This window comes from Cololabis saira, chromosome 5, assembly GCF_033807715.1.
Source record: "Cololabis saira isolate AMF1-May2022 chromosome 5, fColSai1.1, whole genome shotgun sequence".
Classification (NCBI taxonomy): Eukaryota; Metazoa; Chordata; class Actinopteri; order Beloniformes; family Belonidae; genus Cololabis; species Cololabis saira.
The window spans coordinates 30,016,957-30,161,135 of NC_084591.1; the positions used below are offsets into that span (position 1 = coordinate 30,016,957).

The window sequence follows — 144,179 nt, forward strand, 5'->3', positions numbered from 1 at the left end:
CCTTGTAACTGTAACTTAAATTTAACTTTTCTTTATTATGCCACTACACTGTAAATCTTTTTTTTTGCTTTAAAATACGCTCCCCCCTCTCTCTCTCTCTCTCTCTCTCTCTTAAGGGCCCGAGCATTGACAGTGCGAAGGCCCTATTGTATCTGTAGGAATTTTTTTCCTCGTTTTTTTCCTCCTTTTTTTTCTTCCGACGAAATGAGGGCCTTTTTGCCCCCCTAAACGTGCCCCAAAAGTCACCAAATTTTGTACGCAAGCCAGGCCTGGCAAAAATTTGATATTTAATGGTTTGCATTAATGGGCGTGGCCTAATGGCTCAACAGCGCCCCCTAGAAAACTTTGTGCCACAATACGGTTTGACGTACATGCACGCACACCTGTATCATGTTGCAACTTAAAGAAGAGTCTCTTGGCGCCATGGCCGAAACAAACAGGAAGTCGGCCATTTTGAATTATTTGTGTAATTTTGGCGCAATCTATGCCATTTTCATGTGTCGTACTTTAATGAACAGACACAAAAGACGTTAACGATGAAAAGTTATCAAAATCGTGAGTTTTCGTGAAATGGCGTGGCCGTGGCGCTGCATCAAACTTCAACGTTAAACAGGAAGTGATACTAGTAGCTGATTGATCGATATTTGATAGATCCTATTTTCTGCCATAACTTTTGAATGGTTTGACATAGAGAGTCGTGGGTGGTTTCATCGGACTCGGTTTTAAGTCCTTGACATTTATTGGTGAAAATTGCATGCGCGAGGGCCCGTTCATCGCTGCTTGCAGCATTAATTAAATTTCAAATTAGCTATAACATGTACATCTCGGTTGTTATGAATAGTGACTCCTGAATGACCCTGAATGAGTAATTGCTTCAAGCCTGGTTCTGCCCCCTTAAACTGCTTCACTATACAGTGTTTCCTCTAGGAATTTTTTCAGCAGTGGGGGCATGCTTCCTGGGGGGGTGGCGGCGGCAGCAGCGGCGTAAATGTACGGCGTACACAAATGACCACTTGACAGCAAATGTAACTTTCAAAGCCTATTTATTGGCTTTTATCCCTGAACAATAAATAAATGTTACTTCAACTTCAACTCTAACCAGTTGAAAATGTAAAAAATAAATAAAAACAATAACATTAAATAAATAACATGTAAACATCAGCTAGATGAGGCTGTGTAGACTCAATGACAAGGTTTGCACCCAGGCTCAGAGCACTTTATTTTCCTTGGCTTTTTAAAGAAGAGCTCTAAGGCTCTGTTGTAGGGAAATTCTCCCAGAGGTGGCCCATTGATGCTTAGCAGCATACATGCTGCAAGATGATCCCCCTGCAGCCTGTTTCTCAAGTCAGTCTTCAACTACAAATAGAAACAATAATGAGATTGTTTCTCTCAATTTCCTACACCCTAATCATTTAAAATTAAATTAAAATAAATAAAAAAAATTTAAATCCCAAAATATATGTACCGTTTCTGATTGGGTGGGCACTGCGCATCATTTTTAGACACAACAAAGAACGCATACAGCAAAAGTTGTGTCTCGGCGGAGGGACCCGACGTCCCAGCAAAATGAGAAGAGAAAAAAGAGAAGTGTTCCGAACAGCAGACAGCGCACACGCTAAAGGCTGATTTATGGTTCCGCGTTACACCAACGCAGAGCCTACGGCATACAGTAGGGTACGCCGTAAGGCTGATTTATGCTCCGCGTTACACCAACGCAGAGCCTACGGTGCAGGGTACGCCGTAAGGCTGATTTATGGTTCCGCGTTACAACAACGCAGAGCCTACGGCGTAGGGTACGCGGCGACCCGCACCGTACCTGGAAATGCGGTCTTTTTTTGCTATTAAAACATGATTTGTAAAGTGAATTTGCAACACTTAAACTACAAATAATAGTTTTTTGACGTGACATCAGAGATTGCGCATGCTTTCTGCGAAAGGATGAGGCAAATCGGGTCGTAGCTGCTTCAACTGTGCGATTCCTTCACGAGGAGAGACCAGGATTTCAAACACGCTTGATTTTCTTGCGACCTCACGATTCGTGATCGGGAGCTCGTCGTGAGCTGTTAATCTCTCGTCGTTACCCCACGCAAACGAGCAACGATTGGGTCAAAATCGGGCCCGATCAAAAAAAAGTTGCACGACTGGAAAATCGGCTCAAAACGAGCCGATAATCGCACAGTGTATGCCCGGCTTTAATGTTATCAATTCGTTTACCCACATTAGCGTCACTGAGTTGGCTAATAAGTCTACCTTTTCTCCGGTAATTCGCTGCCTTATTTCTTATGGCGACTTCTCCTTTTTTTTTTCTTATGACGACTCTGACCCAATAGGATGCCCCAAACACCCCACTCCCTCCCTCCCTCCCCTCCCCTCTCCCCGCCGTTGCGCTCATCATCACCCAGGCTGTGCTGTGAAGGTGGAGAGATGCGGCGATGGTGCATTTGCGACAAAAAAAAAATCAGGCGTGGCGGCTATGATTTAGCAGTGGCGGGCCGCCACTGCTGAATGAATGTAGAGGAAACACTGCTATATGTACTGGTGGAGTTGGTTGTGAATTGGCGAGATACCAGACCAATTTCGTGATAGAGAGGCGATTTGGCTGACCAGACCCACATGTTTTCAAAGACATCCGCTGCAAGTCTGAAATGAGAGAAACACAGGAAAACACACAACGGGCACACAAGCCTTTGGAATCTGAAAGACAGAAAAAAAAACAGAAACGGGAAGAGGCAGAGACACAAATAGCAACCATTTCAGGTTTCTAAAACTGTATCAAGACTAGGCTACTGCGATTATCTGTCCCCCAAAACTGTGGGGTGAGTATGTAGGTGAGTGAGCAGGTGTGTATGTCTGTGTAACTGTGTGTGTGCAAAGTGAAAACAAGGTTTTACCTGAACTGCAACTACAGTGGAGGAGGGAGGGCACAACCACTCCACCCGAGAGACCAGAAGCCGACACGGAAGAAACCCGAACTCAGGCCAAAGCAGCCACATGGAGGTCCAGAAGAGGGCGGGAGGAAATGCCCCGCGAGCAAGCCCCGCCCCCTCCCAGCAGGTAACAGAGGGAAGCTCTAGGTGGAGCCCCCATGTCCACGGGAGGAGGCAGCAAGGAAACCTACGGTGATGGACCAGGACCCAGCCGAGCACCAGCCACCCGGCATAGGCCGATCTAGTGGCCAAGAGGTCCACACCCTCCAGGCCCATAACCCTCCACCCGGTGAGAAGCCAGCCTGTCCGGAGAGGCGGGGCCATGCCGGCGGGCCGGCACCTGCCCCAATGAAAGCGGGAACCCCACAGTCAAATGCCCCTTTTGCACTAGTATCACTTCAGCTCGGTTCTACCCGTTTTGTGCTTTCGCACTAGGGCTGAGACGGGTAGAGCCGCTCCAAGCCGATACTTTTTTCTGTAACCATTTCAGTGAGGTTCTATAGCGGGCTGAGCCGGGACTATTTCCGACGTCACCACCCTCCACGCCTCTGATTGGTCGGGGGCGGGGCCGTCATCACCCTCCGCGCCTCTGATTGGTCGGGGGGCGGGGCCGTCGGACGTTTGAATCAGGAAGCGGGAGTCAGAGCGAGAGCGACCCGCGGCTTGCAGCGATTTTATTATAAAGCGCAAAACGTCTGTTTGGTGATCCAACTCTGAGGTGCAGATGTTCATAAACCTGGTGGCTGACGAGAGAATTAAAAAAGGGATGTAGACGGGCTGTTTTTTTCTCAGCCGCTCGCAGCTCCAGCTGATTTCTGATCAGCGCCGACATGAACAAAGGGGTTGCGCAATCGAGTACGTCACAGCAGCTTCACCCCAACCTGCCCACTTCTCCCCTGGCAGTGCGAAAACACACGAGTGGAGCCGCGCCGAGGCGAGCCGAGCCGAGCCGGGCTAAGGTGGTACTAATGCAAAAGCACCAAAAGGCATGCCCATCTGCAAGGGAAGTGGGAGGAAGAGGAGACGGGCACAGAGCGCGAGAACCCCCCAACAAGGAGCCACCCAGACAAGCCCAACAGCAAAGAGCCCCAAACCCAGGTTAGATAACGGACACCCATTTATCCATCTATCCATCCATCCATTTTCTATCTTATCCTTTGCAGGGTCACGGGGGTCTGCTGGAGCTTATCCCAGTCCCCTCCCCTGGTCCCCCCGTCCCAGTCCGAATGCAGGAAACATGAGTGGAGGAACACCTCTCTCCTGCCCCCTGGTGATGAGTGTGTGTGTGGGTGTGACTAATGCGGTTAAACAGGAAGGGGAGGTCAGGGCACCATGTGGCTATGCCAGTAACCACATTTAGCAGTGTCCCTCCCTCCAAAAACCCTATGTGCAAGTGTCCTTATCAGGTGTATATCTGTTGAGTGTAGAGATGTTTAAGATGTTATTAAAAACTGAGGAGCAGGCAGTCCCGTGGTATGTAAGACAGCGTCCCCCACGCCCCGGACCCCCCAACCCCTCGGACCTAAGTGAATGTGTAAAACCATGTTGATGTGTAATCAGCAGACCTTAGGAGGAGGTCACCCTGCTGGGTTTTTGATTTTGCAACAACCTGATGGTTTTAGTGTTTAGTATTGCCTAAGTGCAGAAATTCATTTTTTTGAAGACAACAGAGCTGTATGACGTGAATGAAAATATTAGATATTAAGGGCCAAATCCACAAAGAATAGATTGCGCAAATAGCGCTGTGAATTGCGCCGCATTTGCGCCCGCAATTTGCCCGGCTTTAAGGTCCTATTCACAAAAGATTTTGCTCTAATGATATGCCGGCGCAAACACGCCCATAAAGTTTTGCAGCTGAGTGCAATTTTCCCTTGTCTGAGTAAGTGAGCGGAGCTGTTTCCAGTGTTCTCCATATTTCAGCACACAGATTGGTCCATAATGAAAACTGCAGAGAGCACAACAGCCTCAACTTTCACGTATTTGTACTTCTCTAGTATTTCGCATGTATGACATAAGCTAATGAAATGTCAAATGTTAAGAGGCTGTGTGCATTTACGCACAAGGCACAGCACCGGTAACTTCATTAACACCGGATCGGGATCAGATCAGGATCTGACGGTAATTCATGTTCTGTGTTTTGCTACACACACCTACAGGTCAGCTGTTAAACACACACATTCTAGATTTATATGTTTATATGGTGGAATTGTTTGTAATAAAGCAGCCCCTTACTGTATGGATGAATCCTGAGCTCCGTCCTGTTATTTTTATTTTTAAATCCGAGATAAGCCCACAACCCCACTTGATCCAACTATTTACAGTCATGTCTGACTGTAGATTTCACCCTTAATATCATTCAGTATCACACAGGCTTGAATGATATCGAAGAGAGAGAGAAACAGAGACAGAGGGGGAGTGAGGAGTGAGTTTGCGCGCAGTTAATACACGCTTCGAAAAGACGGTATTTGCTCCACTATTTTTGCGTGTGGCAAATAGCGCTGGCCTTTGTGAATTAGACGGTTTTTGCAATGAGGCTTATTTGCATAGACAGGCGATTTTGCGCCGAATGTATGAATATTACCTAATTTACATGCATGCAAATGGCACAGGCGCACCATGACACTATTTGCTTGGCAGCGCAGTTTGGGGTGCAATTCGCCCTTTGCGGGTGCTTTGTGAATTAGACGCTCTCTTTTTGTCTCATTTGCACCGGTTTAGCGGTCGCAAAGGCCGCTAAAGTGTTTTAATATTCACTTATGAGTCTTCAGAAGCAGCCATAATCAGGCTTAAGAGGATATGAAATGTTTTTCACGCCAACAAGGCAACGTTTGTCATCAGTCAAGTGCTGTCATCTAGCTTAACAACCAATTACTCATACCGATTTGTCTAGTTGGCCACTTCCCTGTCATCTGCCTTACTGTAAAGATGTGACCCGCCACTTGCTATGGAACTGAATCAGATTCAGTGCCTGCTAAAATCAAGTCTCTCCTTTTTCAGTCTTTCCAGGTTTAGTGTAAAGGACTTTTCCACAACATATACCTCCAAATCTGATTCGAGGGAAGCCACTCTCTTGTTGGTGGTGCAGAAATAATCCAGGTCCTGCGGACCACAGGTTTATAAGATGTTACTGTGCACTTGGTCCAGAATGTTTTTGTCTCTGGTTGGGATGCTTACATTTTTGTGAAACTTGGGAAACATTGATCTATAGTTAAAGTCACTTAACATTATCACTTTTCTTTCTGGATAAGTATTCAGCCTTTTCTCTATTAGGCGATATAATTCTTACAATGTAATCTTGGTGTTAGCAGCTTATGGCATGTAAACAGTTACCAGTTAATAGTTGTATTGTGTTCATCATGTCTTCAGATTGATATCTTATGGTTTTCTTTTTTTCAGATAAGGTTCCGATTTCTTACCTTCAGACTAACAGTTTCGGCGGGACCCCCGCCTTCCTCAGAGAGTGTAACATGGTGTTAAGTGACACGTCCGTCCGACCGACCTGTTAAACCTGACAGGTTGGTCACGCCCTCGTAGTAACAACAGCTGATAAGGACGTGTCACTTCCCACCACGTGACACTCTCTGAGGAAGGCGGGAGTCCTGTCAGTCTGAAGGTAAGAAGTCAGAACCTTGTCTGAAAAAGAAAACCACAAGATAGTTACCAGTTGTCCACTACACGCATTTCCACTAGCAGGAGTTCAAATCTGCTGGACATGAACCTCTACAGGGCCGACCGCCTCCTCAGCCCCTTCAGCCGGCATGCCTCCACTACACTGTAGTGCCACAAAATAACATTTGACTGAAAGAATAGCGCTATTTTTTACAGTTCACAATTGGCTAGCAGAAAATTGAAAACAAGAAGAAACCTGTAAACAATGGATGCTACTTGTTTTTTTTTTTATTAGACATACACTGCAGTCGTAGCGATTGAGATTAAAGAAAAAACCCTGCCGGACCTCTATATTGGTGTAACATGACGGCAAGACCAGAAACCAACTCGTCAGTCCTCTATATCTAACCGCATTAAATGTACTTGTAGCAAAATGTCTCTGGTAAGAAATGCTTAAAGGATTTGTGGTCACATGATTTCAGTTTATGTGAGAGGGCTGAACATATTTTCCTGCTTTTAGAATAAACAAGCAGCAGAGACCACCCACCAGGTAGCCCCTCTTGGCCGAAAAACGGCCCTGTAGCAGCCTTTTTTTTCCCGGGTTTGTGAATGTTTATGTTTAGTGATAGTGTATCATTACAGTATTTTTTCACGTTTATATTTTAGGAATCGACAATGGCACTCCTCATTCCAGTTTACTGCCTAATGCCTAATATGATGTTATAAAGCTGGCTAAATAAACACATGTTCTAATTCTAACAAGACGCAGAGTGTATTTCCATAGTTATCACTCAATTATGACACAATGTAAATGGCGTGAGCTTACATTTAAGTCTTGAGGCAACACAATCTTCTCCCCTCCACTGTACAGATAAAGACAAGTTGTGCCATAGTGAATGATAATAATGATTTTAAAAAAACTAGAGTTGCTGCAAATTGGAGTGTTGCAGCCGCAGGAGGAGAGACCAGCCTCCATCATCTGGAGTCCTGCAGCACCTGCGGCCAACTCAATATAAGACAATATAAGTCAATATAAGACTCTGAAAGTAGCCTAAACATTCAGTTCGTACCAACAAAGCTTTTAGTGAGATGTTAGTTTTATTTTAAGAAGACAACATTTAAGAACCGATTTTTTGCGGCAACTTGTATTTTAATGTTTGTCTGTTCAGACACAGTTATGGGATATTTTAAGTATCTGGTCTTCTTCTCGATTATGGCCATATGGTCGCCATGGCGACTGAGAGATATCCGAATTGTCAGCAGCACTGAGTTGATTGGAACCGTAGCGTGGCTGGGAACAGTTCAGCTGATCTAGTTAACCTAAGTCAGCTGATGATCTAGTCTTCATCCTGGACCAGCAGACCAGCATGGTCCCTGAAGACTCGTTCCCAAAACTCTTTAATGCCTTCCAGATGTGCTAAAGCTTCCACAGTTATGCAATTACGTGTGACTTTATGCAATCATGTATAGGAAATGCATATAATTGTCTAACCTTGTAATTCTATAACCAGTCTCATGTGACTTTTTCTTAAAGGGGACCTATTATGAAAAACATGTTTTTTCTTGCTTTAACATAATATAAAGTGGTCTCCCCTCAGCCTGCCAACTCAGAAAAGGAGGAAAGCAACCAATTCTGCAGTGTCTGTACAGCCGCCCGGATGAGCCATCCAGTGTGATGTGGCTTCTACGAGCCGTTCAGATTCTGCACCCGTCGTTACGTAACAACGGGCGCGATTTACATGCATACTCCGGTGCATGAAACCACGCCCACAACTAACTCTTTTTTCGTAACGGTGTATCACGTCATTCGCGTCATCGTGTCAGGCAGCCAATCAGCACAGTGCCTCAGTATCATAGCCTCCTCGCCCACTCAGAATCCCGCATAGAGAATGCGGTTAGAGAATGGGAAGATAAAGAAATGACTCAGAGGCTGAATTTCTAATTTATTTAGCAAAAACAATCAAAAGCTTGTTTTTAAGACATTCAAGGCCTGTTTAAAATAGGTATTAGATGCCATAATAGGTCCCCTTTAATTAATCTGATCATCAACACTGTTTTCATCTCAGTGAGGATGACACAAACAGAGAAAACTTACCTGTTTACTTTGGATTTAGGTTCTAACAATCATGTCAAGACATTTCTGTAGGAAAATTAGATTAGACCGTCAACTGACAAAATTTGCATGGCGGTACACACATTTTTATGGCAAGTCTTAAATGTGCATGGTGGTACGCACAAATCCAGACAAAGCTTTTTGAACATCCCAACATTTGCTTGAAAAATGACGTACGCACCTTTTTTTTGTGCACCACACTTTTTGTACACGAGGCCCTTGGCCTTTAAACGCTTTATGGACAACTCTTTCCGATACACACATTTTTTTATTTTTATTTATTTTTTTTTTTTCATATTTTCATCCCGGTTTTTTCCCCCGTTTTATCACCCAGTGCTCCTAACTAAGTAACAGTCCTGGGGCCTCATTTAAAATGGAGTGCGTAGGATTCATACTAAAAGTGCACGTACACCCAAAAGCCGGAAATGGCGGCGCAAAAAAAAATCCGGATCTATAAAACCATGTGCACGCACACCTGCACGCAATGTTCGCTTTATAAATCACAGTCCAGCTGGAAGGTTGCGCAGCTGAATCCGCCTCATATCCCGCCCTCTACACGCCCACTTTTTACTTAAAAGGGTAATGCAAAGTAGTATTTGCATATGAATGAGCCTACTGAGCATGCGCAGTGGCTTCCTGCAGCCTGTTTGGCGTCAGAATGAATGAGACGCATGATGAGACGTGTCGAGCCACCGTGCCACTACATTTCACGGAGACTGAGATCGAAATTTTGAGGATGAGGTGGAGGACAGGAAAACGACATTATTTGGTGGTCACAGTAAAAGTATAAATAGTATATTTAGTATAAAATAAAGCAAGTGAAAATAAAACGCAGTGAGGCGCAAGGGCGCAATTTCCACTGGGAACAGGGGGAACATGCCCCCCCACCTTTCAAACTCATGTTTTTGTCCCCCCCCCCCCTTTTTTTTTTTTACAGTTTAAGAACTAACGGTAGGCTCAGCCTGTAATTGCAAATCATCAAGACACTGTGCGAAGACGGGACGGTCCCGCTCCCCCTCCTCTCCTCAGTGCTGCTCAAGGCTGATTTATGGTTCTGCGTTAAAGCGCACCGTACAGGGCGCGTCGCCGCGTAACCTACGCCGTAACCCTACGGCGTAGGCTCTGTGTCGATTTAACGCGGAACCATTATTTAGGCATAATTAGGCTTAACTAGTGTGTGTGTGTGTGTGACAGACGTGCATGGGACGATTGTGAAATCTGTATTGTGTAAACTGTTTTTATATAAATTTTAATTCCCAATTACGTAACAATTCCGTATTTCAAGGGACGGGTGGCAAGCCCACTCACCGCGGCTGCAGCTCCAGCAGCACCAGAGTCCTGACTTGCGCTGAGCTTCAAACACAGAGGGACACGATCAGCGCTATTATATTATAAGTCTGATATATGTTGTGATATGTGATGACATTATTAAGAATACGACATGAATCTGGTAAAGTAAGTTCCTACGGCGTAGGGATACGCAGATTTTTCGGTTAGTTTTTTCTTTTTAGATCCCAGCCTTTGCGTAGAAGAAGGCAGGGTGGGGTTTCTCCGGCCGGACGTAGCGTGTGGAAGGATCACGTTATTCCGGCCGGATCCTCCCCACCCCATCTGGCGCCACGGTTGGCCAGAGGAGGCATGTATAGCCCAGGACTGTGTGCATGTTTTTGTGAGGGTAGCTAACATTGCTACCCAAGGGAACACGGGGAGAACATGCAAACTCCACACAGAAAGGCCCTTTCGCCAACCCCACCCAGGGTGTCGGCACTGAAGTCATGGGGGAACTAACACGCACTTCAGCGCCCACAGTGTCCCCGGCGGGAATCGAACCCAGGACCTTCTTGCTGTGAGACAGCTGCACTACCAGCTGCGCCACCGTGCCCCGTGCTGATACACACAATTGAATTAAAAAAAAACTCAACTCAACTGGTAATTTGGATTATTTCTTTTAACGTCAACCTAATTTGTAAAAACAATATATTTTTTTTATGTGTTGTTGATACCATTCAACTGCAGGTTGGTATAACTACCGAATCTGCTTGAACCTCCATGCTTGCTGCTTGTGATTATACATCTCCCTCAGAGTGAGTGCCTTGTGACTGCACTGAGAACGGTTAAAAATAAGTAATCTGAAGCCATGTGCCAACTCAGCATGCCCCAGGGTTATTTACATATATTCTATATGCATTTGAGCATGTATCCGGTTTACTTCAACTGATCAATGACAGCCACCTCCAGAAGGACTTGCGCTTCTTTACACTAATCAACTGTCACACCAGGTTTTAATTAGGGGAGAGGGAGATTGCTGTCAAGATAACTTATTTCCAGATGTTATGGTAAATGCACACAATTATGGCCTTGGATGCATTAGATAAAGTCAGGTATCATAAAGAGTGAAGTCAAAATACAGAAAAATAATATGCTCAATTTTAGAACTGACAAGTAAGTGTGTGGAAAATTAATGCTTCTCCAAGAATTATGAAACCTGGCCAGAAAATCATCCTTCATGACAACCCTTTGGCAAACATTATGGCTTTGATTAGGGAATAAAAAATTACTACTTTTTTGGTCATTTTACCACAGACAGTACCCCAAAGATTATCCTTACAGATGATGTGGAGATGGGTTTCCCCTGTGTCCACAAAAACAGTCCATGACCCTTATTTCTCAACTGTCTGGCACTGAGCCCTTCATTCTTATTTTGAGCAGGGAAAGCATTTGAGCATTCAAATATCTGAATCATGATGGAGTTTACAAACTCTTCATTTTTAAATTGATGGAAGCTGGCGCAATTTTTGTCACTTTAAATGCTGCACAATTATTTGGATTTTAACTCTAACTCACGGCATCAGCTGTGTGGTACAGGTAGGTGTCATCTCATCCAATGAATCTAATTATTGTAAGTGAATTCCAGTCAAACATCTTAAGGATCTTAGATAGAGATGAGACGCACCAGAGTTCAGGTATAAATGTCTCAACAAAAGGGTCGGAAATCAGACTAGAAAAGCGCTCCATAAATGCAGTTCGTTTACCTCATACCACATCTGCGGCCGCTTGCTAAAATCTTGTGCAGTAGAGCTGAGCTCTATTTTTCAGTATATTTTTAATCAGTCTCTAAAGATGCAGCACGTGCCAGTAGTCTGGAAGAATGCTGTGGTTATCCCTGCCCCAAAAATCAGTTCTCCCAAAAGCCTCAATGACTTCAGACCAATCGCACTGACATCGATTGTAATGAAATCTTTTGAAAAACTTGTAAAATCAGAAATTCTGAAGACAACTGAGCATGACCTTGATCCCATGCAATTTGCTTATAGGCCCAACAGAGGGGTAGAAGATGCCACAGTCACGTTGTTAAATTTGCTTTTTAAACATCTGGAGGGGAAAGGAACACTTGCGAGACTTTTATTTATTGATTTTTCATCTGCTTTTAATACAATTCAACCCCATGTTTTAGCTTTGAGGCTTTTAGAACATTTTAACATAAGCAAAAATCTTGTGGGCTGGATTCTGAACTTTTTAACTGACAGGACACAGAAAGTGAGAGTGAATGGAACTGTTTCAGAGCAGGTTACATCCTCCACTGGCTCCCCACAAGGATGTGTGCTCTCTCCTCTCTTGTTCATCCTCTATACGGATATGTGCCGTAGCAGCAGAGAGGATAGAACCATTTTAAAGTATGCTGACGATACGGTCATTGTCAGCCTGCTGAAAAACAATGAGACGAGCCACGGCCCAGTTGTTAATGATTTCCTTGACTGGTGCAGTAAGTCTTTTCTTCAAATGAACATTTCTAAAACAAAAGACATGATCATTGACTTTCGAAAAAACAGTGCTCCCAACCAAGAGGTTACAGTTTTAAAGGGTCAGACAGTGGAGTGTGTCAGCACATACAAATATCTGGGAACTGTCATCGACAACAAACTGAACTTTGAGGAAAACTGTCAAGCTGTGTACAAAAAGGGACGCCAGCGCCTGTTTTGTTTGAGAAAACTGTCTTCTTTTAACATTTCCAGGACCATGCTCATCTTGTTTTATCGTGCTTTTATAGAATCGGTTTTATCTTTCTGTCTTGCTTCATGGTTTGGAAATGCGTCCCTTAAAAACAAAAACTGTTTAAACCAAATTGTGAAATGGTCGAGCAAGCTGATTGGAGAGTCTCAGCTTCAGCCAGAAACCCTGTTTTCTAAACAGTTACAGAGGATAGCTGGCTCTATTTTAAAAGACAACTCCCACCCTCTTAAATGTGAGTTTCAGCTGCTCCCATCAGGTCGGAGGTTCAGGGTACCTGCTTGTAAAACGAAACGTTATAAAAATAGCTTTGTACCAGCAGCCATCAGTGCCATTAATAAGTGAGGGAACTGCAACATAACTTTGTATTTATGTTTTGTATTGTTTCCTTTATCTTGTTTTTATGAAAAGGCACATTTTGCTTGGTTTTAATATTTTAGTGTTTTTTTTCTACTGATGTTTTAACTTATTTTGATTCCTATCTTGGGGCCGTCCTTCTTGTTCTTTGTTCTTTTAGCCAAAGCACTGTTGTCACTTTATATTATCCTGTGTTGTTGAGTGTATGGTTTTAGATTGTATGAGGAGGCACTCACTGTGAACCAAATTTACCCAAGGGTACTATAATAAATCTATAATAAATAAATCTATCTATCTACCTTGCACAGAATTGGGACCTCTGGACATTTCCTCCGGCATCTCATACTGGGATGTTAACATCTGGATTTTTCCCAGTATTGCGTTGGACACTTTATCAGGTTTCTTGAGCTTAACTTGAGCAGTGTTGTGTTAATACCATCCTGTTCAGGGAATCAGCTAATCCCATGGATGCTTTTTAACGTAGGAAAATGTATAAATACTATGACTACATGTAGAGTTCATAGTGCATGTCAATATTGCACACGAATGAAATGATTAATGTTGTTTATTTTACTCATCAGAAGTGATTAGAATGATTCTTAACCCTTATTAATCTTTTTTGTACTCATGGAACTCTCAACCTTGCATATCTCCAATTTGAACACTTTAAGTGTAAAGGCATGCAAATACATTTTTTTCTGTGTGTTCTTGAATTTTAAAGCAGAGTAAGAAATCAAGCAAAGAATAAATTAGAATTAATAAAGAAATAGATTAATAAGAAATAAGACATAAAGACACAAAGATAAACAAAACATACAAGAAAATGCAGGATTCGATGTACATTCGATTTTCTTTACTTAACTGCAAAAATGAGCAACCTTGCCTCTTATAGGAGAATAGTTTAATAAGTTTCTCATTCCTCAATTTTTACGTACATCTGTGTTTATTAAAAATGTGCATTATTTAACTTATATTTTGAGCTAGATGTTTAAATAAAAAAGCAAAGAGATGGAAAGGTTGTATCTGACATATACATTGCCATTCAAAGGATTTTAAACTGAGTCAGAAAATCAAAGAACGTCATGGAAATAATAATAATAAAAAAAAAGACCTGAAGCCTATTTTGAAAAAAATGGGAGACTGTCTGTGATGACACCAACATTATTGTTGATACATAAATACTCATTAGAATATACTTACTGTAGTTTAGAAGACTAAGTTAGCAACTTGGGTTACACAACATTCTCTTTAAGGCCCAGTTTTGTAACTTGAGTTGGGATCGACAGACTTCTGCATCTCAGGGAGTCTGGGGTGGGGGATTATGGCTAAACGGCAAAGCTAAAATGCTGGCAGAGAGATTGCCAAGCTTATAACTGGTGTGAGTGGATTTTTTCACAATACTATCCACAAAGATGTAGTATCATGATAGTCGTATAATATAGTGCAAAAATTAGCATACGAAAAAAATGATCTAGTCCTGACTCAGTCTGCATATGTTGCTGTCTTTTTGTTTTTCATGCATGAGCTCACCAAAACTGATTTGTCATGTGATTTGCATAAAGCACCATGCAATGCACCAGTACCATACTAGATTCCCTTCTAGGCACACAAGACGAAGATGTTGTTCATATTGCTGAGCATTTACATGTCTGCTGTAATATCACTTTTGCTTTAAGCACTTTTTTTAAGGGGACAAATGTGATGTGCTTTTACACTGCAAGAAAGTGAGAGGTCAGTTTTTTGGTTTAAACCTCCAACGTTGTAAAGCCTGACTTCTCTTTCCACCTTTGAATGGCATGAAGAGCCGTCACCAAAGCTGTATGTGTGCATGCGCACAAATGACATTGTTAGTTCCCATGTTAACCTTGTTTGTTGGTTTTCCATTGTTTATTGGATTGCCTTATGATTCCTTTATCAAATAAATAAACTATATTTCTACTGGTTATGGACCACCTGTTGGCTCTGCATTTGGGTTCTTCTCCACCCACCACACCAATTAATATTCCGAAGTCAAAGTAATATAAATTCTGTACACTTTCCCCAATCCTTTTAATATTTAATGACTGTCTTATTGTGTTACAAAGCTAAATTACTACAATTATTTTAACATATCTCAACTAACCTGCACTAGAAAAAGTGGACACATATACACACTGTCTTGTGTTAATTTAACACTGGTGATTCTGTGTGGCCTAGACACATTGCAAAGCAAGGTGCACTACCTCCTGATGACTGACACAACCAAGGGTAAGGGATTAAGCTAAAATATGCCAGTCTTCCTGGCTGAATTTAACCTCATGTTGGTTGAACAAAAGTACAAGAAGAGTTACTGTGGAGATTTAAATTATGTGCAGCTAGTCTCAGCTAGTCTCATCACCTGCACAATCCAGTCTAACAACCAGGATTTATTAATCTTTTTTTTTAACATGTTTCTTTATTGGGTAATCCATGTAAATTATATTACACAGTAAACATTTCTTTTAAAGGGTTCGACAGAATACCCCGTTTTTTATATTTTACCATACACACTCAAAAAAATAAATAAATAACTAAATAACTAAATAGAAAAAAAAATAAATAAATAAATAAATAAGGACACAAGACTTAACATAACAAACACCCCAAAACACACACACTGCAAAATACGTAATTATAAACAGGTCCCAAAGTAAGTACCGATTACCAATCAGACTCTGACTGAAGACAATAATAATAGGAAAAATAAAGTAATAAACTAAAATACAGGACACGCAAAACAGCAGCAACAAAAAAAATTAAAAAATAAAAATAAATTAAAAAAACAAAATAAGATAAATAAATAAAAATTAAAATAAACTGACGTAAGAGGAACCCTAAAAAAAAAAAAGAGACATGGTTAGCAATATCATACTTCTCTGTAATTAAGTTAAATCAGATTAAATTAATCTTCCAAGGATGCCAAAGAATTAACAAAAGAAAGAATAGGTTCCCAAATATAAGAGAACTTATCAGAGCAACCCCTAATACCGTATTTAATTTTCTCTAAATATAAAAATGACATCAGGTCTTTCAACCAAGAATTGGGAGATGGAGGTTTTTGGTCCTTCCATTGAAGTAGAATACGTCTTCGAGCTACAAGAGAGGAAAAAGCAATTATATTGATCTCCTTCTTAGTAAAACTATTAAAATCTTCAGGTACACCAAAAATAGAAATTAAAGGGCTAGAATCCACCGGTTTATTAAGGGCTTTTGAGAGAGTATTATAGAAAGATGACCAAAATGAACATAGCTTTGGGCAGGAAAAGAACATATGTGTATGGTTAGCAGGTGATAAAGAGCATCTGTCACATTTATCACCTGTATCAAACAGTCTATGAAGCTTGACTTTGGACATGTGAATTCTGTGTACAACCTTAAACTGAATCAATGTTAGCTTGGCACAAGATGAGGTATAATTAATTCTGTCTTTTTTTTATTTTTTTAAGATTTATTAATCTTGTGGCTCCGTCTGATTAGTATGTTGTCTCTCTTATCAGACAAGGTTTACCTATAAGTTTACAATTACTCATGGTCTTCTGTGGCTGTTACCTCATTTCCATTTGCCTGTATCAAAGTTTTCCAGACAAATTGTAATTTGGCATAGGATCAGTGCATTTGATATGATAGTCCATTTAGTCTATAATTATAAAGGTGACTGACTTCATGAAGGGTGATATTTCTACTGATCTCAGACATTTCCCCATGTAGTTATGCTTCAAAATTATTGTAGTTATTAAGATAGTTAGAAACTGGTGAAGTTACAGAGATGATTACAGTAAAGTCAGTCATGACGGTTATAGTCTGCTCCATCCAATGTTCCATTCATGCCATACCTATGTCTTTTACAATGTCACTCCCGGTTTTTGAATGTTGTCTCGGATGATGGGAAAAAACTGCATAAAGTTTCAACAGGAAAACAACAAAATGCAGTTGTTAAAATAATTCATTAAATTGATGTTTGAGTTTTTAAGGTCTGTTTATAGCAAATGTTCTGTGTTGGTCTACAGTTGTATTTACTTATGTGATTTCACAGGAGTTTATTCTATATTTTGTTGGAAATGCTAAAAAATTGACTGAAAGGCAGCATTTGCCATATTATTCCAGCTATGCGTCTTGCTCTTACCTTAACCAGCATAATAAAATGGGTCTTTCCATATTTACTGTTTTATAAGTCATAACCCGGCTCCTAGGCCACCATGACAATCACGGGAAGGGACAAAACGGATGGCGAAAAGTTTAAGTTATTTATTGCAACAAAGTAGGGGAAATATCAAAAGGAAATAACTACAGAGATGGACTGTGTTTGTCTGAAACATCAGTAATTTAAGTGTGGATGCATGAGTGATATGATGTAAGGTGTTGTAAAGTGAAAAAGGGAAACAAAAGTCCAACAACGGCTGGCGTCTGCAGATGCTGGCTGCAATGAGACCATGTGGGAGAGAGAGCCTAATAGGCTCCTGGCGTTGGCCTTTTATCCTGGGGCAACTTGGCCCAGGTGTTCCCAATCTGATTACCTGCCAATTCCACGTTCCTCTGGTAGCTACCTTTATGGGCAGAAAAACACAACATCTCATAACCACACCAGCATCAATGCATGTTAGGCAGGGGCCGTCACAATTTACTATACTTGTATATGTGGTCAAAATACTTGACTTGTGTTTGATTGATAACACCTTGCGTAAGAAAATATTTTTCAAATGATTGCCAGGCGGACTTGACTAAGTGAAATAGTGGAAGTTTTGCCTTTTATTTTATTTTTTAAACATATTAGATGTTTAACCTTGTAATAGTTTTCATTTTAAGGTCATGTTGCATGGCAAAGCATAAGCAACATGCATCATCTCCATATCTGAATCAGTTTTCTCACACACGCCGAATCCCTTAATTCTACTTTTGTGAACTATGCCTCTGGACACGTTTCCAATATCCACAACTGGCTGATCAAATAAACAACTATTCACACTGACACTTACAGTTTAGAATCAGCAGATGATCAGCATGTAAGCCCCTGTACTGTTGCTATACATGCCCCCAAAAATGAACTCAAGAAAAACAGAATGTTTGTTATATTTGGTAAACATATAAGAATGTTTTTCTTATAAAAAAACTAACTTCCTGATATCTCTTGTAATTTTTTAGACACTTTAAGACTAGATACTTGTTAAAGAGTGGTGTTTTTTTTGTTTTTTTTTGCATGTCGATAGTCATGGATCTAGGTTTAGCTAAATTTAGGAGGCCACTTTTTTTAAGATAATGACTGCACTTTTGCATGCATTGTTTTATTTTAGCTTTCAATGGGTTCTTTTGGGATTCTTCATACAAATTATCCTCGTAAACAAGGTGGAGAAACAAGAAGATTAATTCATCAGGAGAGGGTGACTTTCTTTGACTGGTCCTCTTTCTACTTCTGGTCGTCTTTGCGGAATGTTTTTAAATGACTGATTGGAAAAGGAATAAGGCTTAAGCATTGTCAGTCCTTCCATGGTACTGACATCCACTGAACTCTCAACAAGGTATTTTGCTTGATACTGGGCAGACAAGGTTTTTATTTAGCCCTGCAGTCAGTTTGATGGCTATAGCCCTATGATTTATAAACACATTTATTTTTCTAAATCCTGTGTGATCCCTAAATTACACTTTCAGACCTGCTTTTTCCATCTTTTTAGGATTCCAGTATGACTTTAAAGACTATCCCTCTAGAAATATTTAACAACTGAGAACCTATGGAGTTCCCCTTTTTTCCAATTGTTTTGGGTCATTATAAATCTACCAATGTGTCTGTAGCAGTATTTCTTAATCCTAGTCCTCATGTATCGCTTCCTTGAGTGTATTGGATGTTTTACTGCTTCAGCACTGAATTGATCACCACAGCAGCTTGTCATCAGGAGTTGCACAAGTTTGTTAATGACCCATTAATTTGAGACAGGTGGGCATTAGTGGAACTTGAGAACCAGGACTGAGAAACAGTCTATGGTGTCTATAAATTCACACCTCAGTCAAACTGCTGTGTAGTATCAAGGGACACGTGTATCAGTGATTGCCTATAAACGTCAGTGAGGTGAAGCAACATTGCAAAGACGACAAGTTTCAAAAGTTATGTTGCTAGTACAGATGCTTTTACAACATACTGAATCATCCTTTTTTTAACCATTGGCCTTTGCATTTTGTCTTAATTTTTAATAAATAATGACATTTTATATTAGTATACTATTGATAAGCTGAGGTTATATTTAAAGCACCAAATGTGTCATACAGGCAAATTGTAATTAATTTTTTTTGTTCTTGATGCTTTTTCTGACATATCAAACCAGTAAAAGGGACTGTATGTTTCACTTCCTATGACTGTCTGCCTGAAAATTGGTCCAATCTCTACAAGACATATTCTTTCAAAGATTCCTATTGTATTTATTCCCTATTAAGAAAATGTATATTATTTAACAATGACACAACCAAGGGTAAGGGAGTAGGCTTTATTCAATGACTTGAATTGGAATGTCAATGAGCCACAATTTGAAACAACAGACAGTTATGAAACCTTATCTACAGGTTTTTACTACAAAACCAATAACAGTCCTTTACCAGCAGTCCTACTCCACTGGATATCCTTTGTTGATACCAGTCTGGTAGTTGCTTCATTCTATGTCACGAGTAGTTGTTTGTCTACCAAATACCACCCGGAGGAAGTTTCCTCTGCTTCAATTGGTACTGCCCTCTAAAGAAATCACAATCGAATTCCAAGGAACCACACTAATTAATTATCTGCAAAAACCTCAATTGTAACATTAAATATATTTGTATTCTATCTGTAAAACCAACGGACTATTCACTCTGCATGGCCTTGCTACTGGCAGGAATATTCCTTGCATTCATGTCAGTATATCGGTTGCATGCATGGACCCCATAAGAAGGTAAACTTAAAACAGTGCAGACCGAAGCTGAGCAGTATATTTTATAATTAAAGCTGCAATTCCTTATAGTATCTCTTATTGGCCCTTTTTTTCTTCTTTTTTCTGTCTCTGCTTATCTGCCCTATGGCAGGCAGGACGTGAATGGATGGCCCACTTGATCCCCGGTGTGCCTGAGCAGAAACACAGCAACCCAGAGGATTAGAACACGAGGATCGGCAGTCATATCCAGATGCTGCAAAGCTGCACCCTGCCTCACATGTGAATAGGTATGCCATTGTCTGGAGTACTTGCTTGCTTTCTAACTACAAATACAGCCAAAGAGAAAAACATGCTGAAACTGAGTTTACACTAAGTCTGCTATGATACAGGATTACAGGGTTTATGTCTTGCTTAAATCTTTATCCTCTGATTGTCAGTCAAGATTTCTTGGTAGCAAACTAAGTAAGCCTTTAATGGGTGTGCATTAATAGGCAATTCTTGCAGGAATATGAGAGTTGTTAAAAGAGGTGCAGAATTCTGATGATCAGATGCAGACTCGTGTGTGTGGTTGTATGCCTGCAGCTCAGAATCCTTCATATTTTGAAGGAAGTATATTAAATATACTTATTGGGGGACATAAAAAATATAATTAATGGCAGAGTAAAAGTTCACGATTAGTATTAATCAAGCATAATTCCTGTATAGTTCAAGCCTCAACAGACTAATCTCACATGCTAAAACTCGCTTCATTTACAATAAATATTATTGGAGGATATTTTATAAAATATGTTTTTGTTAATAGCGAGGGATTTAAGGATTGTCAGTTTATGCTCCCATCTCTTTATCTTCTGGTTTGTTGCCAAAAGACTCCGTTGTCTTTTTCTGAGGAATGTGTTTCCCCTTTACTTAAGTGACTTGTCCTTCATAGATCAAGAGTCCTACAGCAATCAAGCTTGCTTGAATTCCTTATTCTCTGTATAATGTCCTCTGAAACTTTTTTGTACATGTTTTTCATTAAACATACATAAGATTTGTTCTTGAGATTTGAAAAGCAGGCTCTTTGGAACAAAGTGCATTAAGTGGAAAAAAGACAAAACTCCAAAACTTGCTGGAGCAATCGGATTTCAGATACACAGTTTAAAATGATTGTTAAATAGCGCTAAACCACATTTCATCATGCTTCATAGCACAAATATCATCTTTCCCGCCTGTTGGCTTTCTTTTCCATCAAAATTTACACAGCTTGTTTCAACTGCCTACATCATCTTTGCATCAGTGAATTTTGATACTTAGCCATGACCCACAAAAAGCAGTTGCACACAAGGCTAAAAGGAATACATAATTTCTTAATGCCCACGCATTCTGGCAACTAAACCCTGCATAACTGCATGCAAAGTTTGTCAGACCAGTTGGGCTGTGCTTTATCATACAACCAGACAGTCGCTCAAATTCTGTTGGTAATATGCGTGGCAACATTTCATCTAAAATTCCCTGTTTGAGGCGTTGACTCTCCAATATTCACAAATCAAATTTTGTTCAATAATTTGAGCTATAGCACTGAATCTCCCTTGAGGCAATACTCAAGCTTACAGAGATGGATAATGTGTTTTATGTTTTATTGTTTGTATTCATAAAAAAAAAAACAATGAGGAGTCACTAGAAGTGAAAGAAAAAAGACAGGACAGTTGGTCCTCATACTGATGAAGCCGTCAAAGTGTCTATTAAGGGAAGGAAATTATTATCTAATTAGGTTGTTGGACAGCAACATGGAGAGTTAAATAATGCCTGAGGAATGGATGGAAAGGGTACTAGTGTCGCTTTTCAACTACAAGGACGATGTCCACAACTGTAGCATCTACAGAGCCATCAACTAGATGTAATATTGACTGAGGTCTGAAGTCTGGAGTAGCAGAAACATATGTTAGAGTTGGTAAGTATGTACAAAGGCAGTATGACAGCAGTGAAGTGTGCAGTAAGAGTAACAGATGGTTTTCAGGTGGAAGTAGGACTGGATCAAGTATTGGCCCTGAGCCCCTTCTTATTTGCTATGGTGATGGATACGTTCACAGATGTTTGTAAGATGCAGGTGGAAGAAAAATGTGGTGAAATTGACATGTGCTAAACAGAATCCATGTATAAAGGAAACACTCAATTGTCCTTCCCAAGCTTAAGAATGATTTCACGTTTACTTGTCAACAACTCTGACCCTGTGCAGACCTGCATCCCTGGATATCCAATCCCAGTTGACCAACGCTAATGCAAGGTCTCAACACATTCCCACATGATTTCAGAGGCTGTCACTCATGCCACATTTGAAGGTGGTGTGGGACACTTGTGTCCACATCTCCTGTCCTGGGATGGATTCAAGGAACACCAGATAGACATACTTGCGTTATGCGTTGGCTCATTTTGCCCGCAAATGACAGCAACAAAGCTTTTTGTCATTACATTTTTAGTGCCAGATCTTTAATTTTATTTTACACAACATCATTTGTAATGTGCATATCCTTTACGGAATAAAGTTTGGGGGGAAATATATGAAGTAATTCCAGCAACCATGCAGAGAGGTTGGAGCTAACATAAAAAGATATCTGCCTGAACTGTCTCCCGAGGGTTGTCTTATTTATTCCCAGCTGTAGCCTGTGGCTGTTAAAAATAACAACGTATTTGTTGTTTGCAATTGGAAATTATCTGTTTAATATTTGTGAATAGAGTGGGAAGGCCAGATCCAATCACTCAAGATGCATTTGGGTGCATATTTTAATGTTAGGAGTGAAAACAAGTGCTAATCACTGCCCTCTTGTGACCCAATTTTTCAAAATGCATGTAGGTGTTAACTGGGACTGTGAAACAGACTGACAAAGTTAAGCAGATGTGTTCCTTCCACATCGGCTGCATTTGAATTGACAAGCTCCGTGCTTCTGAGATCAAACAATACAAGATGCCTTTTTGATCATCCAAAATAGAACTGGTTTGGTCGAAGAGAAAAGGGAGAGGCATCCATTTGGAAATTATTAAAGAAATTAACGCTGACAGATGATGATGGTGCATGATCTTAAGGGTATATATTGTATGTTTTTTTATATCCTGGTTCATCCGTTGCTGTTTGTCTGTGCTCTCATCTCTCGATACTCCTTTGGGCTGCAGTCAATATCCAATAACTAAGCCAGTCATTCAGTCTCCTTCACCAATGTAGTGAGCAATTGAAGAACCTTAGAGATTGTTATTAGGGTCCCAAGCCAAAAATTGGTCAAGAAGGGAAAGTGAAAATTCTTTCTTCAATCACAAGCCATTTGGGCCAATAGAAACTGAGGATAAGCAGTACAGTTTGAGATTAGAGTGGATCAAAGTGGTGATTAATAGGATGGCAAGCACGCTGATACATTTAATTATCGAATCTGAAAAATTTGATGCATTTCTTTGGATTTTGTAGACGTCATTACTGAGGTGTTCGTGAAAATTCTCCTATTTGTTCTACATGCTGTGCTAACTCTGGGGTTTGAATTATAGGATTTAAAAAAAGGGGGGAATTAGAGAGTTGTAATGAGGTTTATAAAAAATTAAATTTAAGTTCAGGTGAGTAAGGAAAGATACTTTCGCCTGCATGTATTTTCCTTTCTGACTTATGTCAAGCACACCTCAGTGCATTGTTTTAATACCACTGAGCTCTGCAGGATATCAGCAGTGATGTCTCATACCCTCCAAAAAACGTCATGAATAATGAATGAAGGATCTTAAAATAAAGAGCACACATTATTAAGTATTCAGAGTCTCCTTTTGAAGGGGGACAGCTGTAGGTGTCACAGCAAAACATTCTCACTCAGTATCTGAGCAGGTAGAGCTTTGAAGACCGTTTAAACAAAGGGAAAGCTACCAGAGTTTGAACTGGAGCAACGACACCCTACAGGTTACAAAAAAAAAAATCTTAATTCTTCTGCAATGACTAACTTATGTATATTCTGTAATGCCACATTAACAACATGCTTTTAATTATGCTTTGTGCTAATGCTCTTTATGGCTCATGCTTTGTTAAACCCCATGTGTATCCTACTGTTTATTTATCGCCCACTAAACTTACTAGCCTGAGCTGTAACATGGTGTGTATATATATATATATTGATTGAATGAAGCACCTATACAGGATTTGAAAATAATATTAATAGAAATTCTAAAGCTTACACTTCCACTACTCGCCCATATTGGAGCGTTCCTTGACCAAGTAGGGAGCTTTTACACTTGCCCTCGTCACTCCAGGAATAACTGGCCCCACGAGTCTTGTGTGTCTTGGCCTTTTAAGGAACAAGGTCACAGTCTCCACAATGGCAGGCCAACATGTTTTAATCTCTCTCCAAGGACAGAGGGATCTTTTCTAACTGACTCCTATACAATGGTGCTTAGATCAGTTATGCAAGCATGTGAACAACTAAGATATTTTTCACTATTCCACTATTTTGTGTTTTGGGGTCTGTGCCTCACCACATTCAGTTCAAAATAAAACAGAACCTAAATCAAAGTGCAGGTTTCAGGTTTAAATTGACTATGTTTACCTTAATGAGAAAGGACCTGTTTGGGATGGTGATGCTTTCTCAAGCTCAGTGACTTTTTTGTTTGACATATCAGTTTATATGCTTTTCAACTACTCCTCTTCTTTTTTTCCGTCCACACCTTGCTTTTCTGAAAGACAATTGATTTTGCAGACGTAACTTTTTTTCACAACTCTACCAGTTTCTTTATGCATGTTTTCGTGAACTGTACGCTGGCCTTTCTGTTATTACGGTTTTTCTGGCATCTGTATCCTTTTATTGAGTCTACAAAAGTTATTGCTTTTCCTGGATTAACAAAAATGAAATATGTATGCCTACATCCTGGACAATAAAGCATTCTCTCTCTCTCTCTCTCTCTCTCTCTCTCTCTCTCTCTCTCTCTCTCTCTCTCTCTCTATCTCTCACACACACACACACATACTGTATCATATGTGCATCTGCATGCTGTGGAGTTGGGTAACGCATTGCTTGTTGTATATATATATATATATATATACATATATATATATATATATATATATATATATATAATCAAAAGCAATGAGCAATTTCACAATGACCCAAAACACTTCCCATGTCAATGGATTTTTAGATTTTGCCATTAAACACATTACAAAGCTTTTAAAATAAAACGATCAAGATGTGACCAAATGTACTTTCAGCTTTAATTTAAGCTGTTTCACAGTAACTGAAAAGTGTGCTCTAGATGGTTAAGATAAGATGGTCAAACAGACACTTCAAGAATATTCAATGTATTTGCCTTCAAGAAACCTTTAGTTGTTTATACCATATGTATCGTGTCATAATCCACCAGCACTATCAATGAAGTGCCGTTCTGTCAGTTTTGTAGCATTTGGCTTTTTTTTTTCCGCTTTTTTTTTCTTGCAGACTCTAATCTTGTTCTCATGTTTTTGAATGTTGCCGATATTTTGTACCCTGTTGCAAACCTTCAGCATTGTCTCAAATGATGGCAGCTCTTTGACAATGATAATCCTTCCTGCTCCTGAGTATTCTTGACTTCTGGTTATCTTGTGAAGGGGTTTTTCTTCATCAAGGAGTGGCTCATCCACTTAACTTACCTTCTGTCCTATTTCAGGCCTTTTGATGTTGTTGAAATTGTGAGTGCTCTGTTTCTTTTTAAGAATATACCAAGCTTTTGATTTGGCCAAACCTAATAAAGACATAATATATTTATTTTAGATTTGTTGTATCTTCCGTCTAATCATGGTCTCCTTTCCTCGCATTGAGATCTCCTTGGATGTCATACCGTTAGCTCTAGTTGAACCACTGCCAAATTCCGACTCAACACCTGACATTGACTCCAGACTTTTTATCTGTGTTATTTGTAATAAGTATTTTGATTTTATTTTAAAACAACCAAATATAACGTGTTTTCTGTGCTACTTACTGTCCACACTGTATACAAATAACAGGATAAAAGTGGATGAATTCCTGATTTTAAAAATCATCCCTTAAGCTTGATTTTGAAAAAGAGTATTTTTCTGCCAAGAATTAAGTGATCTCATAAGCAAGATGAATAAAGAAAAAGGTTATGGCCTCCAGTGAAGGCTCCCAGAAGTACCAGTGATGGTGGAAAAGCAAATGCTTCAAAACAAAACCATTAAGTAAGGTGGTTAAATGGCAGCATGACACTAATTATATTACAGAGCACTCAAAAATGATCTTAACAGTGACATGTGAATGCTACAGATTAAAAAAAGCATCATGCATAGAATACTGCTGCACAATCATGAAAAAAGCGAGGTGAGTTTCCATTTTGTTAAATTTAATTCAGTCCCTCAAATAGACTTGAGGAGAATATGAACAGAAATTGAAAAATAGGGAAATTATTTAATGATGTCTTGCAACTGAGAGAAGGCAACACTCTTAACTACCATATGCCAGACACACAGACAGGCAGGTGGACAGTTATGAAGACAGATGAATGATGCAACGCCTTCAGCACTGAGGGAAATGAGATCAGATGTTGACAGCTAGATGGACAGATCCCTGGTCTGGCATTCAAATGTTTTCTTACATCTGCCATCCCATGCTTTGTGAATGCACTCTTTCTATCACGCCATCTCTGCAGTTGCTCTGCAAATTCATCCTCGTTCTTACCTCCACTAGGGAGTAATATTACTGAGTGAAGCATAATATGTGCAGTGCAGCAGGTTGCCTGTGATAAACGCTTCACAAGCAATAATCTTTCTAAAGACACGAGGTCTCCAATGTCAGCCACCATGCTCAAATTCTGCAATGTGTAGGTCTGCTTCATAATTCATAACCCCCCTGCCAGAATGTATAAAAAAGAGTCCAAAATGCAGATGTCTGAAAGAGATTATAACAAGTATTAATCTGTTTTCTAGGTTGACACATTTCTCTCTGTACTCCAGACATGTGCTCGATTACATTTCATACTCTTTTCTTCGCCGAAGCGATTACTACAAGAATGACTCTTCTGTTGTGCTATATGTAGTTTAAAAAAAACAAAACAGAGGAGCCTATATAAACAAACCAAGCCCAGTGTGTCATGGGAGAGCCATCCTATGCGACAATCAGCCTGAGGATGCTATCACATCACCATGCAAGAGAAAGAAACCGGTAGGTGGCAGTCGTGTGCTATTTGGAAGCTACACATGGGAGGAAACGCTTTCTGTCTCCTCTCTGGAGGCAAATCTCCTCTCTGTCCTTTCTCTCTGTCTTCTACTCGTGCTCGAACACTGTGCCTGTGCACAAATATCAATAAGTGTTTGCTTTATTTAAAAAAACTGACCAATTAAGGGTCAAATATGAAATGAATGTGAGGGCAGGACTGAGATTCAGGGATTTTGGAAGCTGTGGAAGTTCAGAGGAAGCATGGAGATTGTAAATGAGGGGGAACAATATTTCCTGCCTTCACTGCATCAATCCAGCCTGACGGCAGAGTGAATCCAGGAACACTCACTGGCGGAACAGTCTCAGTTGGAGAGAGAACTGCTCGTCAGTGGGAGGTAACCTACATGATGCCCTCTCTTCAACTTATAAATTCATCGTCTGTCCGTGCGAGGGTAAGCGTTTTCTTGAGGCGGAACTTGCTGAGCGCACCGACGGACGCACCAGTGGAACTGGCTGATTTGTAAACCACAACGGACTAAAAACACTTCGCAATCCCAAAAAGCGTGAAGATGAATAGACATTGAGGAAGCACCGTATGGAAAATGTTATTTCACATCATGGTGAGGCTCGTAAAGACGGACCCGGAGCTGGTGCGCAGGTCCTGAGCGCCTAGACTGAACTGTGACTCCGAGATATTTCTGGTGAAATCGAGCTTCGGTGCAATTGAGTTTTCCAATCTCATAAAAAAAGGCTCTAAAGGTTTTGCGGAGGTTTCCCGCGGCAACAACATCGTTTTTCTTCTGAAATATGGACAGCAAGGCAACCTTCAGAGAGTGCTTATCTTTAATTCCACCAACTTAAATCGCTCATATGTACAGGATTGCGCACAATACTGTGGAACTGCTTTCTTAAGACATAACCAAGAAGGGAAAAAACAGAAATAAGGATGTTAAAATCCGCCCTGCATTGTGTCATGAAATGTAAAAAAAAAGGGTGGGTGACTGAGATTTGGGGATAACTTGATGATAAGTTCCTTTTGAAAAAGCGAATGGGACATTAAAGCAAGTCAGTGCCTGGATAATGTTCTTCAATGGAGTCTAAATGAAGAGCCTCTCAGGATGTAGTGCTACCTGGACACTCAATGCGGATTGGAGAGGTCACTTTTTTTTAAACTCTTAATTTTAATCGGAGAAAGGAGAGAGACAAAAAAAAAAAAAAACGGCATTACTTTGCAATGATCTGACTCATCGTTTGGAGAAAATCTGCGAGCACACGTCGGCCTGGAGAATAGTTTCCACAATGGCACTTGTAGGTGCCTCCGTGATATGTGCGTCCTGAAAGAAGAGGAAATATCCATCCTGTTACAAGCTGTTTTTTTTTTTTGCATGTCAACTGGACTAATGTGTGGATTACGTACCAATGTCGTTCTGAAAGACGGAGCACAATAAGTCTGAAAAGAAAGAAAGTGACATGCGGATTCTGTAAAACCACCCGAGAATGGCGGATTTTTTTTCCATGCAGTTTTTTTTTTTTAAATTGATATGAGAGCAGAAGAGGGACACTTCTTCCCAAAGAAGATATCCACCAGATATCTCCTCTACGTGAATAAGTAAGTTATTGTTTTGTGATGCACAGAACTAATAATGTACGTTTTAGTCACTGCCTCATTTGTGCAACATTTTCTTCCTACATGACTGCAATGCTATAGGAACAGTATTCACTCGGTTTAAACCTCACTACTACTGCTTCTCGATGGGGAAAATGCCTTATCCTAGGCTGATTTTGAAGATGAGGGGAAGCGCAAGCTCGCACAGCTCTGCTTGCTTTCTATACACGTCCTTGAGTTGAATGCATGAGCACAAATTTTAGATGCCATGAATTGTAAAAAAAATGTATAAATCGATCAATAAAAAAATACAGTCGCTTTGGGGTTGTAAAGAATAAGATAGGTGATTGTTAGACGACTGTGGGGGAAAGCAACTACTGTCTCTGGATCTGTAGTAATAAATCAGTTGGGTCTATACCTGCATGCGCTCAACCCATATTCACTCAAATCTGCCATATATAGGGCTGGTGTCTCTATACACTTGCTGGTGTAAATTAAGTATTACGCACGGGAAAAGAACATTCCAGTGTTGCTTTGTTGGCTGGGATGTGTGACTGTTCCCTCGCCTTGAGCTGAAACCAGTCCGTCCTCTCCCGTTCCCCTCTTTTTCTACGTGTCACTACAAAAGGCGCTTGTTCCATCTCTTTGGTAGGCTGGGAGGGAGCTGTTCGTCTTGGTGGTGCTGAAAGGAAAATGTGCTGCCCTCGCTCTTGCTTCTCCATCAAGCGGGAGAAAATCTGATCCGAGGCACTGAACTGCTCAATCCGAACCTTCTGCAGAATTTCACAAAGCAACAGATGACACTTGGCACGTTTCTAGGTTTGAAGGGGGGGGGGGGGGGGGGGGTGCTTTATTATAAAGCAATTTACCATATTTCACCTGTCTTTATTTATTTATATATTTTTAATTGCATTTGATAGCCAAGTGCCTGGATGAAGGCTAGTTCAACCATGTGTCACATTTCACATCTATTTTCTTTCGAACTCTGAAGCTAGGGATCCTAAAAACTTCAATAGAGGTAGTTGTGACTCTTTAGACAAATAATAAATCATGTCTCTCACCTGGGAAAATGAGAAACACGGTGATCATTAACCCACTGAAAGAAAAGCCGTCTACGTGATGGAGTGACATCACCTTAGGGAGACAGATTAGACTTCTGATTTTATGTTTTTGCTCTGTCGGGGGCTTTTGTAATATGACCCCTCCTCACAAATTCCCAAGATTGTAGTTGTTTATTGACAAATGATATAGGGTGATTCATGTCAATAAGCAGAGAGACTGTTCTTCCTCCCCATTTACCACTCCTCAAACCTTTTTGTCCCAATGGACATTTTCTTGCAGATGAATCTAAGCTGTGGGTGTGGGATGTTACAAGCAAAATAACGATTTTGAAAACATAAAAGAAAAAAGTGAATAAAAAGCGACTCAATTTGGCAACTTTAGATTAGTGTTTATTTCTGTGTGCTGAACTCACAGCAGATGTATCCCTCATGTGTCCCTGTTAGTTGTTCCACACTGTGGGAAAAAAGCCTTACAACAGGTGCAGCAGAGGGACCAAGTGGAAACTCATGCTGCTCACACAAATCCAGTGTTCATCTGATGATATTGCAATTTCTCCAGCCATTGTCGTCTTACTTATCTTTTGAAAATCACTTCAACCAGCCGTGTCAGAAAAACTAATGAACTTGTCAACTGGAAAAGGGCACCACTGCAATGAGGTGCCAGGGTCTTGCAAAGCGACAGCTTGCATAGCCATGCTCCCGTCCCACAATTTCTGTCATTTTCTTCGTCCCCTGTCTTTGATTCAGTTGAGATCAAATCCAGCCCTGTGTGTCATATAATAACATGTTAATTTCTCAAATCAGATTAATTTCTGTAAAGCCCAGCTTAAGACACCATTAACATTCATTTCTTTCACTGGCAGAGACTTGTATCAATAATGGAGCTCCCCTTACATTTTACATCTTTGGATTTAAAATCCAATGGGAGAGTATACACAATGATAAAGAAACTAGTTACTACAATCTAGTATTTGTTAATTCAGTGAGCAGTGAGTTGGGGGTCTAAAGTGGTAGGTGGCCAGATATAAACCGAGTGTTAAAGATGGATCTCAAAGAGGCATTTTTCAAATTCTATAATACAGAACTAAACAGGATATTAGAATCACTGTTGTGTATTTGTCCAAAAACCCAAGTTTTAACTTGTGGTTGCAGCCTGGAAAACATCATTCTTTTTCAATAAGCACTATATGTGAAAGCACCTGGAATATTTGCAATGACATGAGATTTAACAAGCTGTCAAGTGTAAATTTTACGAATAAGCTATTCACAGATCTGAAATGATAGCATTTGAAATTGATGAAAAAGAAATACCTGGACACACACAGCAATTGTGCAGTTTGAAGTTTTTGTAATGTGTCCCATGTCTAATAAGTGCTGATTTTAAACACAAAAGAGTCATGTTGATTGATGCTTCTGAAAGCCAGCAGTGAGTTATCTGTAACACATTAGCTAATTTATGTTACAAGTCTACATCACAAGTTTTGAATCTGTGGAGAAAAAAAAGTTTCTTTAAAACTGTGCTGTTGAGCGAAGCATGTAATCTTTTGAGGAGAGAAAAATGGACCAATTCGTCACCGTTTTGTCACTTTAAGTAACAACAGCATCCTCAAAGTCTCAACAGAGAGACAGAAAAAAAGGAAAACAGTTGTTTTCAATCCGCTGCGCCACTGTGGCTGATCATCTGAGCGTGAGCCTGATAGGATATGGTTTTTTAATATCATCTATTCTACCAGCCATACGCAAACAGGCATCATTGAACACATACAGACATGGAGGGTATTCACAGTAGCCCTCCTCATTAGTCATCCTTTCCAGCATGTCTGTCTGAATGCTCTGTCCAGGGAGAGAACAGCTGAGGGACGGCTGCAGCACGTTCAAGCAGTCGATGGATTAATCAATTGGTGTTGCAGCTCAGCCCATCCATCATAGGGAATAATTTGGGAGACATCATAAACGTACCATTCTATCTTTCCAGAGGCCAGGGAGAATTGCTTCTGTTTACGGCCTCTTCTGTGACTGTTATCGTGGGAAAAGGGGTGCGTCAAATAAAATATGGATGGGAGTGTTTAGTGTAACAACCCTGTGAGGTATTTGCTTGTGTTTTTGCTGTTTTCAGAGAACTTCAGCTCAACATATTTTACTGTGACTCATGTCCTAAAAGGAATTCTTTCCATTTCCTCTCTTCCTTCATACGAATCAGTTAAGAGCACTGACCCGAATTCAGGATGCATCATTACTCACCGCTTGCCTTACATCACCCACCTTGCCTCAGCGATGGTGTCTTTTTGATTCAGTTGTCTTCATGTCTTCTCCTGTGCCAGTCTCCTTTTCTTGACCTCACTGGTATTCAACAATCTTCTAAAACGAGAGTGACAGCAGCTGAAGTAGGACGGATGAAATGCCTCTGCTATTAACAACTTGCTTAAGTACAGGACAAAATACACACTCATCCCCCTCCCTCTGCCTCTCTGATACACACATATTAACAATAGTGCATGTGCACGAAGGAGTCATTCTTCTTGCCTTTTGGGCAACTGGGAAATGTCTGTTTAAAGTGATATGGGCCCCGGCCACCACACTAATTCATGCTACTAAATTAAAAGGTTAAATGAGGTGTGACAGGGTGGAGGGCTATCTCTCACTGCCTCATTTTATTTTTTTTCCCCCAGAAAATGTCTCATGGATATACAGATATTTAAGTTATCCAAGGGAAAGAAGAAAAATAGAAAAAAAGAAAAGAACATTTGAAATTAGAGGGAGATACCAGGCCTCCTTGCTTTCTCTAAAGTGCTGTCATCTCAATCTTACACTGTTTTATTTAATAATTTGGAGGGATCTGTGCATGTCCGTTGCTTGAAACAGGACAAGTTAAAAAGATCGTTTGAACTGGAGAGATGTCTTTCAAGCGACATTTTAGTGGTCACCTAGCAACAGAGCCATGATTAGTGCATCCATTGGCAGCTGTTCCCTAACCTAGATGTTGTGGATGGACACAAGGCTTCAGTGACAAAGCCAACGCTGTGAAATGTTCAAACTGAACACCACATTTCTGTGAGAATTATTCTTTCTCCTCAACAACTTGGATCCTGTCCCCTAAATTTTTTTATCAAGGTGTTTAGTGAATAAAAAAAGTCCTAGACACAAGCATAGGGGTAGAAGATGTAGTGCTTATCTTTTTAGGTTGTAGCATTGTCTTGTGATGAAAAGGAAAATGCCTTGTAGCTGTGATGGATACTTTACTTCGAAAATCTGATTGGTTTCTCCCTGTGGAGAAAAAGCAGTTCTTTTTTACGGCGTTTTGTCCATAACAAATTGCAAGCTTTATCTGCAGGGATAGTTCCAATGATATTGTAGTTCTGTCTCCAGAAAAGCAGGGAAAATCATTTGATTAAGAGCCATTTAATTTTACAAGACAGTTTCCTCAGGTGAAAGTGACAAAATGCAAAAAGCTTTGCGAGCAGGTTTCCATTAATCACAGTAGGAAAATCCAAGATGCCATTTTAAAGCATTGAAATGCTGTTATATCAAAACTCAGTGCATTTCAATAGGTAGCATTAGTGTTTAACCTGAAACTCCAGTAAGCTGCAATCACAACATGAGTGAATAGTTTTATCAGGGGGGGGATTCTTATTCACTCTCAAAAGACTAAGGGCCCGATTTACTAAAGGTTTGCGTGTGTTAAAACGTGTGCAAACTTGACAGCACCCGCAAACCAAAGTGCCAGCTGATCTACTAACAGCGTGCAAAGACGACTGAAATGCGCAAAATTGCACACGCAATTCAGTTAGTACTTTTGCCCTGATGAATAATCAATATGGGGCGTACCCGGCAGAAATCCTAAATACTGGGAGGGGAAGATGCAAATATCTCCTTTTACCACGCGCAATGAGATTTACCAAGCCTGAAAGTAATTGCGCGTATTGTGATTGCGTCTGTATTTAATACGTTCGAAAGGAAGGTGCTAATCTGCTGCTGCTGTTATTGTGGCAAGGAGGCGACATCTAAAATCAAAGAATACGCAGAGAGAGAGTCTTTATTCTGCTGCATGCTATTTTAAAAATGGTTGCACAAGTTTTATTAAAGGCCACTTTTTCTTTAGTTCTCCGCCACATCTCTTAATGTGCCCCCCTCCACTCGCCCACAAGCAGGCCAAGCCTTTGTGCCAAAACTTTGTATTTTATTGATTACTTATCTTATTGAACGTGAAATCATCCTTCGTAAATTACATTTAATTAAAACCCGTGCTTATTAATCACAAAACACAGGTTAAACATCATGACCAAATCCGCTCCGACCCGGTGTGTCAGGATCAGCGCAGAGACTGCAGCTTCGCCTGAATTATGGTTCTGCGTTAAATCGACGGCGTAGCCGACGCGTAGGGTCGCGGTGGGGTGTGCGTCGCCGCGTACCCTACGCCGTCGTTTCTGAGTTGGTGTGACGCGGAACCATAAATCAGCCTTTAGTGTGCGCCCTGTGCGCTGTTCTGAACACTTCTCTTCTCTTCTTTCGGCCATGATGGTCCCGTCTGTCACACATTTACTGTAGTGTTTGCTATATAATATATAATATTTGCAATATACTGTGGACATCTGAATAAAAACTTAACTCATAAATAGATGAATCAAAGCGCTCTCCAGCTCTGCGTCTGATTGTCTCTTTCTCCTCAGATCATGCCGAGCACCACCGGGTCACGCAAACCCGACCAATTAAATATTAAAATCAAATTCAGTCCTGTGGCCCGTTTTTCTATTTCGTATTTTTGATCTGTGCCTAAAATTGAAATATGAAAAACCAGACGTTTTTCCGTTTTTTTGTGTTACCAACTGCATTTATTCTATCGCAGGTTTTCTCCGATATTGCGTTTCTTTTGGTAATGTTTAAATTTCTTTGCTGTAGTTCATGAATGTGTTTATTTGCCTCTTCCACTAATATGTCTAACTCCAACTCGTCAAATTTCATTTTGCGCTTGTGACTTGTGACTGTGCATTCCATCCAGACTCTCCATGGCGCAGATCTGCGCTCGCAAACCTTAAGACACGCAACACCTCATTTAAATACTGCTGTTTGCACCTGTTATCAATTGCGCACGCAATCTTAGTTGATCACCTGCAAACCACACGCAAACAGCACGCGCAAACTTTTTCAGTGCACACGCAATTTAGTACTCTTTATTTAGGATCTTAGTAAATCGGGCCCTATGTACAGCATGGTAATGGTAAAATTGGTCACTACTACTTATGTGATTTTGACTTACCACATGTGCTGTTGTAAAACAAACCTGCAACGTCTTATTATTAGTTGCCGGAAGAGTCACGGATACAAATGTGCAATTTTCATAGAGTGCTACAATTCAGTATATGTAAGGACTTGCAATTGCATGCATGTGCCATCCTAAACTGGCACCTTATGCACTGTGCATCCAGGGGTGCACAGTGAGTGTCTGTGACCTGGACATCTGGGTTGGATTTTACCTTCTGTCTGACAGATCGGCTTTTCAACGCATAAGGCCAGGGTCAGATGGCTGCTAAACTCAGTTTCGCAGCAGGGGTCTGGTCATCTGTCAAAGCCCCGCAATCTAACATAGCATGGTCACACCCCAGATGGAATTCACACAGTTACAGCAGAACTAGTAGCTGTGCAGTCGAAGCGTCTTTGGTAATACTTAAAGGAGCTGTATGTAAGAGCAATAATAAAACGAATCATAAAATGACCCCGATATGTCAACAGACATTTAAAAATCATGTTCATTTCAAATACTTATGTCACTGACAACAGCACTCAAGCCAGGATATTCTAGTTTAAAAAGAGGAGTTGCAGCCCTCAACTGATGTTTATGTTGTCATTTTTTGTTTTGGCCTGAAGCTCCACCCTCCACCTATCTCCCAATCACCAAGTCAGTATTGTTTCGGCATCCGGGTTGCCAGCTCGGCTCTAATTATCGCAGCCATGGCAGCCTACGTTCCTGCTGCATTCTGCAGCCTACCTGGAAACCTCTGGTCGGGGGGAGGAGGGGGAGGGTACACCCCGCTCAACAATATTTTGAAAGTGACTGCAGTACCAGTTTTGGCCATTTCTTACAGACGGCTCCTTTAAGAAAAAATACTGTGTTATGTGTGATAAATATTGAGCTCACACAAACAGTAACAAAAGAAGGCTTGAACTTAATCAGACGTCTGTGCTTACATTATTTAAATGCTTTTCTCACCAGTGCATACACATGCTTGTGGTTGTGGACTGTGTTTATCTTTAGTTGTATCTCTGTGAGCGTAGATTCATTTCTCTTGTGACTTACTCACTGTATTTGTCTCTGACCTTAATGTGTCACTCATCCAGGCACCTGTACGTAGGAAAGGTGCCCTACAATGATAGTTTTTGATCTGACAAGGATTGACTTGCACTTGATTTAATCCAAGTTGTCTCTACAGTGTAAAGTCTGCTGAGGTATCAGTCTGTTTTGCTGCCCAGGTCAGGGCCTTGTGACAGCAACTGTCAGTCTGCTCCTGCACCGCATTTGAGAGAAAGAAAATGCTGCAGAAAACACTGGAGGAGCTGAGAAACCCCACACATATCTGGCTAATTGGTAATCTCCTGCACAGACAACAATAATTAATCCTAAACAGATGCCACCTCTTCAAATGAAACTATTTGCAAAGCGGCAGTTTGTCAGAAATGAAGATTAGCACAAAAACTTGGTGTTCATACCAGTAGGAACTTCCCTCTAAAGGCTCTTCAGTTCTTACAGATTACTGATTTGCCAGTGAGGCTGCGATACACATTGCAGGTTACAACATAACTGCAACTGTGGCAAGTTCTTGCTCAATGATGAGCTTTAATCCTTTGACTGGAGTAATATTTCTCATGATGAACAGACTAAATTGAATTGATGAATTTAAAGTAATCAGGAAAAGCTTTAGTGAGTTAGCTAATCATGGTCGATGGGAAGTGTGTGAGTCTGCATTTACTCCAATGAGTAGCCTCCTGCAGCCTGTGCCAGACTCCTCAGCATTTGGCTACAGTCTGTTGCAGAAGGAAAAAAAGAAGCGAAACATTCAAGGCCTTGTCATATTTCATTTTACTTTAGTGAATAAATTAGTATCATTTTAAGCAGTGACAGGGAGAGTATGTCTTAAATGAAACAGGGTTGGCTTATAATGACAGATGCATGGAAAAACTATCAAATTTATTTGTGCCATGCCTCAGTACGATAGCATTTAAATTTGAACTGAACTTCTGTTGCATTTAAAATAATTATGTAATGTTCATGTTAAATGAATGCATCACTCTTGTCTTGAATACAATACTTTATTCAATTCATTCAATGTTTTTTGTAAAAAAAAAAAAGTTCTTTAAAAACAAGTGGACAGGTACAATCATTTGAAATGATTTCTTATGAAAACCAACATTCTGAAAAATTATAAAGTTGTATACATTTATTTTCATAATATCATTATTAAATGGCGTGTTTGACCAGAGAAAGGTGAATGTATAAGTTAAACAGGAGCAAAATACTTGTCCATGTGACAGAAGTTGAGGTTTAACTCCCAACCCTGGCTGTTCTGGTTTATTGGTAACAGTTTTAGCCAGTTTATGCTGACAATCGATTAGGAATCCTAGTTTTCTTCCTTAAGTAATTTCTCAGTTATTTTATATATAAACATTTTTATATATGGCACATTTATGTGTTAAAGCAAAAGGTAACTTGATAACTAGCACTGAGTTTATTACTTCTTCTAGCTCATTCTGTAACACCCCATAATATCCTGCTTATTTATAGGAAATTATATGCAATGTTGAACTCCGGTATGATATTTCCAAATGTTGTTGTTTGAACATCATAAAGCAGCTGTGACCTCCTCATCTAGACTGTCCTTGATATGCGGTGTGTGACTGTGGGGTTTGATCCCTCCCCGCTCTAAACTCTGTCGCACTGATATAGTTATTATGTATAGCAACAGGGGAACGTTCCAGGCTCTATGTTGACTGCTAATTGGGCTCCAGTGTAACGACTGTGTCATATTAATGACCCAGATCCAACTCATTGTAATATTCATGAGGTGTGAGGACTTCTTTTTCTTTTCCTCTCTGGAGTTGCACAGAATAGAGGTGAGGTGTGTGTGTGTGTGTGTGTGTGTGTGTGTGTGTGTGTGTGTGTGTGTGTGTGTGTGTGTGTGTGTGTGTGTGTGTGTGTGTGTGTGTGTGTGTGTGTGTGTGTGTGTGTGTGTGTGTGTGTGTGTGTGTGTGTGTGTGTGTGTGTGAACAACAGTTTGCTGATATGGATGATAGTATCGGTACTGGGTACTGGGAACAAAAGCCGATTGCAGTGTACAAGCCCTTCATCTGTTTATTCTTTTGTGTTGCTGAAAAGCAGTTTGAGTGTTTGCTGCATTCTTTCTGTGTGTGTTTCCACCCAGACCTGCTTCCACTGATCTGAAAAGTTGAATGCACATTTAAATCTGCATTTGATTCGCAGATGAATGTTGCAGGTTAATTACTCTATTTGTGTCCCATTATGTTTTTTGATTTATTATTATGTGGTGGCTGACAAAGCCTGTTGGAAGATGTATTATTTTTATTTATGGAATTATGGACCTGTCAAAAGATTTGTTGGGGCAATGAAACAGGTAGGACTCAAAGGGTCAAAAGCATGCTGTCACCCCCCCCAAAACACACACACACACCCATCCCGCGTAATCATATTATATCCCATCCCAGAAAAGACTTTTAAACACCTTTTATGTCTTCTGTGTTGTTTTATTGTGCTGTTCTTTCTATGTGTTCATTGTTGAAAAAAACTTAGATGCATTGGACATATTCTATGGCGTAACTCTGAGGTTGATCACAAACTTATGGTCCCAATACACTATTGCATTTTTATGTGTCCCATAATCATGTTTTTTTATGTTTGCTTTGTGTGTTTCTGTTGACTTGAGTTACTCCTTATTTTTGCCCCCCCCCAAAAAAAAAGATTTGAATCTCAAAAGGCATCCTGATTGAATCAGTGTTAAAAGAAAAAGGAAAAGAAAATGATAACATATGATTCCATAATTGTTGGGAAATGAGATACAAAGGGGAGAGATAGTACTCACAGTGGTGGAATATGAGAGTAAATCGCCATAAATCTATTCTACCATTTTTGTACTCATTTGTTGCAACATCAAAGGCCCGACTGCATTGTGATTGCAGCCACTATGAAGTGGACCTTAATCCAAATTAATGCTGAAATATGCTAACAAGAACTCTATTATAGTTTTGTATGCGGCAATGAGAAAGTTCAGTATTTTTTTTAAAGTGAAATGGACATTTCTCTACAAAACTTTACCAACTTGTCATCTATTTGTTCAGTATGGAGGACTTTTTTTAAGCTTTGAAATATCAAACCAAATACACCTCAAAGTTGATAATGGACTCACTTATGTCCCTATAATAGTGAATAGCCTTTGAAGTACAATGGATAAATAGTTGTAAATATAAGGGCAGAAAACAACCATTATTTACAAGGGATAACAGTGTGTGTGTGTGTGTGTGTGTGAATAGCCTTTGAAGTACAATGGATAAATAGTTGTAAATATAAGGGCAGAAAACAACCATTATTTACAAGGGATAACAGTGTGTGTGTGTGTGTGTGTGTGTGTGTGTGTGTGTGTGTGTGTGTGTGTGTGTGTGTGTGTGTGTGTGTGTGTGTGTGTGTGTGTGTGTGTGTGTGTGTGTGTGTGTGTGTGTGTCTACCTACCACAAGTAACATATTTATGCAGTGGAACGTTCAGTTGTTTCAAAATAGATAACTATGAGGCAAGCTCTTAGACCTGGTGATATCCAAGACGAATCACATACAGCTCTTGGGTATTCCAGACGAAGAGGATAAAGGAAAGCCTGGATGGTTTACAATCTTAATCTTTTCAGACTACAGTCTGACTACGTCTTCTGACCAATCAAGCCAAGATAGGGTCTGGAGTCATCCGCTAGTCAAGGCTGTTGAGTGAGTCCACTCTGCTCCAATTTAGCGAAGTTGCTGCTGGGGAGTAGGACTTTCATGAGATCCTCCAGCTGATGAGGGAAAAGGAGATGTGGAATTGTGTAAAGCTTTGTGGTACTCGCTGAACAGCTTCATGTTCATGTTGAATTATTCAATTATCAGGCTGAAGCCAAGGCATTTGTCAACCAAAATTTCTAATGAGATGCTTCTTAACAGTGGTTCATATTCATATTCAGAGTCATATTCAGAATATAGTGTAACGTGAGTGTTTTTTGCTTCTACTTATTCTACACTATTTGTGGCACATAGAGACTGGCAGAGGAAGGTACTTTTATTATTGTTTGAACAGTTGTTCTCGATATGGACGAGGCCAACTTTATTTCTTTTGGGCAGACAGTGGTGGGGTTCTTTTGTTGTCTTTGGTGTGTTCATTGACTGTACATGATCTATTGTTGTTCTTAGTTGTCAGACTGAAAGATATTGTTTGTGTCATTACAATCCTGAAGATATAACCCATTGACTCCCTATATGCTTTCTTGGAATGTTTCTGGTTTGGATCTCACAAACAAATGTGGCAACATCTTTTCGTATTCTTTTTATTTCATATTTAAAGTATGGTAATATATTTGTGCATAAAAACTGTTAAAGTAACCCAGCACAGAATACTCAGGGCCAACAATATTTCACAGGTCTACCAGTCATCCTTTATATTCACAGCTAGAGGAAGTTGCAATTCTTGTTCAAAATACTGTACGTTTTCTTTTAGACTCCCCCAAAACTGGTTCTAATGGCAAGGTCATCATATAAATACAGTTGGAAAAAAACAGGAAGAGAGTTTATATGATTAGTGTTTGACCTTAATAGATGACTCAAGCTCTTGATTGGGGAGGTTGATCTTAATTGCTATCTAGACCAATAGTCTTTAGTCTTCCATGCCCTTGGATGGAAAATTAGCTAATAATTATAAGATAAGAATTACATTATATATATATATATATATATATATATATATATATATATATATATATATATATATATATATATATATATATATATATATATATTAATGTAATATTTAAAAATATTACATAATACATATATATGTGTGTGTATGTATGTATATATATATATATATATATATATATATATATATATATATATATATATATATATATATATTAATGTAATATTTAAAAATATTACATAATACATATATATGTGTGTGTATGTGTATATATATATATATATATATATATATATAATGTATATATATATATATATATATATATATATATATATATATATATATATAATGTATATATATATATATATATAATGTAATTCTTATCTTAAGGGTAATTTAAGAGCTAAGAACCCAAAGCATATGTATAATTTTGTAGATGCACTAGGAGAAAAAAAAATCAAGCTAATGCTGAGTACTGGCCCTATTGATTTCAACAGGATGAATGCAATCAACATTTTTATAAATTTATTTCAAAACTTTATACTCAAATGCATACTTCTTGAAGAAATTTGACTCAATTCTGGTTGCATTTGTGTGGGACTACAAATCTTCTTTAATAAAGTCTTTAATGGCGCTTTTACACTAGTACCTACTCAGCGTGACTCGACTCGCCTCGCCCCTTTTTTTGCGCTTTTACACTAGGGGTCGAGGCAGGTGGAGGCGTGCCGAATAGATACTTTTTCTGTATCTATTCTGCTCTCGGCTGAGTCGGGCTGCATCATCACACTACAGCAGGGGTAGGCAATTCCGGTCCTCGAGGGCCGGTGTCCTGCATGTCCTAGATGTTACCCTGCTTCAGCACACCGTGATAAAAGTACCTGTGTCATTAACAGAATTGTGCAGCCCTGGATGGCAAGCTGATGACGATGATTAATTAGAATCAGGTGTGTTAAAGCAGGGAAACATCTAAAACATGCAGGACACCGGCCCTCGAGGACCGGAATTGTCTACCCCTGCACTACAGGCCACCGATTGGTCAGGGGGCGGGGCCATCATACGTTTGAGTCAGGAGGCGAAAATCAGCGAAAGAGCGACTCGCGGCTTCTTAATTTTATTCGACAGGCAATGGGAGTGCAAAAGTCTGTTTGGATCCAACTCTGAGGTGCAGATGTTCATAAACCTGGTGGCTGAAGAGAGAATTAAAAAGGGATCTAGACGGGCGATAAGGAATGACCAGATCCACCAGGCGCTCGGTCACTTCTCAGCTGCTCGCGGCTCCCAGCTGACTTTTCAGCAGTGCCGAGACAAACAAAATTTAAAAAAAAGCGTTGCTGCTTGGAGCTTCTTTCACTCTCATTTTTTAACTTGGTATCAACCACAAGTCACAGACCCAGCAGCACATTTATCATCTCCTCCATGTTCTACATCTTTAGTGTTGTTTTCTTCTCCGTTTAGATCACACAATCAAATACGCCACAGCAGCTTCCAATCCCGCCTACCTCTCATTAGGGTTGCAACTAACGACTATTTTAATAGTCGACTAGTCACAGACTATTGAAACGATTAGTCGACTAATCGGATAATTAGTCATTTTTTCTTAAATTTAGTATGAGGTTGCTTTAATTGTGTGGCAAATGATAATAAACACGAGAAAGATGGCTACTTCAATGATATTTTATTCAACTTTGCCGCTGTTCATACAAAAAGTAAATAAAGTGTCTAAAACCAAGGACAGGCACAGTGATCAGTCAGTATAGACATAAATCCATGAATAAATAAACCTCTGTCCATTATTTTAAATTTTTTAAGGACAGGCAATTTTTTTGTTATATAAAAAATTAATTATAACATAAAATAAAACGTCTCGTATTTTATCTCCGTCAAGTGGGTAAAATGGGTTCTGGATGGCAGGGTTGTACTCTGGGTTGAATTGGTGTATCATTTGTTGAAACCCGTCACCATCAACCATGGAGAGCGGCCTCATATCACAGATCAGCATCTGCAGTATGGACTCAGTGAGGGCAGTCACCTGTTGCGGGCTACACGTCTGCTTCTTTTGCAGAAAGGGGCCCATGGTGGCTCTCTGCTTCAGACTGCATGCATTTAATTTAAAATACTTTTCAGGCACAGTCAGGCAAAACATTAAAGCTCTCTTTTAAAGCCAAAATACGCTTAATATCTTACCAAGGCGAGTCCGTTTCGTTCAACTGTCCAACGTGCTTTCTCTTCAAATGCTCGTGCATTATGCTCTTTTGCTTTCGAGTCCCAGCCTAATAGCCAAATTACGTCAACAAAAATGTTATCTCAACAAATCCTTAAATCAGATAAAAATGGCTAACAGGGCTCCTAGTGTTCCATTACAGGCTCCAATTTGCCAAAGCCATATGCTGCTACCTGGCCAACAGGATGCCCTGTGCATGGTCTGGAGGAAGATGGGTATCAGATCGTTCTTAGACCTACCTACAGTATTGATTGTTATTTTACCATCAACCTTTCAAACTCAAAATCTGTCTGATTTAAAGATTGTCAGGGAAATGTGATTCCATTTCGGACACTTTGAGAATCTTTTGCTCCCCCAGATTCTAGACAGATGGTGTTAAAATATGGAAATTGTTATACGTCTGTCACACAAGTGTAGGGTAGGTCCCTTAAACTAGCTTTAAAACCACTACTGTTAAATAACGGTAAAACCCAGATAAGTTAAAAAGGAATTCACTTATAATAAAAAAGGGAAACATGCAACTAAAAGCTGAGCCCTCGATACTATAAAACTCATTCATATATTGTCAGAAAAAGAGGGATATTCGGTTCAGTTTGTTGTCCTTGTAATGCCTGATCTAATCGGGCCTACTGGTCATCAGGCGTTCACTGCCGGCATGTGAGTCTGGGAATCGCCCCTGCAGCTATCCTGGGCGGTGCGTCGGCCTCCTCGGCTGTCCCCACAGAACCACGTCTCTTTCCCTGCCGCAGCTTGTACCTCTAGGCCTTCCTGGTGCAAACCTGGGGCCTCATTTATCAACCGTTCGTAAAAAAAGTTCTAAATTTTATCGTAGGAATGAAATTTAGAATGCGTGTAAGTACAAAAAAATCAGAATTTATCAAACTTGCGGACACCGGTCGTACGCACACTAGTAAGTAGTCAGTGATGATAAATCCCACCTGTTCTCAACTGCCCTGCTCGTGCACGGTTAGGGTCATTTGCATACAGAAACGCCTCCAATTGACCATATATGGCAGCAACAACAGGAGGTTTTTTTTCTTTTCAAACTTTATTGAACAAACTTCTGTAGGGTTTACAACAAAAGGCAAATGAAACGAAACAATCAATTATCTACAGATAATCAACATTTGGGGGGGTAAAAATGAAGAAACAAAGACATCGTTTCATATAAGCTTTTGGCAATATCGTTTTTTTCACACATCAGTTTAAGAGATGTTAAGTACAGTTTACATTCATTTTTCAGATGTACAATGGAGGGTTTGCTGTTATTCCATTTGCATTTATGTATGTGATATTTACCTAGTAAAATAATTATGTTGACCATGTTTGATATATTTCTTGGAAGATTATCCATATAAATTAAGATTTGGTTGGAGTCAACAGCTCCTGCTTGGAGGTTTCACACCAACAGAGCTGTCCTGCAGAATAAATGAGTGTTGCGTTCCTCAGGCCACCGGGCAACGACGGGCAACAGAGACATAGTTGCATCGCAGATTATTTGTACATGGATTGAATGAAATCCTTTCATGTTCACGTAACTGAATTCATTGTGTAATGGTGATTTTATGGCGATGTGGGTGCAATCTATAGCTCCAATTATGTTGTCTCTCGATCCAACATTGGTTGTAAATCACGGCATAGATCAGTCAGAATGTTTTTGGGGAAGCGGTACCTGCTGAGAAGCCACTCCGTGCTCTCACTGAACATCAGCACGCTCTTTGAAAACGCGCTCCCTGCGGAGCGCGTTTTTACGCAGCGCACGGTTCTAAGTAAGCCATGGTACCAGCCATGTATTTTCTTTTCAGGTCGTCCTGCCACAGCTGTCTTTTATAGCTGTCACACCAATTATTCAAAATGTCTAAATTACTAATGGAGAATTTTTATTAATTAGAGGAAACGGGGAACATGTGTGAAGTTTGAGATCGCTGAACACTGTGACTCTTTTAATGAGTTCTATTTGTAGTTTCACTGTTCTACCACTAGATTTTGTGTGTACGCATGGTCGGAGTTGTGCTTACATTTACACGCGTTCCTGCGCACAGGTACATGTTGATAAATTCCATACTTTGTGTGGGAATGTTCATATGCACACTTTACGCACATGTGCGTACGAACGGTTGATAAATGAGGCCCCTGGAGTGCTGGAGAACACAAGCCGCTTTCAGGCCTGACTCCAGGTACCAACGTGAGCCCACACATACAGATAGTCACCAATATCAACTTTCCTTTCACTTAGCTTATAGTAAGCGTTTATCTCAGCTGGGTCTGGCCTCCGTTGAGATGGTCCACGTTCGGTTCTCCTGCACATCCTCGTATCTGTTGTCCTCCAGGCACTGCTTTGAATTGTTTGTCTCTTGCTTGTAGAACTCCCATGGTATACCCATGCCGTGTTTGTGGCCTCCAATCAGCGAGGATCCAATAATTATTGAGGGTGTGGTCCATCACCTCTTGCTCCAGCCCAGCCAGTCTATTGCACATTAATCTGTACACACAGCAATCTTAATTGAAAAATAAAGACAACCATAACACACAATAAAACTGTGCAGATGCTTAGACTAGGAAGAAACGATAGGTGTAAAACTAGGCCACTGACATGTCTATGATCTTTTCCTGATTCCATCAGAGAAGCTTGGGCCAGTGATTTGAATTGAAGTGCCTGAAAAACTTTTGAAAGAAGCATACTGTAGTCTTAAATTCACTGCTGCTGGATTATCTCTCTCCTCAGACTACTTCAGTACAAGGCCTTATACAAAATGCATTATTAAAAAAATCTTGTTTTTATAATGCACAGCTGAGGGCTGTCCACTGGCACATCTATTTCATTTTCTGGCCCACATTATAATACATTTGGTCATTAAAGAAAAACTACAAGCATAGAGAAGCACTCTAGAGACATTCATCCCAACCATGAGCTGGCCAACTTTGGATTCTTCTCAAAGACTTCTGAAACACTGCAGCATATGCATACTGCTCTGCTCTTCAAGGTGGTGGGAGATATTTTTTTTTTTATCACAACATACCATGACTTGACTTACATTGTGACCATGACCATCATGGCCTTTGGGGATAGAAGGGTCTGTTGCTAATTCAAGATCCTCTATTCAGGTATTAAGGTGTAATATATTGAAAGTACCTTTGTCCTTATTCTCTTTTCTATTTAAAACGAAAAATTAAATAAGTGCATACAATTAAATAGTGAGATATTTTAGGTGTTTCTTGTGCTTCATTTAAAAGTCAGGGCTTCTTTCAAAGTCTGATCCTCACTGCATGTTTTTGGAACTGTATTTGTGACAAAGAGATTGATGAATACCTAAAAAAATTATAGTCATGTTTGAAAAGAGATGTTTCTTTAATTATTCATGGTGTTGTCTCATCAGACTTAATAAAGACTCCAAAGCCATGTTTAAGTTTGGAATCAAATGATCCAGACTGCACAAGTATGAGATTGAAGACCCTTTATTTTCACATTCATGTTTAGAAATGTTAAGGACCAGGGAATGTGACGGACCCACATGCAGCACAATGGCACGGAGTGTTTAGTAAAAGTCTTTATTAAAGTCAACCTCATAGCAGGTAATAGAGCAGAGTTCAGTCCTCAGGATTGTGGCAACGCTCAGAGTCGCAGGAGAGCGAATACCAGAAAACAGCTGGTGTGAGTGCTCAGTAGATCTAAACTGAGAGTGGGTTAATATTCACTTGCAAGATGCTTACTAACCTGGTGTGTGTAATATTGCAGTACAGGTTTCTGTAGCTGTGTCTTTGGCTGCCATTCAGCTTAGCAGTACTGGGAAAATCTTCTCCCCGTCTCCATCTAATGAAGGGTGTGTCTGACATAACTATGCTCTTGTTTCTGGATTTTGAAATATTTGATCATTTAACAGTTTTGTTACCATATTAGAGAACTAGATGAAATGGAGAATGCCTCGAGACCTCACACATCACCTTTGTATTCAGTTTCTCAATATTCATAAGGGGAAGAAAAAAAAAATTACGAAAAAAAAGGAGCTTATGATATTGTGGTGCATAGAGGAATAGTTTGACAGGAGCAATGCTGCCATCACATAAGCGTAAATGACCTTTGTCTGAGGCCGTAATACCACACCATTTTTGTCTTTGATCTGGAGTTTATAGTGCTAATTTCATACCCCCCCCCCAAGGAAAAATGACAAAAAATAACAAAAAAAACCTACAGGACACGATTTGTATGACCTCAAGACACATTTTCATAGAATAAAAAAATAAAAAATTGTGAATATAGTTCCGTATCGAGACAGCAGCTGTCCCTGTGTATTTATATGAGCTATATCGGCTGCTAAATGGTATTGATGCAGTGCCTTCTGAAGGATCCCGGATCACAGTTGCCCAGGTCATGCACTTAAATTCCTCCCAATGGCTTTACTTGTTTAATTATATTATGGTCTCGTTCCTATTCCATTCTAATTTTTCATCCCAAAAAATGTTTCTCATTGACTCATCCATTCCTGAATGCCACCTTAATATCACATATTGATTAATTTTCTTTAGACTGTCCCAATTTCTGCGGATTTGCATTATTAAAATAGTAATCTGAGTGTTTAAATAAGCTTGCAAATAGACATTGTAGACTTTGTGCATAATGAATTATGAAGATTATACAGAATCGTACTAGCAGGAGTACTGACGGGCTCTGGATTTACCACGTTTAAGATTAATTGTTCTAACCAAAGCAAATCTATTATTATTTTGAATTCACCATACTAAACTTTGTCCCGCTCTGATATGTATTTATATTTCCTTGGTTGTGTTTGTGTTGTATATTGTCATTAGTTTAACCAGGAGGTTATATGATACAGCTTTTTTGTGGGTGTTTGTTAGCAAAAGTGCTAAAAAGTAACTGTCTCATATGCATAAAATTTTGACTAGATGTGGGGTTAGGCTGAACTAAGAAGTGATTAACTTTTGATCTCCTTCTGGATGTAGTTTTTTTTTTTTCCAGTGTTAGTAGATTTTGTGATGCTTTTTTCTGTTATTTCTAGTCTACAGATATAAATTGGTTAATTTGCTAAACCTTTGTCATTGAACATATTTAAGTTTAAGTTGCATCCTCATTGAAAAGTGTTAATAAAGAAAAGTATGAAAAGTATTTAAGATACAAATATCATCTTTTTCCTATCAACTCGCTGTTTACTTAATTATTTCTGCACATTCTGTCGATCCATATTGGCCCAGTCGTATCTGTCTGATGTACTTCAAAGCATTCAAGTCTGGGACAGGACTTTTTTGTATATTTTGTTCTGAAGTGATTGTTCTCTCTAACTCTTTCCAAAACCAAGTTCTTTAAACTCTCCCCCCATTTTCATTAATCTGCTTCACATTTTTTCTTTAGCTAATTACAGTGTGGTTTATGCAAGGTAATTGGTTTGGATAAGTGTTTGTCCCCATTTGCCACATTTTTCAGCTCATGTGATTCAGAACCTGGCAACTTGTGTGCCTTCAATCACGTTGCTTTTCCAGCAGAGTCACAATACCCTGGCTGATTTCAGCTGTACTGTTCTCTTGCTAATGGGAAAGCTAAAAGCGGCTGATTGCTAGACCATCGCACAAGTGAGGCAGGCTTGAGGCGATCAAAGCTCCTTCGGAAAGCAAGCACATCAGCACTATTGTTAGGACATAGCAGGAGATTAGCCCTGGTGGCTGTATGTGAGCTAGTAGGCTTGCCTGTTGTTCTTTGTCACATGCTAACCCAGCCGGCCCCTGCTGTTACCGCCATCGTGTCAAAATGAGTGAGAATAGCTGCAGATAAGAATTCTTTCCCTGCTAGCAATGCAGTCAGTCCAACTACAATCCCTGTGATACCACCACTCCGGTGATCATAATGAATCTGCATTCATTTTAACCCATCACTTTGTATGACTCTGATGATTCACTACCAATTCTTTTTCTTTTTTACCTTGTCTGCACACATATTAATGGTTAATACCATGCTGATAAAAACCCAAGGCATAGCCTATATATGTGCATTTAGGGCTGGGCGATATGGCCTTTTATTAATATCTCGATATTTTTAGGCCATGTCACGATACACGATATATATCTCGATATCTTGCCTTAGCCTTGAATTAACACTTTGATGCCTACAATCACACCAGTAGTCTATGTTGATTCTATATGTCTACATTAAAACATTCTTGTTCATACTGCATTAATATACGCTCATTTTAAACTTTCAAATAAGTCAAATTTACCAAAACTGTATTTATTAAACAGTTACTAAGCGGTGAGTGGCATAAACATAAAAAGTGTCATTTCAAAACAGAAAGTGCACGTTGCATCTCTCTGACTCCCCGTATGAAGAACATCTGCTAAGAACATGTTCTGGTCCTGGTTTTACCTGGTTTTACCCGGTTTTCTGGGGGCCCCTCATCAGCATAACAATGAAAGTGTTTGCCGTGATTCTGGATTATACTTCCCAGTGGCTGCATGTATAAACTGAACAAGATTGGCCCTAACACTGAACCCTGTGGGACACCATAACAGACCCTTGACTGTTCTGAAAAAACCTCATGTACATGAACAAACTGGAACATGTCAGATAGATATGATGTAAACCAAAGTAGAGCTGTCCCTTTAATCCCAACAACATGCTCTAACCTGTGCAGTAAAATGCCATGATCTACAGTGTCAAAAGCAGCACTGAGGTCCAGTAGAACCAATATGGACACTAATCCCTTATCTGAGGCCATAAGAAGGTCATTTGTGACTCGAACCAGTGCTGTCTCTGTGCTGTGATGCATTCTGAACCCTGACTGAAAGACTTCAAACAGATAATTTCTATACAAATAGTCACATAACTGGCTTGAAACTGCCTTTTCCAGAATTTTAGATACAAATGGAAGGTTGGAAATTGGCCTATAATTAGCCTATAAGGTGTCTGGGTTAAGAGAAGGTTTTTTAAGTAAAGGTTTAATTACTGCCACTTTGAAAACCTGTGGTACATATCCTAAGCTTAGGGATAGGTTGATTTGGTCCAGTATTGTCGCACCAATAAGAGAAAAAACATTTTTGAATAGTCTAGTGGGGATGGGGTCTAACATACATGTGGGACGACTTAGCTCTATTAACGAGTGAGGTCAGCTCAGGGAGATCTATATGATCAAAACAGTCTAGAGTCAAGTCAGAGCCTAGAGAAGTCGCTAAAACTGAAGAAACGCCCACAACCGGCTGGTTGATTTCTTCTCTAATTCTTGTGATTTTACTGTTAAAGAAGCTCATAGTCTTCACTACTGAGAGCTGCAGGAATGCACGGCTCCACAGAGTTGTGACTCTTTGTCAGCCTGGCTACAGTGCTGAACAGAAAACGTGGGTTACTTTTGTTATCCTCTTATCAACGTTGAATAATAAGCTGTTCTGGCTTTGCGAATGGCTTTTTTTAATATACTATTAGAATATCTTTCCATTTACGATAGGAGTCTACAGACAGTACCACTTCCTTTCCATTTTACGCACGTTTTGTTTCAACATGCGGATATCTGAATTATACCAGGGAGTTAAGCTCCTGTGGCTAGAAACCCTCCTTTTCAAAGGAGCAACTTCATCTAAAGCTGAATGCAAGAAATCAGTAGTGTTACTAACAAGAAAATCATCATTAGAGGTAGAACCCAGGTCAATGGCCTCTACTGCTTCACTATTTTCCACTGTCGTAAGATGAGCAATGGCCTCCTTAAATTTAGCAATAGCTTCATCAGACAAACATCTGCTAAAATAATACCTCCTACTTTGCACTTCAACATCGACAATATTAAATTCAAACGTTATTAAATAATGGTCGGATAAAAGGGAGTTTACAGGTGACACCAACAGATCATCAGTTTCAACACCGTAGGTGAGAACGAGATCGAGAGTATAATTAAAACAGTGCGTCCGTTTGTCCACTTTTTGTGAGATACCCATTGATTCTAGAAGAGAATTGAAAGCTAATTTAAGATTATCGCTTTCAACATCCATATGAATATTAAAATCACCCACTATGATGAATTTATCTGTACTGATCAATAATCCAGAAAGGAAATCTGAAAATTCAGACAGAAACTCTAGATAAGCACCAGCAGGGGGCCGGTACACTACCACTAACACAACTGGCTTCTCTGATTTCCAGCTCGGAAATTTCAGACTAAGCGTGAGGCTTTCAAATGTATTATAATTGCACTTAGGTTCAATTTTTGTTTGGAGACTGGAGTTAAATAGCTGTGACTCCTCCGCCTCGGCCCGTGTTTCTAGGAATGTGATGATTAAAGTAGCCGGGCGGAGTCGATTCATTCAAACTAACATACTCTTCCTCCTGTAACCATGTTTCTGTTAAGCAGAAAATATCACTCCTGCTCTCTGTAATTATATAATTTACTAACAGAGACTTGGAGCCTAACAATCGTATATTTAGTAGTCCGCATCTAATTTTTCGGTCTCTTATTGGTACCAAATGTGCATTGGTTTTAATTTTTACAAGGTTATTTTGGTTAACACCTCCAAAACGCCGCACCTGGTGAATTTTTGGAGGGTGGGGAACTGCAACCACTTCTATTTTGCTAGGCACCTGGTTAGAGTTGCCAATTACATCATGTAATCCTATAGTTTTAGAGTCGCCAATTACATAATGCAATCCTACAGTTTTATTGGCAGGCGTTGGTCCTCGGGAAGCAGCAGATAAGTGTCTTAAACTGCAGCTCTGCATCCTGGCCTGGACCCTGCATTGTCAGGGGGACTGTCTAATAAAACTGGCCAAATTACTAGAGACAAGAGCAGCACCAATCCGGGTGGGATGATTGCCGTCTCTTCTAATCAGACCGGGCTTTCCCCAGAACGTCTCCCAATTGTCAATAAAGGCCACGTCATTTTCTGAACACCACCGATACAACCAGCGACGGAGCGAGAGCATGCGACTAAACATGTCATCGCTGGTCAGATTGGGGAGGGGACCAGAGAAACCTACGGAGTCCGACATGGTTTTGGCGTAGTTACACACCGAGACAATATTCATTTTGGTCACTTCCGACTGGCGAAGACGGGAGTCATTAGCTCCGACATGGATGATAACTTTACCAAATTTACGATTACCCTTTGCCAGTAGCTTCAAATTTGCTTCAATGTCTGGCCCCCGGGATGCACCTAACTATGGTCGCTGGAGTCGGCCTCACATGCCTGACTATGGAGTCGCCAATCACCAGGGCACATGAAGCGGGTGGTGGTGTTCCGTGCGCCCTTTAGGACTACGCTTCCTCCGAACCGTCACCCACCGGCCCTGCCTGGCCGGCTGCTTGGGAGCTGCAGGGGAGCGGCTAGCGGCTGCTGCTACAGGCCGGTCTGCCGCTAGCTTAGCCTGGTTAGCTGACGAGTCTATCGGACTATGGTCAAATTGGCGGAACCGGACCTCTGACTGAGCCTCGCCACCAGTCCTGCAAATAAACTACACTTTAAGCACTTACCGTCTTCGCTAAAGGAGGCAGAGGAATAACTAAACATTTCACACACTGAGCAGCAAAGAGGTGAAACGGTGGGAGAAGGAGAGGCCATGCTAAGATGCTAACAGAAGCTAACGGACAGAAAATGTATCGGTGATTGGTGACAATGAAAGTTGCGGAAGAGAAAACGAGCGAGTGTTGAAATAAAGACAGAAATGTACCAGATATAGTGCTATTTTACCAGAAAACAATCTAAGTTTAGACAAAAAAAGTCGGGAGAGATCAGAGCCTGCCAACGCCGTGCAGCAGCAACAGACCGCAACACCAGGAAGCGACGAGATGCATGACGCAGTACGTTACCCAATCAGCAAGCCAGCAAGATCCCAGCAAGAAGGAAATTACTGCTGTCAATGGAGGCTCAAATCCTCCATGGCAGGACCCTTTCATACCGCATTCTCACAGACAAAGATGCACATTCACGCACCGTTTCCCCCCTCCCCGGGGGGGTCCAGCACCGCCAGAAGGCAACCCAGGCTGCGCGGCGAGCCCTGCCAGGCCTGGGCATCGCGACCCACCTATCCCAGGCCGGCGAGGGAACGCGGGTGATGTTGGCCCCTCTCCCGCCCCTGGTGTTGAGTGCATGTAATTAATGCAATAAAAACAGGGAGGGGGAGGTCAGAGTATCACACTGACAATGAACCCCCCCCCCTCCAGAACTAAGTATCCTTGTTAAATGTATTTATTAAATGTTGAATGTGCAGTCTACAGTGTTATTAAAACCGTGAGGCGGGGAGTACCACTACCAATTCTTAATTCTACTGATTCAGGAAGGTGACAATCTCAAACAACTCCTAGTAATCCACAACAGAGAAGGATGAACATAACTGCTGAAATAGACAAAACATGACACAGAAGAAGAAGAAACAATACTGTATTGTCCCCAGCAGGGCAAATCAACGATATAGACTGCCAATTAAACCTTGGTAGATTGAAAATTGCATCGAAAGACAGGATCACTGAGGCTGTAAATTACATGCTGTCTGTGTCATTCATTCCCAGCACGTAAGTATTTCCAAGCCACAAAATGTGCCTGCATTTGTTCATACAACATGCAGTGCATGATTAATTAGCAGACAGATTGCTAAATGGTGGCGAACATGGTTTGATGTGCAGAGGTAAAGACAAGGCTCTCCATGGATTTCAATAATGTCCTCTATGCCCTGCTCCCTCTCTCCTTCTCTTCCTTCTCATCCTCCTCTCCCATCTATTTCTTCCTTCCTTTCTATATTAAGCTCTTCTGGGTTAATCATTCCTAGAGGACGACAGCACCAAAGTGCTGCGAAAAGTGACACGCAGCTGTGTAGAGCTGGGTTCTTGTGCAACCACTTCCAGTGATTACAGACCCTTTAAGGGATAACCACACATCTTAGTGCACACTGCCTTCAGCACTCTACGCAAGAAGTGATGAGTTTTAACATCCTGTCTTGGCTTTGTCTCATTCACGCAGAAGCAATTCCCTTGACCTTATTCATTTATCCTTATATTTACGTGTCCTTTTACTGTAGCACCACAAGAGGGTTTTCTAATATTGATGTTATTATATAGTATTCCTTCACCTCTCCTCACATACTTGAACCCTTTTTTCAGCGCACGGATCCAGTGGGAGGCAAATGCTCTAATTCATTTCTTCTCATATGGGGGATATGTCCTGCTCTGATGGATGGCTTCGGCTCTCCCAGTCCCTCTGTAGCTCAGAGTTTACAATAGAATCTGATTTGAATATTGCAAAGGGCAGCATTTTCAAATAGAATAAAATAAATAAAAGATGCATACTGTACAGTAAAGCAAGTACAATACACTGACAAACAATTCCCTTACAACAACTACAAAGAGCTGTGCACCCATAGACACACTAGAAGCAATTGATTCAGTATCAGAACAGACATTCATGTGAATAAAGCATATATTATTCACCAGTGCATACAAATGCAGGACATAAATTAAATGATTAAAATAGGATGATGAGGAGGAGGAGGGTCCATTGAGAGTATGGAAATAACCATTAAAGTGTCCTGATGTCCTAACATGAAATCAGTGGCTGACAGTAATCCTTTAGTCTGCCTCATGTCCAAATTAGTCTGCATGGAACTCTCTTAATCAATGTGGTTGCAAACTGTGATGTGATGTGACTGCTAACATGGAGTCTCTCTGTCTCCCTCTTTCCTCTTCCACACTCACCCACACACACACCCTCAGTCACTCCCAGGGTCTCCAGCTAAAGTTAAATGTCTGCCAGCTGAGCATGTCCCTCAGTTGGGCTTTTGTTCGCCTCCAGCTGAAGCCCTGTAATTTGTCTGCCAGCAATTTGCCAAGACTGAAGGTTTAATGTTGCCAAGTTTGTCAGAATTTCTACATAAAAGTAGAAACTGTTAAATTGTGTTCACATTAGATCTTACTGGAATCTTATTTTAAAAAGAGGGTATTCGGATAATTAGCGAAGGAGTATCTGTGTCAAATCCCAAATTTGTGTTTAGTGCTGTGAAGCAACGGTGAAGGTACTGGTTCACATCCCTGCTGGAGTCTCGTTGTGGAGTTTGTGTTCTCTGCATGCTTGTGTGGGTTTTCTCCTGGTAGCCCGGTCCCTCCCACAGACCAAAAACATGCATATTATGTTGATTGGTGATTCTGAAAAGTGTGAATAATTATGGTTTTTGTCTCTGTGTGGCATGGCTAGTAATGACCGGGATAATCTCCCACACCCCCTGTAACCCTGAATCAGATTGAGTCAGGTAAAGAAAACAAATGAATGAAGGTGTTGTGTACTGCAATCAGACTGTGTCTGTGGTTCCTATCAGGAGAGGAACACATTTTTTTTTCTTTCCTTTTCACCACGCAGCTAAAGCTATCCAGGAAAACTAAAGCTTTAGGAATCCAGATCTATCAGGATTGCTTCCATGGTCACCCCCCAAATAATGTCGGCATGTAATCATTGTTGTGTGATTCCTGTGGTTGATGACTTTCATACTCCGGCTCCGCTTCTGGTTTGAAAGCGTTTGGCTGGATTTCTGGACATGTCATTGCTGAAAACCTAAGTAATCTCTCAAAGTTTTATTGATCGTACCTTGGTTTGGAGCTTTGTGGTTGGAGAGCCCCCTCACACACACGCAAGTACGCACGCACACACACACACACACACACACACACACACACACACTCACACTCACACTCACACTCACACTCACACACACACACTCAAGAACCACCAGACATTTACCAGTTAGAAAACATAATCTAAGAATTTAAGAAAGAAGCCTTACTGGTGATATTTTTTCTTCTTTTTTTATCACTACAGTAAATGTAAACTGTTTGTAGATATTATGGGTGCAGAGCCAGTGTATATACCTTAGACAAGACAAAATGGCAGGAAATGGCCATCTGATGTCCTCTCTAAGTTTTTGTGTTACAGTTCTTGTGTTCTGTAATATATTACTTCTTTCAATTTAGTTGGCATACTGCAATGACAAAGAGACACATTTGGTGTACATTTGGATGTGTTTGCTGAGATTCTTCACATATGCAGTAATTCATTACTGGTTAAAATAACACTAACAATGCTTTCGCGTAAAAGCAGTTTTGAGCTGTTGTGGGGTTTCACTTCACTCTGTCTTGTGAGCGAATCCAAAACAAATCTGTATAACTCTTTTGTTTTGATCCATGGTTTATTGGTACCAAATTAAATGTGCAAGCTCTTGAGAGAATGCATCAGTAAAACTCAGAGGCTGAGACACTCAAAAATCTGAGTGGGAGACATGTACAGTAGCAAGGGGGTTTTACTCTTCTGTTCACTTCGCCTTTCCTCACTCTTGCTTTGTCTCTTTCCATTTTGTTCGGCATTGCTCTGTGACAACATTTTTCCCAAAACAGAACCATAAACCATGGTACTGTGTCTTCGCACCTGTGGTATTTTGGGAGAACAGTTGTGCACTTGTCTTATTATTAAACTCTGGTTATATAAACCATCAGGGGATACCACTAATGCGTAATGATTCACCATAATTCAATTGTATAACTGACCTGTTTCAAAAAGGAAAATAGAGATATGTTTTTGTGAGAATGTGTTTGGGGAGGGTAGCGTTATCTAAATCACTTCATGTTCACTGATTATTTTTTTTACAGTGACCTCACTCTACCAGTGATTAGGGGTGGGTTAAAAATATCGATATATCGATATTTTATCGATATGCATGTGTAGGAACGATTATCGATACATAAATCCAAGTATCGATTTAAAAAAAAAAAAAAAAAAATTTTTTTTTTTTTTTTTTTTTTTAAATCCCGATTTTTTTCCCCCATTTTATCAACCAGTGCTCCTACCTAAGTCAGTCCTGGGCATTGCTCCATCTACCAACCCCGGGAGGCCCTGCACTGAGCTCAAGTCTCCTCCTTATCCTGAGGAGTGAGCAGGCTGCTTCTTTTCACCAGGCAGGGTGGGGTTTCTCTGGCCGGACGTGGCGCGTGGAAGGATCATGTTATTCCCTTATTGTAACCAGAATATCGATATCGTATCAAATCGTATCGTATCGGAAATCGTATCGTTTTGGGACCTAGTGTATCGGAATCGTATCGTATCGGGAGGTCAGTGATGATACCCAGCTCTACCAGTGATGTGTACTTATTTTAATGTATTTTTAAGTTTCTTCGAGTTATTACAGAGAATAATTGTATATCTCATCACAGTCGGTCTTGCAAGACTCAGCAAGAAATGTTTATCTATGTGACTCTTCTTAGAGGAATAGTCAGAAAAGCCAAAACATTATGTCACAAATTGAAAATCAGAATTCACATAATTGAAAAATGTGTTGATGTAGCAGTGAAGTGTTCTGGGGTACGGAGTGGAGGTGTGGGAATGTGTGTGCTGTGTGTGGAGTGAACCACTGGACTCCACTCTTTATCTCTCTTCAAAAGATTGTGTCTTGTCGCCCACATGCAACTCATGCATTGTATGCAGAGCTTTGTTTGGCTATACAACTGTAAATTTGGATACAAATTGAATTCAATGACCCTTCATCATTATTTTCCCTTATTAAAAAGCATACAGTACAAGTCAATCTTCATGAATATATGTATATTGTTTTTCTTCACACACAAACATCTCCCTCATTTGCATTCCTACCAGAGGTCATCGACACACAAGAGACAGGAATGCCGGAATAAGTTCCAGTTGATGAGGGCAACATACAAGTAAAAAAATCAGGTTATAGTTTCCATGTTGCACATAGGCTCAAAAATCCTGTGATCCACTGTTGGATGATGTGTGCTTTAAGATTTTAGAAGCTACCTTTTCAAATTGTTACTTATATGTGCAATGTTAAACCACTGTTTTAAGACGGTCTGCTTTTAGAACAGTATAGATTTTACATGGAAAAATAAGAAACTGGAACATCAACTGACATGTACTTTAAATTGTTTTTATTGGTTTTGTTTGTTTCAAGAAAATTAGAATACTATTTTAGACGGTTTTGTTAGTTTTAAGAATCCTAGTCAATAAAATATTTTTTACTACAATGGCAAAGAGAGTTGTGCTTAAAATAAGAACATTTTGACTAGAGATGCACCGATCAGGATTTTAAGGGCCGATCATCGATAACCGATCCCCAAAATCAGTATCTGCCAACCCCGATATTGCCGATCACCGATCACAGCGTGAAATCCATAAATTTGTCAATATTGTTGACTCATGTACACAACATTGACATTGTATTTGTCACAAGGTGTGGTTGTTGAGAACCCAAACGCAGGAGAGCAGGAGGCAGGAGTTGCAAAAGCAGGATTTATTAAACAAAAACCAAAACCAAAAGCGCTGCAGAGCAGGGTTGACCAAAAACACGACAACAAAAATCTAAGAGCATGACAGGACAACACAGAGGGTGGAAACAGTACGGACCAGCAGGGAGCAGGGAAAGACAAGACCAGATATACACAGGGGATAACAAGACACAGGTGCGGACAATCAGGGCAGATGGGAAACAGGACGGACAGAACTGAAAACACAAACTGGGGGAAATATCAAAACCCTGGCAGTATTATGAGGTATAAAAATTAGGCGATGAGAAAGTATCTTGAATTGACTGTTTTATTTCAGGCTGAGGCAATATGCAATATTTCACCCTCTAGAGACTCTTAGAGATGACTTGGACTTGCTTACAAAGAGTAAGTGTAGCTTACTACAAAGCTTTCTTGTGGTAATAAATGTGTGTACAACATGTGCAGTGCACCAACACAGACAACGGCAGATATTTCATTCTCTTAGAGTTGATAAAAGTTGTTAACAATAAACCTTAGTTTTTGCTGTGGAAAAAGGAATTCAATCTTAAAAAAAAATATTAGTTATGAATTAATAAGCTTTGTGAGAGCTTTAGCGATAGCATCCGCCACGTGTGAGAAAACTCTTGTGAGTGAAACACAACTCTTCACACTAGAGCTCCAAATGTCAGTCGTGAAGCCGACTGACACGATTATCGTCCTGCACAAGTCTTTAGACTGTATATAGTCTGGTATAACTCTGGCGGACATTCATCAGTAAAATATTCACAAATCTGCAGCGTGCACCGCGGATCCAAGCAGCTAACGAAGCGTTTAAACCCAATGTCTTCTACAATAGAAACCGGCTGATGATCAAGACTTATGAATTAATTACCTTACGATGTAGTTCTTTATTTTTTTCGCTGTTGATGCTGTCATTTATAGGTCTCTGTTACGGGTGAGTTAGCTGCATTGCTGCACGCTCCTTTTCTTTCTCTGCCTTAGCGGCAGCCAACTTTGAAGTCTCAATATACTATTTTGTGTGAGAAACTTTCAAATGTCCTATCAGCTTCGTTGTGTTGAAATTCTTTTATAACATTCATCCTCGGGGTATTTCCTTTGCACACACTTTGAAAACTGCAAATTGGTTGTCCTCTTGGGAGATTGTAAAACTCCCATACCAGCGACGCCATTTTCAGTGTTGATGATCTGTAGAGACTGCCGCGCCTCCCTGGGACATCTGGGTCTGAGATGTGGGAATGCACGCGCGTTTGTTGTAAACGTCATCGGATCGGCCTGCTTTGAACAATTATTTTGAGAACACCGATCAAAACCAATAGGGGCACTATCGGCCGATACCGATTGGTTGTAGATCGATCGGTGCATCTCTAATTTTGACTAGATTATTGGAATGTGAGGCTCATTTCGAGTGGGCCTGTTTTTACAGTGCACTTAATACTGACTTTAACTTAAAGAGTTAGTTTGTTCTGAATCTTGCTTTTTTCTTCTACATATTATTTTGAGGTTGACCAAAATGTTTTTATTTTATGCTTTTATGGCTGATGCTCATGATTAAAGAATGCTAAATGATCGGGCAATAATTAATTCACTACATCTAACGGAATCAGTGCACTCTCTTTTATTTTAATAAAGACACTGAAAATTAAATATGGATGTACATTAAAACTTTTATAATACAAGACAACGGTGCCATGCCTGGCCCTCCTCCCAGAAGAAAGACAAAAACACATAAATGATGAAATAAATGAGAATCTGCTCATTTCTGGGAATGTTTCTCTCCCTCCAGTGTCTTGCTTGCTTTCCAACACAGCAACATCATCAGGGAAGTACAAGCTTAGTTATCATGTTTAATTTGTTTCCTACTGTGTCTCTTGGGTTCTTTGCTGGATTATCGAAATGATTTGATCTCTTTTGTTGCACACAGTTTGTATGCTAATGAATAAAAAAAAGAACATAAGCGCACAGGCACACATGAAAACAAGAATGAAAAGACTTTGAACATGTCTGACTTGTTTTCCTGTGATATCATACATTGTTAAACACTGATTTGCTTTTAAAGATTTTAGAGTATCACTTGATTTCTGTGAATAAGCATCAGCATCCTAAGGTGACTGAAGGACAAGTTCAGACTAATGTGAATACTATTATTATACACCAGTGGTCCTCACTCCTGGTCCTCAAGAGCTGCTGTCCTGCATGTTTTTGATGTTTCCCTGCTACAGTAAACCCTGATACAGATGACTGTGTCACCAACAGAACTGTGCAGACCGGGAGGAAAGATTGGTGATGACCACTAATTAGAATCAGGTGTGTTGATGTAGGGAAACATCAAAAACATGCAGGACAGCGGCTCTTGAGGACCAGGAGTGAGGACCACTGTTATACACTATAATAACAGTGATATCAGACCAAACAGGTTTAATCATCAAACACAGTACTCTGGGTCAAAATAGCGTTCCTATACCAGCGCATGTGCAGTGCACGAGGACTCAGTCACCCCAGAGTGGTGAACAATGACCCATGCGGAGGTTCTGCTTTGATAATTAAAGTTCATTGGTTTCCCATTGCACTTTTTTATTTATAGCGTAATTCAATTTGGCATGGGTGACAAAATAAATAAATAAATAAATAAATAAATAAAGTGCACTTTAGAATCTAATTGATGCTGGTTTCTCTCTCGTCCTGCATCCTCAGCATTCTTCCTCTCCAACCAATGAAGTCAACTGGGTGGGGGATGGAATTCAAAGGGACGTAGAAGGGAAGGAGAGAGGCAAAGGTAGGAACAGACAAGAAAAGGGGAAAGAAGTGAAGGAGGTTGCTGTGTGGGGGGAAAGGGAGGGTGCAAATTTGATTTCTTCCACATCTATTGTTAACACGGGGCTTAGAGAGGCAGTGAAAGCCGAGTCCATTTTCTGGTTACTGTTGTGAGGAAGATTAGCAGAGCCTCAGCTTGTTTCTATTTGAGATATAATGAAGTGTGTTTCTATACAAGCCCCTTTCCACATGTGTAGCAATCCCCCCACCCACCCCTCCATCTCACACTCTTTTTCTCTGCCTCCACAGAAATGTAGACGACTGTGTTGTTTTTTTTGCTGCCCAGTATCACAAGAAAACATGTTATAATTGGTATGTGGGCCCATAACCTATGGGAAGAAATTTGTGAGATGACAACATAACTCTTAGCTGACGTCTGATATTGTGGTACACAAATGTACATGAATATCAATATGTGTAACCAGTAAGCATGTATGCACTTTCTAACCAGTAACCAGTGAAATATCTAATCCTAACCATTATTTTAAACGTTAACTCCTAACTATTGACCGTAGGTATAAAAGTGAAAAGATTGTGGAAAACATTGGTTGGATGGATGTTAATCTCATAGTCTCATTAAAGTGACATCATTCTTTACCCCTCTTTATAACAAAATAATTCAAATCAAAATGCGTAACAATGGTGTAACTATATAGTGACTAGCACCCTGTTTCTCACGATAGTAAGGTGAAAACCAGTCAGGCAGTCTTATTCATTACACAGCTTTAGTCTTTATTGTGAACTACTTTCTGCTATAGACCAGACTGAGATAGAGAAATGGAAAACTACTGGGGTGCCACACTCTTGCCATGTGAGATTTCACAAAGGCAAGCTCTGTTGCTGAGGAACACTTTACTGTTGCGACACTGTCATCTTAATTATGTACTTCTTCAAAACCTGCACTGCCATAAAGCCTGGAACCTTTCCCTGATGGTGGAATGGGGAATGAACTGTCTTAGATTGGTCTGAAAATATGAGCTCCCTGGCATACTTTGTACAGCAGTCTTATTTTTAGTATCTTGACTTTTTCCAGCTATGGGGAACTTCCCAAATGGCCTGAATGTAATACTGTACTTGACAACTTTGTTCATCAACAGAAACTGAGAGCAGAAGCAAAGCCTTTCATTGGCTCCCATGACAACACCGGGATGCATGGAAAAGGCTATATAGCTGTGGCTTTATGAAGATTATGTAGCCCTACTTCTCAGATCCCAATAACTTACTCTGGTCCTTGTGGAGAAGAGGTGTCATCCAAGATGGTCGCACCCAAGGTTAATCTGAGTAGAGAAACTGAATGATAACAGGAAAGCAACAGAGGGGTTGAGGGAGGACAAGAAGCTCTTTTAATGACTCTGGGGTGTAGTGGGAATGCTGTTAATGAGGAGGGCTGGGATAAAAGCTCTGCTTCCTACGTAGAGAAGGAGAAGCTTGGGAGGAGCCTGATGAACCTCTCAGCTCAGCTTGCTACAGATCAGCAAAGCCAAGCTGAGCTCTGTAGACCACAGGAGTGTGGGATAAATAGAGTTTGACTGCGAGCCAGACAAAGATGGTATTGCGAATGAGGATTTTTTTATTATTATTATTCTATTCCCTTTCCACTTTTCCCAGGGAGCCAGTGGCAGCTCTATGGTGAAGATCAGAAAGGTAGAAGATGGAAAGTGAGCAGGAGTGGGAGGGAAAAAAAAGAAAAGAGAGACAGTAGCCCCGGGAGGGTACATCTCCAGTCAGTAATTCCATTGGGATTCTCCCTCCTGCTCTTCAGTTTCCATCTTCAGATAAAAAATAAATAACCTCTTCAGACAGCCTCCCTCTCCTAGAACAGAGAAATAGAGTTTTCCCAAAGAAAAGCCTTCACTTTCTATGTAGTTATCTCTCAGTCTCCCCTCTTTACCTCTGTCTCCCTGACTTTAACACACACTACCTGACCCCAAAGTCAGGAAAAAAAAACATTAAGAGCTGTACATTAACAAAACCTGACAAACTCAAATAAAGTAAGGCAGTGGACCTAAACTTCTTTCAAAACGATTTGGGAGACTGAAGTAACTGATTCTGCACTTCAGCTTTTGTTTAAATGAAAACCAACTTTGTATGATATGAAGTACATGGTGGTTTATTTCAGGTTGTACAGATTTAAAGACCTTCTAAGTACTGCTTTAAAAAAAAAGACTGACATGTAAAATCTTTGAATCGAAAGAGCATTGACTTTTTTATATGTGGGAATTTACTGTGCATGGAAAAGTAAACAAATATCAAGTCTACCTCATCAAGCAAAATATATGGTTTGCAGCTCAAAATAACTGGGAAAATCTTCAGCCTTCACAAAGAGTTGAAGGAGTCAACACCCGTCTGAGATGGGATTCGTTAATCTAGTAATCGATCACCAGTAGAAATCCTCAACACCACCAGGGGAAGACAAGATCTTCCTACATGATAGAAATCTACCCTTGACCATATTATGCACAAATTGCAGAGAGGCATGAAGTTGCAAGGACGACCACCAAGTGTCAAAGTGTCCTTGGGCAAGAGACACTGAACCTTGTATGATTGTAGAAGGAAAGCACCCCATATTATATGTGTATATCATATGAATGAGTGTAGCTATGAGTAAGAAACACATTGTTGAGCAGGAATTGAAGCTAGACAAGTTGGAAGTGTGGTATTTAATTGTGGACCATTTCGCAGTCTGTGTGAATTGAAGTTGTACTTATTTCATGCATTTCTGTCAATCAAGCCTGCTCTCCCTTTTCGGCTGTATTCAAATTATGACGACAAATAATAATGATAACTTTAAAGGAAGGGTAAGGCTTTTCTGGATGATGCCATAACGTTAGGAAATTACAACATTAAACATTAAAGAAAAATATAGCAGCAGCGCCTTTGTTTTCATTTCTTTCTTTCTTTCTTTCTTTCTTTCTTTCTTTCTTTCTTTCTTTCTTTCTTTCTTTCTTTCTTTCTTTCTTTCTTTCTTTCTTTCTTTCTTTCTTTCTTTCTTTCTTTCTTTCTTTCTTTCTTTCTCTCTCTCACACACACACACACACACACACACACACACACACACACACACACACACACACATCTCAAGTGAGCAATAAAGTGATCAACTTTAGGCCCATGTATCTTTGTGGGTAGCCACACTGAAGAAATGATTGTACCATTTCACTTTTAGCCTGTGTGTCTCTTCAAAAGTGTGTTTTTAGCTTGTGAGTAGGAGCATAGAACAATCCTGCTTATCTCTTCTCAGAGAGAGAGCATTTGCTCTGTGTGTAAGCACACCTGAGAGATCATAGCAGATGCAGCTGCCAGCCAATGAAGCTAAAAAGTAATCGAGTGCAAGATTCTTGCAGGAAAGCGCTATGATGCTGATGGCTTCTTCAAGAGAGCCTTGTGGTCGATTTTACACAATAAGTGCTCCCTCCCATATGATACAGAAAGCTTGAAGTTTTTGATTACATTTTGTGTATGCAGTACATATTATATAGTTTTATTTATAATGTTGCAGTTTCTGTGAACATAAAAGAGGTGTCATAGTTGTGATTTCCATGATAACATTATAACAAAAGTACAGCAACGTGGCTCTGGAAAAATGCAGATTCAGACATATTTTGATGTGCATCCCTAATTCTTCTCTTCCTCCTTTTATTCAACCATTGCCTGTGTTTAACACGATGCTATAATCTGGCCTTCATAATACATCCGTTTACTGAAAGCATGTCAGCATTTTCCTTTCTTAACTATTATCAGCCTCCTCTCCTGATACCTGTAATGAACACTCTGCTTAGTGCTGATATCGTACTGTAAATCCGCTTACCATCCCTTGCATTGAGCCGAATGAGGAGTGGAATGGGGTAGCTGCACTCTCTTGCATGGCTTGGAGCTGCTGCCTGATGACAAGTCTTTTGTGTGATTTTGTACATCGCGATGAAGAGAGTCCACATGGGATTCCAGAGAGCTGGGTAGAAAATCGTTTCTGTGGGTGGAAATAGACTTGTGTGTGTTCAGAAGTTGTTTAACTGAGTTATGTATTGGATTTTTCTGTGTGAGGCTTCAAAACCTTGAATACTTTAATATTTTGGTTAGCTTTTTTTTCAAAAGAGTTGGATTTCAGATTTTGTTGTAATCAACTAAATTTCACAAAATATATAATATAAATCACTTTCATGTCCTGAGCATTCATAAAAACCTACACAAAGTGCCAACATCATCACCATCTGTCAGTTTTGGGTTTTGTCACGGTTTTTGTAGTTAGGTTCCTGTCCTTGTGTTGAAGTTTTGTCTTGACTTCCCTTGTTCCCATTTGCCCTTATTGTTTGCACCTGTGTCTCATCAAGCCTTCTGTGTATATCTTCTCTTGTCTTTCCCTTGCTCTCTGCTGATCCGTACTGTTTTTTCCACCATGGCTCATGTTATGTTTTTTTTTTTTTTTTTTTGTCAAGTCTAGGCTTTTGTTTCTTTTTGTAATTCATTCTCAGTAGCCTGTTTTGTTCAATAAACCACATTTTTGGGAATCCTGCCACCTCAGTCTCCTGCATCTGGGTCCTACTCTTCCGAGTCCTGACACCATCTCTCATTCCTGGGACTCTCATTTACAAAGAAATGATTTGGATGAGCTAATTCCGAGGAATATGAACAATTAGTTCACACCCACGTCTTTGGTCCCTTTCATTCCTTTCATTTCATGCAGATCCGTGGAGAGTCTCAGCAGCTCCCGGTCAGGGTTCCCAGCCCACATACAAGCTTCCAGCATGTGTGTACGCTTGGGTCCTACCGGGCACCGTGGTCAGGCTGCACCAGGTAAGCCGACGGAATTGCAGCCGTTCTAGTCGATGACAATAATCCCCCCAAAAGAAGCCTGGCACGCCTCACAAGTGTCCTACAAGCATCCAAGCTGCTCAACTAAAGATTTAGGAAAAGGTCTGTTTTGGCATTCAACCATAGCCAACCCATCAGTTCACACATCGGAGGCACATCAGTGGTAGGAAGTTGGATACAAAAATGGAATAGAATCCAGTAAATCTTTTAAATAAAACACCATGAGAGGACGCATACTTGTACAACGAAATCTCATTCATCCTGAGGAGATTTCACCAGCTCTCTGGAATCCCATGTGGACTCTCTTCATCGCGACGTGGGACCTGAGATCACACTGAGGTCAAACTGCTGTGTAGCCAGGTCACAGTTCTTCTACACCTGGTGGGACCCAGGAGTGCTTCACAGGGTTTATTGATGAGGAACAATGTTGCAGACTTGATTGGTTTAGACTGCAAATGAAAGAGTAGGTCATCCAGCTCAGTTTGTTTATCAACAAGAAACTCTGATTTAATCTTGTTCAGTGATTATTCAACGTCCGTGAATGACTGAGCGGTTGACTCGGAGGCTAACAATGACCGATTTGGTCTTCGGTAAATGTATCAATTCCAGATTGACTGACTGATTGGGGGAGTGAGTGAGAGGGTGAAGTTGCGACTTTAATCCATGACGTGCAGCAATTCAGAATTTAAAATGATTTTAACCATGAATAAATATAATTTCTCTCTGGCCTGCTGAGGATGGCTGCTCACAATTAGGCTTTTTAAATGAAACGGTAGATTGAAGTACTTAACATTTGGAAGTCTTAGTTGGCTTTGGTTATGGCTTTGCATAGTGTTGCATGTACAGTAAGCCATGCAGCATGGTGTTTAGTTACTCTGCCTCCAGTGTAGGAGGTTGTTTGTTGTTTTTTTTTTGTCTCAACATAACCAACTGTTTGCTCTTTGTGTCGGTGAACAACTATGGCTGACCAAATCAGAATTTTCTTTTCTTTTTTAGGTAAATGGAATGAAGCAAACTGGGATTCTTCAAAGTTATACAGACCATGAATATTTCATACAGTATTACATATTTAATTCACTTTGGTTTGCATTATTTTACTGTGTAAACAACCAGGAATCAGATTTTGTAGGCTTTTAGTTACATATGCCACACGGGCAGGGGAACGGTTGTTTGTCTACCACCACGTCTTGCTTTGAAATGTACTTCTGTCTTTTTTCTCATTGTTTTTAAGTCAAGCTTCATAAAACTGCTGTGCTGTTGTTTCAGATTCTTCAGTAAATTAGATCTTGGATTTTTCATGGCTGACAGCATTGTGCTGCTGGTACAGAGTTTACAACAGACAGTAATGGACCTCATTCATCAATACCTGCCAGAGGGTTTGTCTCTTTTTCGTGTTGTTTTTCCCCTTAAATATGTTGTTTAGTAAGGCTTATAAAATTATTGTTTTTACTACTACTACTACTTCTAATAATCATGATTATTCTCTTTAAGAAAATCCTAATAATAAAGTATCACATACTTTTTAAATAAGCTGACAAAAAATAAATAATTTGTAAAAATTAAGTATAGAAATAGAATCCCACTGTTGCTGAAATTGACTTTTATTTACATTCATAAAATTGAACATCACAACAAAAGTGTAATCATTTTCTCATGGACTACTTCCCAGTGGGCTGTGTAGTGTCACCAAGTCAATATCAAATCCATATATGTGTATAAAGATTCTAGTATCCATTAAATAGTAACAAGAAAACAATGTAGATAGTGGAGTCAGACTCAATCTTACTTTTTCACAGAGCATACTGTAGTTGAAGTGGTCTATAAATGACAGATATTATAAAATGTATTACTTTTATTGTTTCAGTTAATTCTACAGTTAGCTGTTATAATGACTGTGAGCGGCACCTGTACAAGGTGTACTTTCTTGTTCCTGACGATAGCCAAGATAGGCTTCAGTCCCACGAATGTAAACTGAGGTCTAGAAAATGGGTGGATATTTCATTGAAAGGTCATCAGAAAGAAAAACAACAAAAAAAAAAATCTTTAATTTTTAGACTTTAAGTATACATACAGCATGTGCTGCTGGCTGCAATTGTAAGAAAGCAGTGCCATTGTAAAGGTCATGAATTTAAACAGTGAATCTATCAATATGTTCTTGTTTCAAATGGAACTCCATTTAAAGTCTGTTTTTCATTTCTTGAGGAAAAACCAAATGAGGGCAATCTAAAAACAGAACTGGGAGGAAATTATGCAAATTTCTCAGTTTGCCCATTCAGCTACAGCATTTCTCTTTTTCTGGATTACGACACTCCTTGTGACTCACCATAATGTCCATCACCAGAAAATGAAATGAATAATAAATACTACACTTTGCCTCTCGTATTCCCCTTCATGTGTCTCTCACCTGCTTTGCTCACATGTCAAACTCATTTTTGCAAACCTTCCCTTTTAATCTGAATTTTTACTCCTTTTTATCCCACTCAAAGTTTAGCATTTCTCAGCCATATGCTTCTTACTTTATTCTTTGCCTGCTCTTGTTCCTTAGATCTCTTTTTCTCATTGTGATCTCACTTGTGTTTTATTCTCAGTTCGGTTCTCCAGTTAAAAATCACACACACACTGATTTGTATTGCACATGCTTATCAGTCTAGTGTGTTGTATGGCCTACATTATACATGACATAGCATGTATTGCTTTTTTTCATGTCTGGATTTTGAAAGGCTTTCATATGTTATTAGGAAATGTTTGAAGGAAAAATCCCACATTGATAATTTGCTCATCTGTTCTGACCAAATTCTCCTTATGTGTCTCTCACCCTTTTCCTGAGTAACCCTCTGCCTTTAAATGTAATCTTTTGAGTATTTGCCTTCCTTTGAACAGCACATTTGTGCCATTATTGAGATTTAGTTTTTCTTATTCGATAAGCTTATTTATGGAGTTATGTCATATTAGATAAGTGTGACAGGGGATCTTATGACCTTTTGTACAGCTAGTTTCTATACACTAAACCTAAGACTCCAGCAGAGACTGAATCTATTCCAGAGGCCAATTAATAGCATAATATTCTCTCATCAAAAATTTCTAATGAAAAGACTGGTTTGAGAGAAACTAAGAGCAAAAACAATGTTATTTTCTCCTGCACTTTTAAACAGTTGACCATAATATATCACTAAAATGACTGTAGAACTGGGCAGGTATCTTCGTAACTAGGGATGCCCTGATACCGATACTGGTATCGGTATCAGGGCCGATACTGCTCTCATATGGCGTCCGTATTAATGGTGCCATTGGTGTAAACTGGAGTCAAGTTCTCTCGTCTGATTTATGTCTGACCTGGCAATAAAGCTTTTTCTGATTCTGATTCTAATTCTGATATACTCGTACTCGCAAAAATTCTCCGATACCACGTAGAGTGAGACTGGCAGTGCCATTTCAGGCAAGATGGCGACAATTAATGCAAGCGGGATGTCAGCAGTGTGGACATTCAAAATAAGGGACGACGACAGAAGCAAGGCAGACTGCGGGCTGTCGGTGCGACGCGTGGCCGGGGGGGGGCGGGTGCACGCTCCCAGTGCGACTGGGCCACGGATATTGTTGCAAATAAAACCTTTTCTTCCAATTCATTGCATTTTTAGCCTAGTTATTTTTGTGGTAGAAGTGTCATATCGGTACTCGGTATCGGCGAGTACACAAAGTACACAAAGTATTTTGTGTCAATAAGTAACTTTATATCTGAGCAGAAAATAATTACATGTGGTGTATCTCAAGGTTCCATCCTTGGATCTCTGCTGTTTAACATCTGCATGCTCCCACTGGCACAGATTATAAAGAACAACAAAATAAACTACTACTAGCTGAGATATTTATTACAATGTCACCATGGCAACAGAAGCCCTGTACAGGCTCATGGTAAATGCATTGAGGAGACTAATGACTGGCTAATGACAACTTCCTCCAGTTAAACAAAAAAAACTGAGGTAATTGTCTTTGCAGCCAAAGAGAAATGATTACAAGTCACCTTAGAGCTTCAATACACATAAAAACTACCAACTAGGCCGGAAATCTGGGTGTAGTGATTGACTCAGACCTGAATTTGGAAAAACACATTAACGGCTCTATTGTATCTGTAGGAATTTTTTTATCCTCGTTTTTTTTGTCGATTTTATTTTTCCAACGAAATGAGGGCCTTTTTGCCCCTCTAAACATGCCCCAAAAGTCACCAAATTTTGCACGCAAGCCAGGCCTGGGTGCACCGTAACGTGCACCCAGGTGTGTTATACATCAAAATGTGCGTCTCCATCCTGCAACGACGTGCATTACTTTTCTCAGTCAAAAGCGTTACTGTGGCGACGCTAGACGCCAAAAAGCATGCTCCCCTCTTCATCGGATTGGTCCATATTTGATAGTTCCCCAAAAGTCACCAAATTTTGCACGCAAGCCAGGCCTGGCGATAAATTTGATATTTCATGGTTTCCATTAATGGGTTTTCTCCGGGTAATCCGGCTTCCTCCCACAGTCCAAAAACATGCATATTAGGTTAATTGGTGATTCTAAATTGCCCGTAGGTGTGAGCGTGAGTGTGGTTGTGAGCATAGTTTGTGTGTTTATATGTGGCCCTGTGATGGACTGGTGACCTGTCCAGGGTGTAACCCCTGCCTCTCACCTGAAATGAGCTGGGATAGGCTCCAGCAGACCCCCGTGACCCCGCAAGGGATGAAGCGGGTATAGATAATGGATGGATGGATAGCCCCGCCCCTTCTTCTGATTGGTCAATATTTGATAGTCCCTATTCTCTGCCATAACTTTTGAACGGGTTGCAATAAAGACATGTGGGTGGTGTCATCAGACTCGGTATTGAGTACTTGACCTTCATTTATTTATAATTTTTTTTTTCTATCTACCACAACCACAACTAGTCACAACTAGTCAACTAGCCTAGTCAACTAAGCACCGGACTCTGCATTGCTGCAATCTCAAACTTCATCTACACACCCCATACAGACCCATTTTTTCTGCTATAACTTTTGAATGGTTTGACATAGAGACTCGTGGGTGGTGTCATCTGACTCGGTTTTGAGTACTTGACCTTCATTGGCATAAATTAGCCCCGCCCCTTCTTCTGATTGGTCGATATTTGATAGTCCCTATTTTCTGCCATAAGAGTCGTGGGTGGTGTCATCCGCTAAATGTCCAGGCCTGAAGACTACATGCAAGTCATACAAGCGCTTCCACTGCAGCACACCTGAACGTGCACAAGGGAGCGAGGGCCCGTTCATCGCTGCTTGCAGCTTTAATTTATCTTAAGATTATAAAAGGACAAAAGATTGGATGTCTTAGCAGGACATGGAAAAAACAGTCCTTGCATTCATCTTTAGTAGGCTTGATTATTGTCACATCTTTACAGGTTTACCTAAAAAGTCAGTTAGACAACTGCAGCTCATCCTCACTAAGACCAAAAAAGTGGACCACATCAGTCCAGCTGTGAGGTCTTTACACTGGCTGCCTGCCCATTTGAGGATAGACTTTAAAGTCCTGAACTGGTTTATGAAGCTCTGAATGGTCTAGGACCAGAATACATCAGTGACCAGGGACCTGAGTCAGAACCAGACATGGAGAAGCTGCATTCAGCTTTTAAGCTCCACATGTCTGGAACAAACTCCCAGAATCTCTCAGATCAGCCGAATCAATCAGTGTATTTAAATCCAGGTTGAACACACACCTCTGTTCTCAGCTACATTTGGATAAAGCTCCAAATCTGCAGTGATACCTTAAACTTGATTTTCAAAATTTTATCATATTTTAACTACTGTATTTTTTTTCTTTCTCCCTATTTGTTTCAATTTTAAATCATCCAATAAATTGTGCTTTTTATTCATTTTATTTTATTTTTGTTTTATCTGCGATGTGATGACATTTAATTTAAATCAGATAAAACATATTAGTTATTTTTATTCATTTATTTTTTAATTTCACCAAGAAAGTGAGGGGGATATAGGGGGGTGGCATCTGCTGCAACTTTGAAAGACGAAAAAAACACAGCGGGCACACAAACATTTGGAATCTAAAAGAGAGAAAAAGAGCGACCATCCCAGGTCTCTAAAACTGACTCCTATTTGTCCCTGAAAACTCTGGGGTGAGCATGTAAGTGAGTGAGCAGGTTTGTATGTCCGTGTGTGTGTACAAGGTGAAACAAGGCATTATCTGAAATAAAAACATTCTTATGGGCAGCACGGTGGCTTAGTGGTTAGCACTGTTGCCTCACAGCAAGAAGGTCCCCGGTTCGACTCCCAGGCCCAGCAGGGCCTTTCTGTGTGGAGTTTGCATGTTCTCCCCGTGCTTGCGTGGGTTTTCTCCGGGTACTCCGGCTTCCTCCCACAGTCCAAAAACATGCATATTAGGTTAATTGGTGATTATAAATTGCCCGTGAGTGTGATTGTGTGCATGGTTTGTGTGTCTATATGTGGCCCTGTGATGGACTGGTGACCTGTCCAGTGTGTAACCCCTGCCTCTCACCTAAAATGAGCTGGGATAGGCTCCAGCAGACCCCCGTGACCCTGCAAGGGATAAAGCGGGTAAGATAATGAATGAATGAATGAATGAATGAAAAACATTCTTAAACACTGCCTTTTAAATTGTGCAACGTTTAAAAAGCAATGCTTGGCCATGGACCGGGACTTGGAACAAAAGTCTTACACGATGTGGACCGGGACCTTAATTTTTAATTTAAAATTATCCCACACCTCGACATCTTCTGTCTTTTCCTCTTATTACTTTCGCTTTGCTCCTCATCGTCGCTGTCACAGTTTACGGTCCCAGCGTCTGTACAGCAAAACTGTTCACACACGTTACGAAAAGAGCGCCACCCTCTTCTTCCGCTTTATAGACGCATACCTGTAAGCACGTTATGCCACACTAAAAAAGCTGTGTGGAATATGAGCTTTAAATTTATTTTTTAATTAAACAAAGCTTTGAGGCAGATAAAATTCCTTAATCATTTTTTGTAATCGAGTTACTCAAGTAATTCAAGGAATCATTGCAGCCCTAATTTTAATGTCTCTGTTAAGCACTTTTGAATCACCTTGTTGTTGAATTATGCTATGTAAATAAAGATGCCTTGTCTTGCCTTGCTTCCTTACGTTGTCTTTGTTTCTCGTTTGTTCCTCAATTACCGAGACTCATCTCAGTTATCATCACAGAAAATTTCTCATGCCTCACTTCCAGCTTGAATTTGAATTTAATGTCATTGGACTCCAAACGCTAATAATCAGACACATTAATTCCAAGTCTCCCCTGATTTAACTAAATAAAAAACATTTTTACTCATTATTGTTAACCTTTTAAAAAACACCAACCATTTGGACAAGCTTACATTTAGTCATATGCACAAAATGCAATCTTCTTTTAAATGGTATGAATATTTCCTTTAAAACACAAACTAAAACCTGGTCTTGATGCCAAATGTCTATCAGGGATTGTATGCTGGACACAAAGCTTCATGCTGCAGTCCACACTGAAACATGCTCTGCTGTTGTCCTTCACCCCAACAACCATCTCAGATCCATCACAATGGAATCATTCTGTGTTTTGTGTCCTTCCTGAAAAGGAGCATGACGATTTACTCTTAGAATAAGCAGACTTCATCCTTTTAGGGCACTATGCAGTATTTGTCTGTAATTCAAGCAAATCTGGTTGTCGGTGGCAGTGTTTTTGCACTGTAAGAACAGGAATGTGGGCACTGGCGCAAATGCTTGCATTAAAGCACAAATGATGCAAGGAAAGCATGTTAGCTCTTGTACTGTCTACCAACAAACGGTTTACATACAGTAGCTGGGACGTGTTTTAATTAGCATCATATTGGAGTGCAGACTTAGCCACATTCTAATCAAATTAAGACCCATATAATGCACAGTAATTGACAGAATAACAAAACTGCCGCTTTTGTTCCAGATAATTGTATTCATTTTAATGCCTACATTTAAGTCTATCAATTTGTTTTATCTCATCACTATCATTCTCTTTTCTTTTTTTCCACTTTTTTAAAAGATATTACAGTTTAGGGTCCTTGTCCCCCTATCTATCTATCTATCTATCTATCTATCTATCTATCTATCTATCTATCTATCTGTCTGTCTGTCTGTCTGTCTGTCTGTCTGTCTGTCTGTCTGTCTGTCTGTCTGTCTGTCTGTCTGTCTGTCTGTCTGTCTGTCTGTCTGTCTGTCTGTCTGTCTGTCTGTCTGTCTGTCTGTCTGTCTGTCTGTCTGTCTGTCTGTCTGTCTGTCTGTCTGTCTGTCTGTCTGTCTGTCTGTCTATCTATCTATCTATCTATCTATCTATCTATCTATCTATCTATCTATCTATCTATCTATCTATCTATCTATCTATCTATCTATCTATCTATCTATCTATCTATCTATCTATCTATCTATCTATCTATCTATCCATCCATCCATCCATCCATCCATCCATCCATCCATCCATCCATCCATCCATCCATCCATCCATCCATCCATCCATCCATCCATCCATCCATCCATCCATCCATCCATCCATCCATCCATCCATCCATCCATCCATCCATCCATCCATCCATCCATCCATCCATCCATCCATCCATCCATCCATCCATCCATCTATCTATCTATCTATCTATCTATCTATCTCTTTTCTGTTTTCCATCTGTCAGTGATTTGGTGACAGCCCTCTGCCACCTATACGTGCATGGATTTGTCATTAGATAATGACAAATGGTGGACACAGCTGAGCTGATTTCAGCACTTACTGTTCCTCTGGGAGCCTGTATTCGCCACAGTGTAAACCGCACTGCCCAACCCCACCAAAGGTCTTAATTGAACAAGTGGCTTTGCACCCTATTGATTCAGCCTGACGTGCATTTCTGGTCAGTTCCAGAGGATGATGTAGTGTGACCCGCAGGTCAACATTTGCCGGGATCCAGAGAAGAAGACAGCGGCATTAGTCTTGATTTGTTGGGGCGCTTCTTTTGGAGAGAGAGGCTTTTCTGGGAGTTCATGGGTGGAGAGAAGAAAAGAGAGCGAGAGAGAAAGAAAATGAAATAAATGGTTAGTTATTTTATAAACCCCTTAAGATACAACCAAAAGTATATTGGATGGACTGTTGTTGAATATGTCACTGGATACTGAATACAGCAATGCAATCCATGTAAAATGTAAGATGGTAATAAAACTAAAATTCAATCACAGTGAGCCGCAAAGCATTAAGTATTTCTTTTCAGTTTAAATGCAACTCTTAATGTTTATTCAGTTTAATTTCTACTAAAAACTGCATGTGTGCTGCATTAAGAGTGGCTCTAAATGTATGACTCGGCGTTGCAGTTGCAGTCGTCTCTTTTAGTAGCCAGGTAGTAAGTGAATATTTTTCTCCCTTTGAATCAGTATTACTATTTTATTTGGATAATGCTTGGTATAAACAAACGTATGTTTCAGGTGTGTACTGTTACATCAGCAGAGCTGTGCATGCTGTACCCTTATCGTTTTTTTGAGTTAAGGTCACGGTTTTTTACAGTTTTGGTATTTAAGTTCCTGTTTTATTTTGAATCCCATGTCCTTGTGTTTAATGTATGTCTTGACTTCCTTTGTTCCCATTTGCCCTGATCGCGTGCACCTGTGTCTTATCAAGCCTTTTGTGTATATCTTGTCTTGTCTTTCCCTTGCTCCCGGCTCGTCCGTACTGTGTCTACCCCCACATGTCAAGTTTTGGGATTTCCTTGGTCATGTTTAAGCTCTTGTTTCTTTTTGTAGAACCTGCTCAGCAGCGCTTTTTATTTTTTAAGTTAATAAATCACGGGTTTTTGGAACTCCTGCCTCCCATGCATCTGGGTCAATACTAAGCCCTCACCGTGACACTTATCAAGTTTTTTAATTACAAAATACTGCAGACTGATTACACAGAAGTACAGTACTTGAAACTTTTTTAAACCTTTTGTCTTATCCAAAGAAGACACGGTAAATTAAAATGGCACAATTTGTGAGGTTTGTTTATGGCGCTTTCTTCATTATTAGAGAGAATATAGATATTTTAACAAACATTCTAGAGGACAGATTTGACAGGCATCTAAAAAAAATGCTCTAATTATTGTTTTTTCATTGAAAGGAAGAAAGCCATAGGTTTGTATGTTTGAAGACGGAGGTGGGGGATTTACAAAATTGATGTTGACAAAAACAACTGAGAATATTTACAGCAACAAAGTCCACATCCATCATCTCTACCGTCTACTTTGTAATTGCAATTCATCTTAGACAAGTTTGAGCCAGACAGCTGTAGGCAGTTCTTCCTCATGCTCCACTTCTCTCTGGGTATCGCTCTGTCTGGACAGAATTGTTAGAATAGTTTTCAAGTTGTGACCAGGACCAAAGTTACCGTAGGTTCTGGTTCCCCCAATGTTTTTTGAAAGCAGCACAAAATACTTTATTTTGACGTTTAAAAATATGAATTTTATTTGAAGGAATATTTGCTTGTTTTTAGGATGCATTGTTTAGTTCCAGCTGTCTTCTGTGCCTATTATCAGGAGAAACCACCCGGAATAACATTGGTCCCAGTTGTCCCTTACAACGATTACATACCACGTCACCACAGTATGTCATACTTCAGCAATAGTTAAACTAGCTTACATAGCCACAGTGTACACAGTGGCAGAAGCAAGTAAGACTTGAGAAGTAATTTTGGAAGAGAAAACAAGGGACCGAATAAGCAAGGTTAACAAGACTATATAATAGACAGCATTTTGAGAGCAACTTAACCTCTGTGCTAACAAGGGGACACAACATGCTGAAAATATCCTCTGCAGCTTCACTCAATGAATAGCAAGGCAAAGCAAGGCAAGGCAAGGTTTGTTTATTTGTGTTAGCACATTTCATGTACAAGACAATTACATAAAAATATATTTTTTAAAGTGAAAGATTTTAAAAGCTGAAATGAAAGGCAGACAAACATAAGTTAAAGCAGCACTATGTAACTTTTCTACCTTAATATCATATTTCCAGAGTGATTGTGATGGTACATCAACTTCCAACAGGTTTAATGACACCTCTGTCATGGTCTGAGGGGTCTGTATCGCCTTCACTGGCACTATGTAACTTCGAGGTGCATGGTAGGAACCCTTCCACACTAAAAAACTACAATTTTTTACGGCTTTGACTGCTTTACGGCATACGTCACTTCCCCCTCCTTCCCGATTCGTAGTCGAGACGAAAGCTGGGCGGGGCGTGGAGCGCAGAGCTCAGCAGAAGCTGGTGGTGAGTTAAACGCGGAGCTGTTGTCATGTCAGAAGCAGCGACAAATCCGAAGAAAATAAAAGTTTTATCGGAGGAGGCAAAAAAAAGAAAGCGGCAGAGTAACAAGCTAAATGCCCGGACAAAGAAATAAATAAATAAATAAATAAATTTAAAAAAAAATGCCCAGACAAGAATAAACATTCATTCAACTCACTGGACTGAGATGAAAGACGAGGAGGGATGTCCGACAAAAGAGACAGAATTGTTATGATACAAATATAAATGTAGAGTTCTATGTTCAATAAGAATTAAAATTAGAATGTTTTCACATACAGGGGATTCGTCTTGGGTTTTGGTAATTCTAAAATTACTGACAATATCAACAACAGACACATAGAATAATAGTGATCATAAAATTGTGTAATTCGCAATGAAGAAGCTTTATAAAGTAATAATACAATTGAATAGAATTACAGCACTAGAGGAAAGAATGCAATGCAAAGAAAATGTATAGAACATTTCTACTATTTTTCCTGAGAACTGTAAAATTGTGCAGGGCTGATCTGCAAAATATAAGGAATGGGCATTCAGTTATTCACAGGTTATAAAGTATTTTTTTATTTTGTCAGTAAGTATGTTGGACTACTAATTTATGACGAAGTCTCTCTAAAAAACGTGACAGGAAAAAGGTGCAGTAGAACAGAGCTTGTAATTTGGGGCGCATTATCTCGCTGAAACAGGGGGGCGGGGTTGACTTCACTAATAAAACAAGTTGAACTTAGTGATTTTCAACATCGTCATATTATATTGTTTAGCCAAAAATAGATACATTACCTCTTCGCTATCCATCCTGCAAACGACCGCTGAAAACAGAGAAGTAGTTTTGAAAGTCTGTCCCCTCTTATTTTATTCACTATCAAAACAAATGCACGCGACGGGGACAGGAGTTTTCCGGCAGTACGCGCTGGTGCTCATGGGAAATGTAGTGTTCTTTCTGGCAAAGCACTACCGCTTTTGTCCAAAGGAGCCGCCAAACTCAACAAAAGCTGAAAGTTACATTGTGCTGCTTTAAAAAGAATTAAACAAATGAGATGCAAGAAATAAAGGTTGTAGTGCATTGTAGGAGATTACTGAAAGGCAGCAGTAAATAAAAAGGTTTTTAACATTGACTTAAACCAAATGAGAGTTTCAGCAGCTCTAATGCATTCTGGGAGTTTGTTCCACAGGTGAGGAGCATAAAAGCTGAACGCTGCCATCACTGTGATTGGTTCTATCTCTGGCTACAGAAAATAGACTTGACCCTGACAACCTGTAGGTTCTGGTTGATTCATAATGGACCAGAGATGTATTTTGGTCCGAGACCATTCAGAGATGTATAAACTGACTTCTGATTTCTGGTTTGGCTATTGGTTTTTAGCTTTACTGCTTTAAACTGACTGCTGATGAATTTTCTTTCTCGTTTTTTTCCTTCTTCCAACGAAATGAGGGCCATTTTGCCCCCTAAACGTGCCCCAAAAGTCACAAAATTTTGCACGCAAGCCAGGCCTGGTGAAAAATTTGATATTTAATGGTTTGCATTAATGGGCGTGGCCTAATGGCTCAACAGCGCCCCCTGGAAAACTTTGTGCCTCAAGCCCCACAATACGGTTTGACGTACTGTACATGCATGAAAATTGGTACACAACTGTATCATGTCGCAACTTAAAGAAAAGTCTAATGCTGCGATGTCCGAAACCGAACAGGAAGTCGGCCCTTTTGAATTAATGGTGTAATTTTGGTGCAATTTATGCCATTACTTCGGCCGTTTCTTTGCTTGAACCGTAACGTGCACCCAGGTGTGTTATACATCAAAATGTGCGTCTCCATCCTGCGACGATGCGTATTACTTTTCTCAGTCAAAAGCGTTACCATGGCAACGATAGACGCCAAAAAGTGCAACCCCCCTTCATCTGATTGGTCGATATCTGATAGTTCCTACTTTCTGCCATAACTTTTGAATGGTTTGATATAGAGAGTCGTGGGTGATATCATCCGCTAAATGTACAGGCCTGAAGACATCTACATGCAAGTCAAACAAGCGCTTCCACTGCAGCACGCCTGAACGTGCACAAGGGTGCGAGGGCCCGTTCATCACTGCTTGCAGCTTTAATTATTGTTATTATTATTATTATTATTATTAAATTGCCAACAGACACATATGAGATGAGTGCATGATGCATTTCTGGTTATTAGCTTGAGGTCTTTTAGATATAACACAGCAATGTTGAAGTAATATATAACAGTAATTCTGCACAAATTAGAGAGATGATAAAACAAAGGTTGTGGTAATGATAGTTCCACTCAATTATATTGTAAAGCAGATCAAACACACGCTTATTTGCACTCAAAGTTCCTGCACTACACTAATGGATGGCATGAAAGATGGAAAGCTTTATCTCAATTTGCTTTTGTCCTCCATAATTTATTCTGCAGAGTTTGTCCTCTGTGAGTACGCATCTGTGTGTTCAGGCTGTGTTTGTGCATGTGTGGAAAAAAGAAGCTTTATGGCTTTGGTTGTTGCCTTGTATCCGTGGAATGAGCCCTTTCCAAATAGAGTAGCATTTGTAAAGTCCCCTTTCTTACACTGAGCTTCTCACAGGTGCTACAGTATCAGCATCACCAGAGGGAGGAGTTGAAATTGACTAAGAAATTGAGGAAAAGAAAGAATTTTAAATTGGCTGTGCTTTATTCTGGAGGCTTCAAAATTTGCATTGTTTTGGCATTTGTATAGATTGATCATGATTTATTTTTTTTATATGGAGTGTTCACGAATGGCCTCCCCGATCTGAACCCGAGCAGTGTTTTGTTGTTGGACTTCTGTGCTAGTCACGGTTTGCCCATAACGAACACCATGTTCAAACATAAGGGTGTCCATCAGTGCACATGGCACCAGGACACCCTAGGCCGGAGGTCAATGATCGACTTTGTTGTCGTTTCATCTGACCTTGCATGTCTTGGACACTCGGGTGAAGAGCAGGGCGGAGCAGGGCGGAGCTGTCTGGCAGGGACATCTTCAACTCTCACCTCCGAGAGAACTTCTCTCAGATCCCGGGGGAGGCGGGGGACATTGAGTCCGAGTGGACCATGTTCTCTGCCTCCATTGTCGACGCGGCGGCTCGAAGTTGTGGACACAAGGTCTCCGGTGCCTGGATTTCTAGGCGCAGCCAGGGGCCGGAGGGGATCCGGTTTGGGAACCACAGGATTTCGTCTCTGCTTTTTGCAGATGACGTTGTCCTGTTGGCTTCATCGGACCGGGACCTTCAGCATGTGCGGGGCGCTTTGAGGCCGAGTGCGACGCGGCAGGGATGAGAATCAGCACCTCCAAAACCGAGGGCATGGTTCTCCACCGGGAAAGGGTGGCATGCCTTCTCCTGGTGGGTGTAGAAGTCCTGCCTCAGGTGGAGGAGTTCAAGTATCTCGGGGTCTTGTTCACGAGTGAGGGAACGATGGAGGGTGAGATTGACAGACGGATCGGTGCAGCGTCCGCAGTTATGCGGTCGATGTACCGGGCCGTCGTGGTGAAGGAGCTGAGTCGAAAGGCGATTTACCGGTCATTCTACGCACCTACCCTCACCTATGGTCATGAACTTTGGGTAGTGACTGAAAGGACAAGATCGCGGATACAAGCGGCCAAGATGAGTTTCCTCCGCAGGGTGGCTGGACGCTCCCTTAGAGATAGGGTGAGGAGTTCGGTCACCCGGGAGGAGCTCGGAGTCGAGCCGCTGAGGTGCCTTTGGCATCTGTATCGGATGCTTCCTGGAGGCCTACCTAGGGAGGTGTTCCAGGCATGTCCCTCCGGGAGGAGACCCCGGGGAAGACCCAGGACACGCTGGAGAGACTATGTCTCTCGGCTGGCCTGGGAACGCCTCGGACTCCCCTCGGAAGAGCTGGAGGAAGTGTCTGGGGTGAAGGAAGTCTGGGCATCTCTGTTGAGACTGCTGCCCCCGCGACTCAGGAACGGATAAGCGGCGAACGATGGATGGATGGATGGATGGATGGATGGATGGATGGATGGATGGATGGATGGATGGATGGATGGATGGATGGATGGATGGATGGATGGATGGATGGATGGATGGAGTTCACGAACTGTTAACTCCTCTGAAGTGTGCTCATGGACTGTCTCTTTTATTTGCAGAGCCAACGAGGAGAGGAAGTTAATGTGTGGATGACATGAAAAGAAGAAACTCGAGAAACTGTTGTTGAACTGGCAGGTAGGAACTGAATCACAGAAATCCAAGCTCAGAGTTCATCACCCCATAGGCTAAAAGCTTGCATGCAGGTTTGAACAATTGCAGAAGAAGGGAAACAACAAAACGTACGACTTTAAAATAATAGATAATAAGTCAAAACTGTTTCATACATTTCATACATTTGCCTACATTAATATGGTGCAACTTTAGGATATGCAAACAAAAGGAAACTATCAATTTTCTCAAGAACTGTCCCTGAAATAGGATCTTTCCTGCCAAAATAAATTATACAGTACTTATTCCAGCAAAGTGCTGCTGGTACAGTTTTTAAAATGTTGGAACACAGCACAGTCCAACAGTGACTAATTCAGGTAGATTGAAAACTATAAATCACCTGTGTTACCCTGTTTTCTCCGCTGCATGTACTGGGATTATCCTCCAGCCGCATGTGATCATGAAAAGGATTTAGTGAGGAGAGAAAATGAACAACAGAATGAATCAATTGCACTCTACTTATTTACTTTTTTCCAATATTTTCAATTTATTCTAGTTATTGTATTACTCAGTCAATGCATATAATGTACCGCTGGACTGTATTATTGAAAGATTAATTGAAATAATCTGATTGACAGAAGGAGAAAAGGAAGTATTCATGATGTAGTTATTTTTCCAATTGCAGTAAAATTGCAGCAAAGGGCAAGTGACTCCTTTCGATACACAAGTAAATCTGTGGTTACAATGGAAAGGAGGTGTCATTTAAAGTTAGTGAGGTAGAAAAGCAAGAAGTTTTATGGTTCTCAGCCATGTCTTTAATAACAGTGACTGCAGACATTTTTCTTTTTCTTTTGTTGATCTAAGTACCCTGCTCTGCACAAAGAAAAATGCTTTTAGCATGACCAAAAGCCTCTGCAACTTGTATATCCGACTTCCACAACATGTCTGCTGTGCTACTGATGTGCACTGCTGTCGCAGCGTTGCAGAGCTTTTACTGGCAAACACTGCTCCTGTGGACTAATGCTACGCTCTGGGTTTGCCGGCCATACGCTTTTATCATCTTTGCATCTATTGTCTCTGCCACAAAAAGATATTCAATTTTTGCTTTTTTTACTTTATGTTTACAGCCGATGTGACAGAAAATTGGGCCCTGAATATTTCCCTCATGAACCTTTCAAATTTCATTTCTAAAAGCCCTGTCTACGAGCCAAATTACATCTAAGTTGCTCCATTTAGCTTTTATGAATAGTTATATCTGTGATTCAATTACTTAAAAACTTCTCTTCATGTGGTATTTCTAGTATTTTCTCCATTCTTTATATCCAGTCTATTGGGGTTGGAGATTGAATGCCTTCATGTAAATGATGTTGAGGCAGAGCAGTTGGCACAACTGCCTTGTCTTTAGCTGGTATACAAAAGCATCTGAGAAAATACATGTTCCCAGATGTGTGTGTAGGGAGTGTTATCGGATGAAAGACTTTGTAATTATAGAGCAAATACAGATTTGCAATTTCCATCCTCGTGGCAGCGCTCTGTTTTCTGAATCTGAGTCTCAATGGTGCCATTTATTGCAAAATAAATGGAATTTATGGATTAAATTGAATTAAAAGAAAGTTCTTTCACAAATTTTTTACAATTTGCCTCTTTGTAGTTATGCAGTTTGAAAAGACAGCATGTTTAAATGTTTGTTAGGTAAACAAATAGTAGCCCATCTTTTTACTTAATTTATCACATTTTCTTTGAAAGGTGGGTATAATTTCACCAAATCTTGGCTAGGAATAATGTCAGTTACATTTGTTTTAATCTAGACTGTTGCCATAGTTTAAAGCATTTTTTTTTATCCTCATAAAATTATTGTAAATGAAAGGGGGAATAATCAAAAGGATTTTTTCTGAAAACAAAATTATTCCAACTTTGTGGGTAACAATTTCTAAAAAGCTGCTTGCATTTAGTTTAAATAGGTATCTAAAATTTCAATAACAAAAAGTAGTTGCTAGTTTAGATTATTGGACAAAAATGTATTAAATGTTATAAAATTCACCTCTAAAATTCACATGAACAATGCAATAGATAAAAACATGTATTTAAAGTTGTTTATTTGGGCAATATCTAGTATGGATGTGTCTGGCAATAATTGTTTTAAGCATTCCTTAAGTAGCTCTACCTGCATTTGCTATGTGAACCTTTTTAGGTGGCATGAGATCTTATTTAATCTCCATTTTAAGTCCGTAACGGAAATTTCAGCATTTTTAACATTGACTTCAATAAATGCAACATGCTTTAGAATTCACAGGATAATTTCTGTAAACAATCATGTTGATGATAATTACTGACTATGATTTTCTTTCCAAAACTAAGTCGCCCTAGAACGATTAAGGACATTAAGCTGTGGGATTCGCCTTGTTTTGTTCTTTTTTTCACTGGCTGTTGCTAGCTGTCTTTTCTTGAAAATAATTCTCAATATAACTTATTTTCACCCCAACTGAGAGTAAAAGGGCATACTGAGACATAAGTCAAGCAGATTTTACACGATTGTGAATTACTTAGGATTTATTATCACAAAAAGGAGCTGAGGTGCAGTGTTTGTGCCCACATTCAATTCTTCTCATTTTATTCATTGACTCAATGTTGCCAGTCGGTTGTTTGGCTGAAAGTATTAAACAGTCATGAATGTTCAATAAATACCCTGAATATCATATTAGTTAATCAACTTTGAGTATGTAATAGTTTCATACCAAACTATTCTTTAGCCTTGTGTCTTATTTGTAGACCAGTGAGCTCTATGTCTCTTGCTTATCTCACTTCATCCTTCAAGCCCATAAACTCTCATAGGGAGAACATTACAACCCCCAATCTGAGTTCACAGCCTCCTGTTGACCTCTGCACCGTTTGAACGGACTCGAAGTGAAGCATGCTAACCTTGACCTCAACCAGACGTTGGAGTGACAGCAGTTTTACAGACTCCTTCCACTGAAATCCTTGAACGTTAGTTAGCAACCAATTTTCTGCTCACAGCTTCTCTAAAATGTTCAGAGTAAAGATTGATTTTATCTATAGCCTTTGTCATCCAATAGCTCTCACTGTCAACACAGCGAGTAGTGTGAAACAAGACAAGAGCCTTGTACACAGCTTGCACTTTGTACATTTTCATATAACAAAAGGACACACCGTTGATGTTATTATTTCAGCGTAAGATGTAGCCATGTTTGTTTGACTTGGAGCTCAGGCACAGTGTAACAGACACATATTTGTATAAGTGTGTGCCTTTTAGCCCTGTACCTTAGTCTGTCCTAGTTTTCGCAGTGTTGGTTAAGTTTTGGGACTCATTTTGGAGTGGAAATATTTCAGCCTGAGTCTGTGTGGTGGTGGGTGTGTGGTTATGCCTCAGCTGTAGGGGGAGCAGTGGAGCAGTGGTTCAGGCAACAGCAGCAACTGCATCCCATTCGGTCATTACCCTGTAATCTTAATGCAGTGGTGGCTGGAATGCAGGTAGGACACACCCATGAAGGCTGCTACTGCTACATTTAGGAATACTCAATTAATTAATTTCCCCCCCCCCCCCCCCCCCAAGATGGCGCCGCGGGAGTGGCAGCTAGTAGCAGTAGCTCCGTGTGTTTTGCCCTTTTTTGTTGTGTTTTTGTCTGTCTTTTGTTCTGTTTTTGCCACCAGTCTCGGTCAGAGGGGTAAACCTTTGGGTGTGCTTCTCATGAGACTTGGTATCTTTATTTATTTTTTCTGGACTTGTTAACCCGGTATCAGCGGATCGGGTTAGCCATGGCTCCATTGTTTACACCCGCGATCAGCTATTAGCATTGAGCGGAACAAAGATACTCCATGAAGGAAGATCGTGATTCCCGCGTAGCTGAGGAGACGGAGACGGGGCTGCAGAGCTGGAGTGAAGCGCTGTGAAAGGAAAAGATGGTATAAACCATCAATACCGTCCATCATCATGGGGAATGCGAGATCTCTCTCCAACAAGATGGATGAGCTAACGGCGCTAACCAGGCTGCAGAGGATCTACCGGGAGTGTAGTATCATGTGCTTCACTGAGTCTTGGCTAAACGAACTGATACTGGATATGCACGTCACGCTGGACGGCTTTCAACTGGTGAGAGCGGACAGGGGAGCGAAGGACAGCGGTAAGAAGAAAGGGGGCGGCATTGCGGTGTTTGTGAACGACAAATGGTGCAACCCGGGACACATCAAGGTGAAGGAACGGTACTGCAGTAAGGACATGGAGCTGCTAGCTGTTAGCATTCGGCCGTGCTAACTCCCGAGGGAGTTCTCGCACGTCATCGCGATAATGGTGTACATCCTCCCGTTGGCCGGACGCTGCTGCAGCCTGTGAATCCTAAACTTCAGACAGCGCACCCCCAGTCCCTCTTCCTCATCTCGGGCGACTTCAACCACGCCTCGCTGTCCTCCACTCTTCCCACCTTCACCCAGTACGTAAATTGCTACACCAGAGACAATAAGACACTGGACTTAATGTATGTGAATACCAAGGACGCATACACCTCTTCACCCCTCCCCACGTTTGGGCGCTCAGATCCCAACCTGGTTTATCTGTCCCCTGCATACATACCTATGGTGAACAAACAACCTCCCACTGTAAAGTATGTGAAGAGCTGGTCTGAGGAAACCAGTATGGCACTGAGGGACTGCTTCGACACCACAGACTGGGATGTTTTGTGTGAGCCCCACGGGGAGGACATTGACAGCCTAACAACCTGCATCACAGACTATATTAACTTCTGTGTGGAGAACACTGTTCCAACCAAGAAAGTACGGTGTTTCTCCAACAACAAACCCTGGGTGACCCCGGAACTGAAGACCCTGCTTAATGAGAAGAAGAGGATCTTCAAGTCCGGGGACAAGGACGAACTGAGGAGGGTTCAGAAAGAGTTGAGGAGAGGAATCAGGAGAGGCAAGGACAGCTACAGGAAGAAGCTGGAGCGCCTTAGTGGGAGCAATGCCAGGGAGGTCTGGAGAGGCCTAAAAACCATCTCGGGCCTCTCCGGGGGCAGTGGGGAGGGGGCTGCATCTGGGGACCAAGTCTGGGCAAACGAGCTGAATCTGTTCTTCAACAGATTCGACAACGACATGTCCCCTCCCCTCTCCTCCTCTCCTTCTTCACACCAGCGCTCATCCAGGACGGCTTCCCCACTCCACCCCCGTGCCTCTCCCTGCAGTACGACCTCGTCATCGCCACACCTCTGCCTCGTGCACCGGTGAACATCCAGGGGCTGGACATTGAAACGGTGGAGGAGTACAAGTACCTGGGTGTTCACCTCAATAATAAACTGGACTGGTCTCACAACACCAACACCCTGTACAAGAAGGGCCAGAGTCGACTCCACCTCCTGAGGAGACTGAGGCCCTTCGGTGTGTGCAGGGAGCTCTTAAGCGCTTATGCAGTGGTCTGCTGGAGCTGCGGGAGCTCGGAGAGACAGAGGAAGAGACTGAACCGACTGGTCAGGAGGGCTGGCACGGTTCTTGGTTGTGCTCTGGACTCTGCCGAGGAGGTGGGTGAGAGGAGGATGCTGGTCAAGCTGAACTCCATCATGAACAACCCCTCTCACCCCCTACATGACACCGTGGGAGCCCTCAGCAGCTCCTTCAGCCAAAGACTGCTCCACCCGCGCTGCAAGAAGGAACGCTACCGCAGGTCCTTCATCCCGACAGCCATCAGACTCTACAACAACCAACTCTAGTCACTCGAGTGCAATAACCTGTTTTTCTGAAAGTGCAATAAACTTTTCCCTTTCAATACATCACTGGTATTTTTGTCTCTTTGCACATGTATATATTATTCGTTCTTCGGGTTTAGTATTTCTTTTGTACATTGCTCATTTTTTATATTGCTCTTTTTTAATTACTTAGCTATTTATTGTTTTTTTTTAGGATATACTTTTTTATACCTTTTCATACTTTCGTGTATATTTTGTAATCATTGTTGAGCGCGTGTATGTTTGCTGGTGCACAAGTGAATTTCCCCTCTGGGGGATCAATAAAGTTCTATTCTATTAAACCAGCTTTGCGCAATGTGCTGTGGGATGCGTGCTGCTGGATATTGTGTGTCAGTAGCCAAATCCTGCTGCAGTCTGTAAGACCAATAACAACTCATCAACTGAAACCTCCTCAAATATATTTGAAAAACAAAATAAAAACTTGCACAACCTCGATCTGGCAGGCTTTGACAATTAACGCTAAAGATCAAACAAGGGTAATGTACAGGACTGTCTCAGAAAATTTGAATATTGTGATAAAGTTCTTTATTTTCTGTAATGCAATTAAAAAAACTAAAATGTCATACATTCTGGATTCATTACAAATCAACTGAAATATTGGAAGCCTTTTATTATTTTAATATTGCTGATTATGGCTTACAGCTTAAGAAAACTCAAATATCCTATCTCAAAATATTAGAATATCATGAAAAAGTATACTAGTAGGGTATTCAACTAATCACTTGAATCGTCTAATTAACTCAAAACACCTGCAAGGGTTTCCTGAGCCTTGAAAACCACTCAGCTTGGTTCAGTAAACTAAATCACAAGTATGGGGAAGACTGCTAATCTGACTGCTGTCCAGAGGACCATCATTGACACCCTCCATCAGGAGGGTAAGACACAAAAATAAATTTCTCAAAGAGCAAGCTGTTCACAGAGTGCAGTTTCAAAGCACATCCACAAAAAGTCTCTTGGAAGGGGGAAATGTGGCAGGAAACGCTGCACAACCAAGAGAGATGACCGCAGCCTTAACAGCATTGTGAAGAAGAGTCGCTTCCAGAATTTGGGGGAGCTTCAAAGACAGTGGACTGAAGCTGGAGTCCAGGTATCGAAAGCCAATGTTCACAGACGTGTCCGGGAAATGGGCTACAATAGCCGTATTCCCATGGTCAAGCCACTTCTGAACTCAAGACAACGGAAGAAGCGTCTGACTTGGGCTATGGAAAAAAAGCACTGGACAGTTGCAGAGTGGTCCAAAGTCCTCTTTGCAAGTTTTGTATTTCATTTGGAAGTCAAGGCGCCAGAGTCTGGAGAGGAGCAAAATCCAAGTTGCTTGAAATCCAGTGTGAAGTTCCCACAGTCAGCTATGGTTTGGGGAGCCATGTCAGCTGTTGGTGTTGGTCCACTGTGTTTCATCAAGTCCAGATTTTAAGCAGCTATGTACCAAGAGATTTTAGAGCACTACATGCTTCCGTCTGCTGAAAAGCTCTATGGAGATGATGATTTCATTTTCCAGCATGATCTGGCACCTGCCCACAGTGCCAAAACCACAAGTAAATGGTGTACTGACCATGGCATTACTGTCCTCGACTGGCCTGCCAATTCCCCTGACCTGAACCCCACAGAGAATTTGTGGGGTATTGTGAAGAAGAAGCTGAAAGACACCAGACCCAACAATGCAAATGAGCTAAAGGCCGCTATTGAAGCATCCTGCGCATCCATAACACCTCAGCAATGCCACAGGCTGATTGCCTCCATGCCACGCCGCATTGATGCAGTAATCCGTGCAAAAGGATTCCCAACCAAGTACTGAGTGCATTAATGGACATTTTCAAATGTTTGATTTTGTTTTGCTGTTATAAATCTTTTTTTTTACTAGGTCTGAGGAAATATTCTAATATTTTGAGATAGGATATTTGAGTTTTCTTAAGCTGTAAGTCATAATCAGCAATATTAAAATAATAAAAGGCTTGCAATTTTCAGTTGATTTGTAATGAATCCAGAATGTATGACATTTTATTTTTTTTAATTGCATTACACAAAATAAATAACTTTATCACAATATTCTAATTTTCTGAGACAGTCCTGTATAATGCGCGCAAGCATAAATTCAGCAGTGTCAATCTTCTTTTAACATCTTCCATACACAATCACTTGTACTTGTACCTAACCACATCAATGCGGTTAGGTTCTCTCTTAGCAGCAGTACAAAACATGTTTATCCACCCAAGCATCTCACAATGGAGCAAATAACAGAGACAAAGGGAGAAAAATTTGCAAAGACCTAAGGCACTGCTCAGTAGTGGAGGAAAAAAGCTTCCTGCAAGCCTCATAACATTATTGCAACTCACAACCCTCTGCCATCTCAGTGACACTTTTGTCAAGTTTATACTGCAGCTCTAGATGTGGAAACAAAGATTAAATAAACTTTCTTTAAAATGGAAAGGGCAGTTGAAGCCTCCATATTAGACATCTGTAATATTACTTTTTTGTCTTTATTTTGGTGCATTATGTAATTTGTGAGGTTCTGAATGGCAATGTCAAATTAATTTTAAAAGACCAGGGGTACCCATGCACAGACGTCACACTTTGGGTGGTCTATACCATAATATAATCACATTGCTTAACGGGGGCCTGATGTCCACATATGTGGACAACTAAATCATTTCAAAAGCTGATGCTTAGTTTTTATACTTATCTGGTCCCAATAATCCAAAAGAGCAATGAAAAATTAAAAATACATACCAAACAGGAGCTCAGGTCTTAGATGGTTCAAAGCTTTCACTGCAGGGTTCATACTTTCTTTGAGGGGGAGGCTGGGTGGTCTAATTTTCTGTAAAATACGTCTGCTCCTCCATAGTAAGTGTAATGCCCTAAAGCGATTATACACTGTCTTTGTCATATTCTGGTGACACACCACTCTCTAGCAGATATCATGTTGACTCAGTGAAGCATTATCAGCAATAATGGCTTCATTCAAAAATAGAAAAAAGATGTGTCGCTGTAAACAGTGAGACACTGCATGTTTACACGAAGAAGCACTGGGCACACAAGCAAAGTCCCTTTAAAGTCTCAGGTGCACCGAGGCTTGCTCTTGTCGTTGCTGGTGGTTGTGCATTACAAGCTACTGCATTATAATACAAACTGCCTTTTCTCAGTGGGTCAAAGAAAGGGCAGACCAAAAACACAGTGATTTAAAGGGGAATGTACAGCAAAATGAAACACAATGGGTATGGTGCAATAACAAAAACTCGAAACAAATTATTACAGACATGAAAAAAGCAGCAATACATTTTGACAATAAAAATCAAGCGATAAGCCTGAACTTGAAGATGAAGATTTTTTTCTCAATACAATCTCAACTTAATCAAAATTGAGTTCATTCTGTCAATCTTAACTCTGTTAATGGACCTTGGATTGGAACTGTCATCAATAACAACAATCATAATGATAACTAGGTATCACCAGTAAGTCATGTGACTAACGTCTGGAGGAATCATATAATAATAACCGAGAGGAACTTATCTGAGCGTCTCTTCACAGATTCATTCAGTCTCTTCTTCCACTCGGGAGCATCACATTAAACTCTCATTCTTTGTTCGTCGTTGGCGTATATGTTTGGCCCCACTTTCCAGGCACTTGCGCTTACAGCATGCCCTTACATGCCTCACTGGTTCTCACAGGCCGTAGCTGACAAGGGGAGCAGCTTTCAAGGCATATGTCTGACAAGAGAAGTGGAAGAACGAACAAATCTGTGCAGGGAGGGATGTTAACCTGAGTGCATAGCTCATGTTAAGGTTGCATTTGTAAGCAAACTGTTTCTCAATCATGTTAGGTTTCAACTCCCTTGTGTTTACCCATCCATATTCAAAACAGTGTTTCACTGATTGTTACTGGAATGTTTGAATTTCATGGCGTAAAGCCCCAAACTTGAGGACTGGTGAATCGAAACCTAAATTTACTAGTGTATAGATGGATACTAATGTCACTGTTCCTTAAAGCAGCACAATGTAACTTTCAGCTTTTGTTGAGTTTGGCGGCTCCTTTGGACGAAAGCGGTAGTGGTTTACCAGTAGTGTGGAAGGGTTCCTACCATGCACCTTTCAAGTAACATAGTGCCAGTGAAGGCTATACAGACCCCTCAGACCATGACAGAGGTGTCATTAAACCTGTTGTAAGTTGATGTACCATCACAATGACTCTGGAAATATTATATTACTGGAAAAGTTACATTGTGCTGCTTTAACTTAACAATATTTACAGTTTCATAGTCTGTATTTTTCAGTGAGTAGAAATAATTCTTATAATTTTCTGAATGTATACAAGTTAGCAGATCTTTTAAAAGATATCTGGAATGTTATTTTCTCCTGTTATTTTTTTAAATGTTTTTTCTAATCACATTACAGGATCCCATCTCCGCTGTCCTTGAACTACTGTAATGCTGTTCTTTGTCCACCATAACATTTGTAATAAAGATTGTCCTCCTATCATGGTTAAGATGAAATAATAAAAATAATGCGTCATATGATGAAGTTCAGGATGAAGGCCACAGCCACTGTGAAGAGGTCCGGTGACGCAAACACACACACACACACACCCTCGCACACACACAAAAAAAACTCTGTGGCAGGATTTAAATGCATATGTATATGGCTTTTAGGTTTTGCCAAATGTGGTATTAACTATATATATATATGATGAATAAAAGATGAAGCGCATGTATTTGAACTGCATTTCTGAATGTCGGTTAATATAGGTTTCAGTCATAGAAGAACTGTTATATTACCTCATTGTACTTTAAGTCATTTACAGGCAGGCTCCCTAAAACAGAATATTTGCTCGGCGATTATGTTAAAACAGTCCATTGGACAAGTTCGTAGCTATCTAATGGATTCTCATTAGTTTCCTTTCACTATACAATGGCTGTTTTCAAATTCCGTTAGCAAACAAAACCATTTTCAGAAGTATCGCTAACAGGAAAAAACAGGGCCGACGATGCAACAATCTTGAAGTCTGTGAATAAGTTTGTATTATGCCAAAAACAACTAGTCCTTCTGAAATGTGACAAAAATCTCACACCTAATACCACTTCTACTTTTATTGTAGAGGTGTGAGTCATGGTACATTACAGGTTGTCTGACCATCTGATACATAACTGGATGATGCCGCAATCAATATTAGTCAGGTGCATCAAATTCATCTCAGCATCTTGTTGTGTATGAGACAGACAACCTGTGTATGGAAGGATGTGTCAGGCTGTAGATCTCCACCAGGGAGTAACTGTCAGTTTGTCTCACTTGGCTAGTTTGCACCAATTCAAAGTACTCGCCTTGTCTGTTTCACTTGGATGGTTAAAACAAAATATACTGAAAAAAGCGATACTATAACTATCTTCCATACATTTTTGCTGTCAGCATCCCTGAACACTTTATTTTGTTGTGCATTCAACTGTATCTTAAGCTGTGGAAAAATAGGACACAGTAGTACACACTTTATATACATGACATCAGGGGCCATGGGATGTCACACCAGATGGTTGAGAGAAGCAAGATAGAAAATATGGACAGTATGGAAATGCTCTTACACAGTTTAACTTCAAAGAAAGATAAGTGATCTGCAAAAATCTGAAATATCTACCTAAATAATACTGAACATCAGTAGAATAATAGAATTAAGTCTGATCATTCGTAAGGAACACATGACTGTCTCAACTTGTCTGTGTCCATCTACCCATCCATATCTTCCCATGAAGGATTATGTAGCAGTCTTCAAAAATCTTCTGAAAACATGTAAAACTGTAGCATACACAAGCTTTAAGATGGCTCACAAAACTACTAAGTTCTGGAAGCATTTTATTGATGAATAATGTGTTTGGGTTGTTGAATGTGTATTTTTTTCATTCTGCAGTACTCGTATGTAATGTAAATGTGTTCTCGGCCATGAAAACTTTGAGATCTCAAGCTTGGAATGTACTGATTCTGGAGAACTAGAGAGGCCAAAATGTTTTGGGCTTGTTCTAGTGCATCCTGCAGAAAATAGATTGGATTGGGACCCAGGGACTTTGGACATTTCCTAAAGCACGGACTTAGCAGTTTTTCTTTTCTTTATTCTTCTTCAATTTTTTATTTCTTTGGCACGCTTTGGTGTCTTCAATAATGTTTAGGTTAGTGACGGAACAGGGATGTGGACTGTTACTGAACTTTTAGATGTAAATCACACCTTGGGATGAAAGCAAAGCTCCTCAGGTTGGGCAATACACAATTACAGAAGTGGCATATTTACCAGGAGGTATGCTGGGAAAGTCACTGGATAAATATTTAGAGAAAAAAGGTGTCGTGGAGAGAGTGTGCTCCTGAAATGGAATTAATATTAGAAATGGTAATAGAAATGGCCACTACCTCAGCTTTCGTTTCAGGGTAGGGTCTTAGTAGTCAATTTGGTTTTTCGGTTGTAGGTTGATTGTGATGCCAAAGACAAGGGGACTTATAAAGGCACATTCAGGAGATGGTGGTGGACATCTTCTGGTCAAGATGAGCACTGGTTGAGATCAGCAGTTCTGTACCTTGGATTGTTTCATAGTTTTGGCCCGCCATGGTTTGACATGGTTTTCCATGGTTAGACACTCCTGACGAGGAGTGTGTTAAATAATCTTCCTTTTGGACAGATGTTTCATGGGTTTAACTAGTTTTTCAGGTTTTACAAGTCACCTCAAACATTCAAACCGTTGTCACCCAGAATGTGGCTGTTTGACCTCTGTTTGAGACCAGCCTTATTTCCTCTCAGAGCCTTTAACCTGCCATTATCCATGGACCGTCACTGAGAGAGGCGGGCTGTGTGAAGTCAGCTCCAAGCACCAACCATCTAACTTCCAGGTTGAGGCTCATGTGGAACTAAGATTTGTTGCAGTCTCTCTGCTGGCGGATGGAGGCTGGCTCCAAAAGTGAGTCAATATCTATTGACTCCCATGTTAAAATATCCCACTTTGGAGCAAAAATAAACATTTACAGGCTGCTTAAAAAAAAACAAAAAACGTTTTGGTCTCAACTATTTTATTTCACATCCATGACAGCTCTAAAGGGGGGTGCATTTCTTTGTGCTACGACAAGACAGTTTATATAAAGCAATAATTTAATATCTAATATGATTGATTGATACTTAGCTCAGCCGTTTTTAAGAACCCGTCATTGCCTAAACACAACAGTAAATTTTATTTCATCACCAAGAGCATGTTAAACGGTATATTCTGCTCTAAATGTCTGGGGGCAGCTCTGGATATTTATAAGCGAGCATCCGCTGAAGAAGCTGGTAGACAAAGCTAATTTTGACTAACATACAGTGGACGTGTTCCTGTTTGCTTCCAGGGCAACATGGCTGCTACAATGAAAAAGAGGGTTAAGAACTGCTCTTGAGAAACAATGGGTCATATGACCTAATGCTTTGTCCATTGTTTTATACAGTCTATGGTCATCCCTTGAATATGTCCACCCCGAGCCTAGTTAAAATGTTAGATATGTGATCGGACAGATTGTTTCTCAGGCTGGAGGAGGAGGTCTGCATGTCCCTGCCAGAAGCTCTGAGCATTTTCTGAGGACCGTCCCTTGTCAGAATGGGATGATTTGGAAAAGTAGGAAAAACCTAATTAAAGGGGTGGGTTTATTTCTTTCCAGTTTCTCTGGTAAGGTCAGCTTATTCTGATTTGTGATTGTATTACTTCTTGGCAAAAGTATGTCCATGTGATTACTAACGCAGAGAGGATTCAATAAAACATTTATTGTATTTTGTCTAAATTCCTTTTATGCTATAAAGCTGCACATGGGAGAGAGACTGAGATGCATGTGATGGGTTTTCCTCCCATAGTGATATCCTGAAAGGATTCTGGTTTATATTTTAAGCGATTGGAAGATTTCTGGCATTATCAATACATGACCTGATTTGATTTATACCCCATTAATCTTCCTCCCTCTCTTTCTGTCTCTCCCTATCTGTCACACTGACCTTCCTCTATAACAAACGTCTTGCACTTCGCAATCTCTCATCATCATTTCCCCTCCATGCAATGCAGCGTGAGAGCCAAAGCTTCTGTCAGTCACTCTTCACTGAAAAGTTCACAGTCAGCAGGCATTCAAGCATTAACTTCATGAAGACAGATCCTAGAAAATCCACTCACTTTCTCCACCTTTCACTTGAAACCAGGAATGTGTTTGTAAAGACTCAGGGGACAGAAATACTTTTGGACCCCAAAAATATAGTCATTAAATGCTTTGCTCTTAACAGTGTCGTCACTCAATCTATTTTGGGGACTTGAGACCCACTTGAAATTCCTGTAGCTCTGCTAAATAATTAAATCTCTTCCAAGAGATTCATAATGCAAAAATGTGATCCACACCCCAGAATTAGAGTGCTCATGAAAGTCTCTGAACCAGTGGAAATTGCTGTGCAGCACAATGTTTTCCCTAAAAAGATTCAAAATATATTTAATTGTGTAGCTGTGCTCCACTTGTAAGATTATAGCATGACACCAGGGTCAGTATTTTTAGCTTATTTTTGGTTCCTCATAATGCAGTTCATCTAATTATAGAAATAAAGCTAAATTGGTATAAATAAGCTCCATTAGCAGAGATCTAACCCTAAACCCTAATCCTAATAATAGATATATAATCCTTTTTATTATATCCTGAGAAAACAACAGAATGGATGATGACTTTGTTGCCCAAAGAAGACAGGACTCTGTGGAGCAGTAAAAACAACGAGTAATAAGAGCCTGGCAGCTGACGTTTATTTAAATCTACATATTCATCTGTTTTTTTCACGTGTCATTTAAAAAATGAGTCTCAGGATAATATTGCTTTCTCACTAAGTGGTATGAGGGCTGTCCCTGAGTGACACTTTGAGGGGAAATAGGAAGAATTGGTTGACTGATGAACACACGTTGACATTTCCATTCTGTTAAAGAAAGAAAAAACCCATAATGGTCACTGTAATAACGACATTTTTAGAAATTGATTTAATTAATTTCCCTTTGGGCATTAATAAAGTTGTTGTTTTTTAGGGCCCGAGCACTTGCAGTGCGAAGGCCCTATTGTATTTGCAGGAATTTTTAGGGCCCGAGCACTTGCAGTGCGAAGGCCCTATTGTATTTGCAGGAATTTTTAGGGCCCGAGCACCTTCAGTGCGAAGGCCCTATTGTATCTGTAGGAATTCTTTGTATTATTTTTCTGACAAAAGGAAGGCCTTTTTGCCCCCCTAAACATGCCCAAAAAGTCACCAAATTTTGCATGCAAGTCAGGCCTGGCGAAAAATTTGATATTTAATGGTTTACATTAATGGGCGTGGCAAAATGGCTCAACAGCGCCCCCCGGAAAACTTTGTGCCTCAAGCCCCACAATGCGGTTTGTCGTACATGCACGAAAATCGGTACACACCTGTATCATGGCCCAACTTAAAGAAAAGTCTCTGGGCGTCATGTCGAGAAACCGAACAGGAAGTCGGCCATTTTGAATTAATCGTGTCATTTTGGCGAAATTTATGCCTTCCTTCGGCAGTTAATACGGCCCGAACCGTAACGTGCACCCAGGTGTGTTATACATCAAAATGTACGTCTCCATCCTCCGACACCACGCATTACTTTTCTCTTTCAAAAGCGTTACCGTGGCGACGCTAGACGCCGAAAGGCGCGCCCACCCTTCATCTGATTGGTTCAGACAGAAAATACTTTGCGCCTCAAGCCCCTCAATACGGTTTGACGTACATGAACTAAAATCGCTACACACCTGTATCATGTCGCAACTTAAAGAAAAGTCTCTTGGCGCCACGGCCGAAACCGAACAGGAAGTCGGCCATTTTGAACATTCTGAATTAATCGCGTAATTTTGGAGCAATATATGCCATTCCTTGGAGAATTAATACGGCCCGAACCGTATCGTGAACCCAGATGTGTTATACATCAAAATGTGCGTCTCCATCCTGCGACTACACGCATTACTTTTCTCTTTCAAAAGTGTTACCGTGGCGACGCTAGACGCCAACAAGCGCACCCCCCCTTCATCTGATTGGTCCATATTTGATAGTTCCCCAAAAGGCACCAAATTTGGCACGCAAGCCAGGACTGGCGATAAATGTGATATTTCATGGTTTGCATTAATGGGCGTGGCAAAATGGCTCAACAGCGCCCCCCGGAAAACTTTGTGCCTCAAGCCCCACAATACGGTTTGACGTACATGCACCAAAATCGCTATACACCTGTATCATGGCACAGCTTAGAGAAAAGTCTCTTGGAGCCATGGCCGAAACCGAACAGGAAGTCGGCCATTTTGAAATCTGATTGGTCCATATTTGATAGTTCTCCAAAAGTCACCAAATTTTGCATGCAAGACAGACTTGGCGATAAATTTGATATTTCACAGTTTGCATTAATGGGCATGGCCTAACGGCTCAACAGCGCCCCCTAGAATACTTTTCTCTGCCATAACTTTTGAATGGTTTGACATAGGAAGTTGTGGGTGGTGTCATGGGACTCTGTATGGAGTCCTTGACCTTCATTGGCCTGAATTAGCCCCACCCCTTCTTCTGATTGGTTGTCCCTTTTTTCTGCTATAACTTTTGAATGGTTGGACATAGGAAGTCGTGGGTGGTATTATGGGACTCTGTAATGAGTTCTTAAGCTTCGTTGGCCTTAATTAGCCCCGCCCCTTCTTCTGATTGGTTGTCCCTTTTTTCTGCTATAACTTTTGAATGGTTTGACATAGGAAGTTGTGGGTGATGTCATGGGACTCTGTAATGAGTTGTTAAGCTTCGTTGGCCTTAATTAGCCCCGCCCCTTCTTCTGATTGGTTGTCCCGATTTTCTGCTATAACTTTGGAATGGTTTGACATAGAGAGTCGTGGGTGGTGTCATCAGATTCTGTATGGAGTCCTTGACCTTCATTGGCCTGAATTAGCCCCGCCCCTTCTTCTGATTGGTTGTCCCTTTTTTCTGCTATAACTTTTTAATGGTTTGACATAGGAAGTCGTGGGTGGTGTCATTTCTGATATGCTAATGGGGGGCGGTGGCCCTGAGTGCGAGGGCCCGTTCATCGCTGCTTGCAGCTTTAATTATTATTATTATTATTATTATTATTTTCCTGACAAAGTGAAGGCCTTTTTGCCCCCCTTAACATGCCCAAAAAGTCACCAAATTTTGCACCCTAGTCAGGCCTGGCGAAAAATTTGATATTTAATGGTTTCCATTAATGGGCGTGGCAAAATGGCTCAACAGCGCCCCCTTGAAAACTTTGTGCCTCAAGCCCCACGATACGGTTTGACGTACATGCACGAAAATCGGTACACACCTGTATCATGGCGCAACTGAAAGAAAAGTCTCTTGGCGTCATGCCCGAAACCGAACAGGAAGTCGGCCATTTTGAATTAGTCGTGTCATTTTGGCGAAATTTATGCCATTCCTTCGAAAGTTAATTCAGCCCGAACCGTAACGTGCCCCCAAGTGTGTTATACATCAAAATGTGCGTCTCCATCCTGCGACAACACGCATTACTTTTCTCTTTCAAAAGCGTTACCGTGGGGGCGCTAGACGCCAAAAAGCGCGCCCACCCTTCATCTGATTGGTTCGACAGAAAAAACTTTGTGCCTCAAGCCCCATAATACGGTTTGACGTACATGAACGAAAATCGGTACACTCCTGTATTATGTCGCAACTAAAAGAAAAGTCTCTTGGCGCCATGGCCGAAACCGAACAGGAAGTCGGCCATTTTGAACATTCTGAATTAATTGCGTAATTTTGGAGCAATATATGCCATTCCTTCGAGGGTTAATTCAGCCCGAACCGTATCGTGAACCCAGATGTGTTATACATCAAAATGTGCGTCTCCATCCTGCGACTACACGCATTACTTTTCTCTTTGAAAAGTGTTACCGTGGCGACGCTAGACACCAACAAGCGCACCCCTCCTTCATCTGATTGGTCCATATTTGATAGTTCCCCAAAAGGCACCAAATTTGGCATGCAAGCCAGGCCTGGCGATAAATTTGATATTTCATGGTTTGCATTAATGGGCGTGGCAAAATGGCTCAACAGCGCCCCCCGGAAAACTTTGTGCCTCAAGCCCCACAATACGGTTTGACGTACATGCACGAGAATCGCTACACACCTGTATCATGGCACAACTTAAAGAAAAGTCTCTTGGAGCCATGGCCGAAACCGAACAGGATGTCGGCCATTTTGAATAAATTGTGTAATTTTGGCGAAATTTATGCCATTCCTTCGGCAGTTAATTCAGCCCGAACCGTAACGTGCACCCAGGTGTGTTATACATCAAAATGTGCGTCTACATCCTGCGACACCACGCATTACTTTTCTCTTTCAAAAGTGTTACCGTGGCGACGCTAGACGCCAAAAGGCGCGCCCCCCCCTTCATGTGATTGGTCCATATTTGATAGTTCTCCAAAAGTCACCAAATTTTGCATGCAAGACAGACTTGGCGATAAATTTGATATTTCTTGGTTTGCATTAATGGGCGTGGCCTAACGGCTCAACAGCCCCCCCTAGAATACTTTTCTCTGCCATAACTTTTGAATGGTTTGACATAGGAAGTCGTGGGTGGTGTCATGGGATTCTGTAATGAGTCCTTAAGCTTAGTTGGCCTTAATTAGCCCCGCCCCTTCTTCTGATTGGTTGTCCCGATTTTCTGCTATAACTTTGGAATGGTTTGACATAGAGAGTCCTGGGTGGTGTCATAAGATTCTGTATGGAGTCCTTGACCTTCATTGGCCTGAATTAGCCCCGCCCCTTCTTCTGATTGGTTGTCCCTTTTTTCTGCTATAACTTTTGAATGGTTTGACATAGGAAGTTGTGGGTGGTGTCATGGGACTCTGTAATGAGTCCTTAAGCTTCGTTAGCCTTAATTAGCCCCGCCCCTTCTTCTGATTGGTTGTCCCGATTTTCTGCTATAACTTTGGAATGGATTGACATAGAGAGTCGTGGGTGGTGTCATCAGATTCTGTATGGAGTCCTTGACCTTCATTGGCTTGAATTAGCCCCGCCCCTTCTTCTGATTGGTTGTCCCTTTTTTCTGCCATAACTTTTCAATGGTTTGACATAGGAAGTCGTGGGTAGTGTCATTTCTGATACTTATGGGGGGCGGTGGCCGTGAGTGCGAGGGCCCGTTCATTGCTGCTTGCAGCTTTAATTATTATTATTATTTTTCTTCTGACAAAGTGACGGCCTTTTTGCCCCCCTTAACATGCCCAAAAAGTCACCAAATTTTGCACCCAAGTCAGGCCTGGCGAAAAATTTGATATTTAATGGTTTGCATTAATGGGCGTGGCAAAATGGCTCAACAGCGCCCCCTTGAAAACTTTGTGCCTCAAGCCCCACGATACGGTTTGACGTACATGCACGAAAATCGGTACACACCTGTATCATGCGACAACTTAAAGAAAAGTCTCTTGGCGTCATGCCCGAAACCGAACAGGAAGTCGGCCATTTTGAATTAATCGTGTCACTTTGGCGCAATTTATGCCATTCCTTCGAGAGTTAATTCAGCCCGAACCGTATCGTGAACCCAGGTGTGTTATACATCAAAATGTGCGTCTCCATCCTGCGACTACACGCATTACTTTTCTCTTTCAAAAGTGTTACCGTGGCGACGCTAGACGCCAACAAGCGCACCCCCCCTTCATCTGATTGGTCCATATTTGATAGTTCCCCAAAAGGCACCAAATTTTGCATGCAAGCCAGGCCTGGCGATAAATTTGATATTTCATGGTTTGCATTAATGGGCGTGGCAAAATGGCTCAACAGCGCCCCCCGGAAAACTTTGTGCCTCAAGCCCCACAATACGGTTTGGCGTACATGCACGAAAATCGCTACACACCTCTATCATGGCACAACTTAAAGAAAAGTCTCTTGGAGCCATGGCCGAAACCGAACAGGATGTCGGCCATTTTGAATAAATTGTGTCATTTTGGCGAAATTTATGCCATTCCTTCGGCAGTTAATTCAGCCCGAACCGTAACGTGCACCCAGGTGTGTTATACATCAAAATGTGCGTCTCCATCCTGCAACAACACGCATTACTTTTCTCTTTTAAAAGTGTTACCGTGGCGACGCTAGACGCCAAAAGGCGCGCCCCCCCTTCATGTGATTGGTCCATATTTGATAGTTCTCCAAAAGTCACCAAATTTTGCATGCAAGCCAGGCCTTGTGATAAATTTGATATTTCATGGTTTGCATTAATGGGCGTGGTCTAACGGCTCAACAGCGCCCCCTAGAATATTTTTATCTGCCATAACTTTTGAATGGTTTGACATAGGAAGTTGTGGGTGGTGTCATGGGACTCTGTAATGAGTCCTTAAGCTTCGTTGGCCTTAATTAGCCCTGCCCCTTCTTCTGATTGGTTGTCCCGATTTTCTGCTATAACTTTGGAATGGTTTAACATAGAGAGTCCTGGGTGGTGTCATCAGATGCTTTATGGAGTCCTTGACCTTCATTGGCCAGAATTAGCCCCGCCTCTTCTTCTGATTGGTTGTTCCGATTTTCTGCTATAACTTTGTAATGGTTTGACATAGAGAGTCCTGGGTGGTGTCATCAGATTCTTTATGGACTCCTTGAGCTTCTTTGGCCTTAATTAGCCCCGCCCCTTCTTCTGATTCGTTGCCCCGATTTTCTGCTATAACTTTTGAATGGTTTGACATAGAAAGTCGTGGGTGGTGTCGTTTCTGATATGCTTAAGGGGGGCGGTGGCCGTGAGTGCGAGGGCCCGTTCATCGCTGCTTGCAGCTTTAATTTTTATTTGAACCTGACAGAAGTGATAATAAATATTAATTTACTGAACATTAACTAAGTAACATCAGAACAACAACAGAATTATTTGAAAAACCAAACTAAGGAAATTGGCTTGGGCAAGTTAGTTGGTAACCCTAGAAAAGATATAAATAGAAGATCCCACAAAGTGGTGAAAGCAGCACACCAAAAAATGTCGATGCAAGACAGGCTCAGTTACAAATTTCCATCTTTTATTGTGAACGCTGACGCGTTTCGGCCGGAGCCTTCTTCAGAGCAGATTACAATGGTTGTAATTTGGTTAAAAATTTGTAACTGAGCCTGTAACTGTAACTGAGGTGTGCTGCTTTCACCACTTTGTGGGATCTTCAAGTTAAGTTTCTTCAAGTCCAGCACCCACTGCCTACTTAATTGGCAGCAATCAGAGGAAGTGCAGCTGTCTTCTCCTTCCTCAAAAGATATAAATAGTTTGATCATAGTGACATTAAATTAAAATGTGTCATGTAATTAACAGCTCAAGAATCTTCAATCTTGCATTCAGTTTGACTGTTTATAAGGTGAAAGGTAATGACTCTGCTCTTTGGTATCATGGTGTTCGCCACACTGAACATGGACCAGAGAAAGCAAAAAGAGATCACAACTAAAATTGTAGACAAGTTAATTCCAAGGTCAAAGTACATCAGTGTGAGATTACACCATCCATCAATGATTGAGCCAAAGTGAACGGCAAAGGAAGTCTCCACTGTTGAAACCAAATCATTAAAAAAAAATTTTTTTTAATCATCAAAATTCGTATAAACAGGTCACAGAGCGCCTGGGAGATTGTCATTTGGACACATAAGACAAAACTGGAGCTTTTTGGCAAGTCAAATGGCTTCTATGTTCAGAGACACAAACATTCAAAGAAAATATGACTACTGCTACGACTACACCTACTGTAAAACATGAAGTAGGCTCTGTTACTGTATGTTTCTTGAGCTGCTTTGCTGCATCTGGTACAAGATGTTGTATATATCTGTGTATATGCCATGAAATATCAAGACTATCAAGGCATTCTGAAGCAAAATGAGCTGTCCAGTGTCAGAAAGCTTGGTCTCAGTAAGGTGACACAAAGTTAAAAACACCCAAGAGACAAAACATTGAACTCTTCTGAATGAGCCCTCTGTCAGTCCCTGACCTAAATCCTGTTGATAATGTGGAGAAGAAGCTGACAGATGCAGTCTGGAGAAGGCCCCCTTTAAACCTGATACAGATGGAGCAGTTTGGTCATGAGAAGTGGGACAAAATACCTGCCTACTAGTGCCCGTGTTTTATTGAGTTACAGAAATGTAATTGCAATTGCAAAGATGGACATGAAAGGTTAGCCAAGGCCAGTTTCATTGAACATCTTTAATGGAAGGGTAGCAACAAATATGTTCACATGTGTCTCTAATCTCTACATTACCCTAAGGAGTAATGTGTGTATTTTCTTTTGAAGTGTCTCTTACAAATGTTCTTTATTTATTCTTTATCCAGCTTCTATAAAATTGTGCTTGCACAACAAGCTCAAGAAAATGTGTCTTTTTAACATGAATTTCAAATTTGAGCTAATCACGACATGTACAAAACAAAAGGCACCATATGTATCAGAGGAAGACCGGCAATCCTGGCTTTATCCACAGCTAATGAGAGGGCAGTCTCTGTATTAGATCACTCATCTTTTTATGGAAATGATCAGGAGGAAGATAGATGCCCAGATGTAGTGCAGTTGACAGACCTCGGAAGCCTAAAGTGGTCCATGAATCGAGTATCATCTGGTACAGGAAAATTGGGATGACCTCCAAAACCTAATTTTCTTCCTAAAAATCTTATTAATAAGGTCTTCCAAGACTCCAAAGCAGCCATCCTTGTGCAAGATTGCTATGGATGGCTGCATCCATGTATGTAGCCCCAATTAATTGAAAATATATTTTAAATGCTAAAAGAATAAATAAATAAATATATAAATAAATAAATAAATAAATAAAAAGAGAGGACAGGGGATGCATTGGTATAATGATGCTGAAGATATAACTGCAAGGCAGAAAAAAAGGGGAAGACGAAAGAGGAGAGCTCTGAACAAGGTGAAAGAGGATATGCAGCAGGTTAGTGTGGCAGACTAAGATGCTGAGGACAGGGGAAAATAGAAACAAGTGATCTGCTCAAAATCAGAAAGCTGAAAAAGGCAGAAAAAGATTCAAGTCATACATTTTTTTTCCCCAGTACAGCTTACCCTCCCAGTCTTGAAAATATTCCAGGAACAAGTGTATGTGTGCACTGATGCATGCATGAGCTGCATACACAGTTCATACACATACACAATTCAGCATTTTCACACACTTATTTGACATGCTGCATCAACTTAATGAAGTGCTGTATTTAAAAACCTATGATCTTTCTGTAATCTTAACCATTTAGTTATAGTTCATTAATGCTAACAGTGCAGATGGTGTAATCTAAACTATCCTCTTGAGACCCAGCAAAATACAAGCTTGAGAAAACAGACATGTTTTAACTGCTCTCAGCAACAGTTTCACTCTTCCTCAGGAGGTAAGGTGTAGGTTTTAAAAAACTTTTTAGGAAAGGCTCAATGAACACCAAGACTCGCCTCTGTGCTCCCCGGATACTAAGTTGATGGCATCTGTGAGAAGCTATCCAAATTCACAAAGACTCAAGGAAATGATCACTAATGTCGTCTAACTAGGCACTGCAGGACACTCTTTCGTGTGTCCTGCAGTGTTACAGCAAAGTAAGTCTGCTGTAACACTGATGCGTTATCTTATAAGTGATCATAACACATGCTCATGAGAGCAGTTCAATTAAACATACAAATGAAACATGCATTCATATCCACAGGGAACACATTTTTACTTTTGTTTTGTCTCACTTACATGCCGTTTTCCCCCTAATGTCTTATTCCATTACTATAAGTAATATCTGCAAAGGGCCGTTGGGAAGGGGCCACAGACCTGTGGGTTGCGATATTAATCAATCAATTTAAAAGACAACCTTTTTTCAAAGATTTTGTGGCTTTAGTGGCCTTAATTGAAAATATTATGAGAGGAAATGGGGGTTCAGAGGGGGGGCGACATGCCGTAAAGGGCCACAGGCCACAAGGCTGCACAAAGACTGTAGCCTCTGTGAATGAGGCACTTGCTCATCTGAGTGAGCTGTCTGGAACCCCATCAAAAGACAATTTTTTTTTCCAGCACATGGCTCCAAGATGGATCCTTATGTTGTTTTTCTTCATATGTTTAGCTCAAGTTTCAGTTTGAAAAAACAGAAATTAATTCACAAATGCTTCACTTCTTCATCTGTCTGCCTTCTTGTTAATCTAAGTCATTCTTTACTTCTCTTCGCCAGACAGCGTGACAGCTTGCATGTTATAATTTTTTTCAAGAGTTGAAGAATGCATCATTTTCCTCATCTCATTTATGTTATCTCTCTTCATCTAATTCCATCATTGTGTTGCGTAAATCCATTTTTCCTGCTTCAACATCAGTGTGCTGACAAATTGTTTTGCTTTGTAAATCGACTTCATATTTTCAGCAGCCATAATTTGGATTTGGTTCTGCTGGTTCATTGTTTATCCTTTTCCTAGGTTTGATCTCTTGCAAAGAAATATGAATAAACTGAGTATGATACAAGATTTGAGCCAGAGTTTTATTACAGCTTGTTTTCTATTTTCCCATATAATTGACTACATTTCACATTTAAAATGTATTTTTCTTGCTTGAATACGGTAATAAGATGGGCAACAGGAATCCTTGGGGGAAAAATAGGTTTACTATGAGAGGGGATAAAAAACAACCCAACAGAAATGTAATAATGCACCATACCCCATCTAAAGAAACTTTTGGGTGTGCATGTCAGAGCCTATGCGACTTCTTAACATATTTTTGTGACAGAGTAGTTTTCATAACACATACTACACACTAGATCATTATTAATCATTGACACTTTACTCAAGGTGTAACTCTAATATCTAATACTCTGTTATGGAACATATGTGGGGTTTTTTTTTACATTTTTTTTTCTTTGTGGTTGTATAGATTTTCTGAAAGTGCTCCAGTTTCCTCCCACATTCAAAACATTCAGATCAGGTAGATTAGAGGATCTATAAATGTTTCTCTTTATCTGTTTTAGCTTTGTGACTCACTTCCAACCTGCCCAGTATTTCCTGTCTTTAACATATGAAACATGTAAAAATGAAACCTGACAACTGTATGACATCGCTGAGATCATTGGAGTCATGTTTGTCATAGCATTGTAAAGCTGCATCCAAGCAGAATGTAACATCTCGCAGTATCTTACTGCAAACCACAAATAACTGTCCTCCTGTACCCAACCTGATTAACAAGGGGGACCAAACATGTTGAACAATGGAGAACTAGTACACATCTGATCCAATTTATTAACCTGAACTGCTTCAGTTTGCACCACTGTTACTCTGATGTATGAGGTGATTGTGTGACTGTCCCACACAGACAGACATTTTATCTTTTTTAAAGAAATCTGCTTGGCTCACAAGGTTCCGAGCCAGAGTCTTAGGGTGCTTTCAGACCTGTGGCCCATTTGTTTTGTTCCGATTCAGGGGCTAAATTGATACAGTTGTTTTGTTTTTCATTTGTGGCGTTTGTGTTCACACGGCAACCGTCCGTAGCGGTTCAAAGCTGTTAACAAATGCCATGTGCGAAACAACTGTTCTCTCATTGGTCAGAACTGAACGCGGAACAAGTTTCTTCTTCCATACCCCGGGAAAAACAACAAGCCCCTTTCACAGAGAGGGCTCAAAGCACAGGCCGCCGCCGCCGAGCCCATTCATTGTGTATGTGCTACCGGTGCAAGAGCGGACCGCTCTGCCGTCGAGCTCAGCGGCGCCTGCCGCGGCGTTTGCGCCGCGCCTCCTTGCCCGAATTGAACATTTTTTAATTTCACCGTGCCGCGCTGTGACGACATCTCGGCACGTCCAATAAGAGAGGAGAGAGAAGGGAGAAGAGAGAAAGTTGTGTCCAATAGGAGAGAAGGTGGTGGAAGCTCTGCGCTGAGTCTTCTCCTTGCACCCCGGTCGCACATACACAATGAATGGAGTTGTGTCGGTTGCTGTGTCGATTATGTTCTCACTCCAAATTAACCGCTCCAGGTCTCGAATGGAAGCGAGCCGAGACCACCTCTCGTAGGCGATCTCGGCTCGCTTGTTTTGTGCCGCATCCGAGCGCAATTGCTGTGTTCACATATACCAAACAAATCGATCTTTAGGGGGAAGCGCTCCCTGTTTTGAAACAACTGCTCTAAACGGGACAGGTGTGAAAGCATCCTTAGTCTCTTTATATCTATCTCTTTATATCAATTGTCAAATTTTAAACAATGTATTTATGAGTATTTTCATTTTATCTGGATATTTGTGTCAACTAAAGCATTCAATTATGAAAAAAAGCTGTCAATTTTCTGTCACCCAGCAATTAATCAACCTATTGCTCCTGCTGTGCTTACATGTGCTGTGCAATGTTGTGTAGTTATAAGAAAACATCAGGCTTGACGAGTTATTCAGTATACTGTACAGGTAGTGCCGTCGAAGGGACTAACTAACTAAATATACTGATGCTACAAGAACACATAATTGTACCTTCCCAAAAATAGAAGACAGGAACAGATCCACAAAGAAATAAGGCTAGTCAGTACCTGCTCTCTTTTTTTTTTTTTGCCAAAACATGCATATGAAAATGTATTCTAGTTTGGCCATTTTTGCCTCGTTTACAATGAACTCAAGTCTCAGAAATTAAGAGTAATGTCAATGGTAGGTTCACTTGAAGTGAAATATTACAACTAAATAATTCATTACTTCTTTACAAAGTAGGCCTACAGCTAATTTCATGTCAAATGTTCCTTAGGGCAGCATGGTGGCTTGGTGGTTAGCACTGTTGCCTCACAGCGAAAAGGTTCCCGGTCCGACTCCCTGGCCCGGCAGGGGCCTTTCTGTGTGGAGTTTGCATGTTCTCCCCGTGTTTGCGTGGGTTCCCTCCGGGTACTCCGGCTTCCTCCCACAGTCCAAAAACATGCATAGTAGGTTAATTGGTGATTCTAAATTCCCCATAGGTGTGAGTGTGAGTAGCCTATGTCTGGTTGTCTGTCTCTATATGGCCCTGCTGCGATAGACTGGATAGGGGGAACCCCTGCCTCTCGCCTGTGATGGGCTGGGATAGGCTCCAGCAGACCCCGGTGACCCTGCAAAGCATAAAGTGGGTATAGATGATGGATGGATGGATGGATGGATGGATGGATGGATGGATGGATGGATGGATGGATGGATGGATGTTCCTAAGGGTCCGATAAACAAAGATTTTCTAAATAAGAGTCATACACCAAGCCTTATTTAGGAATTCAACCGAAAAACTTTGAGGAAAGATTCCAGATGCTGGGGACATGAAAGTAATGGGCTGCAGTATTTCAAGTCATCTTCCACTGACTTAAGGAAGACAAAGAAGAGTAAAGAGAAATCCAGGCACAATAATATAAAATCAATTGATACATTATTTGTAGTTGAGATGGCAGACCCAGAATCCGTAAAATAAACATCTGTGTTTCAATTACATTCCATTAGTTGGCACAGCATCACTTTTTTGTCAAATGCTAAATCTTAGCTAAAACTGAGATTTGCACAACTTTCCCAATCCTTTTTGAATTATTAGTTTGACATTCCAGTCACATATATGCCGTTTAGGAACCCTAAGATGCAATCATACATTTCCAGATATCACATTTCGATTGAACGTCTGACTGGTGTGTGGCAAGCCTCCTTATTTATTTTCCCATACTCTCAAGTAAAAATCACACTACACGGCGGTTTTAGTAGCTTTTCCTTCTTTTTTGTCTACCTCATGTAAAGATGCAACACAGACGTCAGGAGGTTCTTGGAGATTATTTTTCTTTTGATGTGTTTAAGATTGACGTTGCAAGGACAATGCACCCAGAAATATAAAAAGGGCTGTTAGGCACTCATACGTGGTTGCAATTTTGTGTGCTAGTTACAAAAGATGTATAAATTCAATTACTGTGTCTAATAAAGCTCCTTTGTTTTCTGTCTCCCATTTCATTACAGTGGCCCCAAATCCTCTTTTAAAACAAAGCGGAAGACCAGTCAATGAATTATGAATGTTCAACAAGATGACGTCCACTCAGCAGCAGCAGATGATGCGAGGTCCTAGGTGGAACCGGGCCTTGTCCGACCCTTTATTTGTGTTACTCCTGGCCCTCCAGCTGCTGGTGGTGGCAGGACTGGTCCGTGCTCAGACTTGTCCTTCTGTTTGCTCCTGTAGCAACCAGTTCAGCAAAGTCATCTGTACCCGCAGAGGACTGCGAGATGTTCCTGACGGAATTTCTACCAACACACGCTATCTGAATTTGCAAGAAAATCTTATCCAGGTCATTAAAGTGGACAGCTTCAAACATCTAAGACATTTAGAGATTCTGCAGCTGAGCAAAAACCACATACGTAAAATTGAACTTGGGGCCTTCAATGGACTGGCCAGCCTCAATACCTTGGAGCTTTTTGATAACCGCCTCACCACCATTCCAAATGGGGCATTTGAGTACCTATCCAAACTAAAGGAGCTTTGGCTTAGGAATAACCCAATAGAGAGCATTCCCTCTTATGCTTTTAATAGAGTTCCCTCGTTACGGAGGTTGGACCTTGGGGAACTCAAACGTCTCTCTTACATATCAGAGGGGGCCTTTGAAGGGCTGAGCAATCTGCGCTACTTAAATTTGGGAATGTGCAATCTCAAGGAAATTCCCAATCTCATTCCTCTTGTAAAGCTGGATGAACTTGAGATGTCTGGAAATCAGCTAACTATTATCCGGCCTGGCTCATTTAAGGGGCTTATTCACTTGCAGAAGCTATGGATGATGCATGCTCAGATTCAGACCATAGAAAGGAACTCCTTTGATGACCTGCAGTCACTCGTGGAGCTTAATCTAGCCCACAATAACCTTACCCTTTTGCCCCATGATCTGTTCACTCCTCTGCATCACCTGGAGAGGGTACACTTACACCACAATCCATGGAATTGCAACTGTGACATCCTCTGGCTAAGCTGGTGGCTTAAAGAGATGGTGCCAGCAAACACCAGCTGCTGTGCCCGCTGCAGCTCACCTACCCACCATAAGGGACGATACATTGGCGAGTTGGACCAGAATTACTTTCACTGTTATGCTCCTGTTATTGTGGAGCCCCCTGCAGACCTAAATGTGACAGAGGGAAGTGCTGCAGAGTTGAAATGCAGAGCCAGCTCGTTGACCTCAGTAAGCTGGATTACGCCCAATGGTTCCATCATGACACACGGGGCATACAAGGTCAGAATCTCTGTACTAAATGATGGTACACTGAACTTCACCAATGTTACCATGCAGGACACAGGCACGTATACATGTATGGTCAGTAATTCTGCGGGTAACACAACAGCATCTGCCACGCTCAATGTGTCCTCTACAGAGAACAGCAGTTTCAGCTACTTCACTACAGTGACGGTGGAGACAATAGAAACACCACACAGTGAAGTCTTGACAACTACTATTCAACAGAAGGTGGGTCCCACACCATCAGTTGGTCTATGGGAATCTGTTTCACCCACCTCTACAACAACCACTACAGTCCGAACCCCACACTCCACCCGTGCCACAGACAAGACCTACACGATCCCAGTCACGGAGGATTCACTGAATGGCTTGGATGAGGTAATGAAAACGACCAAGATCATCATTGGCTGCTTTGTTGCAATCACACTCATGGCAGCTGTCATGCTCATAATCTTCTACAAAATGCGCAAACAGCACCACCAGCAGAATCACCATGCACCTACACGCACCATTGAGATCATTAATGTGGATGAAGACTGTGTCACTGGGGGCCAAGGCTTGGAGGGTCACCTGACTCTCCCGCCTCTTGAGCATGAGCACCTCAACCACTACAGCACCTACAAGACTGCGTACAACCATGCCTCTACTATCAATTCCATACACAGCTCAGTGCACGAACCTTTGTTAATCCGGGCCAGCTCAAAAGACAATGTACAAGAGACCCAAATCTAATACTTTTGTGAGACATTATGAAACTGACGGGATCACGTTGTGGCATTACTGACAGGACAATACTGACAATAAGTTGTGAGGACTGTGCCTCAAATGTGGAGGAACAAACTCGTGCTTGGAAAATCACTGGCTGGTGACGTTATTTCAACGACTTTGGGAATTAGAGTATGTCTACAGTTTCAAAAAGTGTCTTTACAATACAGAAGTTATTTATTTAAGAAAAAATATTGTGGTTGAATTACAAAAAAAAAAAAGAATTTATTTTTATTATTTTTCATCTCTTAATTCATGTTTTATTTCATTTTCTTCTTTTTGTGTTTAAAGATTGGTTTACTAATATGCTTTCAAGCTCTTGTAGAGGACATTAGCTGAACAAAAGGCTAATTATCATTGCTTTTTAGTTGTTCTTTTGGTACAACTAAATATTTTGGCTCAGAATAGTAACCTAATTTTTCCCATGTATCAAACAAATCTAAAGCACATTAGGGATGTTTTGTGTTTTGCTTTCCAGCTGTGGATCAGGTGATGACATCTTTTGTGACCATCAGTAACTGAAATGATTTAAACGTACACATCATTTTGCAGTATCGCAGTGAGAGTATCAGTCATGAAATTCCACCATAATTCATGTTTGATTACATACATTACACACAGTAGGCATAGACCGAGGATCTTAAAAGCTTTACACAACTATTTAAGTGGAGGCTCACCGCTACCAAAGCTTCCTTCTTTGTTGTTGCTTTTTTTCCCCTAAATTACATTTTATTGATCTGTATGTCTTTCTCTTCTTAATGTATATGTCAGATATAATTTTAGGCTTGCACTCAAGTTTGATGAGATTGAAGTCCCTGAGCCCCCAGAGGTATGCTCTTATTGTTATAATGGAGATTGAGAAGTCAAAGCACCACTTTGGTGAAACATCATTGTAATTGAACAGGATGGGAGTAATGCCTGTGCTAATGCAGAGGATCCTGACATCACGTTAAACTTATAGTGCTGTGTATTGTTGCATACAAAGATGATTGTTTTGAAGCCAAATTTTTTTATGCTTGGACCCATTAACTCTTCTGCGGGACTGCAGGAGTGTAGTCAGAATCCGTCTTGTCATCTGAAGAAAGAGTTTAAACTTTTTTTTACAGGTGTCTGAGCATGTTACCTGTCATGTGTATGCCATTTTTCCACATGGAGATTCCTGGCAGTCCCAGATTCACACCCTGCCCCTGCCAACCGTTGGACTTGGCCCTGAGTGGCAAGGCTTGTGCAACAAGAGGGTGCATTCAGGCTGAATGTGTGGGATCAGGCATCAAACAGATGTTTGAGGTGCACCTGCCTCTCTCCCTCTCCCTTAGCAACAACGCAATTTACATTTTAATTGATGCGCTCATGGGCTTTAGATGGACACAGCTCTGCAGGCACCCATATCCTGGAAACCATTTCAGAGTCCCCACTGTGAAAAATGATGCCAGGCAACATAAATGCAGTGGTTAGGCAGACATTTGGCAGATGGTACAAGGTTTATTTTCAGCAAGTAACTGCAGCTTTTGCTCAACAGTAAAATGTATTTAAAAAAAAGTCAGGCCCATGCCATGCCATCAAAGTACCATGGCATCTGTGGATTGAGAGGACATTCCACTAACCTGAAAGCTGGAATTCTCCCCAAAACCTCTAAGATGAGAGTTCCATATATTTTTTCCTCACCAGGGATCAAAGATGATTGTGAATAATAAGTAAATCCTGTGTCGACCTCAGTTTCAGACTGTTGCAGTAGTTCTTATTGTTTTAAATGCAAAAATAAAAATCTAACTTTTTTTTTTTTTTTCAAACAATACCTTCCATATGATCATCGTCTCTGTGGTCTGGCTGTGACACTTTGATGAACAATACTGTTCAGCATGAAAGCTGTAATGCTCACAGGTCTGTGCATGTCACAGCACATTCCTCCTGCCTACTCTTCAGGGGAAACTACACTTAAAGAGATTAAACTTCAACAAAAAGAAAGAAAAATAACTAAAATAGTGTAAGTGCTTTAACAAGAGTACAGTTTTACTCTTGTAAGCATGAAGACGAGTGAATAAACTACAGTACCATCAGGCTGACATAATTCAAAATATATTACAGCAACTGTGAAACCCTACATTGAATGTTTCAATCTCAAAAAAAGATGAGTGAACCCTGGAGGACAAACAGATGCACCCCATCATTTATTGCATCAAGTGGGAGCTAGAATGAGATTCTGAGCACTTGCTTGCTTGAAAATTTTAACCGTTTTCAACTAAGCTCCAATTGCAAAGAGCTTGTATTTCCCTGTATGTTGCAAAACATTTGCCAAAATGTCTACATCAATCATAATCTTCACAAAAGAACTACGGTATAACTTTAGTTTAATTTTCACCCTTTTCTTTCCTCACCAGTTTAACAAATACAGCAGCAGAAATCATAAATTATGTCTGGTATCATTTTAGATTGAAAATGCACCTCTCGATTTAATAGTCGACTATAGACATCCACTAAAGGATAAGTTTTTGATCCTCAAGATTATTCTAATTTCTTCAGTAAATCAGTGACTTTTAATGAATGAAAGTAGATTTATTGACCATGACTGTGTAGCACATATAGCTTTTGTGAGGATTCCTGATTTGAATGAGGCCTCTTGTTAATATGAGTCCAGACAAAACAGAAGAAAGAAAAACTTGTTTAATTTTCTTATTATTATTATTTTCTTTTTCCCCATCACTTGGACACTCCTCAACCTATAATAGCAATTTCATGGAGTCTGGCACATTTGTAAACCATACGCTGGTGTGGACGTTCGTCATTATTCTGTGTTTGAATTCCTGTTGGTGGGATGTGAATTGCAAATTTATTTTGGAGAGTGTAACCATCTTCTCTGTTCACATTTAGTTGGAGGTAAATTGTCTGAAAATTTCAATGGTAAATCTGTTGCATTTTAGTCAAGCTGTCTCATGTATGTAAGATATCTAAGTATTTTTGATCAGTATTCTTTTTTTCCCAACATTATTTTTAAGTTTTTGTTATTTATTATTATTGTTTTTTTTCTGAGAGGGAATGCTGTTCTAGTGGTAGATTTATATAAAACATGTTTTGAGAATTAAAGAAAACAAAAAAGAACAATTTTTAAATTTTGATTTTACATGTGCCAACAACCTGTTCTGAAAGTTAAAATAGAGAAACATGCTGTAACAGAATAAGAGATTGATTTTCATGTAAGCATTCTCTCATGGCATTTAAAAGATATGGAGATTGATAATAGAGACCAGAGTTTGTAGTTCATACACAAAATATGGTTAAAATAAACTATTGTTGTTTTTCTGTATCGTCTGATTCTTGTTTTCAGCCAGTGCAACTACACTGTTTCAACAGTCTAATAGTGGAACGCTCATGTACAGCATAGTTTCTTTTTTTCTTTTTTTTTCTTTTTTTCCCCCACTTCACTCATTTTTCAAATTCTTCCATACACAATCCAAGTGTTTATTAAGTGTGTTGTATTTCACATGCAAACATATGTAATTATCTATGCAGTTGTAAAGATTACAGGTGACCATTTTGCATACATCCAGGTCATGAAAGTGGACAATTTCAAGCATCGAAGATAATTCTTCCATAAGAGGGAAAGGGATATAAACAGAATCTGAGAATCATTTGGGAGTTTGCCAGTCAAATTTGAGCGTCAAATATGTATGCTCACAAGGTATTATGTTTTTAAAAATCTGTGTAACTGTAGAACCTTGAGTGCTTGTTTTAAGTAACTTATGCCAGTAGCATTAAACCACACAGTCTTGCCTTTGCTGCAAGAATGAACGGAATTACTTAAGGACCTCACGGGATAGAAGATGGAAGGTAATGTATAAATCACATCACATCCCAATTTCACATCATATACAATATAATTTTCTCATTTTCTTAAGTTACAATTAAAGACAGTCACAAAAAAGGGAAGGAAACCTAAAAAATGTATCTTCTTTACTCAACAAACGGACGGTGCAGGCCTGGGCTTCGGCAAATGGCATGAATGCTATCAATGAAAAACAAATGCAACAACAGATAAGCCTCTACTCATGAACATTCAAGTGGCAAACTTTCATACTTACAAACAAAGTAATTAAATAAATAAAGTAACCAGATGGTGGCAGCAACTACACATGATGCTTTTCATTGCTATTGTCTGATCAATAAAGAGAAAAGAAGGCTGCCGATGACGAGTGTTTATTAACTGGTACCTCTGGCATCAGTTCATACATTTTCTAATGGATTTTGTTGATGATTAAAGCCACCTAAAAAAAACATTATATTTCCAAATCTAGTGGTGTCAATCTATAATATAATCATCTTTATTTGTCAGTAAAAAAACAACCAGTTTAAACACCATGGCACAGTTTCAACCCATTAGCAGCAAAGACCTGGAGGACATCTTACGTCAGCTCAACACCTCCTCTTGCTGTTTAGATATTCTGCCTAGAGGATTTTTCAAAAAGGTCTCAAAGAGCTTTGAGTCAGACCTGTTACTGATCGTGAACTTGTCCTTAATGTCAGGTGTGTTTCACTTAAAACAGCTTAAAACAGCTGTAATTAAACATATGCGGAAAAAGGACAATCTTGACAAGACACAAATGAACCACTATGGCCGATCTCAAATTTCCCATTTTTAAGTAAGATAATTGAAAAGGAGTTTTTTCAAAAGTAATGTAAATACTCATTAAACACAAAATAACTACTTTGATGCCTTCCCGTCAGGTTTTTGACCTTGAGGCGGATGGGCTACAGCAGCAACCAGGTGCCGCAGGGTGAGTCTCAATTTCTGCTGCGACATTCAGAGGGTCAGAATTTGGCATCAACATGGGCACGGTGGCACTGCCGGTAGTGCAGCCGCCTCACAGCTAGAAGGTCCTGGGTTCAATTCTCACCGGGGACGCTGTGGGTGCTGAGGGCCTGTTTACTCCAGCACCCACACCCTGGGTTGGCGAAAGGGCCTTTCTGTGTGGAGTTTGCAATGTTCACCCAGTGTTCCCTTGGGTAGCAATGTGAGCTACCCAAGGGAACACGGGCAGAACATGCAAACTCCACACAAACACCACTGCACTGAGACTGTTCTGAAAAAGGGTTTAATTATATATGTTTGAATACAGACAGTGGAAACAAGTCAGCCTTAGTTTTATTGGATCTCAGTGCTGCATTTGATGCAGTTGACCATAATATATTACTCAAATGACTGGACAACTGGCTGGGTCTTTCCGGAACTTCACTAAACCGGTTCAGAACACACTTAGAGAACAGGAAATGTTTTGTGTCAATAGTTAACTTTACCTTTGAGCAGACAAGAATCATATGTGGAGTTCCCCAAGGTTCCATCCTGGGACATATTCTGTTTAACATCTACATGATCCCACTGGCACAGATTATAAAAAACAACAAAATAAACTACCATAGATATGCAGATGGCATGGAGATATACGCTCACTGGCCACTTTATTAAATACACCTGTCCAACTACTCTGATGCAAATTTCTAATAAGCCAATCACATGGCAGAAACTCAATGCATTTAGGCATGTAGACATGGTCAAGACAATCTGCTGCAGTTCAAACCAAGCATCAGAATGGGGAAGGAAGGTGATTTAAGTGACTTTGAAGGTGGTATGGTTGTTGGTGCCAGACGGTCTGTTCTGAGTATTTCAGAAACTGCTGATCTACTGGGATTTTCACGCTCAACCATCTCTAGGGTTTACAGAGAATGGTCTGAAAAAGAGAAAAATATCCAGTGAATGGCAGTTCTGTGGGTGCAAATGCCTTGTTGATGCCAGAGGTCAGAAGAGAATGGCCAGACTAGTTTGAGCTGGTAGAAAGGCAATAACTCAAATAACCATTCGTTACAACCGAGGTATGCAGAAGAGCATCTCTGAATGCAGAACACGTCGAACCTTGAGGCGGTTGGGCTACAGCAGCAGTAGACCACACCGAGTGCTGCTCCTGTCAGCTAAGAACAAGAAACTGAGGCTACAATTCACACAGGCTCACCTAAATTGGACAACAGAAGATTGGAAAAATGTGGCCTGGTCTGAGTCTCAATTTCTGCTGCGACATTCAGAGGGTCAGAATTTGGCATCAACATGGGCACGGGGGCACTGCTGGTAGTGCAGCCGCCTCACAGCTAGAAGGTCCTGGGTTCAATTCTCGCCGGGGATGCTGTGGGTGGGTGCTGAGGGCCTGTTTACTCCAGCACCCACACCCTGGGTTGGCAAAAGGGCCTTTCTGTGTGGAGTTTGCATGTTCTCCCCATGTTCCCTTGGATAGCATTGTGAGCTACCATCCCAAAAATATGCAATAGTCCTGGGCTGTACACTGCCCCCTCTAGCCAGCCCGGGCGCCAGATGGGTTGGGGAGGATCTGGCTGGAATAATGTGATCCTTGTAGCACCCTATAATGTAATAATTTCCTGAAGATGTAATAACGCCTGAAAAATTTGCACTTAACTCAATCGAAAATGTAATAAAACCCAGTAATGTAATAACTTCACCAATAATGTAATAAAATATCCTGACGGATATTGTAATAATATTCTTACCGATAATGTAATACCTTATTACATTATTGGGAATTTATTACATGGTACTCAAAGTCTGCAATTTAACCCAATAGTCATTCTGGTGTTTCAAATCCAGCGTATATACTTACATTCTTAGATACTTAAAACACATGTTTTAAGTATCTAACAAATGTAGAACTCTGGACTGAAAATGAACATATTACATTATTTGTCAAGTATTACATTATCAGTTTTGGGAAAAAAAAAAAAAGAAAAAAAGAGGTATTACATTATCGGTAAAAATGTTATTACAATGTCAGTCAGGATATTTTATTACATTATTGGTGAAGTTATTACATTATTGGGTTTTATTACATTTTCGATTGAGTTAAGTGTAAATTTTATTACATTTTCAGGCGTTATTACATTTTCAGGAAATTATTACATTATAGGGTGCTACAATCCTTCCACCTAAAAACTACAAACCTGGCCAGAAAGCTGGTGAAGTGATTGATTTAGACCAAGTCCATGCATTAATCTTTAGTAGGCTTGATTATTGTAACAGCATCTTTACAGGTCTACCTAAAAAAATAAGTTTGACATCTGCAGGTCATTCAGAACTCGGCAGTTCCGACCAACGGCAGTTCCGACCAACGGCAACCAGGCCCAGGCCCAGGCCTTGCAGCAGTTTAGCCACCAGGCCACGCCCTGCAGTTGCTTCTAAATTAAACTCTGCTGCTCAAGTTCTCACTAAGACCAAAATCTTGGACCACATCAGTCCAGCTTTGGGGTCTTTAGACCTGTCCCTTAGAGGACATGGAGACATGGAGAAACTGCATTCAGCTTCTATGCTCCACATGTCTGGAACAAACTCCCAGAAAGCCTCGGATCAGTTGATACACTGAGTGTATTTAAGTCCAGGTTGAAGACACACCTATTTTCATCTTAATTTGAATAAAGCTCCAAATCTGCACTGGAACTTTTACACTTGAGTTTCAAAACTTAATCATATTTTAACTACTGATTTTATCTATTGTTCTTATTTTTTTCTTAACATTTTAAATATTGCTTTTTATTTCTATTATGTGATGTTTTAATGTCTCTGCAAAGCATTTTGAATCACCTTGTTGTTGAATTGTGTTATGCAAATAAACTGGCCTTACATATCTCACAAAACACACTAAAATGAGTCATCTGCTTTTAAGCCATCACTAGTTGAATTATGAGCAGTGGGCTGCTTTTTTCCAGCACCTGAGGAGCAATTAGGATTAAGAGCCTTACTCAGCGGCCCAAAGTGAATCACCTTGCCATCCCAAACTGGGACCTGGGTCACCTAGCCCCAAGCCGACCTCTGTAAACACTAGGCTACCACTCCCCTAACTACTACCCACATGTACTGATACAATCCAGTACAGATGTTGGAATTGCAGAAGAAAATATAAGTGTCTTATTTACTTTTCTTTCTCATTCAGTCTCGTTTTTAGATGTCATTACTTTCTTGAATCTCATATTCACCTTTTCCATGATGTTCACTGTGTGCTGGTGAGCTAGTTTCATACTTTTTTATGTATGAAGTAGTACCATAAAGCAAAGCATAGCACTCACAATAGAAGCCTGGGAGGGGATTTCAAAGTTAATTTGGGATGGGACTTGAGAAGACACTTCTTAAAAGTGAGCAAATATTCTAAAATAACAAAATAAAAATAAATTCCTTGATGAGGGTAGGTCAATTTTTTAATCACTGACTGCATGTAAAATGTAACCACTAAAACTAATATTGTTTTTTTATATTTTAGTCAGTATTTCAGTAATCATCTTGTGATCGCTTCACAGTACTGTATATTCTAGTATCATCAGCAACTAAAAAAAAAAAAATCAATGAATTACAGTGTGTCTATTTTACCACGTTGATGTTGAGTTTTTTAGACGGTGCATGATTTTACCAGCTACACCGGCAACACCCCCGTCCTTCTTTATAGAAGCGAGTGTAGAATAGCCAAGACATTAATATCACAATAAAGACATATAGAGCAGAACGAGCAGTCAGGTTAGACTGCGGGACACAGCTTCCCTGTTTTACATCTGCTGAATGGCACACAGTTGATCAGGCGTTTACGTATTTAGAGTATTTGGAGTGAGGCACCTAGTAGATACCTTTATGTAATATTTCATTCTACTCTTTTTCAAATACGTTCACTTTTTAACCAGCAATCGTTAAATCGACCTGTATGAAAATCTGGTCTTTTTTACAATCATTGCAAAGAAAACGGATCTAAATTCAAGTTAAAATCAAATGTGATCTCAAAACATCTCATTATAGACCCAATGATATTTGTTTTTTTTTCTTTACTTGCTTACAAACACAGAGCACTACAGTTTTACACTTAAGGTTTTTAGCAAATTGTTTTGGCTTTTCCTTTTTTCCTGCATGTTGATTTGGATGGGTTATTCCACTTTGGATGCCTTACCTGACACAACCCTCTTCAAAACTCGGGACGTGTGGGTTAAGCACTGGGTCACAAACCCAAATTAAGTATCTTGCCCAAGGACACCTGGGCAAATGACATTGCTGTGATCAAACCGAACTCTGCAATTAAAAGAAAAAAAAAAAAGCATATTTACGCACCATGTCACAGTCATCTTTATTTAAGCATCCAATTTATTGCATTTCTTGGTTGATATTATCCGTATATGCTGTATACATGTGGACATTTTATGTATTCTCCGGGACTACAATACATGAAGAGTACATTCATGCACCGTTGCTATAAGTAATTAAAAACCAGACCACTCAATCAATTGACCACTATGAAATTAGTCTGCATACTCTCAGCATTTTTAGTTTAATTTGTAAATGAGTTACTTTGCAAAAGATGCAAGAGACATTGAAGCAAGTTTTTACTTCTTCATTTTTAAAGTAGGTTTTTGATTAGATATATCCATCAATGATGAAGCTGTTGCATCAGCAATATATGCCAAACCAAGTATAATGGAAAGGTCATTGTGCTGTGGGAATACAAAGCTCTTCAGATCAATATGCTTACGATGTCAAGAGAATATATACCACAAATAAATAAACGCAGAGATACAGTATGTCTGCAGTTAGAGTAATTGACTGCTGTCCTCAAGTTCCTAACACTGAAAGGAAAAACAAAGAAAGAAGAGAAGGAAAACACATATTCTGTGGATATTCTGTGGAAACATATTCAACAAATGCACCCCTTAAATAACGGTTTTGAGGTGATTACATAGATGTGCCTCACCTCACGTGTATTTGTGCAGCCAGAGCGAAAGTGAAAAGCCTGTGGAAAAGACATACACTGCCATCTGGTCTCCTGTTTGAAGTATATGACAGAGTGGTTTTGGTAATAGTTGCTTATTCGAAACACAGCCTTGGGCCTTTTGGACTCCCTTCTCACTAATGCACCATTAAACTTCTCATTTTCATATTTATTCTGCTCATGAAGCTCAATTAAATTAATGTTCTCAATGTCAGTGCATTTGCTTTGTTTTGCCGTTTTTCTCCTGAGTAGACACTTACACCATTAACCAGGTATGTAACAGGGACTTAAAGGTAGTTATTTTCTAAATTCAAATTACCTGCATGGCTATTTATGAGTCACTTGAACTGCTGAGGAAGTAATGACCAAACACAAAAGGTTCACACAGAGTAAGAGGAAAATAGGGCAGCGTTCATTTACCAAAATAAAATGATAAAAGTGAAAATAGTTACTAAAAATTATGAGGAAAAATGTAATTTATGCAATAATAAAATGTAAAGTTCTATAAATCCAAGTGTAGAAATAACCCCAGAGGAGGCCAGTTGCTGTTTTGCTAATTTGTTAAAATTAGCGCTGTTAAAGTAAGAATGTTGATTTGATCATTTTTAATGCCTCGTTGTACAAATTAAGATGTTAAGATACTGATTTCTATTTTTTTAATCTAAGGCCATCAGACTCACACTCTTAATTCCCCTGTCCCCTCCCAGTTCCTACTCAATTTCAGCAACAAAAAACAAATCGAATGACTTTCACAGGGGTTAAACTCTGGATGGCAGTCAGTTGTTCTTCCCATTAAACCATTACTTTCCACTAAAATCTTCTATTAGGTACTTGGTTTTCCAAAACCTAAAAAGAGAGTCAAGAATGAATTCAGAAATCTGCTTTCCTCTTAGACTATGTGAGTTATAATATATTCAAAGGTTATTATGGATTCTTTGCCATCATACAAAAGATTACTGCCTACCTTAGCTTTAATAAAGGCAGCAATCCATTTAAATATTTCTTTTAAAATTCTATAAGTACTGCAGATAGTGGAGTAACAACCAATATTAAAGGGTAAATCAATATCTCCTGAGCAGAATTGCGGGTTAAGTTGCCAATTGAGTTGTAGTATCTGTGATAGATAATATCATATTCAAAAGTCACTGCTTTGGGAATTTAATAAAAGCTTTTAATTATTTTCTCCAACATATTGGCGCTGGAGCTAAAGTGGTACTTAAATTGCTGCATTTTCATTTACAAATAACAAATATTTTCATTTGATAATCAATGACTGATTGAACATGGATCTGTTTTGTCTGAATGCTGTCCAGACATTAATATCAATAGTTAATATCCAGTTTATCCACAACATAAAAACAAATAAAAAGAAAAAAATGCCATACATTTTTCTGGTAAGCTTTAAAGATCCAGGAAAGCTAGTAGGCCTAAGCCCCCAAAAATACTGTCCAAGCTATTTAATCAAGTGACTCCTAAAGTTCTGGGGCCTCATTTATAAAGGTTGCGTGCGCACAAAACAGGGCTTGAAAAATGCGCACGCCACCTTCTACGCAAAGGTTGGGATTTAAAACTAATGGGAAAATGTGCGTATCTTTACGCAAACTTTGATCCTAGCGCACAAACATTTTGAAGACATGGGGAACTGGCGACGCAGGCGGTGAGGTGGTGAAATGAAGCCAGATTCATGTCATAGTTTTAATGTCATCACATATTAGACTTATAGATCCATGTACACCCAAGTCGACAGCGTTATAGATCTATGTGTTCCGTAAGTGAGCCATTACGCAGGTATTTGCAGTAGGTACTACGTTCATATATCATTCTTCCATCTTCAAATGGTATGGAGTGGTGAATAGCACCAGATTGATTATTTATCGTGACAAGGTGTGTAACAATCAGTCCAAATGCTGAGTAAGAATATAAATTGCGTGGTGACAGCCGTGCGTAATGCTGCACAATGGATGTGCTGGCACTGCTTGAAGATCACGTAAATGGCAGGATCAGGATGGAGAGAGTAGAAGAAGATGAAGATTTCCTGGCCCATGATGATGACTGGCTAATAAGCCGATTTGGATTCCCTAGAGCAGTGCTCTTGGATCTATGTGCTGAACTGGGTCCAGTGTTAGATAGACCGACCCGCCGGAATCGCGCCATCCCGGTGCACTGGTGCACTGCACCGGGGCTGACCACTCTTAGTTTTCTGTTCATCCTACGGGTAGGACAATTCGCGAAGGTAGGACAACTCGGCAGAACACCGGCATCGGAAAGTGACTCGGCTGCTCAGCAGCCAGAGAGCTGCGGGCTCGTGCCCGTCGCAGCGCTGATCATTTCTCCCAGTCTCAGCTGATCAGTTCGCCCGGTCTCAGCTGATCAGTTCTCCCGGTCTCAGCGCGATCAGGCTCGGATGAAGCCCGACACGCTGAGTCCTCACAACTGATTAATGTAATAACTTAAATAAAGTACAATCAAACTAAGTTTTGCTCCCGCTCTATTTTTAAATGCGCACACTTGTATGCTTGTGTGTGTGTTGTGCGGCGCGCGTGTGTGTAGATGGCGCCTTTTCGGTCGGTGCTCCGTGTGTGTGTTTTAAATACAGAAATGACACACAAAACTGAGGGTGCGCCTTTCCACATGGCGCGCCGTATGGTCGTCAAAATACGGTAGTATTTTAAAATGACCAAAATCCATCCATCCATTATCTTACCTGCTTTATCCCTTGCGGGGTCACGGGGGTCTGCTGGAGCCTATCCCAGCTCATTTCAGGTGAGAGGCAGGGGTTACACCCTGGACAGGTCACCAGTCCATCACAGGGCCACATATAAACACACAAACCATGCTCACAACCACACTCACGCTCACACCTACGGGCAATTTAGAATCATCAATTAACCTAAAATGCATGTTTTTGGACTGTGGGAGGAAGCCGGAGTACCCGGAAAAAACCCACGCAAGCACGGGGAGAACATGCAAACTCCACACAGAAAGACCCTGCTGGGCCTGGGAGTCGAACCGGGAACCTTCTTGCTGTGAGGCAACAGTGCTAACCACTAAGCCACCGTGCTGCTAGAATGACCAAAATATATTTCTAAATTATTTAGCTGGATAAAAACTTAAAACACGTATTATATCATTATTCAACATTTAATCATACTACTACTCCGACAGGTTGTTAAAGGAAAAATGTTAAAAGTTTTTGCTCTCATATTAAAAGAGACATTTTTCAGAATTTTTTTTATGTCCTCTTGACCTTATCTCAGCAACAGATCTGTCCGTGCCACTCACAGCGTTTACAGAAGCAACGACGTGCTGCCACTCACTTGCTTTCTTTTTATTAGTGATGCCACTACTGTGACCACCAAATAATGTTGTTTTCCTGGCCTCCACCTCATCCACGAGCTCCTCGGTCTCAGTCTCCACGAAATTTCACTTTCTGGTCTTCCCTGCCATGATTTTTGAGTATAAAACACCATTTATCGGCAGGCTCATTTATATGCAAATACAGTCATCAAGTACTTTGCATTGCCCATTCATGGTATGAAGTGGGCGTGTAGAGGGCGGGATATGAGGCGAATTCACGTGCGCAACCTTCCAGCTGGACTGTGATTTATAAAGCGAACATTGCGTGCAGATGTGCGTGCACACGGTTTTATAAATCCAGATTTTTTTGTGCGCACGCCATTTTCGGCTTTTGAGCGTACGTAAACTTTTGGTATGAATCCTAAGCACTCTTTTACAAATGAGGCACCAGATCATTTGTGCCTTTCTTTGAGCACATTTATCTTTATCTTGACATTTATCGTTATCTTGACATGTTTAAAGTGCAGCTCTGTATATTCCAATAAGGTGGATCAGTGAGTTGATGTTTCACTCAGTGCAATTACATGTACAGTAATCCCTCGTTTTTCGGGGGGTTACGTTGCAAAAAGAATCTGTGATAAGTGAAATCCGCGAAGTTGCAATAATTTTTCTTTTTTTACAATTATTATACAAGGCTTCAAATTGCGGAGATCAGCACCGCCCCACCGCGACCCGATTAATTGTATTTGAACGGCAGAAAATGAAAAAGGATTATGAAAAAAAATACAAAACAGGTTTCATTAAAGGTAGACATTCTTCTACTAATACTCGTAGATTCCGGGGACCGGGCCTCCCCTGGCCGGGGGGTGCACGGGCGGGCGCGTCGGCGGGGTGGAACCATTCCCAGGTGTCTATGTCTTATGTTGGCAGCATGAATGCCGACTATTGCTCTGCTTCAAAAGTATCCATTACCACTCTTTGTAATGATCTGCCTGAGTGGATTTAAGCCTATGAAGAGCAGCAGATATTGACAGTTCTTGAAGGGGGTACATAAAGTCTTACCGGTGCTGCATATTCCCAAGCATTCCAGCCGCCATGTGTGCTGTACCAAGTCATAGGCTTTCTTTTAGTCAGTTAAAGCAATGTGCAGATTTGTATGTCTGATCTTACACTCTAAAGTCACTGGGTTGTTGACTAGTTACCAGTGCCTGACTCATTGTCCGCTGGGCCTCATTAATGCATTGAGCCCCAAGATTACCGACAGTGGCTGCTACGATGTCTGACAGGAGCTTCTATGTTGTGTTCCATGATGAGATCATTGATGATCAGGGCTATCCAGCCTTGGGTTAGTCACTTGACGTCCCCTAACTGTGGATTCACACCAAAACGCCAAAAATTGCCTGTGGTCGCTCAGGACGCCTGCATTGCGCTGCTCACCGACGCGTGTCGATGCCTGCAGTAGGCGGGGCTTTCAAGCTGCGCTGCAGAACTGGAGGGAAAAAAGTACATATTCATATATATATATATATATATATATGTATATATATATATATATATATATATATATATATATATACAATGTGCACATCTTCGGTTTCATCTTTCACCATGGATCGCACTTTGGAAAGCCTTCTTTAATAAGGTTGGTCCGCGGATTAACCCCCGGACTCTGCCCTCCCAGTCCCGAGAACGGCCCTCTGTACCGTCTGCCCGGTCCTGAGCTCGGCTTCCTGATCTGTCTTGCCGATCTGCCCGGCCTAGTGCCCAGGCCCCCTGAGCTCTGACTGTGTGTTGACCAGGAGCGGTTATTTGGGACAATCCCAAGCACTTCACCGAATTTATAACAGAATGACTTGAAAAGAAAATTTCAGACAAAGTTTAGACCACCACCCAACTAAAATGCTGTGGCATGACTTCAATTGGTTGAAGAGTTATAATAACAATTCACAATGAGGACACAACAATGTCATACAAAATTACTTAATGAATTGATGCTATCAATACAGTGAGCCACTAAATGCTCTATTGTTGTGTAGTAGCAAAGGGTACACCTGACTAGCATCAGCATGACAAGGAAATCAATACTATGATTCTACTGGAGGTGCTATTGCACTCTTGTGGGATGAAGAGTGATGTCTTCAATAATTTATAAATAATGGGACGGACGGACGGATGGATGGATGGATGGATGGATGGATGGATGGATGGATGGATGGATGGATGGATGGATGGATGGATGGATGGATGGATGGATGGATGGATGGATGGATGGATGGATGGATGGATGGATGGATGGATGGATGGATGGATGGATGGATGGATAGATACTTTTGGTGTTAGAAAACACCTTTAGGTGTTATAACTGTGCATTGGTCAAACAGACTGTACATTTGTTTGGTCTGGAGGACATGATGTCAATTTATGTTGGAATGAAGAGAAAAGCTTTAGCAGTTTGTTATCATGTCATGTAAATAGGACATTGCTTGAAGGTATAATCAATAAACTGAAATAGAAACCATCGACCTCTGTGTGGTGTATAATAAAAATAATTTTCAGAGCTAAACAGACTTTTACCCTATTGGTATTTCTAGATGAGTCATGACCTTGGATATTAAGTGATTTAGCTGAATTCTAAGGGGCATTGGCCGACCTGGAGAGCACAGCCAACATTTTTAATGGCATCATCCAACACCATATCACTGAAACTACATCATTTTTAATAAATATGCAGATTACAAGAAATTACAAGAGAGTGAATCAAATACTATTGTTTTCAAATGATATGTTAATGTGACCGCGTAAGTGTTGTTTTGCTCTCTATTTCTCTGTGGGGCCTTATTATTTAGGAGGTCGCCCTGCCTACTGCCTCGTTTGAGCTGGGAGAGTAAAATGATACTCTCCCAGCTGATAAGTACATCAAACCATGATACTAGCTGTGTCCAGTCAGCTTACTGGACAACAGTCATGTTTTAAAGAAACAAGGTGTTAATGAGTTGTATTTTCATATTACTAAACCCAGACCAAAGAAATACTACTAATAATAATGAAGTTGGTGTCAGACCTGTCCAGGGTGCACCGCTGCCTCTCACCTGTAATGAGCTGGGATAGTCTCCAGCAGACCCTCGTTAAAGATAAAACGGGTATAGAAAATGGAGGGATGGAAGTTGGTGTCATTGAGCCTAAGAACAGACTAGTTATATAAATTACATTACTTTAGTATCCTGTGGAGTTATTTCTGACCAGGATTTATCCTTAAAATCTCATGTAAATCCAGGTAAAAGTACTGTACCTTTTAAAACCGTATTATAAAATCAGTATGAGTGTCAGGAATGGTTTTAGTGAGGACCCAGATGCAGGAGAGCAGGAGGCAGGAGTTCCAAAAAACTGAGATTTATTCACAAAAACTTAAAAGGAGCATGAGGCTCCTTTTAAGAAATGAGACTCATTAGCGCCACCCTTCGCCACGACGGCCGTCGGAGGTACTGCATCCAACAGCGAAGCCGGCACGGGAGAACGGGGAGAACGTGCATGCAGCGTCATTTGACGTCACATCCGCAGGACAGAGCTGGAAATTCGGGCCCACAATTGCAGCACATTTTGCAGCACACAGCCTGTTCAAGGCAACGGAGAGATACGCTAGAGGGCTCATTCGTTTTCATCTGACATTATTACTAGAAAACTTAAAACGTATAGCCTACAAATTTTTTTCATAAATCCTGCCTCAATCCTGCCTCATGCTCCTTTAACCAAAAACGCTGCAGAGCAGGATCAAAAAACGGAACATGAACATAAATAAGAAAACTAGGAAAACTTGACGAGGAGAACATGGAGGGAGCAAACAGTACGGACCAGCAGGGAGCAGGGGAAAGACAAGACCAGATATACACAGGGGATAACGAGACACAGGTGCAGACGATCAGGGCAGATGGGAAAGAGGAAGGTCAAATCAGAACTTAAACACCAGGACAGGGCTTCAAAATAAAACCGGAAGGGTGAAACCCTGACAATGAGAAAGTGTTTAGGTTTGTTTGTTTTGCACTTGCCAGGCCAATATTTTAAAGGAGCATGAGGCTCCTTTTAAGAAATGAGACTCATTAGCGACACCCTTCGCCACGACGGCCGTCGGGGGTACTGCAGCCAACAGCGAAGCCGGCACGGGAGAACGGGGAGAACGCACATGCAGCGTCATTTGACGTCACATCCGCAGGACAGCGCGGGAAATTCGGCCCCACAATTGTAGCACATTTTGCAGCACACAGCCTGTTCAAGGCAACGGAGAGATACGCTAGAGGGCTCATTCTTTTTGGTTTGGAACGCTTCATCTGACATTATTACTAGAAAACTTAAAACGTATACGAATTTTTTTCATAAATCCTGCCTCAATCCTGCCTCATGCTCCTTTAAATTATAATCAGTTCTTAATGTTCTGCCTCGTTAAATCAAATATATAAATGAGGACCATTGTCAGAGTGAGGCAGAAAAAAATATTCCATAAATATCTTGCTTCAATATTGGACTGCTTCAATACCCTTATACAAGTAAGGGTAGTAATTGACCAGCTTTGACCAGCCTCCAGCTGATCAATATGGCTGCAATAAGATTTCTGATGTTTCTAGCCCAATCTTTTCTTGGTGAACTTGATATTTCATATGAGCCCAACAGAGTACCTTGTTCTTAGACTGCTTTTTTAGACATGAAATTGCGGTCCTTACAGTTTTGTTTGTTTGTTTTTTTGGTGGTGTACAACATTGGATTGTATCTGAACATTTGCCATTATAAAATTGTTATAATTAAATAAATCTGATGTACATTTTGAGGGAAATATTTGGATGTTCAGTAGAAAATGACATGCTGATTTACATTTTAAACATATGAATATTCTGCTACATTTAATGCTGCTATGCTTTTTCATTAAGCATAGTAAGTGTAAAATTACAAATGGTTATTACACTTTAATGAGTACATACATTTATCATGTAATAAAAGAAAAAGGGCTCTCTGTACCAATTTGTTCTGAAACTCAATCACTTGATACACTACATCAGGAATTTGAACTGTGCATCAGTTCAGTATATCACAAAGCTGCATTCATCCTCTTAACTCTAAAACAAGGCTATTTTATAGTCACATACTGTTGTGTAAAACTGAGCCTGCTGAAACTGGCAAGCACACATCTGAAGGTCAGGTCCTAAGAGGGAAAAATCCTCCTAACTGTGCCAATTCATTAATCTAAGGCTCAATGCAGGAACAAAATGTATTTGGATGATGAATGTCCAGATCAAGGGCTTTTGCACCCCCAATAGCATGAAATTAGAGTGAAGTAAAGCTCTAGTTCTTTTCATGAATTTAATGTATGCTATTGGTGGAAGCGATTATTTGTTTATTTAATTACCTAATATCAGCAGTAAATAATACTTTTGCAACACAATTTAATGGAGAACAGAAAACCCACAGAGTACCACAGTGATTCCTGAGAAGTTGCTACAATATCAGTTGCATACAGGATAATGTAGGTGGGAGTGTCACAGCTTAATATAAATAAAGACTATGTAAACTGGCGAGGAAGAAAAGAAAAAAGGATAACAATTTGCATAACCTAACATTTCAGTTATATTTAATGTAGCTGTCATCACACAGTAGCCCCTTTTACAAGGTAAATGTATTTTACGCTGATGTGCCTTGTAGATCAGCTTGGCTGAGGTAAAGGCGTTTCTCCTCATTCTTTGAGAGAAAAGTGCAGGATTCAGTAACATAGCACAATGTTGCTTGTTTAAACCCATTAACACAATGTCTACATCCAGCATAAACTTGAAACAACTACACTTTACTTTACTTTTGTGCTCTTCTTCTATCAAAGATAGTAAGATGCACCACTTTTTCTTCTTTTACAAGTGAGTAGACTGAATATTCAGTATTATATTATTATTAAGTAATACTACACATAACCACCCATGATTTGTATCTACATTGCAGCAATTCATAACCAACACCATATCAGGTTGCTTTACAGAGAAAGTAAGCTATTTAAATTACAGTCTTAATGAACGTAATTTGCCTCAATACAATCATAATCCAATTCGATCTAGCTATAATCAAAATTAATTCAGCCCAAAAAAACGATCAATTTGAATTCAATTATAATCCTATTTAATTAAATTACGACACTTTCAAATGCAGTCCAATACACCAAAACATTTACAAAATACCATTTATGTAAAATGTTTATCTGATAAAGAAGTCAACAGATTAGATCAAATATGTCCATCAATTGTACCCACTTGTCCCCATACATAGTCGCAGGGATTTGCTGGAGCCTATCCCAGCAGCCTTCAGCTAAAAGGCCTAGGTGCTCCCTGGACTGGTTGCAAGTCCATCGAGTTTTCTTTCAAATGTTCTCATCAATCAGTCTACCATGCTTGGTATCCCATAAACGTCTGCGCATGAAAGTATTGGTTACATTAGGATGGGCAAGCTTTGTGGTGTTCTTTGTTATCAGAATAATACTATATTACCCTCCCGTGTTCTTAATAAAATGGATTTAATCTGTTAAAACCCAATGGCGTTGTCAGTGGTCAAGGTACACTGAAGGCACACTGACACTGATAGTGGTTCCTTATTTTGGATTGAAAGCGCAATTTGAGAACTTCCTGCTTTTTTAGGTTTTAATAAATCCACTTTAGAAACATGCACAGCAAGTTTTGTCTTGTCATCTGCAGTCATCTCCTGAACTTGTGGGCTGCAAATAAATTGCTGGGATCCAGTCCACTTCACACTGCTTTTGTGATTCAACAGCCCTGTGTATGCGCCTAACACTTCGGGAGCACTACTCTGAACACTTATAAGAGTCTGTACTCATAGATGTGTGGGACAAGAAGTCTACATTTGTATTGCTATAACTCTGCATTCCAGAGTTATGTTGAAGTCTGTCCAGTCAGTCAGACCAGTCTGAAGCTAGGCTCCTGTTAACGGCCAGTTGTACTCGCTATTCTTCGCACATATGTAACAGGATTATTATGTATGCTTTTACAGGGGGAGCTTAACACAAAGAGTCTCTCTATCTCTCCTTAACACCCCACCAGAGTGCTGAAACTCCAGCTTTCCTGAATAATGTATGGCGCTTTTTTTTGCCATTCGTGTCACTGTGTGTGAGCTGCATCTGATGACTCAGAGTTTGCCCTCCTGCCACTTAAACAAGAGCGTTTCAAGTACCTCCTCTGAAGCATCTATAGTATTTCCAGAAGGAAAGCATTGCTTACCAAAACTTTGAAAACCCATAAAATGTGCGCGTAAGCAGATTATTTTATATATCTGCATGAGGGCGGAGACCTCCACATGGGGCGTCTGCTTATCAGGGTAAGCTAAACAGCACCCCAACAAATTTAAGATTTTGATGGATGTTGCTTGTGCCACAAGAAATAAGGAAAGAAAGAAAACACCTGAATGGCTTATCCATTGCTTGTTAAGTGCTCAAGAGGTCAGGATTGACATATGGATAACACAATGTGTCTTCAGGATCACTTTGCAACTTTACAGTAGTTTTGTCACCCCTGGGTCTCACCGGGATGGAAGCACCACACTCTGGCTGCTGTTATGAAAGTTGGCCACCCTTGATTAAAAAAATGAGCGCTCTTGTCACTACAAGTGAGCTAAAAGTGACCGTCTGTTCTGCTCCATTTAAGGTATGCATCTAATCTATCTATGAATGCCATCAAATTGGACTAGGAAGATTGAGCTCCCAGGAAATCAGACATAAAATGAGCATAGTTGATTTTCAAAATAAAATACCTGGAGTGGGCTGAGGATGCAGCAAAGCCAGAGTGCAGCTTGACAACAGTGCTCATCTCTGATGGGACTCAAAGGTCATGCAGAGCCAGAGAGCAAAGAGAAAACTATCTGTCTTCTCTGGATGCTCCTTATCGTAGATTTACTTGACACAGTGATGTCATGATGAGTGCTATTCCTCACATACTGTAGACGTTTGCCAGAAAAGTAGAAACCGCTAAAAGGTTTGGAAGTTTAAAGACGGTAAAAGCATTTAATGCCTTCTCTGTCACAAGTCCCTTTCCCTTACTGAGGAAATCTTCTCCATCATTGTGCAACAATGGCATGAAACTTCTGAGCTTTTGGCAGTTCTCTTTTAAAGAAGTTGATGATTTTGGATTTCAAGAGCACCAGGAATAAGATCAGAACTATTTCTGGAAACAAAGTTGGAGGTGATGGAGGAGTACTCGTAAGGTGTTCATAGACAAAAGACTGGAATTGAGATGCCAGCCTGTCTCAGGACATCCAGGAAGGAAAGATCAGAGGGTACTTCTTCAGGAAGTACTACTCCAGTGCATCCGGCAAAATGCAGAATATCATTTATGTCTGGTGAAGAGTACAATTTTATCTGTGGTCATTTGTTATGGCAGCAGCATGTGAGCAGATGACAGAAGAAACTTGGAAAAAAATTAAGAAAGTGATATAGACGGCTGAGTGTGTAGGAGACTGCTCTTCAGACCCTGAAGATCATTGTGAGAGAAAGAATGCAACATAAAATGCTGCTGACAATTATTTTTATCCAGTTAATATATATATATATATATATATATATATATATATATATATATATATATATATATATATATATATATATATATATATATATATATATATATATTAACTATATATATTAACTATATATATATATATATATATATATATATATATATATATATATATATATATATATATATATATATATATATATATATATTATTTATATATATATATATATATATATATATATATATATATATATATATATATATATATATATATATATATATATATATATATATATACACACACATATATGATTACAGACATATTTAGCGCGTTATGTTTTTTAATCGCTTAATCTATTTTTTAATCTCTAACTTTACTTTTTCTATTTGCAAGTTACCTTTATTATGAAATCTGTGTTTGTGCGGTGGGCTTTTTGTGCTTCAGTTGTTAGGGGTGTAAAACAATGGCGAGTCACATCTTGAAGTGGACATTGATTGGCTGTCACTGTGTTTGGGTGTGTTTAGCAGACGCTGGTGAGTGATATGTGTTCTTTGTGCAAAGGACTTTGCTCACCACCAAAGCAGCTCAAGTTTAGCCTACCACATAAATGCATAGCACCCGATCGCAGGGGCCATCACAGCTACCGTTAGCAGGAAAGATGTTAGCAATTTATCAAGCCACAGCAACGCTCTTCACCAAACTAAACTCAAGGAGAGCACCGCACGCATGAGCACGTCTGCGACAGAGGCTGGCGGATGTTCTTGTCAAGTAGATGTATACGGCTAGGACTGCATCTGTTCAAGACTGTTCAAAAAAAAAAAAACTTCATAAAGCCACTTTTGTTTGTTATATATCAATCTTTTGATCTGCCACAATAATATAATGCATTTAAGGGAAAACACCTCAAGTCGAGGGCTTTTCTCAGCAATTTTTAAAAAAGAGATTCATTAGATTAATTAATTACAGATCTTAGTTAATTAATCGCTCAATTGTTTTAATTGCTTGACAGCACTAATATATATTTACACGCATAGAGACATACAGTACACACACTTTGTCTGTGTTCATTCTGCGTTCATTTTGCTCAAATGAATACAGAACTACTAGTACGTCACCTGGTTTGTTTGTTTGTATGTTGGAGGTTTTAACATTTTTCTTGACCTCATCAGGACTGATTTGTACACACACACGCACGCACGCACGCACACACACACACACACACACACTAAGGTGAAGCTAGAAGCTTTATAGGATTCTGTCTTTGTACCAAATCATCATTACAGTCACTTGTTGACACCACCTATTCAATTCAGTTTAAATTCACCATTATTTGTTCACCACCAATTTACAACAAAATCCATCACAAGGCACTTTACACAGAATACAAGTTCAATACTGTCCAATCACCTGCTTGAAACAACGTTAATTTTTTTTGTTTTATGTCCTCACAAGCACTAAACTGACCCAGCACCAACTTTCTTTTTTTCTTCAAGGCTGCAGCCCCAAGTAATCTGATTACCAATGCCAAGATTGTTGCCTTTGCTTTCCATGTCACTCCTACTTCCTGTTTGTTTCCATGCTTCTTGTTGTTCTTCCACCTTGTTTTTAACTGTCTTTCCCTGAAGTTGCTTGGACACCTCATGTGAGGCTTGTTAGCCGGCACCAGTTTAGTAAGAAATCAGGTTTCTGCACTTTTATGGTGTAGTGTGATCGGGCAGTGGGATTAAGATGACTGACACTAAGCGGCTCAACGAGATTCATCATGAGAGCTAGTTCTGTTCTGTTCTGTTCTGGGACTGGAGCTGGAGTCTGTGGTGTAGATGTCACAGAGGAGAATACTGAGGAAACTTCTCAGCATTCGGAACAACCTGTCACATCCCTACATGCAACTCAGGTATCTAACCGGAGCACATCCACCTGTAGACTGGGACGACCAAGGAGCAGCACGGAGGGCCACAGGAGGTCCTTCCTGCCAGTAGGTAATTTTCACTGCCATCTGTCAAAGTACAAGCTTTTTATCTATACTCGGCACACATTCCTCAAATACTCTATGACAACATATGTTTACACCTTTTTTTAGAACTCGGAACATATGTCAGTTTACATATTTTATACATCAATCTAGTTTAAATAACTATGTCCTTATTTTTTTTTTAAACTTATATCATGCTAATTTCTATATGTTCCACTGTATTTACTTTAAGTATATTTTTATTTTGTATTTATACCTGTACACTTACTTTGTGGTATTGGAATTCTGTTTCCCTCCATTCTTTGGCACCAAAGTTTTATCCTATCTTAATCTAAAAGAAGGTTGAAATATTGGTCACAAACCACAAACAAAAAATAGAAAGGCTCCTAAACGACATAAAATAGTAAATAACTCCTGCACAGAGGTGCAAGAATACAGCATAATTAATGAATCAATTAATTATACTTTATTTATCTTCAGGGTGAAGTATTTTTGAACTGAACTGAATTTTAATACACGTTAAACAAGAAAATAGTTCTGCACAGAAGTATTACTGTATGAAACATATTGAAGAGTACTGCACATAAAAGAGAAAAGTGCACTGTCATTTACAATAGTGATGCAGCACACAGAACACTACAACCTTCCAGAATTAAAGGCAGGACAGACTTTGCAGAGTCTTTAAATCCAGATCGTCACAAGATTGGCAAGTTGTAAGGATACCACTCCAGACACATGTGAGTAGCAGAGAGGGCTTGCAGGAAGTCAGAATCAAAATTAGCTTTATTTGCCAAGTATATAGAGACATACAAGGATTTTTTTGCCGGCAGTAGCTGTCTCTCTAGTTAACAAAATGTAGTAAATATATAATTAAGAAAAAAGTGTGACATTGAAAAAGGATTTTAAAAAATCCTAATGGAAATATATACAGATATACACATATACATTACAGTAATTGATCCAAATAGTGCAAAGACCTAGCCATTTAACAGTCATGATTTGAGTAAGGAGAATGCTCTGGGAAAGAAACTGTGCTGGTGCCTATTAGTCTTTGTCCGGACGATTCTGATGCGCCTGCCAGATGGGAAACATTTAAAAAGACTGTGTGAATGGTGAGAGGGGTCCTTTATGATGTTCCCTGCCCTCTTTTGAGTCGTAAAGGCATACAAGTGTTGGACGGGGGGCAAGGGGGCTCCAATGATCCACTCAGCAGTCCTCACTGTGTGCTGCAGTCATCTCCTGCTTGGGAGCAGCTCCAAACTACACAGTAATGGAGGTGGACAGGAGGGACTTGATGACTGCAGTGTAAAACTGCAGCAGCAGCTGCTGAGGCAGGCCATGTTTCCTCAAGACTTGCTGGAAGTACATCCGCTGCTGGGTTTTCTTGAGATGGACTGATGTTGTAGTCCCGGGGAGTAGCACTGAGGGCCGCAGGAGGTCCCGGTCTTGAGCGTGTACAGCTCCAGCTGTCCTAACTGCAACAGAGAAGCAGCTGATCCACTTCCTGTCGATATGCAGACTTTTCAGAATTCTGAATGAGACCTATAACGGTGTTTTCTGCAAACTTCAAGAGCTTCACAGAGGGGTCCAAAGAGGTGCAGTCATTTGTGTAGTGGAGAAAGGACACATCCCTGGGGTGTACTGGTGCTGATAGTCAGACTCTCCCAAGGTGAACTGTCCACACCTCACCTGGCTGGCTTCTGTCAATTAAAAAGTTGTAAATCCACTCACAGAGGGCCGGTGGTACAGTGAGCTGGGAGAGTTTGGAGCGGAGGGCGTAGGGGACAATTCTGTTAAACGCTGAGCTACAGTCCATAAAACGTATCTGTGCATAAGTTCCAGGGCGATCCAGGTGCTGCAGGATGTAATGTAGTCCCATACTGGGAAAGAAGGGGAAGGCAGACATGAAATGAAAACAATAATTATAATATTTTGTTGATTGCACCTTCTCTTCCACTTCCCTTAATAAAATAAAATTAATTAATAAATAGAATAGATGATGATGATATATTTTCCATTATCCAATATTCAGTACATACATACATACATACATACATACATACATATTTATTTGGATTTGCCATGTCTTTCAGGTCCATATTTGCTTTATGTGCATTTATGGACTGAGTAGTTTGACTATTTGACTATAGCAACATTTTCAAATGATAGTTAACAGTACAGGTGAGAAGGCTGATGCCTGAAGGGAGGAAGGAAAAAATAATTAAATACAGTACTGTTTATTTTAAGGTGTCCTGTAGTAGAAAGACCTTTCGTAATGCATTTGTCTAACTGCACAATATATTTAGATGCTGGCTGTGGATGGACATTTTAGCTTATGTGAAAAAATTGAATGTTGTGGTGATAGCTTACAGAAGAGTCAGTGTCATTGTCCAAGGAAAACAAATTAACTTGTGCATTCGCATTTATCAGAGTCTGGGGAACCATTGATCACATTCTGGGCGACAAATAAAAAAAGTATTTATGTAAATTAGAGCTCTGGGGAGCCTCTGGGCTGAAATGGGTTCTTCTCATTTACTTGTGAATGTATTTGTTCACAACTCTTTATCTGTGAACTGCGGCCTCAACAATAATATACTCAAGAGGGAATCTTGAAGGAAAATGAATCCCTCAGAAGAAAATAAATGAAAGTAAACACAAGGTGTGACATATTTGAACTTGTCGAGACCTTCATATAATCTTTGTCATTAAATAGCTTTCTGAACAACTCGTTTCTTTGGTTTTATTGGACTCAAGGAAAGTCTGCACTAAATGACTGGAGATTTCTTGATTCACAGACAATTCTGAATGTGGATGTAGAAGATTTAGCATCAATGCAACTCTATATGTGTTAGTTAACAACTTTGGGAAAATCATAAGATGGGTAACTGGTTATTTTGCCCCCTGGTGGAGGCAATAAAGTTGCACAATTATGTGGCTATGAAAATAAATTTTTAAAGAAAAATGTTCTTTACAAAGACAACTTTTCAAACTGGCATCATGTTTGCAGACTTAACATTAAACATGCTAAATGTGAATTGTAGAGTCTGAGATGTAGCTATTCGGCCTTTTACAATTTCTCTGCCATATTGTTTGGCCTTGGGATTGCTTGCCACTTAAGAATAATCTTTCTCAGTGTAAAATGATGGGCATCGAATTGCTTGGAAATTGGCTCATAACCATCCCCCGATAATTGAGTAGCAACAATTTACTGTTACCATGTTTCCTCCTTGGTATTGTGTTAACAAACAGCTGCTACAAGCTCCACAATTTCAGCTTTTGGAAAGGTAGCCAAACTTCATGATGGTTAATCAATCTAATAAACCTTATTAACAGCACCTAGCTGCTTACCCTTCTAATTCCTATACAATTTTTGCATGACCCCCCCCCCCCCCTTTTGTAATTAATAATACACACAGTTGTTGTTCATTTGATGTTTAAGTATTGTTAATTAACTGTCATGGTGTCAAATACACAGCTAGGATCTAGCAAGATAGCACCGAGAAGGCACCAATATCAGTGGCATCATGTCATCTATTTAAGTTGCCGTCTCAGTGAAGATAAATGCAATTTCAGAGATGACAAATATGCATAAAAGTTCTGCGAAATAGATAAACCTGTATGATATGGGAACTTGTATATTACAATGTAAGAACATTCACTGACAAAAAGCACACAAAAGGCCCCTCTCCCAGCATAAAGTGATAAAGCTCAGACTTTTGCAACACTTTCTTCTATAAATGTATTTGAGATTTTGTTTCATCTGTAGAGCAGACAGTACAAAGTGGTGGTGGTGTTGGGGTGGCTAATGAAAGGCGGTGATATTTTTTCAGTCAGAGAGATCATAGATAAAAGCTGTTTTTTTTCAGGAATACAAACACCAGTTTTTTTCTTTTAAAGTTATAAAAGGAAAAACATACAGGCCTAACTGCTTTCATTGTTTTCAGTGCAGCAAATCAAGGTAGCTCTTTCATTAGAAGTAAAACATTCTGGTCTGATTGTTTGACCCTGGCAGCAACACATTTTACAAATATTTTGCAAGTATTACAAAAGTGGGGGGCAGGTCTTTCATTTCTGAAGCAAAAGGGAAGCTGTATACCCACAACAGCACAGACTAATTTTTGTCTCGGAATGGTTGTTGTGTTTAAGGGTGAATCCAAAGTGAAAAGGATAAATGTTAGCAAATTATGGACTATAACTTCTCAGTTGTGTGTTGTTCACATTTGGGATTATTTTTCAGTGACTTTACATTCAGAGCAGATTTGTATAAAGATTTTCAGTTGATAAATATTTCAAATACCTGTGAACATTTTTGTTTTCTGCAAACTCCAACTTTTTCTGTCTCTTCAAATTTCATTCATGTACGCTTTATTCTATATAAGTGAACATTTACACATATATATTTAGATTTCATTTTTATTGTACAAATGTTCATACCAGATACAAGTTCTTGAATGAAACATTTTTTTGGAACATATTTATCTCTGTTCTTTAAAACCAGTGTGAAGCTTTTCATATCGGTCATTATTCTGCAAATAAGCAGACTGAGACATATTTCAGAAAAAAAAAACACACTAAGATAAAGATTTAAAAAAAAACAGCAAAATCAAATGCCAGCGTTTTTAACCAATGGGTTACTTTAATTTAACCTAAATGGCCTGTGTTACAAAGCAAATTGATCTGTGGTTGGCACAATGCTGGATCCCATCGCATGAGTGGGAGATCATTGACAAACTGCTGTCATCACACAAAATATATTGACCAGGCTGAGGAGTTTGTTCAGCGGATGGCTGGCTCTTTCCTTCTCTACAGACCCAGTCGTCTCCCAGCCCACAGTTATTCGGAGAGGTGAAACTGGCCACTGGGCATGCTGCAACCATGCTCACCTGCAAAATATTAGTTAGTGGCCGGATTGTCTAGCTATATTACACATTATTCACACTGTATGTGTCTGTATCTGACTAAGAAAGAGTATAAGTGAGCCCTTTCACAATTAATTAAAGCCTCGAAATCAAGTATTTATTTGAGTTGAACCTGGTCTGGAACAGTAACACAAAATGCATGACATGATTACCACCAAGTTTGAAAGACTACATCGTCCATCAGTGCTGCAGCTTCTTATGAGCCTGGCCAGTGTGATAAATACATTTTTTTATTTTTTTCTTATTAGAAGTGAAAAGACTGGCGCTAACCAAGTATGTTATCAAGATATCTTTCTCATAACATTCTTCAGATTTAATGGAACACCATTTATTTTCCACTTTTCTCTGCAATTTGAAGTTTTTCCATTGTGTTGCACTATTAACTTTGCCTATTATTGGTCAATACTGTCTTCAATGGAGTAAAAAGTATGACGTGTCAAACTCGACCATTTCATAATTTTAAATCCTGAATAGGGATAAGACTCTGTTTTTGGACATAGGGACAAATGTTAGCTATTGCACATGCCACATTCTAAATCCACAATAATAAGCTTGAAGAAGATATGTTACCAAAGCTTTTGCAGAAATGCTATAAAAGGGCTTTTCCAGACATTGTGAATGCTGGATTTTACTGCCACAGCACCAGTACCCTATCTGTATACTTTTCACGGATCTATGCATTTAAAAGGATTTCGTTGGGGGCAGTTATTATTGCAAAAAGCAAGTGGTAGAAAGAAGTGAAAATGAATCGCATTTTGAAACAACATTGCCTCGTAGGAGTAAGCTGGGAGGGGGATTTGACTGTAAAACGAACTCTAAATAGGGAGCAAATCTTTTGCTGAATCTTGCAGTCCTTTGGCTGGCAGGTCCTGAGAATTTTGAAGCCATGTACTGAATATGGTATTATGGGACTGCAGGAGTTTATAAGCCTTGTGTCAGTCTCCTTATGGGTTTACTCCTGATGCGCTGTCTGCCAGTGACCCGAGGTTTGTTTTTTTTCTTTACTGTAAGTCAGTCCAAATACTGAGTTTAAGTTGCAATGACGTTTTCACAAATGACATGCCTCTTTTAATTAATGTTTTAAGCAATGGAACATTCACATAGCTACCACAAACAGTACAAAGCTAAGCTGAGAGGCCGAATGCATTGTAATTTTGCTAATGAAGTAGGAAATCCTTTTTTTTTCCTCTCTTCAGTCTCTTTAATGGCTTTAAGTTATCATGTGGCTGTTTTTAATCTCTCTTGTCATCGTGTTACTCTATAGTCATTGTAGTGGATTTGTATCTGTCTGTGCTAATTTATCTGAGCCGACCTGTTCTGGATCCTCTTCTTGATCTCTTTGTAATTGTTTGAGAAAATCGGTAGTACAGTTTGTACTAGATAAACTGAACTAACTTAAAATGGAAACAAACAAAAGAAAAAAAAGAAACACGCTGAGCTCCTCCCTATGCTGCCACCATTGTAGCTCCATGACCACGTCATCTTGTCAGAGGTGACTGACATATCTGGGCTTGGGGGCATCTGGCACAGACCATCAGACAGTGGAAATATGCATTTTGATAATACAAATAAGTACTCCGGACTTTCCACAGTCAAATGCAAAGCTGCATTCTTCACACGTTAGAAATACGTCGGTGAGGAAGAAAAGGCCGCTGGTCTGGTCTGGCCTGCCTGTGGTCATGAGCTGTACGCTAAGAGAGACTGCGTGAAGAATTGTGAAACAATTACTGTAGCACACCTTGAAATTTGTTTGATGGAAGAACAGTAAATATCCATCATGATGCTCAATGGCAGTGTCTTTTCAGTGATATGAGAAAGTAGCAAAAGCTTTACTGAAGTGTTTCTGAATTCAGGTCTGCTATGACCGCTGCGCTGTCCAGCATGTTTTAGTTGTTTCCATGTTCAACCACACCTGAATGAAATGGATGGGTCATTAACAAACTCGTGCAGGCCTTGGTGACATGCGGATGGTGATTGTTTAATTTGGATCAGCTGTGCTGGAGCAGGCACACGTCTAAAACCACAGGACAGTTGCCCTGGAGGACTGGAATGGGGGAATCACTGCTTTACTGTCTCAGCGGTTTTTGTTTTTTTTGTTTTGTTTTGAAAAAACATAGTGTATGTCCATACTTTCTGCAAAGAAATAAAAGTTTAAATAAAATTTAAGAATCAACAAAATTCAATGCAAATGTTTCAATGTGAGTGTTACTTTAAAGCAATCTGCTGTGTGGCCTTTACTAACGTCTTCTGTCAGTATCCGTAGCACTGCCTCTTACTGACGACTGCCCACGCTCTGCTGTCCAAATCATCATACTAGCATCAACTAAACAGGTGGATCCCAGATGGTCACATAAGGGTTTTGGGAGGCTCTAAACAGACCACAGATTTAGCCCTGCTGTCACTTGCCACCATAGACTTGAAATGTTTCATTTTTGCAGTGACTACCTGGAGACAACACCAGGAGAGTGTGATGTTTGTTGTTTCTTGCTATTCACTTGAATGGCAGTATGCAGTGGCAGAGCGTGCATTTCACACCTAGGCCTTCAGTAGTGCTCGATCTGAATCAAATCCACCCCTCAATAACTATTTGGTCATAAAAACCATCTTCACATGCAGATATAGAGTATAAAGAGCCATTGCATTGCAGAAAAACAGGAAAATAGCGCCATTTGACTCAAAAAATGTGGATTATTTGTAGACAAAATCCATCCTCCTCTTTCCTCAAACCAGTTCTATTACTCTGTCCTACAAATTATCTGTGCGCTTCAGTTCACTTAAAAAGTCCTTTTCTACCGCTTTCAAAACTAATGCTGAAAGTCGAGCCTGCCCTCTCATATTTCTGGCATAAGTTTTTTTTTTTTTTTTTTTTTTTTTTTTTTTTTTACCTTGTCTGCACACATATTATTGATTGATACCATGACGGTAGAAACCAAAAGTGTATATATGTGCATTATTACTATATGTAATATATACATATATATACGCACACATATGCGTACACATACATAAATATACACATACAAACCCAGTGTTTTTTTTTTTTTTGTTTTTTTTTTTTTTGTTTTTTTTTTTTGGGGGGGGAGGGGGTGGGGGGGGGTGGTGACGACATCCACTGCCAATCCAGGAAGCAGGAACACACGGAGACACACGTCAAGCACTGGAAATCTGCAACAGAAAAAACCACAAACAAAGCACGAAACCGGCACGGAGCCATCCAAAACACGAACAGCAATCGACCTAAATCTTGAGATCTGATCGCAGTCTGAGCTAAGCTATCGCTACCGCTACCTAAACCCAAAAACTAGAGAGCCAGCATGCAGGTGAACAAGCCAGTGTGTATGTCTATGTGTGTGTGTGTGTATGTATATGATCATGCATGTGTGTGTGTGTGTGTGTGTGTGTGTGTGTGTGTGTGTGTGTGTGTGTGTGTGTGTGTGTGTGTGTGTGTGTGTGTGTGTGTGTGTGTGTGTGTATGCGTGTGACTAAATTACTATATGTGTGTGTGTGTGTGTGTGTGTGTGTGTGTGTGTGTGTGTGTGTGTGTGTGTGTGTGTGTGTGTGTAATAAACCAAACAAAGCTCCACCTAAAGTGTATCTATAGTGGGGGAGGGGGGGGAGCAACCCCGCCACCCGTGAGACCAGAGGCCGACAAGGAAGAGCCCGGAACCCAGGCCACCGGCAACCCCACAGAGGGGAGAAGTAGGAGGGAGGCAACCCACCGCCTGCGAGGCCCCCCCCCCCCACCCGGCGGCGGCCGAGGGGGCCCGCGGGCGGGGCCCCCACGGCGCGGAAAGAAGCAGCCAGGGATCCCGTGGCGGCGGACCGCGACCCAGGCAATCCCCGGCCACCCGGTCCGGGCCGGACACGCGGCCAGGAGGCCCTCACCCTTCAGGCCAGCGACCCCCACCCGGCAGGGGGCCAGCCCGCCCGGAGAGACAGAGCCGCCCCGGCCGCCGACGCGGGCAGGCGCACCCGTCCCCCACGAAAGTGGCCCTCCAAGACCAGAGGGGCGCCCCGCCGTAGAGGCAGCGGGGGGGACCGGAGACGGGCCCGGAGAGAGGGAACCCCCCAACAAGGCGACACCCGCGCAGGCCCGACAACGGAGGGCCCCAGACCCAGGCATCCCATTCATTCATCCATTCACCTATCCGATACCTATACTAATAATAATATAATATACTATACATAATAATAATAATAATACTAATAATAATACTAATAATAATACTAATAATAATAATAATAATAACCATCTTTGTATAATATAATATTGATTGATAATATCTGGCATAAGTTTTAATTCGCTTTCGGCAATGAAAATGTCCGCTCGACAGAAGCAGTGGACAGGGGAATGGTCACCGCCAAACATACAAATGTGAACAGCTGCCCCACGCTCCCACCCAGCTTTGGCTGGTACGCTCTCTGACTATCCAATCTGAATACGGTGAGGTTGTCGTACGCCTGCTAGAGGGCCATGGTTACACCAACTCAAAATCTGATTGATTGAACCAACATTTTCATCGACATTTATTTTGTGTTAGAGGGCCTGCAGAACGGATTGTGTAGGCCTCCAGGCAGACTTCTTTGACACTGCCTGGCAACAAATGATGGCTGAAATGTGATTGGTTAAATGCTTTGTGTCTGGAAGCAGCACAACCATCGGAAAAGCTATGAAAGGAAGCCGACAGATCCTTTAGATACCATCTAGAAATGTTTAATTTGTTTTCATAGACAAAATTAATTAAAATCAGTCTGTGACTCAAACATTTT

General features: G+C 40.4%; 1 protein-coding gene across 5 annotated transcripts; it reads left to right on the top strand.

Annotated features, from left to right (window-relative positions):
- Positions 1–20,152: 20,152 nt before the first annotated feature.
- lrrc4ca (leucine rich repeat containing 4C, genome duplicate a) lies at positions 20,153–114,125 on the top strand. 5 transcript variants are annotated; one of them, XM_061721501.1, is made up of 3 exons: positions 20,153–20,206; positions 81,193–81,268; positions 108,866–114,125. In XM_061721501.1, exon 3 carries the CDS (start codon positions 108,919–108,921, stop codon positions 110,851–110,853), a length of 1,935 nt encoding a protein of 644 aa, XP_061577485.1. In that variant the 5' UTR covers positions 20,153–20,206; positions 81,193–81,268; positions 108,866–108,918; the 3' UTR covers positions 110,854–114,125. The 5 variants fall into 5 exon arrangements, with proteins under 5 accessions (XP_061577485.1, XP_061577486.1, XP_061577483.1 ...); XM_061721502.1 differs by lacking the exons at positions 20,153–20,206; positions 81,193–81,268 and adding exons at positions 27,212–28,670; positions 60,838–60,919; XM_061721499.1 differs by lacking the exon at positions 20,153–20,206 and adding an exon at positions 27,212–28,670.
- The last annotated feature ends 30,054 nt before the right edge of the window (positions 114,126–144,179 follow it).

Bases quoted from the DNA above. Each gene is read 5' to 3' on its own strand.
- lrrc4ca (XM_061721501.1), top strand. From the start codon at position 108,919: ATGTTCAACAAGATGACGTCCACTCAGCAGCAGCAGATGATGCGAGGT.